The sequence below is a fragment of the Hemiscyllium ocellatum genome, chromosome 10, assembly GCF_020745735.1.
Source record: "Hemiscyllium ocellatum isolate sHemOce1 chromosome 10, sHemOce1.pat.X.cur, whole genome shotgun sequence".
Lineage (NCBI taxonomy): Eukaryota > Metazoa > Chordata > Chondrichthyes > Orectolobiformes > Hemiscylliidae > Hemiscyllium > Hemiscyllium ocellatum.
In genome coordinates this window covers 11312940-11434835 of record NC_083410.1, presented here as the reverse complement: position 1 = coordinate 11434835, position 121896 = coordinate 11312940, and the positions used below count along the sequence as shown (strand labels likewise).

At 41.5% G+C, this 121896-nt stretch overlaps 3 protein-coding genes across 3 annotated transcripts in view; 2 read left to right on the top strand and 1 right to left on the bottom strand.

Moving 5' to 3' along the window:
• Nucleotides 1-5790: 5790 nt before the first annotated feature.
• On the top strand, nucleotides 5791-57775 carry ppm1g (protein phosphatase, Mg2+/Mn2+ dependent, 1G). The gene is made up of 10 exons (XM_060831248.1): nucleotides 5791-6158; nucleotides 26126-26195; nucleotides 30370-30455; nucleotides 36650-36776; nucleotides 40291-40799; nucleotides 49457-49594; nucleotides 50457-50691; nucleotides 51624-51753; nucleotides 54525-54627; nucleotides 56684-57775. The coding sequence occupies exons 1-10, from the start codon at nucleotides 6048-6050 to the stop codon at nucleotides 56864-56866; spliced, it is 1692 nt and encodes a 563-aa protein (XP_060687231.1). The 5' UTR covers nucleotides 5791-6047; the 3' UTR covers nucleotides 56867-57775.
• Nucleotides 57776-63393: 5618 nt separating this feature from the next.
• Nucleotides 63394-66416, top strand: LOC132819279 (endonuclease domain-containing 1 protein-like). Its single transcript, XM_060830704.1, has 3 exons — nucleotides 63394-63696; nucleotides 64771-65739; nucleotides 66411-66416. The coding sequence occupies exons 1-3, from the start codon at nucleotides 63394-63396 to the stop codon at nucleotides 66414-66416; spliced, it is 1278 nt and encodes a 425-aa protein (XP_060686687.1).
• A 54203-nt stretch (nucleotides 66417-120619) lies between these two features.
• Nucleotides 120620-121896, bottom strand: part of LOC132819338 (endonuclease domain-containing 1 protein-like) — an 8083-nt gene continuing 6806 nt past the window's right edge. The window contains exon 2 of the mRNA XM_060830795.1: nucleotides 120620-121896. This exon is cut by the window's right edge and continues 230 nt beyond it. Coding sequence (XP_060686778.1) covers nucleotides 121047-121896 — 850 coding nt within the window. The 3' untranslated portion in view covers nucleotides 120620-121046.

The window sequence follows — 121896 nt, the reverse complement described above, 5'->3', positions numbered from 1 at the left end:
CATCACCCAGACTATCACGAAAGCCAACCTCCCACGCATTTTCATTCCTCATTGCCACAGAAAGACTGCCAATTTCCCATCCCAGTAATGCTCTCTTATCATCTCTTTCATCAGTCAGAAGATACAGAAACTTGAACACATGCACCAGCAGGTTCAAGCACAACTTCTTCCCTGCCATTATTAGACTGATGAATGGACTAATTTCAAATAATTCTGATCTTGTTAATGTTGTTTCCTGCACATCCTGTAGCCATACTTGGTCAAAATATTTTTTCACCTAGATTATTATGATATGCCTGTACTGCTTACAAACAAAGCTTTTCACTGTACTTATTCTTTTATCTTGATATCTCGAAATCTATTCTCAGTTTGCTCAATATAATTTATTTTCCGTGATACAGGTTATCTCCCGTTAACCAAAAGTAAAGCGTTCCAAGGAAACTATTCGTAAGCTGAAAATGGCATAAAGCGAAGGTGCACGATCTCTATGGGAAAAATTTCACCATTTTTCATAAAAGCGAAAATCCTCTTTGCATTTGTGAAAACAGGCACTAATGTGGGTCTTTCATAAAAGAGATGTGGCGTAAAGCGAACGTTTGAAAAGCGGGGATACCTGTAGAAAGGCTGATTCTCCACATTTCATCTTAAATGAATATAGGGCGACCCTCATATCCACCGAATTGTGTTCTGCAGTTTCAGTTATCTGCAGCCCAAACATATTATAGGAACCTTCCAGAACCAGGGACCATGAGGCTGCCGGGAAGGTACGTTTCCCATTGAAATGAATGGGCTTGCTCCTATCTGCGCTAGGTCATGGAACATATCCCCCACAGGTTCGGGGGGGCTATTGTATTTACAGTTTTACAAAGTAACTGGATGTGAATTTCATTTAGTGATTTTGAACTGGATTTGTAAGCAAACAGTCCTGGGTTTAAGATTAGATTAGATTACTTACAGTGTGGAAACAGGCCCTTCGGCCCAACAAGTCCACACCGACCCGCCGAAGCGCAACCCACCCCTACATTTACCCCTTACCTAACACTATGGGCAATTTAGAATGGCCAATTCACCTGAATCGCACATCTTTGGACTGTGGGAGGAAACCGGAGCACCCGGAGGAAACCCACGCAGACACAGGGAGAACGTGCAAACTCCACACAGTCAGTCACCTGAGTCGGGAATTGAACCCGGGTCTCCAGGCGCTATGAGGCAGCAGTGCTAACTGCTGTGCCGCCGTGCCGCCCATAAGTCACAGAGTAGTTCTGATCTCTTTACTCAAAGTTGCTAAGGCATTATGGTTTTTTTCTCTGAGCAGCATTTCTCTGACTGCCTTATGGTTGCGTGCAGCAACAACATCCGGAATCAGATGTCAATGTGCAATCGGCTTGTTATGACATTTCAAGCCTGCCTCAAATACTCCCCCAGCTGAGACTGAGAGAGACAGATTTTTAATCAGTAAGGGAATCAAGGATTATAAGGAATAGGCAGGAAAGTGGAGTTGAGGATTATTATATGCAATAATCTGATGCTCATGACATGAATAGCTGACTTCTACTCCCAGGTCTAAAGGTCTTACTCAGCACATCAGGCAACATCTGTGGAGGGAGGAACAGGCTTGGACTTGATAAATGATCAAACTGAAACACTAATTGTTTCTCTCCATAAATGTTGCCTGTCATATTTTTTTCCCATTTAAAAAAATGTTTCCAGATTCGTTCTGTCATCGCTTCCAACTGAAACCCTTGAGATCCAAAAGACAATTTCCCATCCCTTTAAATAATTCTTCTCAAATGTACATTTGCAAGCAGATATTGTCCAACTTAACAAAAGGAACTAGTTTATTGCTTTAACTATCTTATTTTAGGCCAGATCACAATCAAAACACGTTATGAGCAGATTGCCTCAAGGAAAGGCTAGACAGGCTAGGCCTGTATTCTCTGAATTTAGAAGAGTCAGGGCTAACTTAATCAAAACATATAAGATCCTGAGGGAACTTGACTGGGTGGCTGTTGAAAAAGTGTTTGCTCTTGTGGGAGATTCTGGAACTAAGAGTCATAGGTTAAAAATAAGCAGGGATCCAGTTATGAGATGAGGAAACATTTTTTTCTCTGAGGGTTGAGAACCTTTGTTATTTTCTTTCTCAAAATGCAATGGATGCAAAATCCTTGACTTTCTTTAAAACAGGGATAAACATATGCTTGATTACCAAGGAGATAAAAGATTATCGAGAATATGCAGGAGTGTAGTGTACAGTTAGGTTAAACATATCAGCCATGATCTTATTGAATGGCAAAGCAAACTGACAGGACCAAGTGGCCTACTCTTATTCCTTGCTAGAAAAGCACAACCGGTCACACAGCATCCTAGGAGCAGGAGAATTACTGAGGAAGGGCCTTATGCCAGAAATGTTGATTCGCCTGCTCCTCCATTGCTGCCTGACCAGCTGTGCTTTTCCAGCACCACACTCTCGACTCCGATCTGCAGGGTTCACTTTCTCCTAGTTTTGTTCCTTGTTCATATGACCTAAGAATTTCCATTTTATTTTGTTCTAATTTCAGAATTGCTAGCATCTACATATATTTCGTTTAGATTATTGACAATTCATCAAAGCAAAAAAGGTTTATCTTATAATATGACTCTCCATTCATCCTAACATCTGACCATGTCAGTAATGATCTCGAAAGCTTATGCCTCTTGGACTAAATTTACAATTTCTTCAAAAAATAAGTCCATTCCTTTGGATGACAGAAGTAAGCCTAGTACTGTATCAAAAGCAAAATACTGTGACTGCTGGAAAAATTAAATAAAATCTTAGATTAGATTACCTACAGTGTGGAAGCAGGCTCTTCGGCCCAACAAGTTCACACCGACCTTCCAAAGAGCAACCCATCCAGACCCACCTCCCTCTGACTAATGCACCTAATGCCATGGGTATTTAACACAGCCAATTCACCTAACTTGCACATCTTTGTGACTGTGGGAGGAAATCCACGCAGACACCAGGGGAATGTGCAAACTCCACACAGACAGGTGTTCGAGGGTGGAATTGAACCTGGGACCCTGGTGCTGTGAGGCAGCAGTGCTAACTACTGCGCCACCCTAAAAACAAAGTGCTGGAGAATCACAAATCTCTGTCATCATCTGTGAAGAGAAAAGCGTGGCTTAAAATTGACTTCAATGATTGTCTAACCTTATACTACTTTTAAAGTTTTTACATGAGGGAAAAGGCCCTTCAGCCCATCGTGTCCATGTCAGTCATCAAAGATCCATTTATCCCAACCCCTTTTTACAGCAAATGGCTCATAGACATGTGTGCTATGGTGTCTCAAGTGTTCATCTAAATAATTCTGAAATGTCTTAAGGATTCCCACTCTCACCACTCTTTTAGGTAGTTAGTCTCAGATGCCCACAACCTCTGGATGAAAAGCATTCCTCAAATTACCTCTAAACCTTCTGTGTCTCTCATTACTGATCTCTTTACTACGTGTAAATGCTTTTCCGTAGCTACCTTGTGTACATCCCTCAGAAGTTAGTACACCTCAGGTTTCCCACCTCCACCCCCCCAAACCCCAGTAGATGATTCAGAGAAGATTTACCAGGATGCTGCCTAGATTGGAGGGCTTGTCTTATAAAGAGAGGTTGAGTAAGCTAGGAGAGAAGAAGGAAGAGGGGTTACTTGATGGAGGTGTGCGAGGTAATGAGAGGCATAGATAGAGTAAATAGCCAGAGACTTTTCCCCAGGGCAGAAATGGCTGTCACGGGGGGTTATAATTTTAAGGTGATTGGAGGAAAGTATAGATGTCAGAGATAGATCCAATTATTTCTCCATGCCAGAGGCTCCCAGCCTCATGCCTGATGAAGGGCTTTTGCCCGAAATATCGATTTTCCTGCTGTGCTTTTCCAGCACCACACTCTCGACTCTAATCTAGAGCTCTGCAGTCCTCATTTTCGCCTAAGTACGTGAATGGAATGCACTGTCATCAGTGGTAGTAGAGTCAGAGACATTAGGGACATTTAAGGAACTGCCGGACAAGCACAGGGACAGCAGTAAATGGGGGGGGGGGGGGTGTGTGGGTGTGTTGGTTAGGTTGATCTTGATCTTAGATTAAGTTAAATGCTCGGCACAACATTGTGGGCCAAAGGGACTGTACTTGACTGTGTTGTTCTATGTTCTAATCAACTCTGCTCAAAGTAAAACAACTAGGAGAAAGTGAGGACTGCAGATGCTGGAGATAAGAGCTGAAAAATGTGTTGCTGGAAAAGCGCAACATGTCAGGCAGCATCAAAGAAGCAGGAGAATCAACATTTCGGGCATAAGCCCTTCTTCAGGAAGAATCACTGAAGAGTTGGAAGAGTTCAAGTGTCAGTGACAGAGTGAGTCTTGATGTCTTTTGGGCGAATATATCGTATCTCTCGATTCCAAGGAATTTCATGAGGCGGTTATTCATATCCAGCCACTTGCCTCATGCGCCCATCACGAAGCCAAAGTATTTGGAGTCCACGCCTCCTGTCAATTCCATTCCTGAAGAAGTGCTTATGCCCAAAACATCGACTCTCCTGCTCCTTTGATGCTGCCTGACCAGGTGCGCTTTTCCAGCAACACATTTTTCAGCTCAAAGTAAAACAATCCCAGCTTATCTATTCTTTCTTCACAGCTGAATCTCTTCAGCCTAGACAATATCTTGGTAAGTATCCTCTGCATCCTCTCTGTTTTTCAAGACCTGGACCAGCTTTACTGATTTGATTTGTTATTGTCATTTGTACCAAAATAAAGTGAAAAGAATTGTTTTGCATGTTAAGTGGATAAATCAAAACTTACATAAGTACATCAGCATAATAGAATGCAGAACATGCTGCAGAGAAAGGTCAACTCTAATGAGAGGTCTGCTTATAAGTCTGAAATTGGCGGGAAGAGCCTGTTCTTAAATTTTAGATATTTTAAGACGGCATCTGGTATATTTTCTAATCAAATCTGTTCAGAGATGCTACCATACAGACTACACTCGAAATATCAACGTCTCCATCTCCTGATGCTGCCTGTGTACTCCCAGCACACAGCTTGTCTACCATATTCCTCTGGAGCAGACAGGCCTCCTGACCCAACCGCGGGGGCACCTCCATCCGTGCCACAGGAGCCCCCTGCATCCTCGCAAATGCAATCATAGACTTAACCACACACTTCCTTCATTACTGTCAGCCGGACTGACCCGGCAAATCATACTAACTACAAACAGCCCTGAACGCAGAGAGCTACGTCATGGAGAGCTCTCTCAAGCACGCTTCCGGTGAGGGTGAAATCCCGCGCTCCACCGGCACCAGTTCCCGGAAGTGACATGGCAGGCCGCCATGGCGTTTGAATGTCACGTGGCCCGCGGTAGCCTCTGGCCTTTCCACTCCCCATCGTTTTGTCCCTCCCCCACATTACCTTTTCTCAAATAAGGATTAAAATCGGTTCGCAGTTAGTCAAAGTTCTCGGCACTGCCGGGGATTAAGACCCATTTATAAACATTATACAATCCTAAGGGATTGTGTGAGAGGAAGAAATCCGAGTTTTCGTCTCTTGCTCGTTTTTTATTGCCGGGGGGGGGGGAGGAGGAAACCAAGAGAGATAACTTCCCTTCAGAAAAGGTTGGGGGTGGTTAGTGCGGGGTTTTTGTTTTTGTTCCCTTTCTGCTGGGCGGACGCTGGGGTCGAGCCCGCTAGGCCGCGGTTACCCTGGTGACCAGCGGTTGGCGCGCGCCGACTCCCCTTCCCGCCCCGCCCACACACCCCCATCACGCATGCGCCTGAGCCGCGTCCCCCCCCCCCAATACACACACACACACTCTCTCTCTCTCTTCCCTGTCAGAGTGCTCCAACAGCATCGTTTCGCTTGTCTCTCCAGCGGAAAAACAAAAGGCGGATCGAACCCCATCCGCATCCCCCTCCCCAAATCCCGCCTCTCTTTACCACCACCTTCAGGAGCAGGTAGTAGTAGTGGCGGAGGAGGTACTGCTGCTTGGAGGAAGAAGAAAGAGGAGGAGGAAGGAGGGGGGGGAAGCAGCAGTATGGGTGCTTACCTGTCGCAACCCAACACAGTGAAGAACTCCTGCGAGCAATGCACCGACAGATACAACTTTGGCGTTTCCGCCATGCAAGGTTGGCGGGTCTCCATGGAGGTGAGTGAATGAATCCACACGCACAAACACGCGTTATCAGCAAGGGGCCTTGTACTGTGGGCTTCGCCCGGTCCTGCGCGGATTTCTCGTGTGCCTGTGTGTGTGTTTCTGCCCAGATACCTTTTTTTTTTGAAACCCTTCTCGCGATCGTTGGTATGTGTCGGTTTGCAGTCGGTTATGAATGAGCGACCCTCCTCCGTGTGTTCGATTCTGAATCAATGTAAATCGCTCCGAAGAGCAAGTCCAGTGATGCCTCGTGGAGGGAACGCAAGAGGCAACACTTCGGTTTGCAAGAGGCATGTGTTCGGTTTGAGCAAGTGTTTGATCAAAAAGTACGTGGCTTGCTGTACCCAAAGCGTTCAGATTATGTTGAAAAAGTTGTTTCGTGTCTCCCATTTACGTTCGATTTGAGTGAATGAAGGCAAGATCCAATGTTCGCAGTATTTAGGAATGCACAACTTTCAAAAATTGATATCGGCATCTTTGTGCCATATATTAATCCATAGCATACTTTCTAGCATTCTCTGCTGTTTTCAGATTGCACTTTGTGATCTGTGTAGTGAAACTCTTCATTGTCAATCACTCAAGCATGACCAAATTGCCCGCAGTTCATAGGTGAGCACTTAATTGATATCTCATAACCTGGCACACTAAATCCTACTGGAGAGGGTAAAGATTATAACAACCATAATCAAAGAGGGTTGTCATGATTCTTACTTCTATTTCACTTATCATACCTGCCTAACCACCCTGAGTTTTTCCAATTGTGTTCTTGTTTCATATTTTCAGCATCTACAGTATTTTCCTTTTGGGTAAGTGTGCTATGATAGAAACGTAGAAAAAAATAGGAGTAGGCTATTTGGCCCTTCAAGAAGGCTGTGCCATTTAATATGCTGCAACTCCATTCTCTGTTCCTGGTTTCTCCCCATACCCTAATAGCTTTGTGAAAAGGTAGAATCTTTAAAAATGCTAAGAGGAAAAAATAAAATCAAGAATAATAAGTATACTGAGCCTGATGATGGATGTTTTTTCAGTAGAGTGATTGCTACAGATTTACATCAATTAGTAAGGTTAAATAATGCATCTGACAAGTAGTCGAGTGTAAAATAAGAAATAAATGACCTCCACACTAGATCAATGCAATTATGATTTGAAAGATAAAAATCCGGTCACAAAGCTTGACTTGTAGTGTATACTTCATACCTGAAAGGGCTATAAAGTTTTAAATTCTATTCCAATCATGTCTGGCTGTTTGCAGTTCAGTTTAATGACTAACTTTGTAAATAACTTGGTTTATGTGGCTACACCATGAAATTTAGAGGTGATGTTCTACAAGAGGGAATTCCTACTGACTTGCCTGATCTGGACAGCAATGTGTGTTGACTATAAGTAATTGTTTTGTTAAGAAAAACTAATTTGAGTACAGCATTCATTGACAGTGTGATTCAAGTAAGGGGAAGGTGCTGGCACAATGGTAATGGTAACCTAGCAATCCAGAAGCCGGGGTTAAGGGTGGTAGAACATTGGTTCAAATCCCACCACAGCAGCTGGTGTAGCTTGAATTCTGTTATGGAATTGAAAGCTAGTCTCAGCGCTGATCATCAACTGTTATTAAAAATCCAACGAGTTCACAAATGTCTTTTGGTGAAGGAAATCTACTGTCCTTAACTGGTCTGGTCTGCAGTTGACTGTAGAGCTGTACACATGGTTAGCTCTTAACTGCTGTCTAAAGTAGCTGAGTTAACCACTTAGTTTTTGGCAACAAATGCCTTGCCGTGACAATCATAAGTATTGAAATTTTTTTTAATGTCTTGCTTCTTTACAATCTGGTAACTTTTCAGTTTGGGCAATGACTGACCAGATGAGGTTTATCAAATAACTGTGTCTGTAGAATTTATGAAAAATACTCAAATACTGAGGAAATGTGTATAAAGCTTTGCAACTCCACCTGATAATTTATCTCTATAGATTGCAGTGTTCTGACAGAATCAGTTAGTTTTTATTTTTGTTCACCTCGCTCGGTGACTTGAATCAACTGGGAATAGCCTGAATTGTGTCTACTCTTGATTTTAACTCATTTTCAATTTTAACTGTCATTTCAAATTATCTAGCAGTTTCAACTACTGAGACAGGACATCAAAACACTAATACTTAACACAGAAAATATCAAAGCAACTAATGTACCACACTTCCTTGAAAGTTTCAATTTTTTTTTGTCACTTTGCAAAGCTCTATAAATGTTAATAGCTCACCAGAGCTTAATGCAGGGGAAATTGTGTTGGTAACATGATTGGTTATCGCCATCCATTTCCTCAACTGGATATTAGAACTGTGAAATTACTCCTACCTCCATCAGCAGTCTGCATCATTTGTTTAAGGTCTCTTCTTCACTATTGCTCCCACCAGGAACAACAAGACCAATTTCCACTTTGCTTATGTCAGGAGTTCCTTGTCACTGCCAACATTAAGGTCAGCACTTGTCTGCTGGAAGTCTCAACAGGCTGGTCGAGGTTTCTTTCTTCAGCGTTAGTGATCGTTGGCTCTGTAAGATATAACTGCTTCACTACTGGTGGTGTGCATTTATAGCGTTGAAAGCAGTTAGCAATGGATTTTGCTTTTATTTGCTGTCACTTTGTGTAAGTCACACATTTTCCAGCTTGGAAGATAATGTTGCTGCTTGTTAGTGCTATGCTTCAGTTAGTGATCTAGCAGTTACTGAAAAGAGCACCAGTTTATCCACTACTTTTTTGCTCAAATCTTTAGGAAATAAAGTATTGGATTCTTTTGGAGTTCCAGTCACTAACTGTTTCCTCTTTCCCTGCTATGTTGCTGTAAATCATGATGAGCTACTGCTTAGTTCTCTTGTCTCTTCCTGTTTAAGCATTTTTGTTTTTGAAAGGGACATACAGCTTTACAAAAAAAGGCGATCTTAATACGTATAATGAATTAACATTTCTGGAATTTTAACGTGCTTGCAGTTGTCAGTGCTTTCTGGGGAATATTTCCTGCCACCCCACTGATGGGTCTGTGCTCAATTATAAATTGTTTGATAAGTGGTGTCACATTGTGCACAAAAAGGATCCCTTCTAAATTCTTTAGCAAGTTCCTTTAGCAAGATGCCAAATTCTTTAGCAAGATGGGTTCAGAGGTCCTGGTGTGTTAGCTATCTGGCCTGCTTCAATTATATTGAATGAATCACCTGAACACAGAAATTAGGAGGAAACCATTTGCCCCATCGAGCATGAGCTGCATTCAATAAAGTCATGACTAATGTGATTGTACCTCTAACATGACATTGCCCCCACCCCACTAGCCTTTTAAGAAAAAAATTCTGGGCCATGGCAGTGGAACTGTAGAATCCTAACCATGGGGCTGCCAGGGGTTCAAACAAAATAAGTCACCATCAACATTCAGTTGGCATTAAATAATCATTTGAAATAAGTCATACTTGAGTAAGTGTTTTTCAGGGTTGAGGGGGGAAAATTGTTTGCACGTTTTCAGTTTGTACTGACAAATACTTGAAATACTCAAATCAGGCAACCCCAAGTAGTGTGCTTCACTAAAGGGCAGAATTCAGAAAAGCTTGAATAAAATATTGCAGAGATTTATACACTAAAAATGTTTGCTGTCTTTGGAGGAAATTTGTCCTCTGGATATGTCTCTGCTTAAAAATAATCTTAGATAAATAGTACATCGCTGAAAAACGTATGTTTAATAGTAATTTTATACCTTCTTAAACCAGTGTGGACTAGATCCCTGCTCATGATTGGTATTTGATCCCATTCCTAGGATGCAACGAAATAACGAGTTTCATAGCAAGAACAAACTTGCATTGGAACCCATTTATTTGCAACCAATTATGAGCAACATTCAAATTCCAATGAAAGAGTATTTCTGTCAAGTGAGGAGGAACAGAAATCTGTATGTAACAACTTTTATTTGTTTAACGTTTTTGTAAGACACATTCTGACCAGGATGGAATGCAGAATAAAATGAAAACAAATTAGACAAGTTCACTGGAGCAGTAAGGATGGTCTGTATGTCAGTTCTGTTTACCCAAGAAATATCCATCAATATCAGTCTTGAAAGCTTCTACTAATACAGTATCCATAACCTTTCTTGGGAAATGAGTCAGATTTCTGCAATGGTGTGAGAAATATTTCTCAATTATCTAGTTCTAATTAATTGTGTCTACTTCTGAATTTCCTCCATTGGACAATGTATTTCTACTTCACATAACCCACCATGAATCAATTGAGAACCACCTCGACTGATCCTTGAACGGATTATTATTTTCTGAGCTGGAATCAGACTGCAAAATCTAAATTTATTCTACATGCAGCTTGGAGTAAGTGCATGCCAAAGCCACTGGATATAAATGCATTGCACCAGAAGGCAAGTGTTTTGCAGCCAAAACTGACAGTAAATTCTGCAGGAATTCCTTCAAGTTATTGTGGTGTCTTGCACCAGGAATGATCCCCAGAATTCAGGGACTTGATGATGATGTCATAGCATGTGACCTTGCCACTTGTTCACCCAAATGTTGAAAAACTATTGTCTTGTTTGTATCATGTAAGTATTAGCATTACTTCCATATTTTACATTCTTAAAGCAACAAAGCTTAATTTTTTTTCTAGATCATGAGAAACTTCACCTTGGTTAAATCTATTTGGTTAATACACCACAATTTTAGTACATTAGTTTGTCATTTTGACACTGCTCACATGTTTGCATTTGTTTGATCAATCCAGACACAACAGAAAAATCTGATCTCATTAAAACTGTAAGTTCAGTTAGATGGTTGCTTTTTGCACCCAAACCCAATAACAGTTACTCAGTTCACGCATATCAGGATGTTTGCCAATATCTGCTTTTTCATTGCAACACATTTGCAAAACAGGGTTGTCTCTCACTTTGAGTAGCACAGGAATTGATGCTTAAAACCTTTTTTGATTCTACTTTGACAACTTTAGTTTTCAGTACACAGTTGTCAGGTGGGATTTTCTCAACACTTTTTTTTGTAATTAAACCCATCAAATCAACACTTCAGACACTGCTCATTGTGGTTTCATGCTTTTGGTTATCAACATCTCCTATTTGTTTCAGAATTATAAAACCAGAAAATCAGATGTAATAGCTCTAGCTCTAGTATCCTCATTTCCTCCAAACTGATGAAAACATTCAATTGCCACACATTAGTAAGTCATCAGATGTCTCTCTGTCATTGTAAGGTTTGATTTATATTCTGTCACCCGTGAATCCATAAACAGCTAGAAACTGGATCTGAGACAAGCTGATCACCAAACTGAAACCAATCTGATAAAGTAGCAAAGCATGCTGGTCAGAAGTGGGCAAAATTATATATAAGGAATGTGTAATATGATGTCATAAAAATATGCACAAATGAGGGTATGAAGAAGGGAACTGGAACCCCAAAATTTATTAAAAGGCAATTGTAGTTGGAGTTGCTAATAAACTGTTACAACTTTTTAAACACATTACAGCTAGGAGTAGATCAAGAGTCAAGATTTATCCTCCATGTACATTATAAATGTATAGCTCCTCATTATACAACACACATTATCAATACCTTATTTATTTTAAACAACATGTTTGTACCTACTATGACACCTCATGGGCAAGTCATACTTTAACTCGGACTTTCTGACCTAGAGGTAGGGACACTGCTCTTATGCCATAAAGCTGTTAATATGAATGTCTTTATATATGCTTTTGAAAAACCAAATTAACAAAGAGAAATACCATATTTATACTCCTGAGAACCATTTAATTCAATCAAATTAAACCAAATTAAAATGTAACACCCTGTAAAGGGCACTATACGGTTAAATGTGGTTTTGGTGGATAAAACACATTCCTGCCCCAATGATACCTACCAGTTGTGGGAAGCCTCAAAGTGCCTGGACAACATTCACTCCCACTCCAAGGATATCCAGAAACAATTATTTTTCTACTTAACCAGTTTTTCCTAATGAACCTGTTCAGATATGTTATTACAGCCTTCTGAAGCATTTGGAACTTGAATCCAGGCCTCTTGATCCAGGGGTAGCCGTGTTGTCACTGCACCACAAGAGGGCCTGGACTTTAATACAATCCCTACAGTAACGAGGCAGGCCATTCAGTCCATCAAGTCCACACCTGCTCTCTGAAGAGCATCCAGCCCTTTTTGTTATTATAATTTGATTTTTATTTAATTAACCTGTTCCAGCGATGTTATTACACACTTCTGGAACAGGTAAGACTTGAACTCAGGTTTCTCCGGTTCTGGGCAGGGATGTTACCACTGCACAAGAGGGCCTGAACTTTTTAAAAATGTAACCTATTTTTCTAATCAACTTATTCAGAGATATTATTACACTCCTCTGGTGGAACTTGTACCTGGGCCTCCTGGACAAGGGGTAGCGATACTACCATAGCACCACATGAGGGCCTGAACTTCCTTGTTTTAATATTAAAACAAGTTATTCAGTTGATCCGCCCCATCTATAGACACGCTGACTTAATCCATACATTTAACAGTGACTCTGTTAGTGGTTTCCAAATCTCTGTGTGGACTGTGAGGTGCTTTGTTTTTAAATTGTTGTTAATTTGTGCACATCAAGTGTCCCAAACAATAATGAAGTTACGGACAGGAAATCTAATGATATTGAGTAAATGTTATATATTGTCCAGAAAACTGGGAAGATTGCTCCTATGAAATGTGTCTGCTTTTAATGAAGGAAACATACTGGAGATTCTGTGTTTCAGATCTGCAATGAATAAAGTGTTACTGTGAAACGTAATTACAGATATAAATTACTTTCCTGATAATCCATCGGGGAATGATTAACATTCATTCTTCCTCATTAAATACGAGAATTATCCTTTTAGTCTTATCTCTGCTTGTGTTCAAAAACCTCTTCAAAATCTAAATTCTTGATCATGTCCTTCCCCAACATCTCTCTACTGTGATTGTTTCTATTTGTTTAGGATCTTTCTATTTAGCTAATTTCCTATTCTCTTTTAAGTTGGTTCTAGTTCATTTTACTTGTGCTTTGTCTCAGTGTATCTATTTCTGCTGTCCCCTTGTTTGTCCTGATTCTTTGGACTTCACCTTGCAAATAAAAAGTAAGGAGTGTCCCAAAAGATAATGAAAGACTGTAATAAAAACTACATTGCGTTATATCGTGCAATCTAGACGTCATTTACATTTCTGTGTAACTTCTGACAATTATAATCCTTGACAACTTGTCTATCCTTATCTGATTTTTTAAAAATTGGTATATTGAGATATTCTCCAAGTTTCCACACTAATGTAAATAGAGGCATACATGGGAGTAACCAGATGCAAGTACAGTAAAATGTCAGATTCGCTGAATGGGAACTATCTAAACCTGCCTTAACACGTTATTATTAGAAGGATGAAAAATTGCAAAAATAATTGTATTGGGCAGTTCAAAGCATCTCATGAATTAAGATGATGTTTACTTGAATTGAAGAAAAGGCGTTGAAACGAGAATTTCACAGACATTTAACTGCTAGATTTCTTCTGTGTGATGTTGCAGTTGCCTTTACAATGATTTACTTGTCTGTCAAAACGTCAGAAATGGGGATATTTGCTGTTGTACGTTTGCTCACTGAGCTGGAAGGTTCATTTCTAGACGCTTCATCACCCTGCTAGATAACATCTTCAGTGGGTCTCAGGCGAAGCACTGCTGATAGTTCCTGCTTTACATTTGTATGTTTGGGTTTCTTTGGGTTGGTGATGTCATTTCCTGTGGTGATGTTATTTCCTGTTCCCTTTCTCAGGGGATGGTAGATGGGGGTCTAACTCGATGTGTTTGGTAGAGTTTGTTGTTGGAATGTCATACTTCTAGGATTCCTTGTGCGTGTCTTTGTTTGGTCTGTCCTAGGATGGATGTGTTTTCCCAATCGAAGTATTGTCCTTCCTCATCCATATGTAAGGATACTAGTGAGAAAGGGTCATATCTTTTTGTGGCTAGTTGATGTTCATGTATCCTGGTGGCTAGTTTTCTGCCTGTTTGTCCAATGCAGTGTTTGTTACAGTCCTTGCACAATATTTTGTAAATGACACTAGTTTTGATTGTCGTCTGCATAGGGTCTTTCTAGTTCATTAGTTGCACTTTTTAGTGTGTTGGTTGCTTTGTGGGCTACCGTGATACCAAAGCGTCTGAGTAGTCTGGCAGTCATTTCCGAGATGCCTTTGATGTAGGGGAGAGTGGCTAGGATTTCTGGATGTGTTTTGTCAGCTTGTTTGGGTTTGTTGCTGAGAAATCGGTGGACTGTGTTCATTGGGTACCCATTCTTTTTGAATACGCGGTATAGGTGATTTTCCTCTGCTCTGCATAGTTCCTCTGTGCTGCAATGTGTGTTGGCTCATTGAAGTAATGTTCTGATGCAGCTGCGTTTGTGGGTGTTGGGGTGATTGCTTCTGTAGTTCAATCTTTGGTCAGTATGTGTTGTTTTCCTGTAGACGCTGTTTAGAAGTTCCCCATTGGCTGTTCACTCTACGGTGACACCTAGGAATGGCGGTTTGTTGTTATTTTCCTCCTCTTTTTAGTGAATTTTATGCCAGTAAGGGTATTGTTGATGGGTTTTGAAAGTTTTCTCTAATTTGTTTCGTTTAGATTAGATTAGACTTACAGTGTGGAAACAGGCCCTTCGGCCCAACAAGTCCACACCGACCCGCCGAAGCGCAACCCACCCATACCCCTACATTTACCCCTTACCTAACACTACGGGCAATTTAGCTTGGCCAATTCACCTGTTTAGTGGTGACAAAGGTGTCATCCATGTAGCGGACCCTAACCTACACCCAAAACCTCAACCTGAGCTACAAATCTTCTCAAAGCCTGCTAATATTTGCTGTTGGTTGCACCATTCATTAAATGTCATGGTTCTTCCATCCTGCTATTTAGGGTTTCTCAGTCTGCCCACATGCAAACAAATCTGAGTAGCATTCAGGCCTGGGATGACATGTGGGACAAATGCTACTTGCCGTTTTTAGTAGAAGGGTATGGCCATCTCCAACAAGAGGATCTAATCATCTTTCAGCAATCACTGGCATTATCACTGAAGTCTTTGCATTCAACATTCTGTGAGTTACCTTTGGCCTGAAACCGAATGTGACAGTGGCCACAAAGCAGTTCAAAGACTGGGAATTTCTATGGTGAGCAATTCATAGAAACGCAAAATAGGCACTGGAGTAAATCATTTGAACTGGCTCTACCATTCAGAATGATCACAGCTGATCATCTAACTCAATACCCTACTCCCACTTTCTCATTGTATGTTTTGATCCTTTTAACCTGAAAGAACTGTATCTAACTCCTTTTTGAAAACCTTCAATGTTTTGACCTCCGAGAATCCCACAGACTCTTCACAGGGTGAAAAAAATCTCTCCTCATTTCAGTCCTAGTTAGAATGGTAGGTGTTTTGTAGGAGTACATGGTGGTGTTCCCATGTGCTTGTTTCTCTTGTCCTACTGGGTGACAGAAGCTGTGGTTTTGTTTGACGTTACGGAAAGAGGCTTTGTGTTGCTGCAGCTATGTATGGTTCATAGCGCTGATCCTGTGTGTCAGTGGTCAAGAGAGGGAATGTTTAATAGACAATAGGTGTAGGAGTAGGCCATTCTGCCCTTCGAGCCTGCACCACCATTCAGTATGATCATGGCTGATCATCCTTAATCAGTATCCTGTTCCTGCCTTATCTCTATAACCCTTGATTCCACTATCCTTGAGAGCTCTATCCAACTCTTTCTTAAATGAATCCAGAGACTGGGCCTCCACTGCCCTCTGGGGCAGAGCATTCCACACAGCCACCACTCTCTGGGTGAAGAAGTTTCTCCTCATCTCTGTCCTAAATGGTCTACCCCATATTTTTAAGCTGTGTCCTCTAGTTCGGCACTCACCCATCAGCGGAAACATGTTTCCTGCCTCCAGAGTGTTCAATCCATTAATAATCTTATGTCTCAATCAGATCCCCTCTCAGTCTTCTAAACTCAAGGGTATACAAACCCAGTCACTCCAGTCTTTCATTGTAAGGTAGTCCCGCCATTCCAGGAATTGACCTCGTGAACCTATGCTGCACACCCTCAATAGCCAGAATGTCTTTCCTCAAATTTGGAGACCAAAACTGCACACAGTACTCCAGGTGTGGTCTCACCAGAGCCCTGTACAGCTGCAGGAGAACCTCTTTGCTTCTATACTCAATCCCTCTTGTTTTTTTTTGCAGATATTTTTATTGAAATTTAACATTTTTGCAAATTTACAAAAATAAACAAAACTCTCAAATACAAACATTGATGTACAATTAAATCATATATACAATAGTCATAATTTAACAAAGAAAAGAGAAAGAAAGAAAACAAAAAAAGAAAAAAAAAGAAACGAGAAAAGAAAGAAAAAAAAACCTCAACTTTCTACTAATCTAACCTATAACTAACCAGAGCGTATACCTAAGTCTCTTACATGCTCGGAATGTATAAACATCAAATATAATAAAACCCGTATTCGCGCAGGATTCCTCTCCCAAGGGGCCCCGGAGCAGCCCGGTCTGAAATCTTCACTAAATAAAAGCCCTTGTTAGGATAGCCGAAATATCTGCAATTATATAATTCAAAAAGGGCTGCCATATTTTATAAAATAATTCAGTCTTTCGGTGCACCATATTTGTGAGGAAGTCAAGGGGGATATATTCCATAATTAATCTGTGCCAATTTGAAAGTCCAGGGGGGCCCTCAGCCACCCAGTTCACCAAAATATTTTTCCTTGCACAGAAAGAGAGAATAGAAAATAGTCTCTTCCCATGCATATCCAGAGATGAGAGGTTCGAAAAGCCCAAAAGGAGAGATACAGGGTCCACCCTAATTTCCGTTCCTAAAATTTCTGTCAGGGTATTTGCCACTTTAGTCCAGTATCTGCGGATTTTCTGACAAGTCCACAGACAATGTACAAGAGTACCCACCTCTATTTTGCATTTGGGACACATTGGAGATGCTCCTGCCTTAAATTTTGCCAGTCGAGCCGGTGCTATATGGGCCCTATGAAGTATCTTTAGTTGGATAGCCTGAGTTCTGTTACAGATAGCAATTCTTCTAGCATTCTCCCAAATGTCATTCCACATATCCTCAGAGATTTCTAGCCCCAAGTCCTGCTCCCATGTTTTAAGCAGGTCATCCATGTCTCCTGAGACTCCATCATGTAGCAAATGGTATATAGTACTAACGGAGGATGCCCCCGCTGGTCGTAAGACATTACGTTCTCTGTCTGATTTATAAAAACTATCTATTAATGTAGTCTTCCTCTGTATATAATCTCGAACTTGGAAGTATCGAAAGAGATCCCCATTAGGTATTCCGAATTTCAGACGCAGCTGCTCAAAGGACATCAGGATCCCATCTTTAAATAGGTCCCCTAAGCATGAGATGCCCCTGGATCTCCAGAGTTTAAAGGTGGCATCTGTAATCCCCGGTTGGAATCCCCATGCGCCTACTATTGGTGCATGGGGGGATGTTTTATGTGAGTTACCCTCATTTTGCCGCATTATATTCCAGGCCTTAATTGTGTTTAATATTATGGGATTTTTACAGTGGTCTGTAATGATTTTCCTCTTATCTGAAAATAAAAGGTTAATAAGTGGGTATTTTACTTGGGAGGCTTCGATATCCAGCCAAATTGATTGTGGATCAGATGAAACCCAATCAGCTATGTAACTTAGTAGGGAGCTTAACTGATATTTCCTAAAGTCTGGGAAGTCCAGTCCTCCCCTTGCCTGTGGAAGCTGTAGCTTCTTCAGCTTAATAAGGGGCCGTCTATGGTTCCAAATAAAGGAGCCCAACCAGCCATATAATTTACGTAGGGCTAGCCTTGGCAGCATCAGCGGGAGCATTCTCATAGGATATAAGAGACGGGGCAGAACATTCATTTTAATTAATGCTATTCTCCCTAGCCAGGAAATCGGAAGGTCTCTCCATCGCTGGAGGTCCTGCCTTATCCTTTCCATTAATTGTACAAAATTAGCCCTATACAGCTGATCAAATACTGGCGTGATAAAAATACCTAAATATAAGAAGCCCTCCAGGGACCAACGGAAGGGAAAAGGGGATCCGTCCATTAAGTGGGGTATCATAGCCAGACCACCCATTGGCATGGCTTCCGATTTTGAAAAATTAATTTTATAGCCTGAGAATGCACTAAATGTATTAATAACTTGAATTAGACGAGGCACTGACATTAAAGGATTACTGAGGAATAAGAGAACGTCATCTGCATAGAGGGTAATTTTGTGTTTACCTGTACCAATCCTCGGGGCCGTTATATTAGGATCAGTCCGGATGGCTTCTGCTAATGGTTCGATTATCAGTGTAAACAACAACGGTGAGAGAGGACATCCTTGACGGCAGCCCCTACCCACACTGAAGCCATCCGATCTTAACCCATTAGTAATAACAGCTGCTTTGGGGTCATTATACAATGTTGAAACCCATTTGGTTAACACCTGTCCAACGCCAAACCTTTCCAATGTGTAAAATAAATATGACCATTCAACCCTATCAAATGCCTTTTCCGCATCCAATGAAATTACTACTCCTGGTATCTTTCCCTGATGACAGGCTTGGATCATATTCAAGACCCTTCTGATATTATTGGATGATCTGCGGCCCTTAATAAATCCCGTCTGGTCCTCCTTTATAATATATGGCAGTACCCTTTCTAGTCTTAGTGCTAACATTTTTGAGAGAATTTTAAAGTCTACATTTAGTAAGGATATTGGTCTGTAAGATGCACAATCTTCTGGGTCTTTTCCTTTTTTGAGGATAAGAGAAATATTTGCTTCTTTCAGCGTGGGCGGGAGACAGACCTGACTATGCGCAAAATTATACATATCCATAAGTGGGTCAACCAATATTCCTGTAAATTCTTTATAGAATTCAGCTTGAAAACCATCCGGGCCCGGTGCTTTTCCGCTCTGAAGTTGCCTAATTGCCTCAAGTATTTCTTGGACTGTTAAAGAGGTATTTAGGGCCGACACCTGTTCCGGAGTCAGGCCCGGGAAGGTCAAATTTTTAAAAAATGACTGCATCCTCCTAATCCTATCTTCACAATCCTGCGATCTATATAGTTCAGAATAAAATTCTTTAAAGGTCGCATTGATCTTTTTATGATCATGGGTCAGGGTACCTGTACTTTCCTTGATGGTCGGAATAGTTTGAGGGGCTTTCTTTTTCTTTACAAGAAATGCTAAGTATCTACCCGGTTTGTCGCCATATTCATATAATCTTTGTTTCGCAAATAATATTTCCCTTTTAGCCGTTTGAGTAAGCGCGGTGTTTAAAGCTGTCCTAAGAGCTGTAATCCTCTGCAATTTTGTGATAGAAGGTCTATCAGCGTATGCTGTTTCGGCTGCTTTTAGGCGAGCTTCGAGCAGACGCTGTTGCTCTCCCTTCATTTTCCTCTGGGTCGCTGAATAGGAGATGATCAAACCTCGTGCATAAGCTTTGATGGTCTCCCACATCATTGACGGATTGCTAGCCGTACCAGTATTAATTTCTAAAAAAGTTTTAAGTTCTTGGGAGAAGTACTTTAAAAATTTGCTATCTTTTATCAGGAAGGGGTCCATACGCCAATGCCGAGCAGATGTCCCATTGTTCTTTACCTTAGTTTCCATGTATACAGCGGCATGGTCAGAGATTGCTATAGTACCTATTTTACAGGTTGCTATAGAGTTTAGAAAAATCGATGGGGCAAAAAACATATCAATTCTTGTGTGACATTTATGTGGATTAGAGTAGAAAGAAAAATCTCTACCCTGTGGATGGAGACATCTCCATACATCTACCAATCCTAATTCTTTATTCAGGTCCGCCAGTTGTCTAGATCTGGGAGATACTCCAGCGGCACTCTTGGGAATCCTGTCTATTTCCGGATCCATAATACAATTAAAGTCTCCCCCTATAATTGTATGACGGGCACCAAAGGCCATCAGTTTTGAAAAAGCTTCCGTTATGAATTTAAAGGGGTGTGCCGGGGGGCAGTATACATTTAAGATCCCATATTCCTCTCCATTTATGAGGGCTTTAATCAAAATATATCGTCCAGATTCGTCTTTTATCTGATTTAGAATTTTCAAAGGGAAGTTCTTCCGGACAAGGATAACGACTCCCCTGCTTTTTGAATTAAAAGAGGAAAAAAAGGCCTGATCAAATCCGCCCTGTCGTAATTTTAAGTGTTCTTTATCCGACAGGTGTGTCTCCTGTAGGAAAGCTATATCAACTCTCTCCTTATTAAGATTTGATAATATTTTCTTCCTTTTAACTGGCGAATTACTCCCCCTGACATTCCAGGTGCACCACTTAACCGACTGTTCAGCCATAATCATCTGGACAGATCCGAGACCCCTCAGGAGGGGAAACCCTATCTAGAACATCCCGAGCATGGAGCATACAAGATTTACAAAAGTAAAGATTCTCTGATACACTCAAAACAATATAACAAAAAACTCTTTCTAAATATAAAAAATATAAAACATTCCGAATTGGAGATTTTCTCCCTTGTTCCCAGGGAGCGTCACTTCCTCTCCCACAGTCCATCTTACCCTCTTCCAACCAGTGCCCCACCCTTGACCCAGGTGTTCCTCAATAAAATGAGGAGAATTCAAATATAATATAAAGCTAGAGTTAACAGTGAACACCCCACCCCCACCCACACCCACATCTAAATATATTTGGGAATATTAATACCATATATAACTATAAGATTACAATCTCAACACGTAATATTTAAATATAATACTACAAAATAACAGGGGAAAGAAAAACAACCCCGCTCCTAAAAACAGAAGTAAAATAGAATAAGGTAACCACCTCCTCCCATCAACATTAACCAAACGCCCCAACACATATATATATATATACATACACACATAGGGGGAAAGATAAGAAAAGATGAAGGGATGTAAACCAAAATAATGGGAAAGGCAGACCAGCGTCCACAATCTCTTACAGCTTATTTAAGAGAGTCCAAGAATTCCTTAGCCTTCTCCGGTGATCCGAAGTTATATATGGATCCTTCGTGGCTAAGGCGTAGCGTCGCTGGATATCGTAAGGAGTACTGGATATTTAAGTCCCTTAAACGCTTCTTCGCCTCATCGAATGCCTTCCTCTTTCGGACCAAAGCTGGGGAGAAGTCCTGGAACAGCATGATCCTGGATCCTTTGTGGGTCATAGCTTGGGGATCTTTTCCCAGATTTCTTGAGGCTTCCAGGAGCATCTGCCTCTCCCTATAGCTCTGCAGCTGGAACAGGACCGGGCGTGGGCGCTGGGTTGAGCCGGGCCCACGTACTGTGACCCGGTAGGCCCATTCTACCCTTACCTGGCCTGATCCAGTATGCAGATTTAAAAGTTGTGGCAGCCAATGCTCTAAGAATGCTGTCAGCTGGCCTCCCTCTTCCTGCTCGGGAAGGCCCAACAACCGAATATTTTTTCTACGACATCGATTTTCGAGGTCATCAATGTGGTTTTCTAGGTTCTGGACTCGATTCTCGGGAAAACGGATGTGGTCGGCTGTTGATTTTATCGCAGTCTCTGAGGCTGCGGCCTTCGACTCCACCTCTCTGACTCGGCACCCCAATTCCTGAATGTCTCTGCCCTGCTTCTGCAGCTCGGCTGATAGTGCTTCTCTGCTCTGCCGAGACTCATCGATAAAAGCATCAATCTTCGCCTCCCACCTGGCAAACATCTCCTCAAAGCTCATCTTCATTGGTAAATCTCCTGAAGTAGCTGAAGACACCTTTGTTGCAGCTGAAGAGGGAGAGGGTGGGGGAGGGGTCCCTGCTTTCTTAGAGCCGCCTGTTCCCTTCCCTTTACTCATTTTCCAGCTAGTATTCGACTATTTAAATGTACTAATAGGTAACTATTTAAGGTTAACAACTATTATAAATGGTTTAGTGAGTGTGGTGGGGGTGGATAGCCCACTTTTCCCAAGTTTTGGGTAGAGCACGGTGGACTCAGTCTTGCTGGGTCGCCGCCATCTTGGATCCCCCCTCAATCCCTCTTGTTACGAAGGCCAGCATGTTATTAGCCGCCTTCACTACGTGCTGTACCTGCATGCTTGCCTTCAGTGACTGGTGTACAAGAACACCCAGATCTCTCTGTACTGCCCCTTTACCTAAATTGATTCCATTTAGGTAGTAATCTGCCTTCCTGTTCTTGCCACCAAAGTGGATAACCATACATTTATCCACATTAAACTGCATCTGCCATGCATCTGCCCACTCTCCTAACTTGTCCAGTTCACCCTGTAATCTCCTAACATCCTCATCACATTTCACCCTGTCACCCAGCTTAGTATCATCAGCAAATTTGCTGATATTATTACTAATACCATCTTCTATATCATTAATATATATTGTAAAAAGCTATGGTCCCAGTACTGATCCCTGCGGTACCCCACTGGTCACTGCCTGCCATTCCGAAATGGAGCTGTTTATCACTACTCTTTGTTTCCTATTGGCCAACCAACTTTCAATCCAAGTTAGTACTTAGCCCCCAATACCATGCGTCCTAATTTTGCTCACTAACCTCCTATGTGGGACTTTATCAAAAGCTTTCTAAAAGTCCAGTTACACTACATCTACTGGATCTCCCTCATCCATCTTCAGAGTTACATCCTCAAAAAATTCCAGAAGATTAGTCAGGCATGATTTCCCCTTCATAAATCCGTGCTGACTCTGACCTATTCTGTTACTACTATCCAGATGTGTTGTAATTTCGTCCTTTATAATAGACTCCAGCATCTTTCCCACCACTAAGGTCGGACTTACTGGTCTATAATTTCCTGCTTTCTCTCTCCCACTTTCTTAAAATGTGGTACAACATTAGCCACCCTCCAATCCGCAGGAACTGATCCCGAATCGATAGATTCGGGAAAATAATCACCAATGCATCCACGATTTCTCGAGCCACCTCCTTCAGTACCCTGGAATGTAGATCATCAGGCCCCGGGGACTTATCAACCTTTACACCTAACTGTGGAGTACCACTCAAATGGATTTCTTTCCCATGGCTGTGTTGAGTTTGAAAGTTGTTGGAGTCGTATTTGTACTCTTTATATGAAAGCAGAATCCATGAATTACCTGAAGGCTAAGGAGGATCAAGTTATTTGGAAAAAGGTCAAATCATGAGGACCTGTACAAATTTGCAGAATCAGTTTCTCTGCTTCATTTGCATTTTGAAAGAAAAGTCCTTAATGAACTGAGCGAACAAGTTTGTCATCTATAGTTCATTTCATTATTATATGTCTTTGCATGATGTTCAAAAGATAATTTGAAGATATTTATGCTGTGAGGACTAAAACTGTCGTAATTAGGATGACTGAGGTAGTTGACAAAATGGCAATAAAACCTATCCAAAGGCTGGAAATTTCATGATAAGTAATTCATTATAACTCAGAATATGGGAGCAACAGTGGGCCATTTGGGTCTGCTCTTGATTTGTTTTTTGCAAGGATGTAATCTGTTGACGTGTTCACCATTTCCCCAGAGCTCCCCCTCACTGAGAACATACGTTTAGTCCTCAGCAAAAGCCTCACCTTTATTCCTCTATGCTCCCAGATAAATAAGTTTGACATACGCTGCAACCTTGAACATTTCTTCCTCCGCCTCCAGGCTGACTTTTTCAACTAGGACACCCGCCTGCCCACCCACTGAGGACCCCTTCTCCTGCCTCCAATACACCCTATCCACCTGGACGCCCTGTGCTGGCCTGTTACCACTCCTTGATCTCTTAATTTCAAACTGTCGCCGTGACGTCGACCAGCTCAACCTGTCTACCCACTCCAAACTCTCACTCTCACAAAGCACAGCCCTCCACTCCCTCTGCTGCAACACCACCCTCGCCATCAAACTTGCAAACCAGGGTGGTGCAGTTGTAGTCTGGCTCACCAACCTCTACACCACTGAAGCCAGAGACCAACTTGCAGAACCTCCTTCTATTGCCCCCTTGATCACGCCCTCACCTCCCATCACCAAACCATCATCTCCCAGACCATCCACAACTTCATCACCTCTGGGGATCTCCCACCTATAGGCTCCAACTTCATTGTCAGTCAACTCCGCACTGCCTGATTCTGCCTCCTTCCTAAGATTCACAAATCTGACTGCCCCTGTCGACCCATTGTCTCAGCCTGTGCCTGTCTCACTGAACTCATCTCTTCCTACCTCGACACCATCCTGTCCCCCTTAGTCCAAGAACTCCCCACCTACGTTTATGACACCACCCAAACCCTTCTCTTCCTCCAGGATTTTCATTTCCCTAGCCCCCAATGCCTCATCTTCACCATGGACATCCAGTCCCTGTATACATCGATCCACCACGATGGTTTTCTCCAAACCCTTCGTTTCGTCCTCTCATGCTGTCCCAATCAGTACCCTTCCACCCTCATCTGCCTGCTTAACTGGTCCTCACCCTCAACAACCTCTCCTTCCAATCCTCCCACTTCCTCCAACCCAAAGGGGTAGCCATGGGCACCCACATGGGACCCAGATATGTCTGCCTGTTTGTCAGATACGTGGAACAGTCCATCTTCCGCAATTACACCGGCACCAGCACCGCCCCTACCTGTTCCTTCGCTACACTGATGACTGTATTGGCGCTGCCTTGTGCTCCCATGAGGAGGTTGAACAGTTTATCATCAACTTTACCAACACCTTCCACTCCAACCTTAAATTCACCTGAACGATTTCGGATTCCTCCCTCCCCTTCCTGGACCTCTCCAGCAACCGACTAACCACAGACATCTACTACAAGCCCACAGCTACCTAGACTACACCACCTCCCACCCTACCTCCTGTACAAATGCCATCCCTTATTGCCAATTTCTCCGCCTCTTCCGCCTATGTTCCCAGGATGACCAATTCCACCATAGAATCCCAGATAGCATACTTCTTCCATGATCGCAACTTCCTTTCCCTTCCTGCGTGGTTGACGATGCCCTACAGCACATTGCCTCCAACTTCACGCCCCAGAGCCCTTGAACCCCGCCTCTCCTAACACAACAAGGACAGAACCCTCCCAGTGCTTACCTGCCACCCACCAACCTCCGCATATGTCGCATTATCTTCTGCCACCAAAGATATATTTCCCTCCCTACCCTATCAGCGTTCCGGAGAGACCATTCCCCCCAGGACTCCCTTGTCTGGTCCATGTCCCCCACCAGTCCACACCCTACTCCTGGCACCTTTCCCTGCCACTGCAGAAAGTGCAAAACCTACACTCATACCACTCCCCTCACCTCTGTTCAAGGTCCCTAGGGATCCTTCCACGTCCATCCGAAATCTACCTGTACCTCTACCAATGTCATCCACTGCATCTGTTGCACCCGGTGTGGTCATCTCTACATTGGGGAGACAGGACGCCTTCTTGCAGATCGTCCCAGAGAACATCTCTGGAACGCCGGCACCAACAAACCCAACGCCCCGTGGCTGAACGCTTCAACTTCCCCTCCCACTCCATCAAGGACATGAAGGTCCTCGGTCACCTCCACCGCCAAATCGTTACCACCTGATGCCTGGAGGAAGAATGCCTTATGTTCCGCCTTGGGACCCTGCAACCACATGGGATAAATATAGAATTCAACAGTTGCCTCATCCCCCCCCCCCCCCCCCCCCCCCCCCCCGGCCTATCACCTTCGTCCACCTATCGCTTTCTCAGTTAACCCCCCCCCCCCAACTTATCTCTCAGCCCCTGCCCACTCATTCCTGATGAAGAGCATATGTCCGAAACGTTGATCCTCCTGCACCTCAGATGCTGTGCTTTCCCAGCAGCCCACTCGGCAGCAATCTGTTGAAGGTATCAAGTTTTGGAATAAATGATGACGCTTAATGAAACATGGAAGGTCATTGCTCAGGTAATTGTACAAATTAAAATTTATTATAAATTTGTTTTTCAGGATGCACACAACTGTATCCCGGAATTGGATGAAGAGACTGCAATGTTTGCAGTTTATGATGGACATGGAGGTAGGAGAACATGAGTGCTGGAAGTCATTTTGCTTACAACGTTCATTTATTTAAGAGTGTGCTTATGTGAGCATGGGTATCAGTATTTCCTTTTACTCAAAATGGGTTATAATAAACATTTGCAGGCCCTGCTCTGCAGTTTCGCCTGAAAATTGCAGTTCATCTTAATTCCCTATCTGCAAGATCACACTAAGTTGATTTGTTATAGTCTGCATTGGTTGATACAAACTTGAAAATGAGTTGTTACTGTGATTGGTGCATCATGACAAGACACTTGCTATGCTATTCTTCCGCTGATGTAATCTCTTGGGAAGACACGAGATAAGTATAATTTGGAAAATTCCTTTCTGCCTAGCCCAAGTGATTGAAACATGTCCTAAGTTTGTCTGTATTATTTTTTTCTTTTGTCACTTGCTTGCAGCTCTTCAATCAGTAGTGTACCTGGTTAAATACAGTGCATGTCTTGGGATTGATTCTTCTACCTTCTTCCATCTTATGAATTGGACTAAACCGCCAATGCTCAAGAATTTTCTGTGATACATAATTGGTGTCTTGCACATTGTTGTGTAACAGAGTTTTGCTGACAAGCCAATTGACTACTTTAAGCAGTCGTAACGATTTACTGTTTGCTTTATTGAATGTCTGTGTTTGCAAATAAATTTAAAAAGTAACTCATTTTATAGATAGTTTAAGTGAAGTGGTTTTGCGCTTGATACTTTGTCTCCCGATTGACTGGAATCTTTATAGTTTCAAGTAACTTTCAAAACCGCTTTCTATAGCATAGGTTAATATCCTGGGCTCACTAATTCAGTGTTGTTGAAAGTGGAAAATGTAATGGTTCAGTTTATAACATGGAAATTTCAGGTCATCTGTACAAATAAAATATTCAGAACTTAAATGCTGAAACCTGGTGTTTTGATCTGTTGCTAAGTCCATGCATACTCGTATCGCTGGTAATTTCTGTGAATTTATTCATCTATCATTCTAAAAATTGACTGTTGGCTAATTTTGAATATTTTGTAGCTGTAAACATGGAATTCAAAAACTCAGTTGTTTGAGGAGCACCTTTCTCAAAAAAAAAGGTGCATTTAAGCACTGAATACTCCATTAGAACATCTGACAGGGTAATTTCTTTTTCCTTTAAACCGCTGACAAGCCATAGTGTATTTTCACACCTGTTGCAATTTTATATTTTCAACAAAAAAAAATTGCCTGCAATGATGGATTCCCCTCTGCAATTATAATCCCACCTGGCTTCATCCTCATTTTCACACTGGCAAACAGATATTTCTCTACGAAATCTTTGTCTTCATGATAGTGAGTGAACAGTCTAATGAGCAGGAAGAAATATTCAATGTTATCAAGATGTAAGCCATTCTGTTGTGCCGTCCTGAAATTGCACTCTGTGTGTGTGTAGGGCCAATCCTAAATCAGCTTGAAGATGACAAAGATTCCCTGGTTGATTGACAGTAAGTATATAAGTAGGCAGATCAGTGGCAGATAGAATTTAACCATGGTAAATGTGAGATGATGCTCTTTGGAAGAAGGAATGAGCCAAGGGAATACTCTCATGAATTGGGTGCCTGTCCACAGATCCCCGAAGGTGTAGCGAAAATTAGTGGGGTAGTTAAGAAGGCATAAGGGTCAGTTGCCTTTATCAGCTATAGATTACAAGAGTATTGAGTTTTGTTGGAGATGCACAGAACTTTGATTAAGCTGCAACTGGCGTACTGTGTGCAGTCCTGGTCACCACACTGGAGGAAGGATATGATTGTGCTGGAGGGGATGCAAAAGAAATTTTGCCTGGGATGGAGTGTTTCAGCTATGAAGACCAGCTGAATAAGCTTGGGATGTTTTCAGAGCAGAGAAGGATGAGGGGCACCTGATTGAGGTGTATAAGATTTGAGGGACATGTACAGGGTGGATAGAAAACAGCTGTTCACTTTCAGTTGAAGTGTCAGCAACAAGGAGGCATAATTGTAAACTGAAAGGCAGGAGGTTTAGAGGGGATTTTGGGGAGTGTCGTGCCAGACCCTCCATGCCAGAGATGTTGAGATGGGAAACCTCTCAACCTTTAAAAAGTGCTTGGATGAGTACTTGAAATGTCATAATATTCATGGCTTTGCATCTAGTGTGGGAAAGTAGGACAAGTATAGATAGTATATTATCAGCAGTGTGGACTTTGGGCAGAAGAGCCTCTTCTGTCTAATTCACAATACTCCTGCTTATGGGCCCCAAACATACACAACTGTTTGACAGCTGTAACTCTGAAGATGGACGAGGGAGATCCAATAGATGTAGTCTACCTGGACTTTCAGAAAGCTTTTGATAAAGTCCCACACAGGAGGTTAGTGAGTAAAATTAGGGCGCATGGTATTGGGGGCAAAGTACTAGATTGGATTGAAAATTGGTTGGCTGATAGGAAACAAAGGGTAGTGATAAACAGCTCCATTTCGGAATGGCAGGCAGTGACCAGTGGGGTACTGCAGGGATCCGTGCTGAGACCGCAGCTTTTTACAATATATGTTAATGATATAGAAGATGGTATCAGCAATAACATTAGCAAATTTGCTGATGATACAAAGCTGGGTGGCAGGGTGAAATGTGATGAGGATGTTAGGAGATTACAGGGTGACCTGGACAAGTTAGGTGAGTGGTCAGATGCATGGCAGATGCAGTTTAATGTGGATAAATGTATGGTTATCCACTTTGGTAGCAATAACAGGAAGGCAGATTACTACCTAAGTGGAATCAATTTAGGTAAAGGGGCAGTACAGAGAGATCTGGGTGTTTTTGTACAACAGTCAATGAAGGCCAGCATGCAAGTACAGCAGGTAGTGAAGAAGGCTAATAGCATGCTGGCCTTCATAACAAGAGGAATTGAATATAGAAGCAAAGAGGTTCTTCTGCAGCTGTACAGGGCTCTGGTGAGACCACACCTGGAGTACTGTGTGCAGTAATCCTCCAAATTTGAGGAAAGACATTCTGGCTATTGAGGGTGTGCAGCGTAGGTTCACGAGGTCAATTCCTGGAATGGAGGGATTACCTTACACTGAGAGACTGAAGTGACTGGGCTTGTGTACCCTTGAGTTTAGAAGACTGAGAGGGGATCTGATTGAGACATATAAGATTATGAAAGGATTGGACACTCTGGCAGCAGGAAACATGTTTCCGCTGATGGGGAGTGCCGAACCTGAGGACACAGTTTAAAAATACGGGGTAGACCATTTAGGACAGAGATGAGGAGAAACTTCTTCACCCAGAGAGTGGTGGCTGTGTGGAATGCTCTGCCCCAGAAGGCTGTGGAGGCCCGGTCTCTGGATGAAAGAGTTGGGTAGAGCTCTCAAGGATAGTGGAATCAAGGGTTATGGAGATAAGGCAGGAAGAGGATACTAATTAGGAATGATCAGCCATGATCATATTGAATGGCGGTGCAGACTCGAAGGGCTGAATGGCCTACTCCTGCACCTATTGTCTATTGACTTTGACTTCGGTATCCTGCTCAACCAATCCTGAATTTCAAACCCTACATTTCAGTCCATATTACTTGCTTGGTTGCCAACATTGTTGAAATCTATATCCATGGTTTTATTATTGCAGCTTGATTACTCTGTAGGTAATGGCTAAGTGGTATTATCACTATTAATCCAGAGACCCCAGCAATGTCCTGGGAACCCAAGTTCAAATCCTGCCATGGCAGATGGTGGAATTCGAATTCAATACAAAACAAATTCTGGAATCAAGTCTTAATGATGACCATGAATACATTGTCAATTGTTGGATAAACCCAACTGGTTCACTAATGTCCTTTTAGGGAAGGAAATTGCCATCCTTATCTGGTCATGTGTACCTGTGATTCCAGACCCAGAGCAATGGAGTTGACTCTTAACTGCCCTCTGGGTAATAAATGGTGGCCTGGCTTGTGACTCCCTCATCCCATGACTGAATTTTTAAAAAAACTGACTTCCTTAATAATCCAAAATGTCATGATTTGGAGATGCTGGTGTTGGACTGGGGTGAACAAAGTTAAAAATCACACAACACCGGGTTATGTCATGTTCTCTTCTTCCAACTCTCCTCTACTGTGTATTTCCTCAGTCACTGTTGAATTCATGTTTTCAAGGAATAAATTATAAGTTGGTCTGAATTCATGTCCTGAATTTGCTTCTTCCAGGTGAAGAAGTGGCACTGTATTGTGCGAAGTACCTGCCTGATGTTATTAAGAACCAACAGGCCTATAGGAATGGAAAATTGCAGAAGGTATGACTTTTGGAGGTGGAAATTATATGCTTGACAGAGCAAAGCATTCATCAATAGATTAGGTCAGATATAAGATAAACCAACTGGGATGCTTGATTTCTGGAAAGTTGGTTTCTCTCAATTTAACTTGATTTTGATGTCAAATTCTAAAAACACAGGTTTTCCACTGACTCTCAGTAAAAAAAATGCTGAGAGTGAATAACTTGTGGTGCAGATTCTGGGAAAATGAAGCTGGATTTGATACATCTCTGGAGCATGCACAGATACCCTCCTAAACATTATGGCTGGCCTCCAGTAAAGTAACACACACAACTCTGCTGAAACTAACCTAGAATCATAGTGTGGAAACAGACCCTTCAGTCCAACACATCCATGCCAACCATATATGCTAAATTAATCTACTTCCATTTGCCAGCACTTCGTCCATATCCCTCTCAACCCTTCCTATTCGTCTACCTATCCAGATGTCTTTTAAATATTGTAATTGTACCAGCCTCCACTGCTTCCTCTGGCACTTTGTTCATACACACACCAACCTTTGTGAAAAATTTGTCCCTCTGGTCCTTTATTAAATCTTTTCCCCTATGCCCTCCACTTTTAGACTCCCCTATCCTGGGGGAAAAAACACCGTGGCTCTTCACCTTATCCATGCCTCTTATGATTTATAAACATCTACAAAATCACTGTTCAGCCTCCAAAGCTCCAGGGAAAAAGCCCCATGCTATTCAGTCCTTCTCTACACCTCAAAATCTCAGATCTTTTTTATTTTTGTAAATACTTTTATTGAGAAAAAGGGATTTTAAATTCTTTACAAAATCACTACAAAGCAGTATAACCACCTTATAACGACAATAACAGTAAACAAACTACTACTTTACTCCACAAACCACTGAGGAGAGAGAGGAAAAAACCAACAAAAACTACAATTAAATAACTAAAAAAATCTAAATTAAACAAAGTTAAACCAAAGTAAATTAAATTACATTCAGTTAAGTTAGCACAGTCTGTGCAATCCAACCAAAGCTCCCCACCACCAGGAACATCAGTAGGTACACCGTATTTGTTCAGGATTCTTCCTGCCGGGGACCCCGCACCACCAGACATAGCCCTCATGACCACACAAAGGCACTGACCAATACAGCTGACATGTCTGTATCTAAATAATTCAGAAAGAGTCACCATGTGATGCACCATACTCTTAAGGAAATCCAGGGGGATGTGCTCCATAAATAATCTACACCTCCCCAAAGTCCCGGGGGATTCTCTGACACCCAGCTCACTATAATGTTCTTCCTTGCACAGAATGAAAGAATATTAAACAGTTGCTTCCAAAGAAGGGAGATTTGGCAAGCCCAAAAGGAGGGACACCAGATACACCTTAATCTCAGTCCCCAAGACCCACTACAAAACGCACTCTATGGCACCCAAATATTTTAGTCATAGAGATATACAGCATGGAAACAGACCTTTTGGTCAAACTCATCCATGCCAACCAGATATCCTAACCTAATCTAGTCCCATTTGCAAGCATTCTGCCCATATCCCTCTAAACCCTTCCTCTTCATATACCCATCCAGATACCTTTAAATGTACCAGCCTTCACCACTTCCATTGGCAGCTCATTTGATGCATGCACCACTTCCTGCGTGAACAAGTTGTCCCTTGGGTCTCTTTTAAATCTTTTCATTCTCCCTAAACCTGTGCCCTCTCTAGTTCAGGACTCTTTACCGCAGGGACAATACCATGTCTATTTATCCTATCCATGTCCCTCATAATTTTATATACCTCTATAAGGTCAGCCGTCAGCCTCCAATGCCCCAGGGAAAACAGTGTCAGACTCTCCCAATAGCTCAAATCCTCCAATCCTGGCAACATGCTTGTAAATCTTTTCTGAACACTTTCAAGTTTCACAACATTCTTCCAATAGGAAGGAGATGAGAGTTGCACACAATATTCCAAAAGTGGCCTAACCAACGTCCTGTACAGCCACAATATGGCCTCCCAACTCCTATACTCAATGCTCTGATCAATACAGGAAAGCATACCAAACGCTGCCTTCACTATGCTATCTACCTGCAACGCCAAATTCGAGGAACTATGAACCTGCACTCCAAAGTCTCTTTGTTTAGCAACACTTCCTAGGACTTTACCATTAATTGTATAAGTCCTGCTCGGATTTGCTTTTCCAAAATGCAGCACCTCGCATTTATCTAAATTAAACTGCATCTGCCACTCCTCAGCCCTTTGGCCCATCTGATCAAGATCCCGTTATATTTTGTAGTAATGTTCACTGTCCATAACACCTCCAATTTTGGTGTCATCTGCAAACTTACTAACTACTCTTATGCTCACATCCAAACCATTTATATAAATGACACAAAGCAGTCGATCCAGCACCAATCCTTGTGGCACACCACTGGTCACAGGCCTCCAGTCTGAAAAGTCACCCTCTTTCTTCTACCTCTGCGCCAGTTCTATATCCAAATGGTTTCTTCTCCCTGCATTCCTTGAGATTAAACCTCGCTAAATAGTTGGCCATGAGGAACCTTGTCGAATGCCTTATTGAAGTCTGTAAAGATCAGGTCCATCGCTCTGCCCTCATCAATCCTCTTTGTTAGTCCTTCAAAAATGAGACTTTCCCACACACAAAGCCATATTGACTATCCCTAATCAGTCCTTGCCTTTCCAAATATATGTTTTGGGCGGCACGGTGGCACAGTGGTTAGCACTGCTGCCTCACAGCGCCAGAGACCCGGGTTCAATTCCCGACTCAGGCGACTGACTGACTGTGTGGAATTTGCACGTTCTCCCCGTGTCTGCGTGGGTTTCCTCCGGGTGCTCCGGTTTCCTCCCACAGTCCAAAGATGTGCGGGTCAGGTGAATTGGCCATGCTAAATTGCCCGTAGTGTTAGGTAAGGGGTAAATGTAGGGGTATGGGTGGGTTGCGCTTCGGCGGGTCGGTGTGGACTTGTTGGGCCGAAGGGCCTGTTTCCACACTGTAAGTAATCTAATCTAATCTAATGTAAATTCTGTCCTTCAGGATTCCCTCCAACAACTTGCGCACTACTGATGTCAGGCTCACCAGTCTATAATTCCCTGGCTTGTCCTTACCACCTTTCTTAAACAGTGGCAACATGTTAGCCAACCTCCAGTCTTCCGGTACCTCACCTGTAACTATTGATGAGACAAATCTTGCATCAAGGAGCCCAGCAATCATTTCCCTGGCTTCTCAGAATTCTAGGGTACACCTGATCAGGTCCTGGAGATTCATCCGCTTTTATGCATTTCAATTCATCCAGCACCACCGCCTTTGTAATTTGGACATGTTTCAAAATGTCACCAACTATTTCCCCACATTCTCTGTCTTCCATGTCCTTCTCCACAGTAAAATAAAACAGTCAAGAAAGAAGTGACTGTACTCACTACTGTAGCAGGGTTACACTTAAAATCTATGCACTTATCTGTTCCTGTGCTGTGAGCTCTTCCACACAGGTTCCTCCAAGGTCAACTGTGAATTTCGCTGTTTGTTAATTTTTCCTATATGCCCTCCATTGTCCAGAGATACATGGATTCAAACAGCAAAGGCAATGACTGTACAGATTCACTGCTGTGTCAGTTAGGAGTGCGGTAGTGTAGGTTTCTTTCTGTGTCTCTCTCTGACCATGTGGTCGCTGCCTATTTTCCTGCTTCCTCCTTTTAAACATGTTGTTGTTTTGATCTTTTTACCTCAAAGTTCCAAAGCAATGCAACATCATATAAAACAGTATATGTTGCTCCCGGAATTCGAGGAAATCACCTCCAACACTGAAAATACCTCAAAAAAAAAAGCAGCAGCTCTTACAGCCGCAGGTTTTTCCCCGTCTTCCATCTTGGATTATCCAGAATCATCATCTGAATCCATTCAAGTTTAACAACATCTTTCCTGTAGCAGGGAGACCGGAATTGAAGGCACTATTCTAAAAATGGCCTTACCAACGTCTGTGGAGCCTTAACACGTTGTCCCAATTCCTGTACTAAATGCATTGACCAATGAAGGCCAGTGTGCCAAGTGCCACCTTCACCACCCTGCCAACCTACAACTCCACTTTCAAAGAACTGTGCACTTGCACACCCATGTCTTTTTGTTCAGCAACACTCCCCCGATGAAAGCATTATGCAGGAAGTATCCAATTGTGTTGCATGTGCATTATGACACTTTTTGTGCAAAGGGGTGGGAAGAAGTGGAGTTATTTAAGGATTGGGAATTGAACTCTACAAATTTCTTAAAAACTCTCAGATCCTGACAAATATCAGGACCTGATTGTAGTAATCTCCTTTTAGTTTGTTGACGATAATTTTGCTTCCCTCCTAGTTTTTGGGGATGCTCTTCAGGTATTTGTCTCAACTTTGACTGTGCTAAATGTTAAGAAGGTGGCTGGGTTTACTATCTTTAGGGATTTGGGTTTGACTTGTGGCAAGTTTTAAGTGTCTAATTGTTTGGACCCAGCATCAAAGTGGAAAACTCTTGCATTCCTTGATGTTGAGAGACCTTGTCTTGAATGCAAAGGTTAACTGAATATCTAGTGTGGGTGATAAAGGAATGGATTACCTGAGCAGTCAACTCTTGTGACACAAAGGAGGGGCAAGAAACCAAACTGGTGCGAGTGGGAGTGGTATGTAGCCAGACAATCTAAAAGGGAGGGACTGATACTTCTGAGCAAATGTGAAGGAGCATGGTTTTTAAGCCTGAAAAGCCATTTGTCCAACATTTTTCAGTTCTGGCAGCTTCTTATTTCTTCCACTAGATGTTGCTGAAGAGCTATGTAAACTCATTGAGGGTGGCCTCAATATGGTTGTCAATTTAAGAAATCTGAATAATTTGCACATTTTTCCCCCTTACTCTGAGTGAAGTACTGTCGTGTTTCAATCCCAAGACCAGTGTTTTTTCTTTTGTAACTTTTTGTCCGAGCATAATTTGTTAATGCTGTAGGAATGTGATACCATTTCATGTCTTGCTTTATAATGCTGCTGTGAAATATATTGGGATAGTTTGTCATGTAAACGCACTTATAGTTGTACAGTTGCTCTCATGGCAGTTTCCAAAGAATGGGCACATTGTTTACAAGGTTTTTGTTTCTAATTATTTGGAAGTCAGATTGCAGCTTTAATATTATCTACTCCCAGCTTGGAATTATTTAAGGCTTCTGTCATTTATGGGGGAAAAATACCTTTGAAAGCATTGCTCCATTTTTTGTTACAAGTGAATTTTTTTGAAAAACTGCATTCTTTTAGTTAAGAAGTCAACACAGCATTGAAAGATCTTGGATTTATGTGATGCCTTTTACATAATAGCTAATCATTATTATTGACAAAACAGTGATGAGTGTTATTTCATGATCCGTAACATCATCTGTGGGCACACAAACAGCCAAACAGATGAATAACCAATTTATTGTTTGACTGCTGTTGGTCTGAGAGTTGGATTTGGCTCAGATATGAGGGGATTTCTTTGTTTTCAAAATGCAAGGTCATTGCTGTCCACTTTGAGGGATCTTATGAGGCGAACTGCAAGTGTCAGCTTTTATTTCGCTGTGAAATCTAGAGTTGATCTTGAACATCAGCTTTCTAACACAGTGGCAATTACATCAAGTTGATGCTACTTGCTCACTACTATCCCCTGAGTTAACTGTTAATAGTTCACAGGAGTAGTTTGTGTTGAATTTTAGGTTGTTCTTTTTAAGTGTAATACTCCAAAGAAGTTGCATAAGAAGCAGTTATGGTTTGAGTACAGGTTTTGTGATTTTCCTCTTCCAATGCAACCCCATGTCCAATTATATTCGCTATTCTTTTTCTTGTGATTAGTATTCAAAACCCCTAATTTAACATTAAGATGGAGCAACACAGTGGTCAGCACTGCTGCCTCACAGCATCAGGGTCCCAGGTTCTGTTCCAGCCTCTGGCGACTGTCTGTGTGGAGTTTGCACATTCTCCTCGTGTCTACTCCGGTTTCCTCCCACAATCCGAAGATGTGCAGGTCAGGTGAATTGGCCATGCTAAATGGCCCATGGTGTTAGGTGCATTAGTCAGAGGGAAACAGGTGGGTTACTCTTCAGCAGGTCAGTGTGGACATGGTGGGCCGGAGAGCCTGTTTCCACACTGTCGAGAATCTAATCTAATCTAATTTTTTGATTTTTTTTTACCTTTTTGAATTCAAGGCACTGGAGGATGCCTTTCTGTCCATAGATAGCAAGCTCACAGAGGAGATGGTAATCAAGGAACTTGCCCAGATCGCAGGCCGACCTCAGGAGGATGATGGCGAGAAAGTTGCTGATGAAGATGATGGTAAGCTGAAAGTAATCTGATTTTAAGTGGAGTGAGACCCGATTACACACAATTTAAATTCCACAAAAGGTGATACCCTATTGCAGTCATCTGCAGGATCTCTTGCTAGCCATCTGCCATCCTGACTTGGATGTGCGTCACCATTTCTTCATTGTAAGAAATCCTGGAACTCCCTCCGTTAACAGCCGTCTGAGTGCCACTGTTACCACATAGACTACAATAGTTAATGAAGGCTGCTCATCAACACCATCTCATGCAAATTGGAATCAGCAATAAATGTTGATCAGTGCCCACATCCCATAAAACAGATAAGTGGATTGATTTGAGTTCTGTTTACTGGTTGTCAGGGTCCAGAATGCATGAACAATGTAAAAATTCAGTTTTGGTTGGGTGTCTTGTTATTTGTTTTAAAGCAAACCAGTTGTTCCCTAGAAATGTACAACTGATTATAATTGTATTTTTATTCTTGTTTTAATGTCATTAATCCTCCCTCACTTCTATGCATCTTGTATGTCCCTGTGCAGCCATCTTTATATCCTATTCATAACTTACTGTATTTATCAAACTTTGTCAGCAAATTTATATGGTATCCTAGTCTCAGTCATTTTGTTTTTACTTCACTTGTGCAATGTGGGCATTTTTGGCTGTGCCAGCATTTATTGCCCATACCTGATTGCCTGATGGAGAGCTGGTAAACCCATAATGCCATACGGGAGGGAATTCTAGGATCTTGTAATCCAATGACCATGAAGGGACGATAATATATATCCAGTCAGGTTGGTGAGTGCCTTGGAGGTGAACCTGCAGTTTGTGGTGTTCCCACGTACCTGCTGCCCTTGTCCTTCGAGATGGGCATGGTAATGGATTTGAAAGGTGCTGTCTTAGGATCTTTGACTTTCCACAGTGCATCTTGTACACAGTGCACCTTGCTGCGATTGAGCAGTGACTGAATGTTTGTGGATGTGTTGCACATCAAGCGAGTTGCTTCATCCCAGGTAGTGACAAGCTTCTTCAGTGTTGTTGGAGCAAAACCGCATCCAGGCATGTTGAGTATTCTGTCACATTCCTGACTTGTGCCTTGTTGATGATGGACAGGCTTTAACAAGTCAGGAGGTGAATTACTTAACTGCAGTATTAATAGACTTCGATCTGTTCTTGCAGCCACTGTGGTTAGATTGTCTCTTATTTGAGATGATCATTGTCTAGCATTTGTGTGGTATGATGTTAATTCCCCCATTTCAGCCAAAACCTGGATATTGTCCAATTCTTGTTGCATTTAGACATGGAATGCTTCAGTTTCTGAAGGATTGCATATGGTGCTGAACATTGTGCAATCATCAACATTCCCACTTCTGACTTCATGATGGAGGAAAGGTCTGGGATGCCACCTGAGGAATTCCTACAGAAATGTCCTGAAGCTGTGATGACCGGTCTCCAAACGTATCTGTCTTCCTATATGCCAAGTATGACTCCAACCAATCAGGAGTTTGCCCCCCGATTCAGATTGATACTGGTTTTCCTGCAGCTCCTTGATGCCCTACTTGGTCGATGCCCCACTTGATGTCAGGAGCTGTTACTCACCTCCCTTCTGGAATTTTTTGTGTTTGAATCAAGGCTGTAATGAGGTCAGAAGCTAAATGGCCCTGGCGGAACCCAAACTGGACGTCAGTATGCAGGTACTGCTTGTTGGCCCCGATAATGACCTGTTACATCACTTTACTGATGATCCTAAGTAAACTGGGGCAGTAATTTGTCCAGTTTTTTGAACACAGGACATACCTGGGATATTGCATACATTGTTGAGAAGCTGCCAGTGTTGTAGCTGTACTGAAACAGCTTGTCCACTGCTGCAGCTGTTCTGGGGCATAACTCTTCAGTACTGTTGCTGGAGTATTGTCGAGACTCGCAGCTTTTGCAATATCCAGTATATCCAACCATTTCCTAATAACACGTGGAGTGAATCAAGTTAACTAAATAATCATCTGTGATGATGTGGGCCTTTGGAGGAGGCAAGATTGATCATCCACTGTACTTTCATCTGAAGATGGTTGCGATTATGTTCAGCCTTATCTTTTGCTCTGATGGGGATATTTGTGGAGTCGACTCCTCCAGTAAATTGACTGGATGTGGCAGGAGTGCAGAGTTGGTTGTGAAATTGCTTAACGCTGTCTATCAGTTGCTGCTTATGCTCAGAGTCATCCTATTTTGTAATTTCTCCAGATTGTTCATTCATTTTTATATATGTCTGCTTCTGGCATACCTTTCTTCTTTGAACTAGATTGATCCCTGGCTTGTTGCCAGGCCATGACAATTTAGATGTTGGGTATGATTCTGTACTGATGGTCCACAGCACCTCATGATTACCCAGATTTGAGTTGCTAAATCTGTTCAATGTCTGTCCCATTTAGCCCTATGGTAGTGTCACAGAACATGGTGTAAGATACTCAAGGTTTGTGTAAAGAATTGTCGCTCACGTGTCGTTTGCAGTTGTTGTGGGTATGTTTGCCGAGCTAGGAATTTGGTTTGCGAGTGTTTCGTGTCCTTTCTCAGTGACATCCTCAGAGCTGTGGAGCCTCCTGTGAAGTGCTGCTTTACTGGTCAGTTGGAATTTATTTGATTTTGTTCCTGCTGTTTCCAGTTGCCGGTTTCAGTTGTCTGTAGCAGTGGTCAAGTTCTCGGTCAATGTGTTAATTGGAGTCCAATCAATAAAAACATCGCTAATCAAATTCCCAGCACAGCCAACATACCCACAACAAATGTAAGTTATTATCAATGTGAAGCCAGATTTCATCTCCACAAGAAATCTGACAATCACTCTTAATAATATTGTCATAGATGCATCTATGGCAGGCAGATTGGTGAGGCTTAGGTTCCATATGTATTTTCCTCACATTGATATAGACTGTGTAAATAACTATCCCTGATCTCTGGTATTTGACTTTTAACTGTGTTGCCAACTTGATCCATTTTATTCCATCTCTTTACTGTTAACAAACCAATTCTCTATCTGTGGCAATGTTACTCCTGTACTATGAGTTCTCATCTTGTGTAGTATCTTTGTGGCATATTTTCAGCTGTCTTCCGGAAATCCACATGGACAGGTTACCATTTTTATGCAGGTTGTTTATTACTTCTGAAAAGACCTATTTGTCACAACTAAATTTGATAGTGAAAGATAACCTACAAAACCAAAACACAGGAGAAGCTAAAAGAGGTTTTGAAATAGGTATGAACTCGAAATGGAAAAGAACAGGGAAAATTTTATTCATGGATTCCATCAGGCATGAGAGTTTTATTAAATAACTTTGTGTATGAATTGTTGAAAAAACTTTTAGGTTCGATCCTTTAGTTAGGAGATATTTCATACGTGGATCAGGTTATGAGTGTACAGGTCTGGTAAAAGCGTTCTTTCCCTTTCCAGTATGTTAGTGATAACTCCCTAAAGCTATTTAGTTGGTAAGATACATCCACCCCATAATAGATCAACAAATTTTTTTTGTTTATTTTTCTCCAGTTGACCATGAGGAGGCTGCACTTTTACACGAAGAGGCTACAATGACAATTGAAGAGTTACTCACTCGATATGGACAACATCAGAACAGTGCCAAACATTCAAAGAGCAAAACTTCCCCCACTGTTAAGAAACCTCTGCCTAAAGATGATGAGACAAATAAAACTGAAAAGGAGATAAATGGAGAGTTGGAGAGCAGTGAAGCAAGCGTGGGTGAGAAAAAGAGCAAAAATGGAAAATTGGGAGAGACTGTTGGAATCTCCTCAAGTTCTGATTATGGAAGTGAGGAAGCTGGACTGGCAAGTGGAGATAGTATTACTGGATCTGGTTCAGACAAAGAACCTGCCAAAGCCAGCAAGGGCACCTCTGAAGAGGCTGTTGTGTCATCATCCACAGTTGATGCTGGGCCGTCCTGCTCATCATCTGCCAAATCTCAGCGAGCAGCAAAATCTGTCTTCTTTGAGGACAGCGAGGATGAATCTGAAGAAGCAGAAGAGGAAGACAGTGAAGAGGTAACTATTTCATTACCTTTTACAGTTTATTTTGAAGAAGCTGTCATTCTTTGGACCTCAGAAATAAGTGCAAGTGAGGAAGGTGTGAGCTTGAGTTAGGGGCTGAAGCTGTCTTGACTGCCAGTCTACTCATGTCAAGAGTATTTAATCTCTGAGAAACTAGCAGGTTTGCTTAATGTTGTCCTCTTGTTTTTGGGTTTAAGGGTATGCTGATATGCTACAGCTACTTTTCCAAGTTGCTGGAGTGCTCATAATTGATGATCTTTCAAAACAGTAGTTTTCCTGAACATTGCTAAGTTGGTGTTATGGGTGAATAGGTGTCAATTGAGGTTCAATGCACAGACATTTGAGGTGATGCACTTTGGTCAGAATACAAAATAGGGGTACAGTTCTAAATAGGGTGTCGGAGTGGTAGAAATTGGGTGTATATGTTCACAGGTCACTGAAGTTGGCAGGACAGGTGAAGACTGCAGCTAATAAAACATACAGCTTTATGAATAGGGGCATTGTGCAAGTGCAGGGAGGTGATGATGAACTTGTATAAGGTACTTTTTTGGACTTGAGAGCATTTTACACAGTTGTGGATGCCACAAATTGTAAGAAAGATATCGGTGCGTTGCAGAGACTGCTGAGCAATATACAAGAATTGCTTCAGGAATGAGAAGTTATGAAGTTGGATTGCAGAAGTTGGAACTGTTCTACTTGGTGAGAAGAAGGCTGAGAGAAAATCTGATTGAGGTTTTTCAAAATCATGAGTAGGCTGTTCAGAGTAAATAGGGCGAAGCTGCTCCTGCTTGTTAAAGGGAAAAAAAAGGTATAGATTTAAAGTGATGTGAAAACAAAGTAATAGTGATGTAAGATAAAACCTTTTTCACACTGCTTGTAGGTAGGTTATCATTCGTACTGCCTGGAAATGTGGTGGATGCTTTCAATTAAGGGCATTCAAGAGGACAGTGAATGATTATTTGATTAGAAATGGTGAGTAGGGATATGGGAAAAGGCAGGTAATAGAACCCGTGCATGCATGATCAGCCAAAACGTGCCAAAGGAGGCAATAACAATTGTGATCAATACAGTACCTCATTTTACCTGACTTTCAGATTGAACTGATAAAAAATACTGGTCAGATTTCTTTACTAGCCACAAATTATTGATTACAAGTAATTAGACTATAGCTGCGGGTAAACTGACAAACCATTGGTCTATAACTCTTTAAAAACTAAAAGTCTTATCCCCTTATAACCTCCTCCTTATACATGCACGCACTCAGGAAAATAAATACAGGAAATTGATTATTGGTCCAGGTAGAAAAGCTGGAAAATCAGTTCAGTGGTCTGTCATTCCTGATTCCTGTATTGAAATGGTACTTTAGCTAGTCAAGTTGTAGGTGTTTGGTTGACTTTTCTGATTGCTTTGAATCGTTTGTAAGAGACACACAATGCATGGTTCATTTGTACAATGCCTGATTTATCAAATGAAAAGTCACAGCTCCGAATAACTGCTACAGAAAAAGTAACCAGTTTTCTGTAAGGTTAAGTAGAGTTTTTTTAATGGCAGTGAACTGGTACCTTATGCAGGGGAGAACAACTGCACACACTTCTGACTTTTTGTCTCTCCCTCTGTGTCTCTGTTTCTGTAACTTATTTCCAGTTTCAACCTGCTCAGTTAGCTCAGAGCTAATCAGCATCACTTGTCAACAGCCCCTCGGCTCCTGATCATCTGCATTTTGCAGGAGCCCATAGTTACAGAAACAGAGTTCTTTATAGCTATCAAATTCTTTACTGTGAAATTATCCAGTCATCATGGTAAATCTCTTTTATTTTAAACGGTTCTTTCTGATTGCAATTCATTTTTGTTAAGTTTAGAAAAAAGTCACTGTCTGAACAACTTATTACAGGGTAGTAACTACTCGGTTTTCTATGCTGAGGTCAGACAACCTGGTGAACATATTAACTCAGGATGTTACAAATCAAATGGTGCACTATTAAAACATTGTAATCAGTGTTGTGACTTAAGCATCCTCTTTTGTTTTCTTCCCCACCCCAAATATAATTGAAAACACTAACCTTTGCCAGGTTATAGTTCAAATGATGTTTGTTTTGTGCTACATTAGCCGAGGGGTGATTCTGCACATATAAACCGCACATGTGTGGAAGGTTACATGGTTCCTTGTTTGCACACCATAAAAGTTATGAGTCTCTTTTTGAGAAGACGATATAAAAGAAGTTCTCTCGGTGGGTTATTAGTCTTTAGAATTCTATTCCACACAATGTGGTTACTTCAATATAGTAACGGTTGAGTTGCGCAGACTTTTGATTGGCAAGGGAATTGACATTTATGGGAACAAGCAAGAAATTGATGTGAAAGCTACAATCAGATCAGCTGTGGTGTTACTAAATGAGGAGCAGGTTCAGTAGTCAAATAGCCTATTTCTGTTGCCTATCTTGAATGATTAATGTATGCCTTTGATGAAGGGTTATGGAGAGGCAGACAGGAAAATGGAAAATTCAGGCCACAGCTTGAGTAACCGTGATCTTTATTGAAGGACCAAATGGTCTTGAGTCCTACGTTCAATGCTTTCTTATATATGAACAAATTGGTGTACAGTTGACTGATAACTTTGCTTAATTTGATATTTTATTTGCCCATTTGGTTGAAAATACCATATACAATTCATTGCAACCATCATTTGTTCTAAAGAAACTGCATGCCTTTTGAAGTTGAGTGCAGAGATCATCACACTAAAGCTATGAGGAATGCCATGGTTTGTGAACTGAAGGAAACCTGTCTGAGTTATTGAGCTATCCACCAAGGATATGCATTGTGTCATATCCCAGACAGTTGCTTCTTTGGCACCAGCTGTTGTTCAGAAGGAAATGTGGATAATGTCACCTTTTGTTATAAACCTTAAGTTATCTCAAAGGTGACTTAAGTGAAATTCTGGAATTTACATATTAATGAACCGAAGCATTCTAAAAGATGAAAGACTTAACAACAATCCAGGTTTCTTCAATATATCATTCAGTTAGTAAGTTTGCAGATGACACCAAAATTGGCGGTGTAGTGGACAGCGAAGAGGGTTACCTCAGATTACAACAGGATCTGGACCAGATGGGCCAATGGGCTGAGAAGTGGCAGATGGAGTTTAATTCAGATAAATGCGAGGTGCTGCATTTTGGGAAAGCAAATCTTAGCAGGACTTATACACTTAATGGCAAGATCCTAGGGAGGGCTGAACAAAGAGACCTTGGAGTGCAGGTTCATAGCTCCTTGAAAGTGGAGTCGCAGGTAGCTAGGACACTGAGCAAAGCGTTTGGTATGCTTTCCTTTATTGGTCAGAGTATTGAGTACAGGAGTTGGGGGGTCATGTTGCGGCTGTACAGGACATTGGTTAGGCCACTGTTGGAATATTGTGTGCGATTCTGGTCTCCTTCCTATTGGAAGGATGTTGTGAAACTTGAAAGAGTTCAGAAAAGATTTACAAGGATGTTGCCAGGGTAGGAGGATTTGAGCTATAGGGAGAGGCTGAACAGGCTGGGGCTGTTATCCCTGGAGTGTCAGAGGTTGAGGGGTGACCTTTATAGAGGTTTACAAAATTATGAGGGGCATGGATAGGATAAATAGACAGCCTTTTCTCTGGGATTGGGGAGTCCAGAACTAGAGGGAATAGGTTTAGGGTGAGAGGGGAAAGATATAAAAGAGACCTAAGGGGCAACTTTTTCACGCAGAGGGTGGTACAGGTATGGAATGAGCTGCCAGAGAATGTGGTGGAGACTGCTACAATTGCAACATTTAAGAGGCATTTGGATGGGTATATGAAAGGAAGGGTTTGGAGGGATATGTGCCGGGTGCTGGCAGGTGGGACTAGATTGGGTAGGGATATCTGGTTGGCATGGACAGGTTGGACATCTCTATGACACCGTAATCTTTTGCTATAAGAGTTGTCTTATTCTCCACAAATCCCTGATGAAGGAGCAGCATTGTGAAAGCTAGTGCTTCCAAATAAACCATTTGGACTAGAACCTGGTGTTGTGATTTTTAACTATGTCCATCCCACTCCAACATCAGCTCCTCCACATCATGGATAACCAGTTGAAGTTCTGAAATTTCTTTATTATTTTGTACAAATGCCGTGGAGAAAACAAAAAAACAGCAGCGTTTTAACTGAAAGTTGTTGAAGTTGCAGAGAAAACCACTGTAGCAGCAAGAGAATTGTATTTCAGAGAAACTTGAGTGACTGGAGAAAGATAGCGAACCAACTTCAGACAATGCTGAAATGAAAGTGTGCCAACAGAAGTAAACCTAGCAAGTGGCCATGATTGGAGAAAAACGTTGCTGTGTAGGCACTTGAAAATCATCAAAATGGAAGCTGTGTTAGTCATGAAGTCATCCAGATCAATCCATGCACGAAACAATCAAAGAAGGTGAAATTTCTAATTTTAAGTCAAGTACTGGATGGTGCACTAGGGTCATGAGAAGACATAACTTCAGAGAACTAAGATTGCATAAAAGCTGAACGAAAAAGTTAAGATTAAAAAACCACACTTTAACTTTGTCCACCCCCGTCCAATACTGACACCTCCAAATCGTAAAAGATAAGATGCTAGTCTGTAATACGAAATCGGCAGAAGAAAGGCTGCAAGTTATTGTACATTGGAAATCTAGACGAAACTCCTCTGACCCTCAAATGTCGGGGAATCGAACTGTGAACCAAAAAGGAGACAAAATCTTATTGTTGAGAACACTGGCCATGAGAAAAGTAGGTTTACTTTTAGTTCTTTATATGGCTGATGGCAGTAAGTTAAAACTGATGCTTGTTTTTAAGAGTGAAACATTGCCAAAGGGGAAATTTCCAAAAGAAATTGTCATCCATATGGATCCAGATGGATGAAGAAAGTTTGGAATTTATGACCCTGTTGGACGACATAAGGAAAAGAATTTAGTCGTCTGGGACCAGTTTAGTCCCATTTAGTGAAGAATGTGGTTGATAATGTCCAATCACATAATACTGACATTGCTGTAGTCCTCAGTGGACTTACAAGTGTATTGCAACCAAATGATGTTGGTATCAATATGTCATTTAAGGCCATGAGAACGAAGTAACTGGATGTGTGAAGGAGAAAAGATATATGCGAAAGGAGGCAGTATGCGGGCTCCATTATTGCCACTGATCTGTGAATGGATTGTTGATTTATGGAAGGAAATGAAAGCTGGCGCTATTTCCAAATCAATCAAGAAATGTAGAATTTCAAATAGGTTGGGTGGTACAGAGGAAGATCATCTACAGGATGACATGAAGAAGAAGAAACAGATGATGTTCTACCACTAACTACTGATTGATGAAAAGGATCCATACGAAGATTTCATTCATCCTGATAGTTAAGAAATTTTTATTCAGTACTGAAGATATTGAACAGTGTGATTTTTGCAGTATTTTAATACCACCTGTATTTGACATCTTTAATTGAGGATGTAACCAGTACCAGTAATTGTGATTTAAAGCTGTACTATATTTCTTCTTCATTTGTATGTATAGATAAAAGCTTACAACTGGTAATATATTTTGTTTCTATTGTCTTTATCCGGTAATTACTGTAATTTGCATTTTTTTTTCTTTGTTTAGAGTTTAACTGGACTTCTGCTAATGATATGGTATGAATTTCAGCTCCTCAAAAGTAGTATCCACGTAATAGTTGACCCCATAAATTAACTTCAAAAAGTAGTATTTAGAAATTTGCTTATTACTTGAGTATATGCAGTATAACCCAGTCAAAAACTTGATGTTATTAAGGATGTGAAATATATGCAGAGTGACTTAAGATGTGACTAAAGGTGACTTGGTAAAGGTTTTGAATTATGGTAAGGTAAGTAATTCATTTAATGATATTGGTTGGTACTTTACAGCTTTAATGTTCTTAGGTTTGTGGAATTGTCAACCATAACCAGTTGAATTTGGAATACTGATCAGTTTTGGGCCCTGTCTGAAAGGAAGAATGTGCTGCCATTTGAGAGGATCTAGAGAGGGTTTACAAGAATGATCCGGAGGATGAAGGGTTTGTCACCTGAACAGTTTAGAATTCTTGGGTCTGTAATTGATGGACTTTAGAAGGATGGACCTGATTGAAATTGAGAAGCCTGGATAAAGTGTACATAGAGAAAATATTTTCGCTAATAGGAGAGACTACGATCTGAAGACACGGGCTCTGAGTGAAGGAGTGACCCTTCAGAAGGTGAAGGGGAATTCCTTCAGCCGGAGTGGGTAATCTGTGGAACTCATTACTGCTCCTATGTCCATGACTATTGAATCAGTCTCTATGTCGCTTTTTAAAGAGATTGTAGTTACTTATTAGGTAAGATAAATTATAAGCAGGAAATTGAGATTAGAAAGAATTTACGACATGTTCACACAGCATGGAAACAGACCCTTCAGTCCAACTAATCCATGCCAAACATAATCCCGAACTAAACTAGTTCCACCTGCCTGCTCCTGGTCCATGTCCCTCCAAACCTTTCCTATTCATGTATTTATCTAAATGTCTTTTCAAAATTGTAATTACGCTCACATCAAAAAGTTCATTCCACATGTGAACTACCCTCTGTGTAAAACAAATTTGCCCCTCTTTTCTGTTATAAATCTTTCTCTTCTCTCACCTTAGTGTGCCCCCGGTCTTGTAATTCCCCATCCTAGGGGAAAACATTACCATTAACTATAACCCACATTGCTTTATATACTTCTATAAAGTCGCCTCTCAACCTCCTACGCTCCAGTAAAACACATCCCAGCCTTTCTTTATAACTCTAACCTTCCATACCTGGCAACATCTTGCTTAATCTCTTCTGAACCCTCTCTAGCTTAATAATATCCTTCCTATAACTGGGTAATCAGAATTGGACATAGTATTCCAGAAAAGGCTTCACCAATGTCCTGTACAGGCTCAACATGACTTCACATCTTCTATAATCGAAGGACGAAGCAATGAAAGCAAGCATGCCAAATGCCTTTTTAACTTCAAGGACTTATCTATCTGTGCTCCTAGATCCCTCTGTTCTACAATACTACCCAAGGCTCTACCATTAATTTTTTAAGCCCAACTATTCCTGATGAAGGGCTTCCTGACTGTTCCTCAGATGCTGCCTGACCTGCTATGTTTTTCCAGCAGCACACTCTCAGCATCTGCAGTCCTCATGTTTCCCCTAAGCCCAACTCTTGTTTGATGTACCGAAATGCAATACCTCATTTATCCAGATTGAACTCCCATCGGCCATTTCTCAACCCATTGATCCAATTGATCATGATCCCTTTGTCATCTTAGACAGTGAAGAAAGTTTTCTACAATGCCACCAATTTTAGTGTCATCTGCAAACTTATTAACCATGTCTTCTATGTTCTCATCCAGATCATTTACATAAATGACAAACAAAACAGGATCCAGAACCGATCCCTGTGGAACACCATATATGCTGTTTATTAAGACTTAGAAATATAAGAATTAAGAGTGGGCCATTTGGCCCTTTGAGACTGCTCTGCCATTCAGTATGATTATGGCTGATCATCTTGTCCCAGCTTTCTTCCTATACCCCTTGTACCCTTTAGCCCTAAGCACTACGTCTAACACTCCTTTTTGAAAGTTTTCAATGTTTTGGCATCAATGGCCTACTCCATAATCTTGATATGTGACTCCTGGTTGTGGACTCCCATGTTATTGGGAACATTGTTCCTGCACTTATTATGTGTAATCCTGTTAGAATATTGTAGGTTTTTGAGTACACCAACGCACCCACACCCTCCTCTCAACTGGATATTGTTACTGTTGTTGTTTATATTTATATTGCTTAGCAGTTGCAAACCTAAAATCTTTCTGAAATAATTGAAAATGTGTATACTACAATGATGTCTGACTACTGACTACTTACGGGGAGAAGGCAGGAGAATTGGGTTGAGAAACTTATCAGCCATATTTGAAGGGCAGAGCAGACTTGATGGACTATATGGCCTTATTTATGCTCTTTGTCTTATGGATATTGAGAGCATTTTTCCTTTTTTAGTAATATTACAAACAAATGTTTGTTGCTGTTGGAATAACAGCATGAATTCATAAATACAGTTTAACCTGTCACACGTTTTGAATTCAACTGAACCAAATAAATCGGTTTCAAGCTCCTCTCTTACAATTGAGCACAGAAATCCATGCCAAAACTCCAGTGCACTACCAAAGGATGACTTGACTATTAAACCAAACCCCTGAGCCCAATCTGCTCTCAGTGGGCTTTAAAAGATTCCTGAGTACTAATTTGAAGAAGAATAGAGTAGTTAGCTCAGCATCCTAGTGCATCAATAGCCTCAATCAAAAGTACAAATGTTGATTATCTGGAAGGTATCAAGTTGCTGTTTGTATAATCTTGCTGTGTGCAAATTAGCTGCCACATTTCCTATGTTCTTGCGATTGAAGATTACTTTGTAGGCTGTTAGTGTTTTGTGATGCCTGCTGATCATTAAAGGTTCAAGTTATATCAAAGTATTTTCTTTTTTAGTATGTATATCTTTAATTTTTATTTAAACATACACAGCTGGAATATTGGTGAATAATTCCTTTACAACTGAGGACGAGCTTCAACTTACCATGTATCTTGTACTTTGTTAAAATTTTCAATGGCAGGATTGCAGTGAAGAGGAAGAATACAGCAGTGATGAGGAGGAGGAGGAGGAGGATGAGGAAGAGGAAGAGCAAGATGACAGTGATGAAGCAGAAGAAGAAGATGATATTATGTTGCCAGGAATGGATGGTAAAGAGGAGGTAGGCATGGTCTTAAAGATGCTTAATGTGCCCGTCTGAACTTCAGGAGGCTGAGTTTCTAGCATTTAAATATGTATTAATAAATTGTTTTATATTGTGGTAACGTATGGTGACAAAGTAGGAAATTTGTTTCCCCTGTCACTTGTCATACATCTTGCTGCTTTAGAAGTCATTGGCCTTGCTGAGCATGACAAAGTACTACTCACACTGCTGTCTTCCGTGCCATTGGCCAATGAGTATTTTTTTTTGCTTTATTTGGAACTAAGTTTAAACAAATGATTTTAGCACCAGGGAGGTAATTTGCATTGAGGGCCTCACTACTGTACCAAACCTAATGCTAACCTAGCTACATGTTGTGTACTTGCACTTCAAGCAAATTATATGAAATGTATTAAAATGTATTAAATTATTTAATTAACTTATGATGCTGTACAAACATGAAATGTTTTCCTGTCATGAAATGCTGTTGTGCCAAAAGACAAAGAACTGTTGAAAACTGTTTTGTATTTCATTTAAGTGGACCATTCCTAAGTAACACCAAGTTCAGGGCCAGTCATAGAGTCATAGTGCATTTTCATTTGAGATTATTTTCTCATCATGCCCTTGTCATGTTAGTGCAGTAGCATGTGACATTGTAGCATGACATAACTAATTCTGGTTGGAGAGTAAAGGACCTTTGTTAAGTACTCTTTACACATGAAAAGCTGCTAACTTAATTGTTCGAAATACTACATCTTCCATCAGATCACACGTTAAGGGCCAGTATACACCGAAACAGGTATGCCCAGAACATAAGTGCTACTTAATTTACTGTGCAAAGGTAGTTGAAAATCTTGTTTATTGAATCACTTTTGATTTCTAGCCTGGTTCTGACAGCGGCACGACGGCTGTTGTGGCCCTGATCCGTGGGAAGCAACTGATAGTGGCGAATGCTGGAGACTCCCGGTGTGTTGTTTCGGAGAATGGCAAGGCAATTGACATGTCCTATGACCACAAACCAGAAGATGAAGTAGAACTAGCCAGAATCAAGAATGCTGGTGGAAAGGTTACTTTGGATGGGAGAGTCAATGGAGGGTTGAACCTTTCTCGAGCAATAGGTAATCAACTTTGTTTCTCCTGACAGATTTGTTGTTCCAAGCTTTATATTGACTCTCACATTGACTTACTATATAATATCTTGAAAGCCCCTTAGGTTAAACGTGCAAACTTAAATTTCTCTTTCTTGTCTCTGTATATCTCCTTGGAATGGAAATTATTTTTTCTGTGCCAGGTTACAGATTTGGGAATAAGGATTTTACTTGCTGCCTGTTGAGAAGTTTACCATTATAACTTTTAACCCACTTTTAAAGCTTTGACTTGAAAGGCAGGCCATCCCATCAAAGATAAAAATTGTATCAGTCTGTTGAATCATGGCTGACCTTTCACGCATATGAGTAGTTGTGGAAGAGATCCCCAAATATTGGGGCTGGGCAAATGCATCACAAAAGAGGAAAGAACCTTATCAAAATCTCAAAGATTAAAAAGCACAACAAAACTCAATGTAACTTGAAATTTCCTGTTCATTTTCTAATTATTTTGCAATATTAGCCCCCCCCCCGCGCTGCCAGTCTAAAATGGAATTGAAAATTATTCTCTTGCTTATGGTATTTTTAAAATTGCATGCCCTATTTAATAAACTAGGTGCTGAAATGACTGTGTGATCAACTGAATTGATGCATGGCTTTGAGCTTGTTCATTAAAGAAACACTGACTTTGTGTTTTCTAATCAGCATAGAGGATTTGCCTCTTCGGCTGACAATCTTTATTTCTGGAACCTTGTGCATTAGAGACCTGTATTTCCAGCATGTTAAAATCTTTATAATTCAATGCTTGTTAGATGGTTTGTAATTAGTGACACTGATGCTTGTGAGAAAGTGTCTCCTCCTAATAGGAACATCAAGTGATTTTAATGTATGCTGGGCCTGAAATCCTATCTCCAAAATTAACAAGTGTTGTTTATTAAAGTGTTGCTTTGTGACTGTTGTTACAGGTGATCATTTCTACAAGAGGAATAAGAACCTTCCTCCAGAGGAACAGATGATCTCGGCACTACCTGACCTCAAAGTGTTGACATTAAATGAAGACCATGATTTCATGGTAATTGCATGTGACGGTATATGGTAAGTAATTATTAGATTTGAGTTTATGAAGTTCTCTCATTTGTTGGAACTACTGAGAGGAGCAAGTGTAAAATCCTCTAAAGCAGACTTTGACAAAGCGTTTGTTTACTCCTAGTATATCTTCTGTCTCAAAAGCTTTGAATGTCTTGGGGCATTCTGCTATAGTAAAGATGCTTTATAATTGCGTTTTGCTGAGATTTACTCAGCATATTCTCATCACCAAATTACTTCCTTCTACTGATGTGGCATTGTCCAACTTCACTCCAGTGCAAACTTAGTGCCTGTAATCCTTTATACACTTTTGCCACTCAAGTCTTTACAATAACTCCTCTTCTGTCTTCACAAGCTTTCACTAGATTTCTTTCTTCATACTTAAGTTTAAAATATTCATCTTGGACTAAATTCCTCCATGACCCCCTAGGTCACTCTACACTATCAGCTCTATGACCTTGTTCAAATTTATTTATTTTTATTGGCAGTAGAGCCTTCAGTCAGATCTCCTAGTTGTTGGTATACGCTTCTCTTGACCTCTTCACCTCTCCATAGTTGTTTGTTTTAAGTTTTGAATGAGCAACTGAAAGAAGATACAAGCAGAGAATGCTGGAGAAACTCAGCAGGTGTGGCAGCATCTGTGGAAAGAGAAATAGTTAACGTTTCAAGTCTAGTCCTTCTCTTCTCAAATGCTGCCAGACCTCCTTAGTTTCTCCAGTATTCTGTTTAAAATTTCCAGCATCTCCAGTGTTTTGCCTTTAATTTAAATATAATGCCACTACTACAGATCACAATTCTGCTATGTGCAATGAGGCTATGCCTACCTCTAGATTATTGAATTGCTACTTCCCTTGCTGGCAGAAACTAAAATTTACCTAATTCTTCTGTCTGCATGATAAATAAAGTTAGCATTATTCAGTGCATTATATATTGGAATGTTCCACCAACCCCCACAGACATCCCACACCTCTGATGAATAAGTGCTTCCAGCCTGTGGCTATATCAAAGGTCAATGTTGTTTGAACACTCTCATGGCTATCGATGAGATTTAGCTGGCCAATGACTAGCTTAGGGCCATCACACCTGAAGGCAGCTAATGCTTTTGATCTATGGTCACTTCTTGAACTGTTGTGGGGTGGTGGTAGTATCTGTACATCTGAACCAGAAGGCCCACATGCAAGTCCTGCTTGCTCCAGCGATGTGTAATAACATGCCTGAACAGGTCTGATTAGAAAAATCTATAACAGTTTTCAAGATTGGATCTTCTGGTGCAGTCGTAGTGACACTATGATCTGGCAAGTCTGTTCAAGTTCTACATGCTCCAGCAGTGTGTAAGGCAACAACTTTGCATGGGATGATTAGAAAATATCTATGATTTTTTTTTAGTGGTTCTTATTCAACTGTATGTTTTTTGTTTGAAATTTACTTTGGTAGTTATCCAATTAATTACCGACAGCACTCAACTATTCAAGTCAATATTGCTTCCATTAAGTAGTGTATGTGCTGGATAACAATATTTATTGCATTTCAATACTTTGCTTTTTCTAAACTTGCAATAATAACTATGTCAATACTAATTGTTATTAGGAGCAAGTCTGTGATCCAACAGGTAATCGCAACAGGTATTAGTAGCACGTAAATGGACTTAATCATAAATCGGTTCTGATCAACCAGTGGATAGAGTCATATTGATCTTAATCTCCTTTGGTTCAACCAAAGTCCATACTGAATTAATTGATTTGCGTTTGTGTCACAATTAACTCAATGCCATTGACCTAAGGAAAAGAGCAAAAGTTTTAAGATTCTTGGCTGCTGTCCAATGGCCCTGCTGCAAAATGGGGGAACAACTGAAAGCTGTTCAACTAGCAATGTTGGGCCCTTTTGTGATACAGTGGTAGTGTACCCACCTCTTGACCAGAGACCTGAGTTCAAGTCCCACTTGCTCCAAAAATGTATAACATCATCTCTGAACAGAAAAATAAGTTCACTTTTAAAAAATAGCAATGTTCAATTGATTAGATTTCTGCTTATTTATTAGTATTTTCTCACCAAGTTTTGAACCCCAGTTTGGTGTTGAGATATTTCCAGGCACTGAGAGAAAGGGAAATGTTTGCAAAACTACTTTGAATGCTGCTCATTATATGGAAGTGCCCCAAACACCAGGCTGTCAAAGTGAAAGATTAGATTAGGGAATCTAATCTCTAATCTAATCTTTCACTTTGACAGCCAAATAACACATTCAACTGTGAAACAAGATAGCTATTTTGACTTTAGAATAAAGAAATGTTGTGTGATTCTCACTACCAAATTTACCAGCAGGTACTGGTCTGCACAGGGTTTTGTTTGAATTTTTAAAATCTAAAGTGGAGCTGAGGCGAATCACCAAAGTCAGACTTTTCTACACCTTCAGCATGCAGTACTATATTTTCTTCCCGTCTTCCCATTTGCTGGCTTCCAACATTCCTTGAAGCAGAGCAAGCATTTTCTTGAAATCTCAAAGTGATTTACACAAACAGAAGGGTCAAACAAACCCATTCTCTACTTCTTACTTTTAGGAAACTTGGTTGACTTGGAACACTTTTCTGATGACTCATCTTGAATCAGTATTTCTCAAAAGAAAGCAAGACTAACTATCTTAATCTATGTTCTATTTAACTTTCAGCTACCCAGAATTATTGTACAGAGTTTTGCTTTCCAAACAATGGTTACCTGATTTGGGAGGGATTCTAGAGAACACTTAAATGGGTCTTGCATCTTCAGTCATTCGGCTTTCTTTTCAGGAATGTAATGAGCAGCCAGGAAGTAGTAGATTTCATCAGTGAACGCATCAACAAAACAGATGAGAATGGAGACTTGAGGTTGCTGTCTTCCATATCCGAAGAGGTAGGTACAGCTGTCATGATTGTGAAGGAAAAGGGCATTCGACAAATCTTGCCAGGAGGAATATTGTTCACTCTTGCTCTTCCTCACACTCTGAACCCCCAGAATCCTTTTATCCTGAGCGGTTTAAAATGATCTGTTATTTGTCACAAGAAAACAGTAAGTCCTGGCAAAGTTGAGCTTAATGTATGCATTTAATAAAGGAAATTCAAAAAAATTGCTCTTCTTGTAGAGAAGTGTACATGTGAACCAGACTCTCAACAGGAGACTAATTAACTCCTTTTGTAGAGAAGCTGAACATATTTGATCATAGGATTTAAGGTTAGTTAAATAATTCGAAATGAGCAATTATTCCACGAAGTATGGTTTCTGAATTGCTGTCCTTGAGTGTGTCTGGAAGGCAACAGCTGAGGATAGAACATAGGGCATTGAATATTTTTGAGTCCACAGTTTTCCAAGGAATTTGTTTTCTGCTTGATCCTCTGTCTCTCAACTTGTGTTGTTATGGACTAGACCAGACCACTCAAAACATTCTTAAGCAGGCAGCCCAGACTTTGCAATTTGTTTTGGTAAATGTACAGTGAAAATTACCCAGATTAAGTTAGTGAGGTTGACTACTAGGCTTAAAACAGACAAAAAAAATTATTCACACAATTACACAATGAAACATGAAAAACATAATAAAGAACCCCTACAGATCTCAGTCTATCCAAACTAGACTTAAGTATGCTGTTCTGAATATACGCAACAGTCCCAATAAGCAAACCCACTTAGAAACCAGTATAAAGGGTCAGATGCTTACAAGTTGAAGTTAGAAGGGCAGAAGTGTGTCTCCACACAGCTCACTGTTGAACCCCCAAACAGTTCTGGACTGAACTAAACTGCTCAGTTCAGCTAGAGAGCTGACCACTCCCCTTTGTTTATACAGGTCACTTCTAAAACATGACCACTTTAGCCTGAAGTCTCATCTGCTTTACATATAAACAAAAAGGCCTCTCCATACCCTTTTAACCTCTGTACCGAACCAGACTAATCAGAACTGAAAGTGGTTTATTATCCCTCTGAAAGAAAACCAAGGACATAATAACCTTGAAAAAAGGAACATCTTTTAGAAAAAAGAAACCAGCTTTGTGACACTGTTTTCCTCCTTTTGAGATGCCCCTTAAACTCTGCTGCTTTAACCAAGTCTTTTGATTTTGTTGCAATGTTCGCTTTGTCATTTGAAGTCAAATTTTGTTTTAACTTGTTCCTGGGGTAAATTACTATGCTTGAGACACAATTTTAAATGCAGGTTGTTCTTGCACCAAACTGATCTGAAGAGGCCAAAAATCCTTTGTTTTTTAAATAGCATGGGTTGATGGTAGGATATGTATTCAAAACTAGGAGCCATAAACATAGCTTCACTAATCATAGATCCAGCAAGAACTTCAATAGAACTATCCTTACACAGAATGTGGCATATTGTGTAGAATGTTCAACATTTTGATTAAATTTCCTTCTAATTGCTGATCTCTTTAGCTGCCTTGAGCCTAGGACATGAAAGGAAGAGAGAAGGGTGATATGACCACGGAAGCATACTCTGCCTTCAATTAAATTAGACTTGATCTTTGACTTTAGATCCACTTTTTTACTAAGTTACCCAAATTCTATTGCTATGAATCTTGAATCTACTCAAAAGTTGAACATTGACTGCCTTGGGTTGTGATTGCCAAAAATTCTCAATCCCAAAAGTAACTTCTTAATCCATTCCTAAAGGCAGCTCCCCTATGCTGAGACTATGACCTTTTAGTTCTAGACTTTCCAATCACAGGTATGACAAGCTTGTAATCTATCTAGCCCCTCCTCCTCTAAGAGGTTTATGTATTTCAATGCAATCTACTCTCGTTCAAATGAGCATTAAAATGCATTAAAAATTAAAAAGGATTCATGACTAAAGATGAAGATAGTGGTGTAGTAGGGTAATCACAGTTTTGTTCTCTGTAGGAGATCTTTAATTTTGGTTTTCTATACACCGTCTTCGTGTACTGTAGCCATTCTTTACCTTTGTTTTTGTTTATAGCTCCTAGATCAGTGTTTGGCACCTGACACATCAGGAGATGGTACTGGATGTGACAATATGACTTGTATTATCATCTCTTTTAAACCACGGCCCGTGAAAATCCAGGCTGACTGCAGCAAGCGAAAACGTCCTGACTCAACAGATGAGGAAAAAGAAAATGGGAAGAAGGCGAGAAATGAATAACATGGCACAACCAAGGAAATGGTTGGGGCAGGGGTTGTTTGGAATCAACTGAGGCCTGACGTTATTGTGTAATTAATGAACCTTGATATCTTTTTTTAAAAAAAAATACAGCAAACAATTGCTGGAAATTATATAAAAATAAATCTGAAGTATTGTACAATGTAGCCTTAGTTTACACCCTAGGTTACCGTGTGTGTGAAGCACACGTCCTTTAGCAGCAGTCAAGCCAGGAAACCTACATTGTAGCACACCGGCACTTGGAGACAAAAAGAAGTGGCTATCTATTGAGTTTGTTGTTGTAAGGGGATTTTGATGTCTGGAAAGGTCCATTCCTTTTTTCTCATGGGGGTTTTTGATACAGGAAGTACTTTGTTTCACTCCACAAAGAAACCAAATTAAATAATTCTTAAATTTTGCAGGAATCAGAAATGAGGACATTTTTCAAAAATAACTTTTTTTTAAAAAGAAAGGAGTTTGGGGTGATTAAATATGCAGCAACACTGAGGTTTACTTCAAAAGTGAGCTGTTACATTGAATGCCATTTGTCTCTGCTTGAAGATGGAAAATATCATTTTTGTTCCAGCAATCCTTTTGTGTTGAGATAAGGTGGAAAAATATTTGGGGCTTTGGAATTTTCTTCGATGTTTCAATTTTTAAAAGCAAAAATCAAGAGAACATTAACATTTTTGAGCGATATGTATTTGTAAACATTACGGCAATGTTGGACTTCAAAGGGATTTCAGTTTCCTTTTCAATTCCTTTGTATACTTGCATTCACTCGAAATGACTCAGTATCGCCATAGATATCAAAAAGATGAAGTCGAGAAGCTGCACTGCCCTGTGAATGCTACATCAGAGAGGAACTTTCAACCACTTTTATATATTAAAAGAAAACAATTTTTAATTTTTTTACAGCCTGTTTTTTTGTTGCACTGGACATATCATGTAAACAAAGTGATCTTCTTTGAGAATCATGCCATTCTTTTGGTGTTTGACCATTTGATTTGGTCGACTGCATTTCACATATGTAAATAATACCTGCCTTGTTAGCATGGGTCTCTTTCGATTCATTGGGTTTGTGTAGAATGTGTTTTGAAATATTATTTGCTTATGCATATTTCACGCCTTAAAGACAATGTGAAAATCCAGATGGGACATCATTTCCCTTTTTAAAAGGTCATGGGAATCATTTCTCCCTCTTAAAAGGTCGTGGATGTGCAAACTTGCTTCATCTTGATCATGTTGGCTAGCCACTGAAGTTGACTTGAAGCATGAACTGATCCCAATTTCAACTACCATGGCTATTTTTGCGGAGTAGTTCTGTCTGTGACACATTCACAGTAGGAACCCCCCTTTGACTTGATTTGCTTAATTAATGTTGATGCACCCTTTGGCTAAAGAGAAATCTAGCATCCCCATTAATTATTTGTAATATTAAGGAGTCTATTGGTAACATCATTTTCATGGAAAAATATTTTTATCCAAGTAAAGCTTTGTGATTCATAAATTGACTATAATTTTGCTTTATGATTGATCTTGGCACAGACAGTTCTGCTCAGTTAGATGCAAGATTCAGAATGTGATATTCTAATGTGTTAAGTACTACGTTACTTCAGTAATCCCTCTTGACAAAAATTTGATTTAGCCAAAGACCGATCTGTTTTTGCTTGAAAGATCCATTGCACTATTCGCAAATGAACAAGTGTTTTCTTTGGTCTTGACCAACATCTCAGTCACTGCTAACATCTTTGATACCTTGTTTATCGCATCACAATTTGTGGGATCTTGCAGTGCATAACTGACCACATTTGGCCTACATTCTAACAGTGAACAACTTTACTGAAGCAGTTTGTCATAGCCTGAGGTTTGTAAGAAGCAGAATATTTGAACGATCTTTAGAATGAACACTTGTGATGTGACTTAAATTCAGTCCAGTTTCAGTAAAAGTGCATTTTCCAATCTAAACCAATGCTAGATATGTCAAGGTTGTTTAAGGAACCTGGAACTTCTTTTTTTTCTCAGATTTAAGACCTTCCTAGTTTTTAGTTACAAATAATATCATTACATCTTTGGATGAGTTTTTTGTTGTTTGTGCGAAATGAGTTTTATAACAAGGCTAGAATTTGTATCCTATCCCTAATGGCCTTGAGAGGATGTTAGTGACCTATGTCCTTGAACCACTGCTGTCTGTGATTATATATGTACGCTCAGTGCTATTACAAAGGGTTTGGCCCAGTAGCAGTTAAGGAATGGCAATAAGGTTCAAGTCAGCATGGTTTGAGGCTTTGAGTGCAACATGAAGGTGCTAATGTTTCTGAAAGTGGGCCCTTGGTCATGAGTTTGGAGGCTTGGTGAGTTGCTGCAGTGCATTTTTTAGATGAATTCTCAATGAAATCACTGATTCTCTAGTGATGGGTGAATGTTTTAAGGTGGAACAATCAAGTGGGATGCCTTAACATTGATGGTGTTCAGGTCTTCAGTAGTGGTTGAGTCAGTGTCATACTCTTAAAGCATCTTGTGAGGCAGGCTTTGGTGAGACAGGAGGCAGGTTATTGCAGATTTCCCAGGTCTGAATTGCTCTTGGCTCAATCCAACTCAGTTTCTGGTTAATTGTGCCACCCCCCATCCCCCAATAGTATTTGGTCATGAATGTTACTTGTAACTGAATAATAACCACATGCAGAAAGGCTTGGACATGGACTGTCTGGAGTTTGAGGATTTGGGATAATTCTGAACTTTAGGGTGTAGCTTTGCTCACTGAGCTGTAGATTTGTTATTCAGACATTTCATTACCTGGCTAGGTAACATAATCAGTGGCGACCTTCAAGTGAAGCGAAGCTGTTGTCTCCTGCTTTCTATGTATATCTTTCTCCTGCTTGGGGTTCCTGGGGTTTGTGGTGATGTCATTTCCTGTTCGTTTTCTGAGGGGTTGACAGATGGCATCTAGATCTGTGTGCTTGTTTATGGCGTTGTAGTTGGAGTGCCAGGCCTTTAGGAATTCTCTGGCATGTCTTTGCTTAGCCTGTCCCAGGATAGATGTGTTGTCCCAGTCGAAATGGTGTTTTTTTCATCCGTGTGTAGGGCTATGAGGGAGAGGAGGTCGTGTCTTTTTGTGGCTAGCTGGTGTTCATGTATCCCGGTGGCTACCTTTTCTTCCTGTTCGTCCTACGTAGTGTTTGTGGCAGTCCTTGCATGGAATTTTGTAGATGACATTGGTTTTGTCCATGGGTTGTACTGGGTCTTTTAAGTTTGTTAGTTTTTGTTTGAGAGTGTTGGTGATTTTGTGTGCTACTAGGATTCCGAGAGGTCATTTCTGAAACTTCTTTGATATATGGGAACGTGGTTAGGGTTTCTGGTTGTGTTTTGTCTGCTTCTCGTGGTTTGTTCTTGAGGAATCTGTGCATTGTGTTTTTTGAGTATCCGTTCTTCTTGAATACGTCGCATAGGTGGTTCTCCTCGGTTTTTCGAAGTTCGTCTGTGCTGCAGTATGTGGTGGCTCGTTGGAATAGTGTTCTGATACAGCTTCGTTTGTGTGTATTGGGATGGTTGCTGGTGTAGTTGAGTATTTGGTCAGTGTTTGTCGGTTTTCTGTATACACAGGTTTGTAATTCTCCCTTGTCCTTTCTTTCTACTGTGACGTCCAGAAATGCGAGTTTGTTGTTTCTTCCTCCTTTGTGAACTTTATGCCTGTGAGGGTGTTGTTGATGATGTTAAGGAGTTAGCTGCTTCGCTTCACTTGGAGGTCGCCACGGATGATGTTACCTAGCCAGGTAATGAAACGTCAGGATATCAAACCTACAGCTCAGCGAGCAAACCTACACCCTAAACCTCAACCTGAGCTACAAACCTTCACAAATCTTGCGATAATTCTGAACATTGTGCAATTATTAGTGAACAGCCTTACAATGGACAGAAAGTCATTGAAACTATTTCAGATACTTGGACCTAGCTCACTATTCTAAGAAACTTCAACAATATCATAATTAGATTTTTTTGGTTACTTTTTGTGGGATGCAGATATTACTGACAAGGCAATTTATGACTCATCCATAATTGCCCTCAAAGATGCTGGTGAGCTGCCTCCTTGAGCCACTGCCTTCCATATGATGTGGCCATAAGGCTTGTTTGGACTTTAACCTTGTGACATTATAATTTCAAGTTCAAATTGGTAACATTACACTATTTAAATATGTGTCTAGGAAACTGGAAGCTAAAAGAGTCCTAAATACACTAAGGTTCAACTTAAATGATGTCATTTATTTATTTGTTCATTCATTACATGTTGCTGACTGGCTGGTATTTATTACTCATTCATAATTGCCCTTGAGAATGTAGTGATGAACTGCTAAATTCCATTTCCTGTAGTTGGACCTAAAATGTCCTTAAGATAATTTCAGGATTTTGACCCAGTGACCATAAGGAACAAGAATATATTTTCAGGTTAGAATGGTGAGTGACTTGGAGGGGAACTAGTAGTGTTCCCAATTTTCTGCTGCCATTGTCCCAGAATCTTTGCCAAGACCTGGAGGTGCAGGTGTTGGACCGGGGTGGACAAAGTTAAAAATCTCACAACACCAGGTTATTGTCCAACAGGTTTATTTGAAAGCACTAGATTTTGGAGCACTGCTCCTTCAGGTGACTACAACAACCACCTGATGAAGGAGCAGCACCTATCACCCTCACCTTGACCTCCTTCCACCTATCACATCTCCATCGCCCCTCCCCCAAGTCCCTCCTCCCTACCTTTTATCTTAGCCTGCCTGCCACACTCCTCATTCCTGATGAAGGGTTCTAGCCCGAAACGTTGAATTTCCTGTTCCTTGGATGCTGCCTGACCTGCTGTGCTTTAACCAGCAACACATTTTCTGCTCTGAACTGGGGTTGATCCCTTAGCTTGATGGTAATAGTTGAATGGGGGTATGCCAGGCAATGAGGTTGCAGATTGTGCCGGAGTACAATTCTGTTGCATTTGATGGTCTCCAGCTCCTCATGAATACCTAGTCTTGAGTTGCTAGATCTGTTTGAAGTCTGCCCCAGTTGGCACAGTGATAGTGCAACACAACATGATGAGATTCCCAATATAAACCAGGACTTGGTCTCCATAAGGACCGTGCGGTGATCGCTCTTACCAATACTGACATGGACACGTGCACCTGCAGCTATCAGATTGGTAAATGTGAGGGTGAGGTTGAGTATGTCTTTCCTTCTTGTTCATTCCATCAACCTGTGCTACAAATCAAGTCTAGCTCTTATGCCCTTTGGGACCTGACCAGCTACATCAGTAGATCTGTTGCTGAGCCACCCTTGGTGGTGGATACTGAAATCTCCCACCCAGAGTACATTTTACACCTTTGTCACCCTCAGAGTTACCTCCAAGTATTTTCAATGTGGAGGGGTACTGATTCATCAACCAATAGAGGACAGTGTGTGGCAATCATTAGGAGGTTTCCTTGCCCATGTTTAACCTGAAGCCATGAGACTTCATGGGATCCAGAGCTGATGTTAAGGACTCCCAACGCAACTCCCTCTAATGGGTTTGTCCTACCAGTTACTAACTCAAAACCAGAACCCCAAATTCTCAGCAAATAAAATGATAAATCCCAGTTTACGTCACAACTTCAGAATAATATCTTCTCAAGGTAAGTAGTGCACATTTCTAAGATGTAATGCTAAATGTCACTGATGGTTAGTACTTTGATGGAATGGAATCTTTTTCTATGTATGATAGAAGTTGCATCATATTATGGCTCTCTCAGCATGATGTGTGTATAGGCTACATCATCCTGCACGGGGGGGGGGGGGGAATGTGTGTTGACAAAGCTCATTGCCCAAGAAGCAGCACTCTCCTAGTCAGGGGAAAAAAACAAGACGAAGCAGTGTCATCCAGTGCCAGAGTTGATACATTGTGAGATCCCTCACAGGTCCCAGTGGATCCTTAGAGGCAGCGACACCAAGAAACTCTGGATCTCCTGCAAGTTGCCTTGTTTCCGATCCAGAGATTACTCCTCAGGTAGACCATTAAGATAAAGTGGGTCAATTTCCCAGATCCTTCACTATCCCGACTCAGGCGACTGACTGTGTGGAATTTGCACGTTCTCCCTGTGTCGGCGTGGGTTTCCTCCGGGTGCTCCAGTTTCCTCCCACAGTCCAAAGATGTGTGGGTCAGGTGAATTGACCATGCCAAATTGCCCGTAGTGTTAGGTATGGGGTAAATGGAGGGGTCTGGGTGGGTTGTGCTTCGGAAGGTCAGTGTGGACTTGTTGGGCCACAGGGCCTGTTTCCACACTGTAAGTAATCTAATCTAATCACTGATAGGAAATCTTTCTGGATAGCACTTGCGGGGATTACCGAATTCCTTAAAACTGCAAGAAGGCAGCTCACAATCTTAAGAAACATTCGGGGTTGGATAATATCTGACGTCGAACTCCTCCGGTTGGTTTTTTCAGAAATGCAAGGAAGATCGAAACTGAAAACTGTAGACTGCAAACTGACTTTTTCATTATTGCAGAGGTATGAAGTGGCCGAACATGTATTGGACTATGAGATGGTGCAGTTTGGTTCTGCTCTCGACTCTCATCATCCCGTGGGCAACGGAGGGGAAAGTCGTAAACTCCTTTCATGAATGCAGGCAGTTCTTCTGTAACGGCGAGGAACCCTTTCTATTTAAGATCATTAAGCCCCAAAGAATCTGCCAGTATTATCGTTCCCAGTTCCACTTCGCCACAGCGTACAGCACAGGCCTGCGCATTCCGCTATATTCGGCTTACAAGGTTGAAACGATAAGCTATGAGAACGACAAAAGGCCGAAACTTTTTTTCATTGAACCGCAGGTAAGATGTACTGTCACCACTGAATGTTTCTTCCATAAACCCGGTCGCTAATGGTACACCTTGAGGATGAGGAATGGATCCTCTCAGTATGACGGTCGGGAAGGATTTGCAAAGATGATTTTGGGCTGGGGTCCAAATCCCACCAAGGCTCTTTGGGAATTCCAACTGCTCCTTGTAAAATTCCCAACATTGCCAGAGTGGGATTTTCACAGCTACTTCTCCAAGAAGCAGTTTGGATTTTTTTTTGATGGGGAAAAGGGGGCTTGTTTTAAATTCTTAAATTGCTTTGGTGAGGTTTGTTAGATATGTTATGGTAGAAGGAGGCCAGTCAGCCCATCTTGCCTGCACTAGTTCCTCAAACGGGTATCATTAGCTGGTGCCAATTTCCCGCCTTTTCTCCATCCCCTTGCACACTTTATTTTATCCAAATAACCAACCAATGTCTCTCTTGAATGCCTCAATTGAAACTGCCTCCACTACATTTCCAGGCAATGCATTCCACACTTTAACTACTCACTGTGTGAAAAAGGATTTTTCTCACTTCATGTTTGATTTTAAATCCATGCCCTCTGGCTTACAAGCGGAAACCGGTTTCTCCCTGCCTACAGTGTCAAGGTTCTGGATCTCCTCTTAGCTTTTTTCTGTCCAAGGAGAGAAGTTCCAACTTCTTCAGTCTGTTCTCAAAACTGAAGTTTCTCATCCCTGAAATCATTCTGGTAAATCACTTCTGCACTCTCTCCAATGTGTTTCCATCTACCTAGAATGTGACGCCCAGAATTGTACCCCAGCACAATTGTACGCAATACCCCAGCTAAAATCTAACAATTGGCTTCTTTACATTCAATGTCAATGCTCTTGAAACTCTATGCCCAATTAATGAGGATGGTCTCATCTGGATTACTGTATCACTGCACATCTCACAGACAATAAATGGGGGTTGATGAAGGGTATGAAGTGGGAATTAACAGGGATTAAGATTCTGATTGTGACTGTGAGTTTTTTTTGTAACAAATGAGGATTGAATTAATGAAGTAAGTCAGATGTGGAACTGACTATTTTTGTTGTCCTCTTCAGTTGGATCAACCTGATGGTTCAGATGAGATGAGCATGGAGCAAGGAGTTGAGAACAACCAAGCCCTCAACAGTGATTACAGAAATAAGTCATATGAACGGGGTCACTTGTTTCCATTCTCATTTAACCGTGGCAGTGGTAAGGCCTCATGCACCCTCACCAATGTCGTGCCTAAGACACGACAGTGGAACACCAAATGGTTTCATTTTGCTGAGAAAATAATAAAAAATATGATGTGTCCACCGCTTACAACATTGTTTGTGATCACTGGAGCCATCCCATCAGACAAATTCCTCAACGAGCGGGTTAACATACCCAAGGGAGTTTACAGCTATTTCAGCTGCTGCTCAAATGATTCTGATCACAGAAATAAGTCTAGAAAGAAATCACTCAAATCTGGTGGCTACATTCTACAAGAGACAGGAATGACCCTGATTACTCTGAATGAATTGGTAAAACTGATTGATGAGTCCATTGAAGTCAACCCGAAATGGTCTGAACCTGCAGTTTCCCAAAGTGAATCAATTCTTTTGGAAGAGCTTGAAGAGTTTCTAAAGCCAAAATGGTATGAAAGACCATACAGCCTGGAGCTCAGTAACATCTCAATGACCTTGTTTCATGCTGTGAGCTTTATTATACTGGGTGTCTATGATTGTGTGGCTTTGGTTATTTATGGGGTGTTTGGAGTCATGTGTGGTCTGGGGAATGTTGTTTTGAGAATCATAGGTGTGGTTGTGGCTTTTGTCAATCTATTGCTGGCTGTTGCCGTTGGGGTTCTATTGGCAATCCTTGGATTGATTGGTAACATTTGCTCACAAATCGTATTCCTGGTGATCAAGGGGTTCCTGTTCATTGCCAGTAGTCTTCTGATCCTCATCACCAGTGTAGTTGAGTTCCTTCTGATGTCCATCGCCAGTATCCCCACTCACATCATTAATGCACTCAGTCACCTGTTCATATTGCTTTCCGGGGTGAGTTTTAGTCTCCTGAATTTGTCAAGCGTTGTGCTGCCTGTCTTCATCTCATTGCTCACCTTCCTCATCTCCTTAGTTGGTTTGCTTTCTGGAGCCATTCTTCTGACTGCTGTTTGTACAAACCAGCTCCCAAACATACCTCCCAAAATCATTGAGCACATTAGGACAGCAGGCGATAACCATCCTTCTCACAGCAACATATTCAGATGGCTTTTCCGTGCCCTTTCTAGTCTCTGGAATCTGGTATCCAAGTATTGGCCAGCCATCACCAGAATTCCTGTGTTCTGGAAAGTCTTCCTGTCTGGTGTGTTATTTCTCCCTAGCCTGCTTCTAGGAGGTTGGACAATTGCTGTGGCGGTCTTGGGGGGCTCGACCTCACTAGTAATTACCATTATCTTGGGGACGTATGGGACAATATCGACTGTTGTTATGGGACTTAAATTCTCCATAGCCTTGGGGCTACAGAAAATTTGCAACATAGTCCATTTATGTATTACAAGCATAACCTGGATCTTTAGCCTTCTTAACCCCACACATTATTTCTATCTGCTCACCAGCTTTGGAAAGTACAAAACTATTCCACTCGTATATTCTACTCTCACCTTTTTTGGGATAATAATAATTTTATTGGGAATTTTCTCAATTGTGAACTATTTTCTTCCTAACAGGTTTAGTACAAATAACCCCAACCAATGCAAACAAACTCCCTCAAGCTCCACTGGGTTTTCAAATCTCAGCCTCTCCAGTCAATTTCCTATCTGGTTTAATACCTCACGGACCATTCTCAATGACCATTTCAGATTTGCTGAGGAATTTTGCAGTCTGCATGTCACTCCCACTCTTTCCAATGTCTGTACCGTTTTCATTGATAATGCCAGGACTCCCATAACCCTCTTAAGAACAGCCTTCTTAAACTCTGCCACAGATATCAGAGAAGCTAATGTGAATAGGTCATTGATCAGGATTAGTTTATTGATTATTATTTTCATCTTAATTATACTGAACTGTGATTCCCTTAAAAATATTGTTACAAACTTTCTTCAAGTAATCTTTTTCACAGGAATTCTCATGATCATTTCTGTAATGGTAAGGGATATAATTAATCCACAGAGGGACGAAGATAATTAGTCCAATAATGTAACATTTAATTATACAAGTCTAAATTACAGAGTTTTCATGAATTTCATAGATATCTGACATGATAGTGGTGACTATACTTCAGAATATTAATTGGCTGTTAAGTGCTCTGGAAGTCTGAGGTTCTGAAAGACATTAGATGTCCTATATATTCTTTTTCCTTCACTTTATTTCTCAAAATATACTAGAGGTTGTGGTGCAGAAGGGATCCAATGAGCCCACTGTGCCTCTGCTTATGTAGAGTAGGACTGTCTGCTGCAGAACCTATGCATGCCTTGCATCTCTAAGGGTGTTATACCATTGTAAATAGTGGTTGGTGTTTAAATGGCAACTTGTCCGTTATCATTTTGTGTTGTCTTTTATAAGTGTGTATGAGAAATTGGGATTCGCTGTGCACATGCCTTGCATTGTGGGAAATGAAAGAACTTGCATTATTTGTTTTATTTACATTTTTCATGGTCACTGACAAGACCACCATTTGTTGACCATCACTAATTGTCCTTGAACTGAGTGGCTTGTTGGACCATTTCAGTGGGGCTAGAGTCACATGTAAGCTGGTCAAACAGATTTCCTCCTATAAAGGGCTTTACAGAAACAGGGAACTTTTAATAGCAATTAATATTGCAATGAGTGTAGGAGTTGGTAGGTCATGTTGTGGCTGAACAGGACATTATTTAGGCCACTTTTGGAATATTGTGTTCAATTCTACTCTCCCTGCTATAGGAAATATTGTGAAACTTGAACGAGTTCAGAAAAGATTCACAAAGATTTTGCCAGGCTTGGAGCATCTGAGCTAAAGAGAGGGACTGAATAGGTTGGGGTTACTTTCCCTGGAGAATCGGAGGATGAGGGATCACCTTATAGAAGTTTATAAAATCATGAAGGGCATGGATAAGATGAATAGCCAAGGTCTTTTCCCCTGGGGTAGGGGAGCCCAAAGATAGAGGGCTTAGGTTTAAAGTGAGAGGGAAAAGGTTTAAAAGGGACCTAAGGAGCAATATTTTCATGCAGAGGATAATGCATGTGTGGAAAGAGCTACCAGAGGAGATGGTGGAGGCTGGTACAACTGCAACAATTAAAAGGCTTATAAATGGTTATATGAATAAGAAGGGTGTAGATAGATATGGGTCAAATGCTGGCAAATGGAACCAGATTAATATAGAATATCTGGTTGACATTGGGTAAAAAGTGAGGTCTGCAGATGCTGGAGATCACAGCTGAAAATGTGTTGCTGGTTAAAGCACAGCAGGTTAGGCAGCATCCAAGGAACAGGAAATTTGACGTTTCGGGCTTCCTAATGAAGGGCTTATGCCCGAAACGTCAAATTTCCTGTTCCTTGGATGCTGCCTGACCTGCTGTGCTTTAACCAGCAACACATTTTCAGCCATTCCTAATGAAGGGCTTATGCCCGAAACGTCGAATTTCCTGTTCCTTGGATGCTGCCTAACCTGCTGTGCTTTAACCAGCAACACATTATCTGGTTGACATTGTCAAATTGGACCGAAGGATCTGTTTCGATGCTGTGCGTGTAATGTCTCTGTGATTCGATAACATTGGTTTCATGATCACCATTAGCCTCGCCTTCAATTCTAAATTTATTGATTGAATTCAGTAGCTGCCATTGTGAGATTGGAATGGATGTCCTCAGTGCAGGTGTCTGGGCTTTTGGATTATTAATCCAGTGATATTATCACTACACCACCACCTCTCCTTATATTCATATGGTACCTTTCATCATCTCAGTTCATGAAAAAATGCTTTACAGCCAATTAAAGTACCTTTGAAGTCTAAATCACGCTGTAACCTCCAAACCACCCAAATGACTATATTAGATTATCATAAGAAACATCAAAAATGCATTAATTACTGCAATAAAAAATCTAAATTTCCCTCGAGTAGACAGAGCCTTTTGGAATAGTGATTGCTATTGAGAGATCAGAATTTATATCCTGTAGGTGTTGAGGAAGCAAAAACCAACAAAATGTTGAAAACTCACTCCAGTATCAATGAAAGGGAAAGGTAGGTTCAGTTTTGACAAATATGTGTATGGAAGGTAACTTATGTTCAGGAGGTAGCTGCTGAGCTTCTGGGTTCCAAGATCTCTCCAACTCCAGGACCTTTTGGCCATAGAAGGATTGTTCAACGCACAGCTCAACATGCTAAGCCTACTAATCTTAACGACACTTTTCCATGATTTGTCAAAGTGGAAAAAAAAAGCATGTGAACATATGAACTGAGTATACTTATAAGCTCAGGTCAGTTGCTAACGTAAAAGTTTTTTAAAAAATCATATTAATTAGTGTGAAGAAATAGCCATCTGCCATGAATTATTAAGTTTCAGTCTAAAGGGTTCAGATAGACCATCAGTATGAAAACATAACTCAAACAGCTTTGATAATGAAATTTAAATTGATTGTAATTCCACACAGTGAATTATAATGTATAATGAATTATATGTGAGTTTGCCTGCTTCTGTAGTTGCTTTGCACTTTTTTCTTCCCATTTGAAGCAAGAAATTGCTGTGAATCAGATGCTTGAGGAATAAACACACCCTTCCTTGACCATTGATCTGTGCTGACTTCACTGACTGCAGCTCTCATGATGGCAAAAGCATTACATTGTGGATTTTGGAATCACAGGGCTAGTCAAAGGGAAAACTAAAACTGGGTCACTCCTTCTGTGTGTCATCCTTTCTGTAGTTATTGAAAGTGTGAGCATTTGGGTGAGGACAGGCTGAGGTACCCTGAGGTGACCCAATGTTTGAATATCCTACTGACACGTACTGTCACAACTCACAGATGAGAAACTTGAGGCAAGTCATTTGTCTGAATCATAATACCAAATTAGTACCAAAAGCAACAGTGTAAAATCTGCCATTTGGACCAGTATGACGTTGGAAAACTCTTTTCCCTCAAGTTTACCAGCTGAACTGACTTTGTCTCTTTTCTTGTCTCTGTTGTGATAAATTAAAGTATTGCAGTACTTTAAGGGCTGAGATTGAACTGAAAGATTTGTCCTTATATTACTTGTGCAATGTATAGCTTTTTGACAACTACAATTTCAGTAATAAACTTTAAGATGTACCATGCATGGACCAGAAGCGACTATTTGATTCAAGCTGCCCTGCTTGGTTAGATGTGGCATTGAAACATGCTAAGCTGGATCTGCATGTATTGAATGTATTTTATTTACATAGAAAGCAAAGCTTGTTTTAATAAAGGTTTAATCTTTGGAACCATATGTGGTACAGTATTCTACTTTTTTTTTAAGAAGCTCATTTTATTTTATCAAATCATGCAAATATTCTCGGAACTTGATGCATAAAGTAACACCAAGAGCTTGTTAGTCCGTTTTGAGAAGATTTGTAGCTCAAGTTGAGGTCACCCACAAACGAAGCTGCATTAGAAGGTTTTTCAATGAGCCACCACACACTGCAGCCCAGAGGAACTACACAGAGCAGAGGAAAATCACCTATACAGTGTATTCAAAAAGAATGGGTACCCAATGAACACAGTCCACCGATTTCTCAGCAACAAACCACAACAAGCAGACAAAACACGTCCAGAAACCCTAGCTACTCTCCTCTACATCAAAGACATCTCAGAAATGACTGCCAGACTACTCAGACCTCTTAGCATCATGGTAGCCCACAAACAGGGTGGCACGGTGGCACAGTGGTTAGCACTGCTGCCTCACAGCATCAGAGACCCGGGTTCAATTCCCGACTCAGGCGACTGACTGTGTGGAGTTTGCACGTTCTCCCCGTGTCTGCGTGGGTTTCCTCCGGGTGCTCCGGTTTCCTCCCACAGTCCAAAGATGTGCGGGTCAGGTGAATTGGCCATGCTAAATTGCCCGTAGTGTTAGGTAAGGGGTAAATGTAGGGGTATGGGTGGGTTGCGCTTCGGCGGGTCAGTGTGGACTTGTTGGGCCGAAGGGCCTGTTTCCACACTGTAAGTAATCTAATCTAATCTAAAAAAAAACCTACCAACACACTAAAACAGCAACTAATGAACTTGAAAGACCCTATACAGACAACAAATAAAACTAACGTCATTTACAAAATACCTTGCACAAACTGTGACAAATACTACATTGGACAAACAGGCAGAAACCTAGCCACATGAACATCAACTAGCCTCAAAACAATATGACCCACTCTCATTAGTATCCTTACATACAGATGAGGAAGAACACCACTTCGACTGGGAAACACATTCTTCCTAGGACAAGCCAAACTGAGACATAGATGAGAATTCCTAGAAGCATGGCATCCCAACGGGAACTCTATCAAAAAACCATTGACTTGGATCCCATTTAACACCCCCTGAGAAAGAGAACAGGAAATGACACCACCACAGGAAAATACATCACCACAGGAAATGACATCACCAACCCAAGGAATCCTAAACACATAAATAGAAAGTGGGCCATGCCACCACTGCTTCATCTGGAGGCTCGCAGATGATGTTACCTGGTATGGTGATGAAACATCTGAAAATGAACCTTACAGCTCAGCGAGCAAACCTACATCCACCAAGAGCTTGTATTTATAGTGTACCTTTCTCATTCCAAAGCATTCTAAAGTGCTGCATCTGAGTACTATTAAACAAATTGATGTAAATCCACATCAAAAGATATTAGGTTAAATGACCAAAGACTTGGACAAGGGGGTAGATTTTAACATGTGCCTTCATAGGGAGGAAATGAGACTGAGATGACAGGGAGAGAATCTGAGCTGAGAGCCCTGGAGCAATTGGAATATGGAATGTGCAAGAGGCCAGAATTGGAAGAACACAGAGATCTCAGAGACATAACAGAGGAGATGGTTACATGTCTGTGGGAATACCACTACCTGCAAGATCCCCTCCAAGTTAGACCTCATCCTGACTTGGAACTATACTTGGCTGTCATTGGGTCCAAATCCTGGAACTCATTCCCTATAGCACTCAGTCCTTACCCCTATGTGGACTGCAGCAGTATAAGAAAGCAGTTCACTACCATCCTCTCATGGATATTTCCCATTACTCAATAAGTGATGAACTTGGTAGTGATGCCCAGTTCCTACAAAAGAATTTTTAAAAGGTTAGGGAAGGAAGAAGCCATGGAGGGATTGGGAAACATGGATGAGGATCTAGTGTACAAGGAATCCTGGCTCCCATTGAAAATGTACAAAAGTGGGAACAGAATATTATCAAAGAATCTTATAAGACCATAAGAAATAGAAACAGGAATAGGCCATTCAGCCCCTCGAGCCCACTCTGCCATTCAAGAGGATCATGGCTGATCCAACATTCTTCACTGCAATTCCTTCAATGGTCTCTGTGTTTACTTCAGATTTCCAGCACCTGCAGTTTGTTGCTGTTGAATTATAATGTCAGTCTTGAATGTTTCAGTTGTCCTCAGCACTTTGGACAGAAGTGAGTATCAGACATCTACCATCCCTTGGGTGAAACAAATGCTTCCTGATTAGCTGCAGAATTGGCTGACACTAATTTTAAGATCAGACTCCCTTGTTTTGCAATCTCCCAACCAAGGAAATAGTTTGGCAACCTACCATCCTTTGAAATGACACTTAGATGAAGAACAAAGAACAAAGAAAGAACAAAGAAAATTTACAGCAAGGAAGAGGCCCTTCTCCCCTCCAAGCCTGAGCTGATCCAAGTGTACTGTCTAAACCTGTCGGTCAATTCCTAAGCATCTGTATCCCTCTGCTCCCCACCTACTCATGCATCTGGCCAGACGCATCTTAAATGAACCTACAATGCCTGCCTCTACCACTTCTGCTGGCAACGTGTTCCAACCGCCCACCACCCTCTGTGTGAAGTACTTACCACGTGTATCCCCCTTAAACTTCCCACCTCTCACTTTGAAAGCATGACCTCTCATTATTGAATCCTTCACCCTGGGAAAAAGCTTGTCTCTATCCACCCTGTCTATACACTTCATGATTTTGTAAACCTCAATCAGGTCCCCCCTCAATCTCCTTTTTTCTAATGAAAACAAACCTAACCTACTCAACCTCTCTTCATAGCTAGCACCTTCCATACCAGGCAACTTCTTCGTAAACCTTCTCTGCAACCTCTCCAAAGTGTTCACACCCTTTTGGTAATGTGGCACCCAGAACTGTACACAGTATTCTAAATGTGGCCGAACTAATGTCTTGTACAATTTTAACATGACTTGCCAGCTCTTATACTCAATACCCCATCCAATGAAGGCAAGCATACTATATGCCTTCTTGACCACTCTATCCACCTGGGCAGCAACCTTCAGTGTACAATGGACCTGCACTCCCATATCTCTCTGCCCATCAACTTTTCCCAAGGCTCTTCCATTCATTGTATAATTCGCTCTAGAATTAGTCTTGCCTAAATGCAACACCTTACATTTGTCTGGATTGAACTCCATCTGCCACTTTTCCGCCCAACTCTCCAGTCTATGTATATCCTCCTGTATTCTCTGACAATCCCTTATGCTTTCTGCTACTCCACCAATCTTTGTGTCATCTGCAAACTTGCTGATCATACCAACAGTCCCCTCTTTTTAGATCAGTCAAGTATATTACAAACAACAGTGGCCCCAACACTGACCCCTGTGGAACACCACTGGTTACCTTTCTCCATTTTGAGAAACTCCCTTCAACTACTACTCTCTGTCTCCTGTCGCTCAACCAGTTCTTTATCCACCTAGCTAGAACACCCCGCACACCATGTGACTTCACTTTCTCCATTAGTTGAACAATGGGGAACCTTATCAAACGCCTTACTAAAGTCCATGGATATGACATGGTCCATGTATATGAAGAGGTGAGTTCTTTGCCTGATGTGCCTCAGGTTGTGGCAGTCTCTGTGTCACTTTTGCTGCAGAGAAGGTTTGTTGAGAAACAGCATGATTCACTGGCCTCTGTTTTTCTACCTGTTTTACCTATATGTCCTCTCAAATCCTTTCAATATTTTAAACATCTCAATCAGACAAACCTAACTTCCCTGGCTCCAGCAAGTGCATTCTCAGTGAATTCTGGAAGCAGTTATTTGAGAGGCTGCCCCAATGAATCAAATGTTTCATTCTATATTTTTGGGACAAACCTTGAGATCATACATATTCTTTATTTCCATTGTTATGGGATGACAACATCACCAGCAAAAGTAGCATTTGCTGCCAAGCCCTGATAGGCTTCAAACCAAGGTCAGTTAAAGTCAACCCAATTGCTGTGGGACTGGAATCATGTGTGGGCCAGACCAGTTAAGGATGGCAGATTTTCTTCCCTAAAGGATATTGGCAAACCAAGTGGGTTTTGACAACAAACGTTGGTGACAGCCTTCATGGTCAACATTATCAAGCTTAGCTGTCAATTCCAGATTTAGGGGCGCCAATTAAGACTGAGATGAGGAGGAATTTTCTTTTTCTCAAGGGGTTATAAGTCTTTGAAAGTCCCTGCTGCAGGAGTCCTTCTGTATATTTAAGTTTGAGATAGAAAGATTCTTGAGCAGCCAGAGAATCAAGGGTTATGTGGAAAGGGCAGGATAGTGGACGTGAGGGATGTCAGATCAGTGTGACCCTATTTGAATGGCAGAGTAGCCTTAAGAGGCTGCACAGCCTCCTCCTGTTCCTATTTCTTATTGTCTTATTTATCAACGGAACTGCTGTGATGGGATGTTAAGCTCTTGTTCCTCAGAAGCTTGCACTTCTGAATTACTATTACAGCAGCATTCCTATTATGCCACCATCTCCCCGCTATTTGCAGCTCTGTGGTTTTACTTTAAGCTCCTTTTAGTTGCACAGCTATAAATACACCAAGAAAAATGCATTATCACTTAGCCTGGTGTGAATTAAGGTCCTGCGCCTATTTTTCTCTGCTGTTCCTGATGTGATTAGCGTTCTGGACCCTAGAACACAGGCATTTCTATTTTAAAAATTCCACTCATTCAGCACTTTATATTCCTGACATATTAATTGCCCTGCCAATGGTGTGCAATTATGGCCCAGACGATGATTGCAGACTTTGGGTAAGAGTGGAAAACAGGTGACAATGAGTCAGTAGCCTGCTATGCATTTACTTGAAATAAAAATGGAAATATGTCACAGGCTGACAATTCATTATCATAGGAGAAAGTGAGGACTGCAGATGCTGCAGATCAGAGCTGAAAATGTGTTGCTGGAAAAGCGCAGCAGGTCAGGCAGCATCCAAGGAGCAGGAGAATCGACGTTTCGGGCATGAGCCCTTCTTCAGGAACCTGAACTGCTGCACTTTTCCAACAACACATTTTCAATTCATTATCATACATTACAACAACTTAGAGTGCCTTTAAAGTGATAAAATATTTTCATGGGGCTTCACAGGAGCCTAATTAAACCAAATTGGTTACCAACTCAGAGGTTAGAAAAGGTATTTAGAGGTGGTTTTTTGGTGTGAGGAGGACAGCAGGACGGAGAGGTTTAAGGAGGCAAGTTCAAAGCCTAGGGTCAGACAGAACACTTAGTCACCAGTGACACAGTGATAAAAATCAGGGATACATAAGACATCAGAATTGGAGGAATGTAGAGATTTTAGAGAGCTTCAGGACCAGAGGAATGGAGGGGTGGAGACGATGAAATGGAGTGATTTAAACACAAGGATGAGATTTCCAAAATGTGATGCCTTTGTTGAAGATGTTGCCAATAGCAGGTATAGTGTAAAATGTTCTGTTTCATTTTAGATATTTGTCATTGGCATGTTTCAGTTTTTAATCAAATATGGTATGGAGACATCTATACTTTTATACCCACTGACTACTTGTGCTGCCTTTTGAAAAGGAAAAAATATTAGCCCTTCAATCCCTCAAAGACCAAATGAGACTTGGGTGTCTTTATATAAGCGTTCATTCATGCATGCATGGGAGATGCACCCATCAGAGATAGGGCAGTCCTTTCTGATTTGCTCCACCACAATGGCATTATGTTAATTTTACTAATAACAATTCCAATAAAAGGGTTACACATTTACACACCCTTATCCCGAACCAACAGTGTTCATTATACTCTATATTCCAAGTCAGAAGTCAAACACAGCAGGTTTAGTCCACAACAGGTTTTTTGGAATGCACATGCTTCCAGAGGGTAGCCCCTGTGTCAGCTGATAACAGTAATCGTGTAAATATTGGCCATGACATCATGAGAACTGCCCTTCTTTTCTTCAAATTTGTCTTGAACATCCAACCTGAGGGAGCCTTGGGCTAATGTCTCAATTGAAAAGGCAGAAGCTCTGACATTGTATGCACTCTCTGCTGCCCTAGATTTTGTTCTCAAATCTCTGCAGTGGAACACAAAGGAGGCACAAGTGCTACCAACTGAATTACATCGACTAGAAGCTGTGGGAAAGTGTTGAAATTGAGCTCAATGGGTAATGTAAGGGGTCCTTGTGTATATTTAAGGCTGAGATAGATTCTTGATCAGTAGGGGAATCAAGCGTTATGGGGAGAGGACATGAAAGTAGACATGAAGAATGTTGTAGGAACCCAGCAGGTCTGACAGTATCTGTAGAGAGAGAAAATCAAAGGTTAATGTTTCGAGCCCAATCTGACTCATGGTGAGTTGAAAAAGTGATGGGTTTTATGCTGTAGAAAAGGGTGAGGAAGAGCAAGTGGAAAATCAAGGAAGGTTAGATGGTAAGACCATAAGACATAGGAGTGGAAGTAAGGCCATTCAGCCCATCGAGTCCACTCTGCCATTGAATCATAGCTGATGGACATTTCAACACCACTTACCCACACTCTCCCCATATCCCTTAATTCCTTGCGAGATTAAGAATTTGTCAATCTCTGCCTCGAAGACATTTAATGTCCCGGCCTCCACTGCATTCCACGGCAATGAATTCTATCAGCCCACCACTCTTTGGCTGAAGAAATGTCTCCTCATTTCCATTTTAAATTGATGCCCTCTAATTCTAAGGCTGTGCCCACAGGTCCTAGTAACTCCACCTGATGGAAACAAATTCCCAGCGTCCACCCTTTTTAAGCCATGCATTATCTTGTAAGTTTCTATTAGATCTCCCTTCAACCTTCTAAACTCTAATGAAGACAATCCCAAGATCCTCAGCTGTTCACCGTATGTTAGGCCTACCATTCAAGGCATCATCTGTGTGAAGTTTTGCTGGACACACTCCAGTGCCAATATGTCCTTCCTGAGGTGTGGTCCCCAGCATTGGACACAATATTTTAAATGTGGCCTAACCAGAGCTTTATAAAGTCTCAGTAGCACATCGCTGCTTTTATATTACAATCCACTTGAGATAAATGACAACATTACGTTTACTTTCTTAACCACGGACTCAATCTGCAAGTTAATCTTTAGAGAAAACTGGACCAGCACCCCCAGATCCCTTTGTACTTTGGCTTAATTAATTTTCAAACCTTTAGAAAATAGTCAATGCCTGTGTTCTTTTTCCCAAAGTGCAAGACCTTGCATTTGCTCACATTTAATTTCATCAGCCATTTCTTGGACCACTCTCCGAAACTGTCTAACTTCATATCATCGGTGAATTTCACCAGACTGTCCCCAGTCCCTTCATCCAGACCATTAATATATAAAGTGAACAGCTGTGGCTCCATCGCTGAACCTTGTGGGACACCACTTGTCACTAGCTGCATTCCGAAAAAGAACATTTTATCCCAACTCTCTGCCTTCTGTCAGACAGCCAATTCCCAATCCATGCCAGTAGCTCACCTCAAACACCGTGGGCCCTCACCTTACTCAGCAGCCTTCCGTTGGGCATCTTATCAGAGACCTTTTGGAAGTCTAGATAGATAGCATCCACTGGGTTTCCCTGGTCTAACCAATTGTTACCTCTTCAAAGAATTTTAACAGGTTTATCAGACATGACCTCCCCTTACTAAATCCATGTTGACTTATTCAAGTCCGAGCCTGCACTTCAAAGAATTTAGCAATCTCATCCTTAACAATGGACTGTAGAATTTTACCTACAACCGAAGTTAGGCTAATTGGCCTATAATTTTCCACCTTTGTCTTGAGCCTTTCTTGAACAACGGGATTACAACAGCAATTTTCCAATCATATGGGACTTTCCTTGACTCCAATGAGTTTTGAAAGATTACAACCAACGCCTCTGCTATTTCCTCAGCCACCTCCCTCAGAACTCTAGGATGTAGCCCATCCAGGCCAGGAGATTTATCAACTTTTAGACCTTTTAGCTTTTCTAGCACTTTCTCTTTTGTAATGGCTACCATACTCAACTCTGGCCCTTTACTCTCCTTAATTGTTGGGATATTACTCATGTCTTCCACTGTGAAGACTGACACAAAGTATTTTTTAAGTTCTTCAGCTATTTCTTTATCTCCCATCACTAGCCTTCCCGCATCAATTTGGAGCGGCCCAATTTCTACTCTTGACTCTTGTTTGTTTCTTGTGTATTGAAAGAATCTTTTACTATCATTTCTAATATTACTGGTGAACTAACTTACATATTTGATCCTCTCTGTCCTTTTTTCTCTCTTTGTTCTCTGTTTGTTTTTATAGGCTTCCCAATCTTCTGATTTCCCAGTGCTCTTAGCCACTTTAAAAGGCTGTCTTTTTTTCTATGAAACATTTCCTGACTTTCTTTGTTAGTCATGGCTGTCTAAATGCACCCCCCCAGATAATCTTCCTTTTCTTTGGGATGAACCTCTAATTACACCCAGAAACTCCTGCCATTGTTGCTCTACTGTCTTCCCCACTAGGTGCTGCTTCTAGGTAAGTGAGGTTAAAGATCACAAAATCAGAGGCAGAAGGAATAGTGATGGTTGCAGAGAAAATACATTATTAGCAATTCGTTAGATAAGCATAACAAGAGATAAGTTCAAATTTGGTTGAGTTACAGATCAGTTATGGTCTTGTTGAATGGCAGAACTAGTTTAAGGGGTCAAATGAGCTGTCCTTTGAGCCTATGTTTCACAGTACAGTAGGTGTATGTGCTTACTTGTATCCTTTAAGATGGTCCTGCATTGGTCTCCTCAAATGATCTGGTCTAAGTTTCATCTCCTCTATTTCCCAAAACATTTGCTCTGGAGCTTTGATTCTCATAGACTTTCAATTTTAATCTCACTGACAGTGAGAAAGCAGGGCCAACTCAGCTCTTGCAATGTCACTTTGTTATTTTATTCTTAGCCTCAAATCTCATGGGCAACACACAAATATTGTCACATTTCCCAAAAATGCTTTTACTGCTCAATGTTCTGTGTGGCTAAACACAAAACTTAATGGTTTACTTACCCTAAGTGTTAAGAAGCAATCCCTGATTACCACTTAGAAATTTCTTATGCTTTTGGTCATCACCTTGCGTTCTATTCACTGCTTGTCCATTGAAAGCCCTCTGTAACATGAGTCTATTTTTATCTGTTTTTGTAATGGGTGGAGGGTGCTGCCAAGTTCCACTGGGTCTTGGTGCAGCCAGTGCCAGCCCTGAAAATAAACTTGCTAAATAACAATGCGTTTTAAACCTGTTCACTGCTATGTGGGTAACCTGGTTACCAAGCTTAATTAATCTGGCTGGATTGTTTTTGATTTTTCTGTTGACAGCATAGCATGAGCAGAAAGACAGCAACTGACCCCTCACAAAATTGCCCCCTACAATAATGAACATAATCTTGCAATTAATGATCTCCTCACATTAAAAGCTTTGATGGAAGCTTCTTGTGGCTCAGAGGTTGAGTTCCTACCCTTGAACTGAGACCTAGGTACAAACCACCTGTTTCCACACATAGAATCCCCACAGTGTGAGGACAGGCCATTTGGCCCAACAAGTCCCACCCAGACCCATTCCCCTACCCTGCCATTTTGCATTTCGCCTGACTAATGCACCTAGCCTACACATCCCTGAACACTCTGGGAAATTTAGCATGGTCAATTCTCCTAACCTGCACATCTTTGGACTGTGGGAGGAAACCAGAGCACCCGGAGGAAACCCACACAGACACAGGGAGAACATGCAAATTCCAAACAGTCACCTTGAGGCTGGAATCGAACCCAGGTCCCTGGCACTATGAGACAGCAATGCTAACCACTGAGCCACTGTGCCACCCACTGTAGGGATTCTAGGATAAGGCTTGAGGGGCCAAATGGCCTATTCCTGTTCCTATTTCTTAGCGTCTTACTGCACTGATTTTCCTTGAATAGGACAAAGAGTGGCAGAGGGGGATTGGGCATCCCGGATAGTGGATAGACCCTTCAAGCTGGGGGGAGAACAGGGTGCCCTCCAGAACAAAGAAGCGGGAGCGTCCAGTTTAAGTGAGAAGGAGGATGCCTCTGATTCCTACTGGAGCACTGGCTCCTTTGTCTGCATCCAAGGAGGTTACTTCCAGGCAGCTAGCCTCATTCCTGATGCCTCAAGAGCTGGAGGGAACACTCATATACTGACTGGAAAAACAGCCTTTGACAATTGGCTTTAACAGTCCATTGACTCACCTCATTTGGGCTACCAATAATTTAGGAGATGGTTAACCCTTCCACCCTCACATCCTTCCTCTGGGTAAATAGTTCAGGAGACGGGGTGGTGTTGCACAAAATGATTAAACACTTGATATTTTGGATCGATGACCTTTTGTTGGAACTAGAAGATGTGAGAGGTTGACAACTTCTGAGCAAGTATAGAGGAAAGTTAACAACAGGAAGGGTGGAGGGTGACAGTGTTTGTAAGACCTTATGGAAAGTGTGCAATTAATTTGTTCAGTTGAAAATTGTCTCTCATTTTCTCCATTTTATATAGGTTAAAGCAAAACTTCAGGCCAACACATTGAGATCTGGTCCCAAAACTGACTGACCGCGCCCTAACCTCAATGCTCTGTTACACTCCCTACACATTTCAGTGGCTGGAATAAGCAGTTATAATTCATGAACCAGCATTAAGCACTATCAGTTTCATTTTGTAAAAGAAATCTGCAGAAAGGCTAGCTTCAGTTTCAATTTTACTCAAGACATCATTTAGGGGAAAAGATTTGGCTCCTATCTTTGTTTCACTTGTTCAGTTTCCAGGAAATGAATGCCCTGCCCTCTCTCAAACTCTCTGTCTTGACTGCACTCTTTTTAAAAAGATCTTTCATGGGATTTGGGTCTAACTGAGACCAGCAGTTACTGCCAATCATAGCCTTTGAGAAGGTGCAAGAGGTAAACTGCCTGATTGAATACTATCAAGTGGTTTTCCATGTCTTTCAGAGGGTAGTTAAGAATCAATCACATTGCTGAGGGCCTGGAGTCACATATAGATCATGGAGTCTGTCAGAGCAGAAAAAGGCCCTTTAGCCCATCAGGTCTGTGCCAGTTTAAAACAAACACCTAACCATGCGAAGGCCTGATGATCAGTTTTCCTTCCATCAAGAACGTTAATTTTTTAAAAATTAACTGACCTTTCTAAGCAACCTGCTCAGGGATATAACTACATACCTTTGGAGCAGGTTGATGTGGGCAGTTAGGAGTCAATCACATTGCTGTGGATCTGGAGTCACATGTTGGCCAGACAGTTTCCTTCCCAAAAGGGGATTAGTGAACAAGATGGGTTTTTTCCAATAGTTGACAATGGTTTCATGGTCTTCATTAGACTCTAAATTCCAGATTTCATTGAATTCATAATTCCACCATCTGCCATAGCAGGACTCAAACCCGGAACATTGCCTGGGTTTCTAGTCTAGCCATAATATCACCAGGCCATCACTTACCCAATGCAATGTTTCTCAAGAGAAAATACTAGCAGGGAGAGAGAACTCAAACATTTTGCTGTGGAAGGGAGAGATGTAGGCATCTTCAAAATCCCAACAACTACAGAAAGCTAAGCTAAAATCCTAGCTCTGTGGGAGCCTGACTCCACCCATTCAAGCTGCATTTATTGTTCCAACTTCTAAAGTAAAACCTAAGGCTTCAAAAGCTGTTTACTTTATTGGCTTTGAATAAATAGTTCAGAACCTCTGTCTTAAAAACTCCCTTAACAAAAAAACAAGACTAAATACACCTCTTAAAGACATAGTATCATCACATAACCATATTTCCATAATGGCTATGAGATAATATTAATTTACCTTGATTTGTGACGTCAGTTTGTCTATCTAATCTCAATGCTTTGCGCATTAAGATACAATGCTTTTAAGTTTGTTCTATTAGTGAGTTTCCCTGCACTATTATGGTGCCATGGTATAATATGATATTCACGTATTTGGTCCCTTGTATTTTCTGATAACAATCAACCTTATCACTAACCAACAATCCCCTACCTTCACTTTTAACTTTGATGTCCTAATTTTCCATGCAACAGGTACTGCCCCGTATTTAAAGCCCTATCTATAGCGCTAGTTATGCAATTCACTAGGACCCTGCTCTCAGCATGATTCTAGTGTAGCCCATACCATTGGTACAGTTCCCTCCTATCCTAATGCTGGTCCCAATGTTCCATGAATTGGAACCTATTTCTCTCACACCAATCTTTGCATCCTAAATTTACATCTTTAATCTTGACCTATTTGCCTTGATGGGTGCAGCTCCAGCAATGCTTAAGAAGATCCTGGCAGAGTCCAGGACTAAATAACCTGCTTGATTGGCACAACATCCACAATCATCTACATATTAAAGTACCTATTCAAGACAGCGCAGGGAATCTCTAATGGGCTTGACCTGTATGCCTCTCTTGGTTCGTCCTGGAGATCATACTCTGTGGTAGTCTGGAATCTAAAACTCTTACAGACAGTTTACTTTAAATTATTATCTTTATTTACCAAAGGCATCAATGTTACACTCTAACCTAGATACTGACAAGCCAGGCTTGAGCTAAGGTTCTAAAACCATTAGCAGAGTAGCAGCGCCAGCTCTTAACCATAAGAGCTCTTTCAGGCTACTCTTCTTATTGTTGCAAACCAGCTGTCTTTATACAGAAATTGGTATTAAAATTACAAAAACACCACATGTCCTTAATCAGATAAGTAGCAATAAAATGGCAAAAGTTTGCAGAGGAATAGAAACTCATTGACAGGTCTGATTAAGCTATATACACATCAAAGTGGGAACCTTGATCAAGCCAGGCCAAATGGCCAATTTCATTGGCTAGATAACCTTCCCTGTTAACAATACAGAGGAACCTCGATTGTCTGAAAATCAATTATCCAAATTTCGGATAATTCAAAGAAGATCTCAAGGTTCCAGTAGAAACATTACATTAAAGACATGTTTCCAACACTGATCGTGTCTTTTGTTTACAATGATTAGAAATGAACTCGGCTTACTGAAATGCTGCCGAGAACAGTCCTGGATATCGATGGGAGCCCAGGCACTGTCTCCAAATGGCTGACCTCCAGCCCTCTCTATCTCCCCACACTTGCCGTGGAGTTCTAAAGAGGGGTGTACCCTCAACCCTCCTTTCCCAGATAATCTCTCCAACACTGTCCTACAGGGCAAAGGTGGAACCTGTCAAAAAGTTGCAGTAAAAGGTTGTGTGTGTTTGTCTGTGTTTGTGTGTGCGGGGGCAGACAGGAGGTGCAGGGGTGGGGCGGCCGGGTCAGAGGGGTTGGACTGGGGGCAGGATTGTGGACGGGGGTTGGACGGTGGATGGTGGCAGACAGGGTTGAACGGGGTTAGGGGTGGACTGGGGGGGCAGGGTTGGACAGGATTGGGGGTGTGGATGGAGGGTTGGGGGTGGGGCGGACAGGGATCAGGGTTGGGCGAGGTTGGGCACAGACAGGGTGGTGCAGACGGAGGGGCGGATGGGGGGATGGTGCTGAACAGGATTGGGGCTGAGCAGGGACTTGTACCTGGCGCCCTGCTGCCTCGTCTCCTGAACTTAACAGAAAACTCCGAGACCCAGAAGAAAGGCATTGAATCAATTAACCAAATAATCAATCATCCAAACAAACTAGTGCCCGCCCATCTTGTTTGGATAATCGAGCTTCCTCTGTACATCATAATGAGAGACTAGTATAAACTGTGTGGAAAAGGTCATGAGGTAACCTTGCTCAGCTAACATGTAGAGTATCATTGTCATACAAAAGGGTTTTTTCATTTAAAATCATCGGTGGCTCAGTGGTTAGCACTGCTGCCTCACAGCACTAGGGTCCCAGGTTCAATTCCAGCCTCGGGTGACTGTCTGCGTGGGTTTCCTCTGGGTGCTCTGGTTTCCTCCCACAGTCCAAAGATGTGCAGGTTAGGTGAATTGACCATGGGAAATTGCAAGTAGTGTTAGGTGAAGGGGTAGATGCAGTGAAACAGAACTGGGTGGCTTGCGCTTCGGCAGGTTGGTGTGGACTTGTTGGGCCAAAGGCCCTGTTTCCACATTTCAGGAATCTAATCTTAGATTCCCAAAATGCAAATTAAATACATGACATTCCCAGATCTCGAGCTCCATGGAACAACACACAAACATTCAATCCATGAAAAACAAGTATACACTCAAATCAGACCACAAAGATTTAACCTTTCCACCAGCTTCTGTCTTCTCTCTCTCTTCCTCTCAGTGTCCCTTGAACCTTAGGTCTGTGAATGTAATTTACAGAAGAAAGTTTTCTCTCTCTCTCTCTCTCTCACACACACATGAACATCTTCCAATATTCTTACAATGTCAGTTTCAGTCTTTGTACTTTCCTAGCCTGGAAGGGTAATGAGACATTCATCTTCCAGAACAGTTAAGATGAGGGAGCTGAGCCTTATAAATTAAAATCTGCTCAGTGTGGTATACATGAAACTGTATCAGGGTTTTTCTGTTACATGCATATTCCACTCAGCTTATTAAATTATAAGTTCTTTTCATATTGAGTATGGGTTTTGTTAAGAGTCTTCAATATAACCCAGAAATGTAGTTATTCAACATTCCACTGTGAAATACATGAGCCTCCAACCCCCAGGGTGAGAAGGAGGTACTGCCACACATTCCACAAGTAAACGAGTGTTATCACCTTATTTACACTGATCCATTGACACTAAGAACAGATGTCCTTAATTCTTCTGAACAAATGTGCCCCCTCTCCCATGGTCAACCACTTTCCTGCATCTCCTGAGAAGATGTGTGAGGCTACCAGCTTTCTCATTCCTTCCTCTTATCATTGCATGATAACAATACAGCGTATACAAGTACAATTAGTCTATTAAGTCCATTTGTATTTTCAACAAGCCAAGCACCTCCTCTGGTGAGTCATTGTCTGGAGAAGCAGAGTCAGAGTCAGAAAGATATCCGGTTTTGGCATAAAAGTTTGGAAATGGAGACACAGAAGTGAACAAATGTCGATTAACAAGATTCTTCTTTGGCTTAGGTGAAAAGCAATGTACGGTCCACTTCATGCATAAGCTGATGACAATGTATATTCCTAGGATCAGTCCCACATGAACCATCCACACAGTAACCTTAGCCAGCAGGTAGGACTCCATCCACATGAGTCGGAAGATAGTCGTGCAGGTATCTTCCCTGCATCTTGACCTATTTTGTTGATGACATCGGTGTCATTTACAATGTCTTTAGATAAGTCGTCTATGTAGGTGCAACTTGGTGGGCCAATGACAGAATAAGTGTCTCCTTTAGCAAGGAGGAAATCTACCACTAATTGATTCTGAAGCGTCATCATCCGGGTCTCCTGTTGCTCTTTGTTCATTAGTTTCAACACATGGCGGTTGAGTTGGCAAGTTTTTCAACGTCGTACGCAAGGTCACCTATCAGATCCAGGGCCAGGAATAAGGCCTCCCATCAATCTAGGCCACCAGGTTTGTTGGTGGAAGAAGTCATGCAAGTCTCTTCTGATTTCTCCTCTAATTTTTGTCCCTTAGCGATTCACATACTGGTGGGCTTTCTGTTCATTGTCTACCTTAGGTATTTTATGGTGGAGGGTAAAAAGTGATAAGGTGTGCACTAAAGCACAACGTCCATACCAGTCATTGGGTAAATATGGGTAGGCCTTGTTTTCACATAGCCAATGAAGTCTAAAACAGAGTTCCAAGGGTGCACTTCTGTGAGTGAATGACGAGTCTGCTCAGAGCAAGGGCTGAACTTTGTAAATAGTGGATGTTATCAAAAGTTTGGTTATCCAAGTGTATTAGCGGATGGAGCATAGGAGTACAACCAGTGTCTTTTATAACATTTTTGCACAGTACTTGTTTCACTCGCCCCATGTCAAGGATACAGGAAATTCTTTCAATGCACCATTCTAACAGTGGAACAATGTTAATGTTGAATCCTTTAGGTTTGTTAGTGCACTTCACACAGCGACACACTTCTTCTACCAAATGAGTTTTGTCATCGCAGGTGAGGGGTTGCATCAGTGGATGAGTCTTATTCATACATTGTACATCAGAATGATTGAAGAGTGAGCAGACAACACATGGATCGAGGCGTTTAGCTTGAATAAAGAAACCATTGGCAACAGAAGGGGGCTTAGGAGTGCATAGTAATTTTGTTCTTTCTTCACCTTTCCAGCTTGTCTTGTTAACTGCAGTAACTACTGATTGCAGAAGCTGTATAAAGGTGTTTGGGTCAGATAGGAGAAGGTTCTGTCGAGAAGATATAGATTGACAGTCTCAGAGTAATAGATGCCTTCGGGTTCTGTGATTTCAGTACTATCTGTTCAATACTGCAATGGCTCCTTTTGGAGGGGAACAGACAAACATTTCAGAGTAACAGTTTTCGGTTGATGGAATGCATGAAGTTATGGAATCATGCCATCTCATGACAACTGGCATTGATCTGTTGTGAGGGTGGCAATAATGTCAAAAGTAATATTCGGAGATGCAATGTGAATAGTTTAGATGAGTTTCAGCTGGGTAGCTGCATTCACAGCTGCCAACAGTATTGGTTACAAGTTCATGGAGCTGACAAATTCTATCTTCAGGGGAAGTAGTGGGGAAAATAATACGTTCATCGTCATCGGGGCATCCCGAAGCACCAGTACCAATGCCAGTGTAGCTGTGATTACATTGGCATTCTCCACTTAGATTGTTGGTTTTGTTTCTGCAAGTTGTGTTGGAGTGACAAGTGGGACACGTTAGCATTCTCACTGTATCAAGGGTAGTGTTCAGAATCGCACGGGGTAGCAAAATGGGTAGTGGCTAGCAGAATGAGTGTTGTTAATTCTGCTGTTTCATGGTCATCAAGGTTGTCTTATGAGTGGTAGTAACAAAATCGGTGATAGTGATGGTGGTAGGTAATGATATGGTCGTCGGTGAAGGGGGAAGAGTCATCGATGGGCATCTAATGGTCTCATTGTTTTGGTATGTGGTCCTCTCAGAAGGATTGTTTAGATTGATAAAATTAATTCCTGTGACATTGTTCATACCAACAAATATACTTATCACCTTAGCCTCTTCTCCACTTGATTCAATAGCATTGACACTAATTGCAATCATACAGTAACAGTAGAGGTTTAGCCAGTCAGAGATATTACAGATGGGCAGATTACATCCAGGCGCATGTACTTAGGTTGGGATTTCATCAAATGATTGCAGTCATACTAATACTAGGATTGTGAGGGTGATATAAACTTACAATTTCCTTTGTGGACCCATGTCGAACATCCTTCTACTTTGACTGCATTTTCAATTGTCAGAAGAACTTGATAAGGACCTTTCTAGTGAGGACCCAATTTTTCCTGATTAAAGTCTTTTAATGGATGTTAGTTTGCTCGTTGAGCTGGAAAGTTCATTTCCAGACTTTTCGTTACCCTATTAAGTAACATCTTCAGTGGGCCTCAGGCGAAGCAATGCTGAAAATTCCTGCTTTCCATTTATATGTTTGGGTTTCTTTGGGTTGGTGATGTCATTTCCTGTGGTGATGTTATTTCCTGTGGTGAAATCACTTCCTGTTCCTTTTCTCAGGGGGTGGTAGATGGGATCTTACTCGATGTGTTTGTTGATAGAGCTCCGGTTTTTGTGCTTGTCTTTGATTGGCTTGTCCTAGGATGGATGTGTTGTCCCAGTTGAAGTGATGTCCTTCCTTATCTGTATGTAAGGATACTAGTGAGAGACGGTCATTTTTTTGTGGCTGGTTGGCGTTCATGTATCCTGGTGGCTAGGTTTCTGCCAGTTTGTCCAATGTAGTGTTTGTTACATTCCCTGGTAATTTGTAAATGAGATTAGTTTTGCTCGTTGTCTTTATAGAGTCTTTCAAGTTCATTAGCTGCTGTTTATTTTTGAGCTAAAATCGCCTCAAAACTCGCTAAAGTCTTTCAATAGTATGTAGTCACCGGGGTTGATGTCTTTAAACCTTGGAGCTTTCTCTTCTCATTTCCCGGGTACCCAATAGGATTCTTTGACCTGTTGATGATAAGACTGCAATGCTTTGGTTAGCTTAATTAGGTACCTGTGCATCTCTTCTGCCAAGACATGCACATCAACAGAATGTTGGGCCATCAATGGTGCAAACCAGGGAATCCTCAGGGGCTTTCCATACACTGGTTCAGTCGCTGAGAATCCTGTCTTTTTCTGGGTCATAGTTCTCATATCAAAAAGGGCAATTGGGAGCACTTGCAGCCAATTAAGGCCCTTTTCCTCCATCAACTTGCTCAGTTGGCCTTTTAAAGTACCATTGACTCTTCCTACAATTCCTGCTGCTTGGGGACAGTTGGCACAATGGAATCTCTGATTTATATTCAGACTCTTACATAGCTACTTGTTTAGTTCCACACAGAAGTGGGGCCATTATTGGAAGAGACCGTTACTGGTATTCCAAATCTGGGTATGATTTCCCTTAGTGGAATTTTACAAGTAGTTGTTGCTGTGCAGTCAGTACAGGGATAAGCTTCAATCCATCTACTAAATACATTGATTATCACTAAGCAATACTTATAACAATGGCATCTAGACAACTCTATAAAATCTAACAGGATAGTATCAAAAGGTGCACTTGGCAAAGGGGTTTCACCTGGTGGACACTTACTTCTTTCCCGGGATTATGCTTTTGACAAATTAAGCAATTTGCAGTTGCTTGTTTAGCTTTTTCTTGCAGGTGGGGATTCCATCAAGTCTGGAGAATTCTGTCCACCATTCCCTCCTTACCTACACGTGCATGCGTATGAACATAATCAACTAGTATAGGCAAAAGTGGGTCAGGCTGACATGTCTGACCTACCGGCATAACCCAAAGTTCAATATAGCTAGTTACATAACAACCATGGTTCATCCATCTTTGTTTTACCTCATTGGAGGCATCCCCCTGATGGGTCTGTATTTGCGCTAAGTCAGGCATGGTTGGGGTATCAGAAGAGGAAAAAGGAGAGTCTTCCTTTGGTTTCCTATTAATCATTCAGACAGAAGACAATAGACAATTGGTGCAGGAATAGGTCATTCGGCCCTTTGAGCCAGCACCACCATTCAATATGATCATGGCTGATCATCCACAGTCAGTATCCTGTTCCTGCCTTATCCCCATAACCCTTGATCCCACTATCCTTAAGAGCTCTATCCAACTCTTTCTTGAAAGTATCCAGAGATTTGACCTCCACTGCCTTCTGGGGCAGAGCATTCCACACATCCACCAACCTCGCTGGGTGAAGGAGTTTCTCCTCAACTCTGTTCTAAATGGCCTACCCCCTATTTTTAAAGTGTGTCCTCTGGTCTGGACTCACCCATCAGTGGAAACATGCTTCCTGCCTCCAGAGTGTCCAATCCTTTAATAATCTTATACGTCTCAATCAGATCCCCTCTCATCCTTCTTATCTCAAGTGTATACAAGCCCAGTCGCTTCAATCTTTCAACATATGATGGTCCTGCCATTCCGGGAATTGACCTCGTGAACCTACACTGCACTCCCTCAATAGCCAGAATGTCCTTCCCCAAATTTGGAGACCAAAACTGCACACAATATTCCAGGTGCGGTCTCACCAGGGCCCTTTACAGCTGCAGAAGAACCTCTTTGCTCCTATCCTCAATTCCTCTTGTTATGAAGGCCAGCATGTCATTAGCTTTCTTCACTGCCTGTATGCTTGCTTTCAATAAGTGATGTATAAGAACACCCAGATCTCATTGTACTGCCCTTTACCCAACTTGACTCCATTTAGATAGTAATCTGCCTTCCTGTTCTTGCCACCAAAGTGGATAACCACACATTTATCCACATTAAACTGCATCTGCCATGCATCCGTCCACTCACCTAGCCTGTCCAAGTCACCCTGTAATCTCCTAACATCCTCCTCACATTCACCCTGTCACCCAGTTTTGTGTCGTCAGCAAATTTGCTAATATTACTTTTAATACCTTTATCTATATCATTAGTGTATATTGTAAACAACTGAGTGACTGTATCTCTTTGTTCAAAAACTGCTTTGTTAGCAGCTATGTCAGTGACATCAGAAGCATCAGAGGAAAGAGTGAAGCATTTGATGATTGCCAATTGAGAGGGAAGTTGATTAGTGTGGAGGAGGTTAGCAACGTAGGCAGCATTGGGGATAGGGGTTCCTGATGAGGTAAGAAAGCTGTGCTGTTGCCAGAGTTGACCAAAATCATGGGCACATCCAAAGGCATAGCGAGAGTCAGTGTAGATATTAGCTGACTTCCCTTCAGCAAGTTGCAGGCACGGGTGAGAGCAAGGAGCTCAGCTTGTTGGGCAGAACAGGGTGGATCAATAGAATAAGCTTCGATCGTTTGAGACAAAGTGACAATCATATATCCTAACATGCGTTTGCCCTCTGGAGAGATAGAAGAAGAGCCATCAACAAAAAATATAAAATCTGTGTTAACAAGAGCATGATCCTTAAGTTCAGTACATGGCTTACTAACAAGATCAGTTAAAGCAACACAGTCAAGGGGAGGATTGGGTAACTCAAGAGGTTCCTCCTGCAAGAATGAGGCAGGGTGAACATTAGGACAATATTTAAAAGAGAGAAGCAGATTCTAAAGCAATTAGGTCACATAGTGACTAAGACAGGCCGCACAGAGGTGCTGAGTACTTTTAGAAGTAAGCAAAGACACCGCAGAATGGGAGGTACAGACTTCCACGGTTTGATGTAAAGTTATATTAGAGGCTGCCAATACCATGGTATGGATGGCTGGGAGAATCTGGGTGCATAAAGGCATACCTTGAGCAATAGGGTCATGTTTACTGAAAAAATAGGCAACAGGAACTTATTACTCCGTGGGGAGCCATGTTGCTGGGCGAGAACAGCTGTAGCACAGTTTTCAAGGATGGCAACGTAGAGACAGAAGTGGTGATCGCACAAAGGTCGAACTGACACAGGAGCTGAAGAGAGGGTAGTTTTAAGTTCCGTAAAGGCTTGTAGTTGTTCAGGAGGGAGGTCAGACTGTTGACGGTCATTAGATGAGGTCAAGGGAGATAATTTCCGAGTTCGATGAGCACAATTGGGAATCCATTGTCGGCAATAATTGACAAGACTTAGAAATGACTTAATGTGTTTAGGAGTGGTTGGAGGAGCAATACAAAGAAAAGTATCAATACGTTCAGGTGGCAAACATCGATCAGATTCAGAGATGAGAATACCAAGGAATTTGATTTATTTCTGATTCGTCTTAACCTTACTGGAGGGTACAACATAGCCACATTGATGGAGATGGTTCAGTAAGGTAATGGGGTCAGTGTGATTCATCAAGACTAACGAGAAGGAGGTCATCGATGTATTGAACTAGAGTAGAGTCTCCAGGAAATGTAAGTGATTCAGGTTGGGTGTGAAGTGTCTCTGAAAAAAGTGTGGGTGAGTGAACAAACCCTTGAGGTAGGCAGGCATATTGGTGGCCCTTAAAAGTGAAGGGAAAAAGATATTGGCTATCTGAATGCAAAAAAATGCATTTTGGAAGCCAACAATAGTAAACATCTTGGCATTAGTTGAGACTTGGCTGAGGATAGTAACAGGATTGGCAATGAGAGGGTGAAGGGGCTCAACGATTTTATTTACTTCATGAAGATCTTAAACAAGTCACCATTCAGAATGCTCAGGTTTAGGAATTGGAAAAATGGGTGTATTGATGGGAGAATGGCGTAGGACGAGGATGCCCTGCTGTAAGAAAGAGTCAATAACAGGTTGAATGCCAGCTTCAGCTTCTGGCTTCACGGGGTATTGGGGTATAGAGGGGAGAGTGGAATTAGGTTTAACAGGAATAGAGATGGGTGGGATTCTAGCAAGGCCCACTTCAGTTTTAGAGGCTTCAGGGTATACTATGTCCTAGGGGTGGCGGTGGGCGTGATGATGATGATGATGAAAGTTGCCGCAAATTGAATAAGGCTGAGCATAAAGTAAGATTGAACCATGAGCAAGCATCTGAATATTATGGGAGGTTTGATCAGCCTGTTCCAAAAGAATCTTAGTGACAAAGCCTAGTTCTTTGGCTTGGTGTTCCGAATTCACATGAGTAATGCCATGAGGGAAAATGAGAGGGCCAGCCTTCTAACTATGAGGAGGAACTGACACAAGGAGGGCAACGCCAACAGGTGAAGTCATCTCACCAATCACCCAAGCATGTTGGGTGGTGCCCAGCAAGGGATCAAGGTATTGTTTACGGCTGTGGTCAGTCCCAGAGGGGTCATAAGCTAAAGTAAAGTGGGGTGAGGGACATTATGTAAAGTGGGATTAAAAGAGCGAGGATCCAAATCAAGAGACCACCATTGAGGGGGGCTTTGGTTTGGTGTTGACGCATTGAACAAAATGTGGTGGATCCTGAATTAGGATATCTTCATCATGACACTCAATAATAATATGCAGAGGAAAGAGGAGATCTCTAGACAGTAGATGGATATGTAACCTATCAGTAACAACAAAGTGAAAAGAAAGTAAAGTACAATTTTTCCACACCACTGTGAGAGGGACAGTGTATGCGTAACAATTAGAGGAACCATCAAAATCTTGTAGGGCTTCAACATTGTCTGAGATTTGAAAGTCAAAGGCATTTACAAGATTCGTGGGAAACAATGACACAGTGGCTCCTTTATCGACCATGAATTCAATATCATGACCATTAACGTCAAGGATCAGCATAGGTTCATCCTCAGGGCTATCTGTAACCACAGGAAATTCAAGGGAGGATGGTGACCTGCAACAGGGAGTCAGGCTCGGAAAGGGTTTTATGCATTAAAAGGTGCAACCTGCTGGGGTCTGTGGGGAGGGGGATCAGCAGGTTGCTGGCTTTTTCCATTCCAATGATCAACAGGAGGGCTGCCTTGGGAAAGGACACTTCTTGGACCAATGTCCTGGTTGATTACAGTTGAAGCAAATGTCTGGTCGTTTGGGGGCTCTAGGGAGTTGGGAGAGACAGAGAGGAATGGAAAGAGAATGTATAGGGAGGAAGGGGCATCATGGACATAGGAGGACCCCAAGGTCCATAGGGATGTTGTTGATATACGGTACCAGTCCTATTGTCTTGCTATACTGGATGACAGTATGAGGGTTCCATTCGATAGCCTAGCCAGCCTTGCAGACAGGAGTGTCTATTTGGAGTTCTGGTTTTAGGTCTAGCTCCTGCAGTTTGGGGAAATTTGGTCTTGACCTTAACTGTTGAGGCCTTACTGTCGAGGTCCTTTAGTTCCCAGAAGTAACATACTTTTTGGCTGAATTGTTCAACATCGGCATCTTGCCAGTACATATTACAGGTTTTAATAGCTTTCTGTACCTGGTCAGGAGGGATGGTCATAAAGAAGGCATTAAATGTGGGTGATTGTCCTTGTAGGTACTGAGCATCACCAGAATAAGCACCATTACAGACTTTAAAGTGGACAAGGAAATCCTCAGCTCCTTCTCCTGAGTGAGGTTTATATGTGAGGACCTTACTCACGTCGATTGCTCAGCACACTGCTTGACGGAGGCAGGTAATAATCCAATCTGACTTATTAGGTTCACCTGGAGGCATAAGCACGAGTGGGGCATGATTATTACATTGTAAAATTTCTGAGAACTTAGTCCATTTTACAGGGGGAAGAGCACATTCTAGGAGGTTAAGTAAGTCTTGGGAGGCTGCATTGTCCTAGTCTTATTAATATAATTAATGAATCCTTAGGGATTCTTTCCATAGTCTGGAGCTGTATGATGATGCGAGAACGTTCATGAGGCTTCCAAGGTTCCTAAAGATTAACAAATGGATTTTGTCCCTGATTCTGGGCAAGTGGGTTCGGGACTCTTCTATTCAGGAAATTTCCCCTTGGTCATTTCATATCAGGGTGAGTGCGAGGACTAACATTAAGGTCCCTAAACTTTGATTGTGATTCATCAATGTCTTCAGGACTCATTTGTGGTGGGGCAGTGGCACTCAAAGGTGCCCTCTCAGGGTTCCCTTCATGTCTTATTCTTAGTTGATTCCTAGTGCGGGTGGCAATGGGGTTATGGTAACCTCGATCATCCGAATTCTCATTACGCTGGACAGGAGAGGCAAATAAGGAGAAAAGGGCATGGGCCTTTGCACGTTCATCGTCACAATAGGAAGTGGGGAGGGGTTCAGGTGCTTTCATTTTGTAGCACGTGTGTTCGCTTTGATCGTACTACAGGTGGATTTCAAGGAAGTCCCTGTTGGGGAAACGGAACAGGTCGTTTAGCAGGAGTGGGGGCCATAATAAAAGATCTCCTCCTCCGAATCTGATTCAAATTCCTCACTTGCAGGAAAATCATTGTCCTCCAATGATGGGTGTTTGGGATAGGAGGGGTGTATGGAGTTATCCTTGTTGTCTGGTCCTGCGTGGCTGCAGCTGCAGGCTGATTTTTGTCTACCAGTTTCCCATGTCTTTGGGACCCCTGAAATTTCAGATTCGGTTGTGGTTCTTTATTTTTTATTATTTTTTTCTCTAGCCAAGTCCAATTCTGTTTCTAAATCATGTGCTTCACATTTACAGTTTAGTTCTGTTCAATCTAATTCAAATCCTTCCTCAGTTAATGGACTGATACCACTTTTAATACAGGTTTGTCTCCAACTGCATGGAGTTTTTCCCATTTCCCTTTAGCTACATTTTTCCACACTGATATGGCTCCTTTCTCTTTGCCCCACAGCCTTTTTAACATATCTCTTGTTCAACTTTCATAAGTAGATTTAGATCATGTGTGTCTCCCAGAGGCTAGACCTTATTCTGTTGGGCAGCTGCACATGGTATTCCACTTAATTGTTTCTCACAATTAGGATACATACTCACGATCTCTGTTAAGAGACATTTGCCCTCAATCTTATCTAGGGCCGCACCCATAGTTATCCGATTCATTGTATACCTTTACAAAATTCTTACCATTGTCTATTGCCTTCGCAAGGTTTCTATTTTTAACGCCGACTTAAACAATCTCATTCGGGGTTCTGTCAGGGTACATGAGAGTGAAATGGGGGAAAAGGCACACAAATATGCAGACAGAGAGTAACCGAGGTATAACCTTACCTTGTGAGCCTGTCGGTCTCGAGTCTGACCTTTAGATGAAGCTCCTCTTTTCCAGTTTCACTCACACATACCCCTTGTTGGAACGCTGCTCGCTGTGCCAAATTGTTACAGTACCTATTAGGGAAACCCTAATGAACTTGACCTGTAAGCCTCTCTTGGTTCGCCCCGGAGATCATACTCTGTGGTAGTCTGGAATATAAAACTCTTGCAGACAGTTTAGTTTAAATTATTATCTTTATTTACCAAAGGCACCAATGTTACATTCTAACCTAGATACTGACAAGCCAGACTTGAGTCATTAGCAGAGTAGCAAAACCAGCTCTTACCCATAAGAGCTACCTCAGGCTACTCTCCTTATTGTTGCAAACCAGCTGTCTTTATATAGAAATTGGTATTTAAATTACAACAACACCACATGTCCTTAATCAGATAAGCAGCAATAAAATGGCAAAAGTTTGCAGAGGAAGAGAAACTCATTGACAGGTCTGAGTATGTTTGACTATTAAGCTACATACACATCAAAGTGGGAACCTTGATCAAGCCAGGCCAACTGGCCAATTTCATTGGTTAGATAACCTTCCCTGTTAACAGTACATCATAATGAGGGACTAGTCTAAACTATGTGGAAAAGGTCATGAGGTAACCTCACTCAGCTAACATGCAGAGTATCATTGTCCTACAAAAGGGCTTTTTATTTTAAAATGATCTGGATGGTATACATGAAAATGTATCAGAATTGTTCTATTACATGCATATTCCAATCAGTTTATTAAATTACAAGTTCTTTTCCTATTGAGTATGAGTCTTCAATATAAACCAGAAATATAGTTATCCAACATTCCACTGTGAAATACGTGAGCGTCGAACCCCCGTGGTGAGAAGGAAGTACTGCCACACATTCCACAAGTGAACAAATGTTATCACCTTATTTACACCAATCCATTGATACTAAGAACAGATGTCCTTAACTCTTCTGAACAAATGGGCCCTCTCCTGGGGTCAAATGCTTTCTAGCATCTCCTTAGCAGATGTGAATGGCTACCAGCTTTCTCACCTGACTGTTGCTCAGTGTCAGCGATGTGCACTATCTGCAAAATGCATAGTAGAAATTCATCCAAACTCCTCAGACAGCTCCTTCCAAACTCACATCCACTTCCATCTAGAAGGACAAGAGCAGCAGATATATGGGAACACGACCACCTGCAAGTCCCCTTCCAAGCCGCTCACCATCCTGACTTGGAAATATATCACCATTCCTTCACTGTCACTGGGTCAAAATCCTGGAACTCCCTCCCTAAGGGCATTGGGGGGCAACCCTCAGCAGGTGGATTGCAGCAGTTCAAGATGGCAGCTCACCACCACTTTCTTAAGGGTCAACTAGGGATAGGCAATAAATACTAACCCAGCCAGCGATGCACTCATTCCCATGAATGAATAAAGAAAACCCTCCACAAATCAGCTCATGCCTCAGGCATTACAGAATACAGAATCTTAAAGTCATACAGTCATACAGCTTGGAAACATACACTTTGGTCCAAGTCATCCATACCAACCAAGTTTCCTAACTAGTCCCACTTGCCTGAGTTTGGCTCATATCCCTCCAAACCTTTCCTCTTCATGTACCTGTCCAAATGCCTTTAAAATGTTGCAACTATATCTGCATCTACCACTTCCTCTAGTAGTTCATTCCACATACAAACCACCCTCTGTGTGAAAAGGTTGCCCCTCAGGTCCCTTTTAAATCTTTCTCCTCTCACCTTAAAAATATGCCCTCCAGCTTTGAATTCCCCTATCCTGGAGAGAAGACCTTTCCTATTCACCTTGTCTATGCCCCTCATGATTTTATAAATTTCTGTAAGGTCAGCCCTCAATCTCCTATGCTCCAGTGAAAATAGTCCCAGCCGATCCAGCCCATTGTTTTAATTCAAACCCTCCAGACCCAGCAACAACCTTGTAAATCTTTTCTGAACCTCTTGTAATTTAATAATATCTTTCCTATAGCACGGCAACCAGAATTGTACACAATATTTTAGAAGAGGCCTCACCAATGTCCTGTACAATTGCAACATGGCGTCCCAACTCCTATACTCAATGGTCTGACCAACGAAGGCAAGAACACTAAATGCCTTCTTAATCACTCTGTCTACCTGTGACACAACCTTCAAAGAATTAACTACATAAACCCCTGAGTCTCTCTGTTTGACAACACTACCCAGGGCCCTACTATTAACGGTATAAGTCCTGTCCTTGTTTGTTTTACCAAATTGCAATACCAGGTCTGCCTTTTAATTTAGCCCCCATTTTCTCAGTAGAGCCCCTTTCTACCTATATCATTGGTACCTATTCATGAACATCAAATGTTCAAAAGATCACTCAATGAGAAACCCAAAAACTTTAGAAAACAATTGGCATTTCATCTAAACTTCTTTGACCTTTTGAGCTGAGCAAATAATAAATGTTAGACTCACTGAGCGCAGGTGTTGCCCGTTTCCCTATCCTTGTATCAATCAAAGCAAACACTCAAGAGACACAGTGTGGCTCTACCTTCCTTACCTTTATTCCGGGCCATGGAGAGAGAGCGATTGCCCATGTACGCAAAGACATGAATTCTCGATCTTCTCTCGAACAGCAGATTCTTAAGGACTTACAGGGAGCAGCATCCAAATAAGGCAATGTCTATCTTGATTGGGTGACCGTTACAATAGCGAGCATCAACAGTAAAGATTAAGCCATCTGGCATTTCACAATGGATGTTCCTCACTTCATTAACTAGTTTTACACGATGGATGTTCTTTACCTTGTTAACTGGCATTACACAATGGATGCTTTTTACTTCATTAACCCACTACCCTTGCCTTCCAGCACCTGATTGTTTACTGCAAGTTCTTATCTGGCCAAAGTCATGCTAGCTGAGCCTTTGTCAAGCAACCCTAAACTTAATTCTTTCCCTATCTGCTCATACCTTCTCATTCCCTCCTTTTATCATTTCATAATAACCACCTGAATGGCACTACAGCTTTCATAAGACTCTGACAGCCAGTATTTAAGCAAGTTATTGACACATAGCATACAATAATTATAGCATCGACATTACTAATTCATGCAGGAGACAGAATCCCCAGGATCCTCCCATGTGGAAAAAAGTTCACCAGTAAGTTTTTAAATACACGTCCTTAGTGACCATTCCCCCCCCTCCAAATCAAGTGAAAATGAACCAGTTATCCAAAATCTCCTTCAGTAAAATCCAACCTGAAAACAAAGTCCAGTCAGTCTTTCTGCATCACTCCATGGAGAAATCTGAATTCTTGGATAAGGTCAGTTAAATACTTAACTAAACTGCTGAGACTTCCATCGTTGTGATGGTGATGGTGATGGTGATGGTGATGGAGGATACCAGTGCATCTGAGTGTGCAGTGCCGCAGCGGCAGCAGCAGGCTAGGTGAATGCAGCATTCTTTGCTACTTCTGCTCCCTCTCTGCGTCAAATTCAACAAAGTCAACTGGCTGTTTTGATGTTAGCTTGATCAGTGAACTATCATATCTCCTAAATGGTCAAAAGACAAGGTAAAGCTCAGATGGTTTAATATCCATGGGAAGCCCACTGACAAAAAGCATGTTCTCTTCAATGTTGTTAGCTTCTTCACTTTTCATGATTTGGAGATGCCGATGTTGGACTGGGGTGTACAAAGTTAAAAATCACACAACACCCTCTGACTGGGGAGATGATTGAATCCATTGGATCAGGTTGTGGAGGGGTGGGCGGTGGTCCGAAGGTGTGCTTTACCTGTGAATGGAGAAACTCTAGAGAAGATGTTTGCTGCTGAAATTATCTTTGCAGTTCCTCTCTCATTCCTTCCTTGCCAAGGTGGTTATCAGTATGAAGACAGTCACACATTTCACTACACTAAATTGTGTCTGCCTATTTCAACATTCTCAGTCATCTTGAAGTCTGTTACTCTGTTCACTATTTATGACATTATTAAGTTTTATACAATCCATAAACTTCTAAATTGTACTGCCTAAACAACTCAGTCAATTACAAATAACAATCAGTGGTCCTAAAATCAAACCCTCAGGTACCCCATTCAGGTTATTCAAAAATGTTTTCCTTTAACAAATTGATACTTGGCTAATGTGAAAGCTGTCAGGAAAAGTATTTTAAAAATCTGGAACAGCAAGAAAACAACAAAATGTTTCCTGTTCTTAAGCCATTTAAGATGCAGTTTCAGTTCAGATTTAAATATGCGTGGGAAACAAATGCAGAATATATTGAAGTATGTTCTCCAAATGAAACTTCCAAAATAAAACAGTTGGAATTACAGTGGCAACTTTGGTAGAGATCAACATGCTTTGAATTTGCAATATGAAGGGGGCCAATGATGTCTTAACAACAATTGAAATATCTTAAACAGCTCAGCCTCAAGTTCTAACATTCTCGAAAATCTTAACAAAATATCAAGCTTAAAATGCACTCTTTGTGAACACTCTGCATTAAAAACACACACAGCAGCAGCAAAGATATTAAGATACAATACACTCAGCTGGCTAAAGCATGACCACTGACACAAACGTTTTTTGAAACAGGCATCATAGAATTTCAAAGAAATCAGGAGCTCAAGGCCCTCAATCAATTTGTTTTATGGTTACATGTTTGATAATTTTAAAAAGGACCTAATGTTCAATATTAATGTAAAAGCAAAACCCGCCCTACTACATTGCCCACAAACCAGACTGAGTTGAGATCCTGATTCAAATAAGGCAAAACAGTTACTTAAAAGGATTTTCTGAACCAGTATTTTAACAAACCAACATATTTAAATATCAAACAGCCTCAGCGGAGGGATCCATGATGGCGGCGACCCAGCAAGTTTGAGTCTACAGTGCTCCTCCTAAGACTTGGGCAAAGTGGGTCACCCATCCCCACCACACTCACCAAATCATTTAAAATAGCTTTTATTTAATGTAATTAGTTGTTTAGTATTAAATTTAAATAATCTAATCTTTAGGAAAAATGACTAAAGGGAAGAGAGCCCTCAGTTCTCAGCAAGCAGGAACCCCTCCCCCACCCTCTCCAGCTGCAGCTGAGGCGTCCACAGCCGCCCCGGGGACTTACCTACAGTAACAAGCCTTGTAGAAATGATCTCCAAACTAGATGTGAAGATCGACGCCTTTATCGAAGAATCCCAAAATCGATGGGACTCACACTCTGCCGCGCTGCAGAAGCACGACCGAGATATTAAAGAACTCGAGCGCCGAGTCGGAGGGGCGGAGCTAAAGGCCGCGACCTCCGAAACTACAGCGCAATCGGCCATAGATCAGGTCCAGACTCTCGAACAGCGAGTCCGGACCTTAGAGAATTACATTGACGACCTCGATATTTGAGGTCGCCGAAAAAATATTCGTTTGCTGGGCCTTCCCGAACGGGAAGAGGAAGGCCAGCTTACAGCATTCCTGGAACAGTGGCTGCCACAGCTTTTAAATCTGGAGGCTGGGTCTGGCCAGGTAAGGGTAGAATGGGCCTACCGGTTCGCAATACGCGGGCCCGGCCCGAACCAGCGCCCTCGCACAGTCCTGTTCCGGCTGCAGAGCTATAGGGAGAGGCAGATACTCCTAGATGCTTCTAGAAATCTTGGAAAAGATTCCCAAGCCGTGATCTATAATCGATCCAAGATCATGTTATTCCAGGACTTTTCCCCAGCTCTGGTCCGAAAGAAGAAGGCATTCGATGAGGCGAAGAAGTGTTTAAGGGACTTAAATATACAGTACTCCTTACGCTAACCAGTGATGCTATGTTTTAACCATGAAGGATCCGTGTATAATTTCGGAAATCCAAAAAAGGCTAAGGAATTTTTGGACTCTCTTAGATAAATTGTAAGAGACAATGGATGTTGGTTTGCCTTTCCCCCCACTCCGATTTATATCCCCCCCTTTTTTCTCTTTCATATCTTACTGTTTAATATTATCTTGGGGGGGTGGGGAGAGGGATTTATTTATTTGCTCTCTATTTAACGATTTTCTCCCCACCTTGGGGTTGTTTTATTTTATTATTATATGTATGTATGTGTGTATATATATATATATATATGTGTGTATGCATGTGTATATATATATATATATATATATAAGCCAGGGGGTTTAGTTAATGTTGGTCGTGGGAGGTGGTTACCTTATTCTATTTTACTTCTGTCTCCAGGAGCGGGGTTGTTTTCCCTTGATATTTTATATTATTATATTTAATTATTATTTGTTCAAGCTGTAATTTTATAGTTATATATGTTTATACATGGTATTAATATTATCAAATATACCCAGGTGTGGGTGGGGGGGTGGTGGGGTAGGGTGCTCACTGTTAACTCTAGCTCGGTATTATATCTGAATTCTCCTCATCCTATTAAGGAGCGCCTGGGTCAAGGGTGGGGCACTGGTTGGGAGAGGATATGATGGACAGTTGGAAAAGAAGTGATACCCCCTGGGAACAAGGGGGAAAATCTCCATTTAAATACTTTTTTTTATTATTTAGAAATAGTTTTTTATTATGCTGTTGTGAGTGTATTAGAGAACCTTTATTTTTGTGAATTTTATATGCTCTATGCTTGGGATGTTTTGGATAGGGTTTCCCCTCCCGAGGGATCTTGGATTTACCATGACGATTATGGTTGATCAGTCGGTTAAGTGGCGCACCTGGAATGTCAAACAGGAAGAGACTATTTTCTATTCTCGCCTTCTGTGCAAGGAAAATTATTTTGTTAAACTGGGTGGCTGAGGGCCCCCCTGGACTTTCAAATTGGCACAGATTAATTATGGCATGTATTCCCCCTGACTTCCTTATAAATATGGTGCACCGAAAGACCGAATTATTTTATAAAATATGGCAGCCCTTCTATACAGATATTTTGGCTATCCTAACAAGGGCTTTCATTTAATTGAGATTACAAACCTGGCTGGTCCTTGGGAGAGGAATCCCTCACAAATACGGGTTTTGTTACATATGATGTTAACACATTCCGAGCATGTATCTCACTATCCAACGTCTATGTTATCCATTGTCTTTTTTTTCTCTCCCCTTTTTTTTTCTTTCTCTTATTTGAAAAATGTAAGAGACTCAATTATACACTCTGGTTAATTGTAGGTTAGATTAGTAGTTAATTATGTTTTGCTTTTTTTTCTCTCGGTATTTTTCTTTTGTTAAATTTTGGTTATTATATATTTAAGATTTATTTGTATATCAATGTTTGTACTTGAGAGTTTTGTTTATTTTTGTAAACTTGTTAAAATGTTAAATTTATAATAAAAGTATCTATAAAAAAACAGCCTCAGCATGGCACAATTTGTATTGAAACTTCCTTTCTCGACCCAAGTGTTAGCACAACTTTAATTTCAGCATTTCTTGCTTTTTTTTGCATCCTCTCGACGAAATTACACTTATCAAAAGAGAAAACACTTGCAGTGAAACACAAGGTGCCGCAGTCCAAGCCATTCTGCCCCCAGAGGAAAGACTTGTCAGTGGAGTCCACAGCCCAGAAACCGAGACTCCCACAACAAAACCCCAGATAAAACTGCCCCAGCAGTCAATGCATTTCACTGTCAGGATCCTAGCAGACCGGCTCCACCTTCTCCTCACTTGAACTTCAATTAAAACCCTAATTAAGCCCAGGGGACTTGAGCCCCTGTTTGTCAGCACGTTCACAAAACTGTGTCTCTCGACTGAACTAATTACCGTTCAAAGAGTTCGGAGAATAGAAAGTACTTGAACGAGGGGACCGTTTCGATACACAGGAATATCTAGAGGCACCAAGGTTTAAAATCTTATTTTGTGGGTCCATCCGTGTTGAGATACCGGTATTCCAGGTGATCGCTGACACCATCCAATCATAACTATTCATTTGGACTCCTGCCTGGTTTGCCATATACTCGTCTCGGTTACCCTATCCCCATATCAGTCGAAGCAAACACTCAGAGACACAGTATGGCTCTACCTTCATTCCCTTTATTCCGAGCCCTAGAAAGAGAGCGATTGCCCATGAACACTGAAGACACGAGTTCTTGGTCTTCTCTTGAAAAGCAGATTCTTAGGGAATTATATGGTCACTTATAGGGAGCAGCATCCAAATAAAGGAACACCTTTATTTTGGTGGGCGGCACGGTGGCACAGTGGTTAGCACTGCTGCCTCACAGCGTCAGAGACCCAGGTTCAATTCCCGCCTCAGGCGATTGACTGTGTGAAGTTTGCACGTTCTCCCCGTGTCTGCGTGGGTTTCCTCCGGGTGCTCCAGTTTCCTCCCACAGTCCAAAGATGTGCGGGTCAGGTGAATTGGCCATGCTAAATTGCCCATAGTGTTAGGTAAGGGGTAAATGGAGGGGTATGGGTGGGTTGCACTTCGGCGGGCCGGTGTGGACTTGTTGAGCCGAAGGGCCTGTTTCCACACTGTAAGTAATCTAATCTAATCTAAAACTGTATTGATTGGGTGACTGTTACAATCAGTGAGCATCAACAGTAAAGATTAGGCCATCAGGCATTTCACAATGGATGTTCCTCAGCTGATTAACTGGCATTATACAATGGATGTTCTTTACCTAGTTAACTCACTGCCTTTGCCTGCAGCACCTCATTGTTTACTGTAAGTTCTTATCTTGTCAAAGTCTTGCTAACTCAGCCTTTGTCACGCAACCCAAAACTTAACTCTTTCCCTAACTGCTCATAACGTATACACTTTCTCACAGGTAGGATTGAAATGAATTTGTTTCCCTAATAATAAGGGAAGCCTGGTCTTTTCAAGATTGGCAGAAATCCAATGTGAGTTTTCCAAAACATTAGTACAAGGGTTTAAAAGAAAAGCAGCTAAAACTCAAGTTAAAGAATACTTCCCTGACTGTTTCTTTTAAATAGCAAACTTTAAAAGTTGAAAATTGATTTGAGGGAGTAAGAAAGAATAAATATGATTACATAGGAAAGTTAATTTAAAAATTTATAACAGAAACATGATGCTGTTGCATGTGCATCATTTTCCATTCCCTGCAACAAGCAGCAGTGTTAACCCTTTCTTACGACAGTTTGATTGTTTTATAAAATCACAACTATATTCTTAACATTAAAGTATTCAGGGCACTATTAAATTGTTCAGTTATCAAAGTTACATCTATATTGGGATATGTTAACCTCACAATATCAGAAGAAAGTGAAGATTGCAGATGCTGGAGATCAGAGTCATAGAGATGTACAACATGGAAACAGACCCTTCGGTCCAACCCGTCCATGCCGACCAGATATCCCAACCCAATCTAGTCCCACCTGCCAGCACGCGGCCCATATCCCTCCAAACCCTTCCTATTCATACACCCATTCAAATGCCTCTTAAATGTTGCAATTGTATCAGCCTCCACCACTTCCTCTGGCAGCTCATTTCATACACCTACCACACTGCGTGAAAAAGTTGCCCCTTTGGTCTCTTTTATATCTTTCCCCTCTCACCCTAAACCTATGCCCTCTAGTTCTGGACTCCCCGACCCCAGGGGACTCCGTCTATAGACTTTGTCTATTTATCCTATCTATGCCCCTCATAATTTTGTAAACCTCTATAAGGTCACCCCTCTGCCTCCAATGCTCCAGGGAAAACAGCATCAGCCTGTTCAGCCTCTCCCTGTAGCTCAGATCCTCCAATCCTGGCAACATCCTCGTAAATCTTCTCTGAACCCTTTCAAGTTTCACAACATCTTTCCGATAGGAAGAAGATCAGAAATGCACGCAATATTCCAACAGCAGCCTAACCAATGTCCTGTACAACCGCAACATGACCTCCCAACTCCAGTACTCAATACTCTGACCAATAAAGGAAAGCATACCAAATGCTGCCTTCACTATCCTATCTACCTGCGACTCCACTTTCAAGGAGCTATGAGCTTGCACTCCAAGGTCTCTTTGTTCAGCAACACTCCCTAGGAACCTACCATTAAGTGTATAAATCATGCTAAGATTTGCTTTCCCAAAATGCAGCACATCGCATTTATCTGAATTAAACTCCATCTGCCACTTCTCAGCCCATTGGCCCATCTGGTCCAGATCCTGTTGTAATCTGAGGTAACCCTCTTCGCTGTCCACTACACCTCCAATTTTGGTGCCATCTGCAAACTTACTAACTGTACCTCTTATGCTCGCATCCAAATCATTTATGTAAATGACAAAAAGTAGAGGGCCCAGCACCAATCCTTATGGCATTCCACTGGTCACAGGCCTCCAGTCTGAAAAACAACCCTCCACCACCACCCTTTGACTTCTACCTTTGAGCCAGTTCTGTATCCAAATGGCTAGTTCTCTGTGTATTCCATGAGATCTAACCTTGCTAAACAGTCTCCCATGGGGAACCTTGTCGAATGCCTTACTGAAGTCCATATAGATTGTGCTGGAAAAGCACAGCAGGTCAGGCAGTGTCCAAGGAGCAGGAAAATCGACGTTTCGGGCAAAAGACCTTCATCAGGAATAGAGCAGGTCATTTGTTATATTCTGCAGCAAAGTGCTTCAGAACATGAGATATAGAAGTCATCTTTAACCTGATTGCTGTCACTTCTGTTTCTAATATGAAAGCACAATTTAAACCATGAACACTTGTCATTATTGTTTGCAGTATTGGAATTTATGTAAAAAACGGATGTGTTGTAATCTCAAGCATTCAAAGAAAAAGGGGTAAAGAGATTTTAATTCTCAAAAAAAATGGATTCAAAACCTTGTTGGATTCTGTAAATGAAAAAAGAAATTTTGTTTTATGAAGAAATAAATGGAACATTAACAAACAGAATTAACTCATTAGCATTCAACTTGAACTTTCAATGTTTTGAAGACATTTTATAAAAAGTCAACCACAAAGTATGAGGCTAATTTTGGGAAAATAACATGTCACCTGAAATGAAGATCAAAACAAATGAAACTTGATAATGAAACAAAGAACTGTGGCTACTGGAAATCTGAAACAAAACAAGGAATTTCTGGAGAAACTCAGCAGGTCTGGCAACATCCATAGAGACAAAGCAGAGGTAATGTTTCACGTCCAGTGACACTTCTTCAGAACTAATTGACAATAGTAATAATGATGGTGAACAAGAAGAAAGATGAAGTCAAGAACGTATAGCATGTTGTTGAGCCACCAATGTAAGTTTGTATATGTGAGCTGTGTCACACGAACATATAGAAATGCATTATTTAATGCGCAGAAAAGCAGGTCTCAGACAGCGCAACTACTTAAAGGACAGTTTGACAGAAACTGATTAATTTGGCCACTAGAATGAGACCACATTTTAAGATCATCAAGGCATGGATGCCAACTTCATAGATAAACTGAAATATTGGATGCAGTAAGAGTAAAGAGGGATATAGAGTTTGCATACTGTAAGTTGGTATATAGGTGAATTAAAGCCCATGCGTGAACTTTTCTTTGAATTATATGTATTGACAACATGCCAGTAATGTAGAATTTTGTGGGATGATCTTTAGATGGAGAGGGTAAATGATCACATTTTACTGGAAATGATCATATTTTACAATTATTCTTGCCACTTGTATAGATAATGCTGATAATTCTAGCAGCTTTACCTGTAGTATGTCATCAAGAAACTGAGGAACCCAGCTTGTAATTTGGAAATAACTAGGTTACTGAGCAATAGAATCATGAAGGTCTAACTCGCAGGAAAAGGCCCTTTAGCCCATCAAGTCTGCGTTAGTAAATAGCAACCACCTAACTATTCTAATTAGCATTTTCCAGCCTATAGCCTTGGCACCATAAGTAGATATCTAAATGCATCTTAAACATTTCTGAGGGTTTCTGTTTCTCCCACCCTTGCAGGCAGTGAGTTCCAGATTCCCACCACCCCCTAGGCAAAATAGATTTTCCTCACATACCCTTGAAACCTCCCATCTCTTGCCTTGAATGTATGCCCTTTTTCACTGATCGCTCCACCAAGCTATCATGTCTACACCGCTCATAATTTTATACCTCTTAATTATGGTCCCCCTCAGTCTGCTCTGTCCCCAAGGAAACAACCCTAGTCTGTCCAATCTCACTTCATAACTGAAACCCTCCAGACCAGCAACCTCTTGCTAAAGCTCCTCTGGACCCTCTCCAGTAGTATCATATTCCTCCTGTAATCTGGATTCCAGAACTATACACACTACTCTCGCTGTGACCTGACCAACCTTGTGTACCAGTATAACCTCCCTGCTCTTAAACATCATGTCTCAGCTGATAGAGGCAAATATCCTATATACTTTCTTAATCAATTTATCGACTTGTCCCATGTACACCAAGATCCCCCTGATCCTAGAGCTTACCAGGGTCCTTTCATGAAATGTATAAAGTTTCCTTTTTAAGAGGGCAATCTGTAAGTAATCATGTAACTTTATAAATTACCAAGAAATGTATTGAGTATTATAAAACTAGGTTCTTTTTTCAGCCGTCGAAAGTGAAGCCCTGGGCAGGCAAACAGTGAAGGTCAAAGACATGTCTCGAGCACAAACAGACTGAAACAGGACACTGCTCATCTTATTGTGGGGGGGGGGAGGGAAGTGCGAGGAATTTATACCATGAGTCATATATGAAGCAGCTGTCTAAAGGTTGAACAGAATGTGGGATCAAGCAATGGGCCATAAGATAATTACATACGCTTTCAACAGAAATAGGAGAGATTACTTGGAATATTTCTTTTGTTAGTGGGCAATTGAATAAGTGATTTGCAAAGCTGCCCAGAAATAAGGCAAATAAATCAACGAGAGAGAGAGAGAAAGAAAGCAACACTTTGGAAGGAACAGAGATTCTTGAAGTGGATCAATGTTAAATCCAACCCAACACCTTTGGTTACTCAACAAGACTGAAGGAAACATGAGGAGCTGTCACTTTTGCTGTGGAGATTGGCCCTGCCCGAAACGTCGATTCTCCTGCTCCTCGGATGCTGCCTGACCTGCTGTGCTTTTCCAGCACCACACTCCTCGACTCTAATCTCCAGCATCTGTAGTCCTTGCTTTCCCCTAATGGATTTATCTTGCCTGGGATCAATAATCCATTCTGAGGACACTGTCACTGTCAGCTTTGGAGATTCCCATCCATTTCTCTACAATTTATTCATACAGCAGGGGTCGGTAAGACCAGCATTTGTTGCCTGCCCCTGGCTTGGCCATTTCAGAGGGCAGCTAAAAGTCAATGATACCGCTTTGGGTCTAGAGTCACGTGTAGGCCAGGCCAGATAAGGATATCAATTTGCTTCCCTAAAGGACATTTGTGAACCAGGTGGGTTTTTTTTTATAACAAACAAAGATGGTTTCATGGTTACCAATCACTGGGACTTGCATTATGCTTCAAACGTTGAAATTAGGTGCTACCATATATTTCACGGTTTTATTCTGGGGCTCTGGATTACGAGTCCTATGACATTAGCGTTGTACCACCATCTCCCCACAAAAATATGTCTTTGGTTCTCGTTAACCATTTTCACCTGTTTCGGTTTCTATGTCCTCTCTACCTGCAAAGATTATACACCATTTGAAACCTTGCTTCAAAATAAACTCACCACACCATCTTTAAGTCATTCACATTCTCAACCACAAAGTTTGGGTAGTCCTTGGCAATCTATATCCTGTAAGTGTCAATTTTTAACCACATGTAGTTGTCAACCATACAGTAAAAATGTTGTTTTCTCTTTACTTTGAGATTCTTATGAATTGTCCTGTTGCATGCAAAGATGAAGAGCTTCAACATTATCAGTAATTCTACCAAATAATTATTCTTCTTTCACATTGGAACATAAGAGCTAGGAGCAGAAGCAGGCAATTCAGCCCCTCCAGCCTGCTCTCCCATTCAATACAATCGTGACTGATCTCATCTCAGCCTCAACTTCACTTTTTGCCCATTCTCCAAAAACCCATTACTAATTAAAAATCTGTTTATATCCTCCTTAAATTAATTCACTGTCCTGGCATCCATCACACTCTGGAGTAAGTGACTCCACAGATTCATGAAAGAGGTATTTTCTCCTCATCTCTGTTTTAAATCTGTGACCTTTTATCTTTAAACTATGACCTCTCATTCTAGATTATGCCACATGAGGAAATATCCTTTCGATGTTAACTTTGTCAATGTTAAAAACCACACAACACCAGGTTATAGTCCAACAGATTTGTTTGGAAGCATTAGCTTTTGGAGCGCTGCTCCTTCATCAGGTGGTTGTGGAGTACTCCACAACTCCACAACCACCGAATGAAGGAGCAGTGCTCTGAAACCTAGTGCTTCCAAATAAACCTATTGGACAATAACCTGGTGTTGTGTGATTTTTAACTTTTGTACACCCCAATCCAACACCGGCACCTCCAAATCATGGACTACTTTGGCAATCACCTTTGGCATTACTGGCTGAGAAAACAGAACTGAACACAATGACTAACAAGTCTTAACCTGTCATTGAATTTCCTGCCTCAGTAAAGATCTGTTGCGTTCTGTCTCAGGTTATTAAAACTGGATATTGTGCTTTGCAGCAGTGATTGTGACTGTTGCTGCATTTGTGAGTTCCTGGAGTTCAGTTTCATAGTCCCAAAAGATGATAACTACAGAGCAGAGATTTGTCACACTCACATTAGATAAATCACAGCTTTCATCTCGAAAAAGCCAAGCAGGAGGTAAGAGGGGGAGATTACTGTATTTTTCATTCCTGAATTTTGCTGAACAAGACCAAATCATAGTGGAATTCCTGCTAAACATTCCTGTCCAGTGGTGTTCATTACTTGTAGAAGGCCTCGAGTGAATCATTTGGCTTATCTTGAATCCTTTCCGGTGACACATTGACATGGCCAAGACCATGAAGAAGATGTAGACAGCTAGAACATCCACCATCCCTCCATCAACTGGCCAGTGAACACTGAAGGTACAATTACTGAGGTTAGCTTTAGTATAAAGGAAATGTAGAGAGGGTTTGACTAACTTTTAACATGTATCAGCAAATATTGGTTTCAAGGTTCTGTCTCCCATGATGAGTGTTTGAGATACAAATGACCCAATGTGCTGCAAAATAATCACAGTCAACAGATACCACTGTGTGGTGACAGTTGTCATTCAGTCTGTTCAAACATCAAGGACTTAACACAAAACATTTTGTACTATTAAGAACCTGTTTATTTAACTACATTGCAATATATCAGGAGGATAGAGTTATCAATACAATTGCCACAAATTTAACAATCATTTCAGAATTAAAACTTTATTAGAGATGTACAACTTATTCATAAAGTTCCGTTGACTCTCTTTACACCAAGCACAATAAATATTGCTCCAAAGAATAATCACATCATACTCAAAACATTAACTCTTGGCACTCTCTCCACAGATGCTGCCAGAAATGTTGAGTTTCTTCATAATTTTCCATTTTATTTCAGATTTTAAGAACTTGCAGTAATTTGCTTTTATTATAATAATATTTTCCCTCTATATTAGTGATTAGGTGACTGCCTATCTTTTCTGGAACACTTGAATGTTTAACAAACATTCTACATCATTCTAATATCTGTACTTTCATTTAAAGACTTGCCTTAATTGCTATCAATTCCTCCACAACATCTTCAGTCTTTTTGTCCATCAATTAAGAATCATTTAAAATTAAAACGTTCTTGAGGTAAACCTGTCTTGATCTCATTACTTGTGGGATCATAGAGTGTTTTGACACAGAGGGAAGACATTGAGGACAATGCACTTGTGACACCTTTTGGTAAAAAGGTCTATCCACTACATCCCATTTCATGTCTTTCCCCAATACCCTTTATTTTTATGATTACTTTCTTTCAAGAGATATTTTGGATTCTGCTCCATCCATTGATTCTGATGAGAACTGCTTGACCTAACAGGCTTCTGTATATAGAAAACCATTCCTTTATTTTATCTCTCGCATGCTCTGATGCCCCACTTTATCCTAATAAAACCTCCAGTTTCCCTTAACATTCTATATAATAGCAGCTTCTCATCTCCAGTCTCTCTGTTACCCTCTTCAGAACTCTGACATTCTTCTGCATGCATGGCACCAAAGCTGTTTGGTGGACTTTTAAAAAAATACATTCACAGGATGTGGCCATTGCTGGCTCAACCAGCATTTATTGCCCATTCCTAATAAAGAGTCAATGACATTGCTGTTGGCTTGGAGTCATATGCTGGCCAGACCAGGTAAGGACAGCAGATTTCCTTTTCTCAAGAGCATCAGTAAACCAAATGGGTTTCTCCTGACAATCTATAATGGTTTCATTGTCATCATTAAACTCACAATTCTACAGTTTTGTTCAATATTAAGAATTTGATTTCAAATTCCACATCTGCCAGGGTCTCAGAACATTACATGGGTCTCTGGGTTAATAGTCGAGTGATAATATCACTAGGCCATCAACACTTTGCTTTGTGCTTTCTGTGTTCCCAGTTATAACACTGAGAATCCCTTTGTCTTACCAATTTTGTTATAAATATGTTTTGAAATTCCCTACCTCTGTAATCTCTTCCATCTCTACATGCCACCATGTCTGTGCTTCTCTAACTCTGCTCTCCTGAGCGTCCCAATCTTAATTATTCCAACATCATAATCAAACCTTCGCTAATTGACCTGATGTTATGGAATAGCCTTTCTATTGAACTTTCTCTGTCTATCCCAGGTTTTCCATCTTTAAGAGCTTCAACAAAACTAGCCTGCTGGAGAAGTATTTGGTAATCTATCATACTAGTACCTATCGGTGTCCGATTTGTTTTATTTTGCTCTTGTGTAGTGCCCTGGGATGTTCTATTATGCTAAACGTGCTATGTAAATATTGGGTGCTTCTGTTGTTTACAATTTTTAATGAACTGGCTTAGCCTTGAACATTGGATAGAATTTGGTTGGAGAAACTCTCTGTGGTGGACTGTCCTCTAGATCACAAAATCCAAGTGTCAACGCCAACGCCTTCACTACAAGGATGACTCCAAGAGAGACGTGAAAATTGCGGACGTTGACAGTGACCTTGAAGACAGTTACTGATGGGTGTGATCCCTGGGAGAGAGAGGGGGTGTGCGGGGCGACTGTTTGTAAAGGCACTGGAAAAGCTGCAACAAAAAAGCCAAGAGAAGGGCCAGGAGAAGACAGAGACTGAGCAAGCCTGGTCTTCCTCCGCAGCTAAAGTGACAGAGACGGCCATAACAGAACGTGGCTCCTGATCCACACCAGGTGAGGTTTAACACAGAATTGGCCATCACCTTGCAAGTCATTGTCTTACGAGACGGAAGGTTGCCACAGCTACCAATTTGCAGATCTGTTGGAATGAAGGCCATTCACTACTGCAGTCCTTTTAAACTTTGATCAGTTATTTCACTCTCTCTCTAAGGTAACACCTCACATTTATCTGCATTAAGTTTAATTTAATACCCATCTGTCAACTCATTAGCCTCCTTGACAGCATTTTTATTTTTGTGTCAAATGCAGCAAACAAGATTGCTTAGTTCAATTGACTAAATGTCTGGTTTCCAATGCAGAGTGGATACTGCCAGTGTGGATTCATTTCCTGCACTGGTTGAGGTGGGTGTGCAGGTATCCATGTGTGTGGTGTGGTAACCCTCAGGCTAAACCATTAGTGCCCTCCCTCTCTCACCTGGGATTATGGTGATTTTATTCACTTATAATAGGCCAGACACTGGGAATATCAGTGGCTTGACATTGATTGGCGGGGGGAGACCATTTCAAAATGAAATACAATGCCTCAGTTTTCAATCCTTTAATCAGCTTCTTACTCATACTGCTAATTCCTTTCAATGTCAGCAACATTCAGATTATTTCTCTTTTTTCACCATTTTTCCACCTAAATAATTTGTTCAAAATGTTCTAAAGCAAGGTTCACTCGTGTGGCTTTGGAGTTAGGATAAGCACCCAAGTGAAAGGAAAACATTCCATGAATGTATCCATGGAATTATTGAGCCTGTCTTAAGCTGCTAAATTTCTCATCCTTTTAGATTGAACCAAATATGATAAGAAAAACAGAGGGAGAGGCACTAGCAGACTAGATACGGTAAGGCTGAAGATTAATGCATACATAGCAGACCTGTTGGACTATGATCCAGTGTCATTGATTTTTGACTCTGAAGTCGAGTTACCGTTGTCATGTTGGAAACATAATGGACAATTTGTGAATCTCACAAACACCAATGTCATAGTGTCATAGAGATGTACAGCACGAAAACCCTTCAGTCCAACTCATCCTAACCTACTCTAGTCCCATTTGCCAGCATTTGGCCCATATCCCTCTAAACTCTTCCTATTCATATACCAATCCAGATGCCTTTTAAATGTTGCAATTGTACTAGCCTCTACTACTTCCTCTGGCAACTCATTCCATACACGCACCACCCTCAGGTCCCTTTTATATCTTTCCCTTCTCACCCTAAACCTTTATAAAACTCAACCAAGTTCCTGAGACATGATTTCCCACACACAAAGCCATGTTGACTATCCCTAATCAGTCTTTGCCTTTCGAAATACTTGTAAATCCTGTCCCTCAGGATTCCCTCCAACAAATTGCCCAACACTGATGTCAAGCTCACCAGTCTACAGTTCCCTGGCTTTTCCTTACTACCTTTCTTAAATAGTGGCACCATGTTAGCCAACCTCCAGTCTTCTGGCACCTCATCTGTGACTATCAGTGAGACAAATATCTCTGTAAGGGGCCCAGCAATCACTTCCCCAGCTTCCCACTGAGTTGTTGTGGTTCTGTTCGCCAAGCTGGAAGTTTTTGGTGCAAACGTTTCGTCCCCTGGCTAGGCGACATCATCAGTGCTCTGGAGCCTCCTGCGAAGCGCTTCTTTGATGTTTCTTCCGGTATTTATAGTGGTCTGTCCTTGCCGCTTCCGGGTGTCAGTTTCAGCTGTCCGCTGTAGTGGTTGGTATATTGGGTCCAGGTCGATGTGTTTGTTGATGGAGTTTGTGGATGAATGCCATGCCTCTAGGAATTCCCTGGCTGTTCTCTGTCTGGCTTGCCCTATGATAGTAGTGTTTTCCCAGTCGAATTCATGTTGCTTGTTGTCTGCGTGTGTGGCTACTAGGGATAGCTGGTCGTGTCGTTTCGTGGCTAGTTGATGTTCATGTATGCGGATTGTTAGCTGTCTTGCTGTTTGTCCTATATAGTGTTTTGTGCAGTCCTTGCATGGTATTTTGTAAACTACATTAGTTTTGCTCATGTTGGGTATCGGCTCCTTTGTTCTAGTGAGTTGTTGTCTGAGCGTGGCTGTTGGTTTGTGTGCCGTTATGAGTCCTAAGGGTCGCAGTAGTCTGGCTGTCAGTTCTGAAACACTCCTGATGTATGGTAGTGTGGCTAGTCCTTTTGGTTGTGGCATGTCCTCGTTCCGTGGTCTGTCTCTTAGGCATCTGTTGATAAAGTTGCGCGGGTATCCGTTTTTGGCGAATACCTTGTATAGGTGTTCCTCTTCCTCTTTTTGCAGTTCTGGTGTACTGCAGTGTGTTGTGGCTCTTTTGAATAGTGTCCTGATGCAGCTTCGTTTGTGTGTGTTGGGGTGGTTACGTTCATAGTTTAGGACTTGGTCTGTGTGTGTTGTTTTCCTGTGTACCCTTGTGGTGAATTCTCCGTTCGGTGTTCTCTGTACTATCACGTCTAGGAATGGGAGTTGGCTATCCTTTTCTTCTTCTCTCGTGAATCGGATTCCTGTGAGTGTGGCGTTGATGATCTGGTGTGTTTTTTCTATTTCCGTGTTTTTGATGATTACGAACGTGTCATCGACATATCTGACCCAGAGTTTGGGTTGAATTTGTGGTAGGGCTGTTTGTTCTAACCTTTGCATAACTGCCTCTGCTATGAGTCCCGAGATTGGTGATCCCATGGGTGTTCCGTTGATTTGTTCGTATATCTGATTGTTGAATGTAAAGTGTGTAGTGAGGCACAAGTCCAGTAGTTTAAGTATGCCGTCTTTGTTGATAGGTTCCGCCTCCTGTTTTCTGTTCTGTATGTCCAGTAGGTTTGCTATTGTTTCTCTGGCTAGGGTTTTGTCAATCGAAGTGAACAGTGCCGTCACGTCGAATGAGATCATGGTTTCTTCTTTGTCTATGTGTGTATTCCTGATGACGTCCAAGAATTCCTGTGTTGATTGTATGGAGTGTTTGGATCCGCTGACCAGGTGTTTCAGTTTCTATTGTAGTTCTTTGGCCAGTTTGTATGCTGGTGTTCCTGGTAGTGATACTATGGGTCTGAGTGGGATGTCTGGTTTGTGTACTTTGGGTAGTCCATAGAATCTGGGGGTGTTGTTGCTTTCCGGTTTCATTCTTTGTAGGTCAGCTTTAGTTATCTGTCCGTTTTTTTGTAGATTCCTTAGTGTGTTATTTATTCTATTGGTGAGTTGTGGTGTGGGGTCAGAATCCTTCATTTGGTAGGTGTTGGTATCTGCGAGTAGTTGTTGTGCTTTTTTTGATATAATCTGATTTATCTAGGATGACCGTCATTCTGCCTTTATCTGCTGGTAGTATGATTATGTTCTTATCGTTTCTTAGTGCTTTCAGTGCTTCCCTCTCCTTGGTGTTGAGGTTATGCGTTTGTCTTTTTCTTATCATCATAGGTACGACCGTTTGTCGTGTCTCTTCTGTCAGTCCATTGTTCCAGGAACAATGGACTGACAGAAGAGACACAACAAACAGTGAGACAAACGGTCGTACCTATGATGATAAGAAAAAGACAAACGCATAACCTCAACACCAAGGAGAGGGAAGCACTGAAAGCACTAAGAAACGATAAGAACATAATCATACTACCAGCAGATAAAGGCAGAATGACGGTCATCCTAGATAAATCAGATTACATCAAAAAAGCACAACAACTACTCGCAGATACCAACACCTACCAAATGAAGGATTCTGACCCCACACTACAACTCACCAATAGAATAAATAACACACTAAGGAATCTACAAAAAAACAGACAGATAACCAAAGCTGACCTACAAAGAATGAAACCGGAAAGCAACAACACCCCCAGATTCTATGGACTACCCAAAGTACACAAACCAGACATCCCACTCAGACCCATAGTATCACTACCAGGGACACCAGCATGCAAACTGGCCAAAGAACTACAACAGAAACTGAAACACCTGGTCAGTGGATCCAAACACTCCATACAATCAACACAGGAATTCTTGGACGTCATCAGGAATACACACATAGACAAAGAAGAAACCATGATCTCATTCGACGTGACGGCACTGTTCACTTCGATTGACAAAACCCTAGCCAGAGAAACAATAGCCAACCTACTGGACATACAGAACAGAAAACAGGAGGCGGAACCTATCAACAAAGACGGCATACTTAAACTACTGGACTTGTGCCCCACTACACACTTTACATTCAACAATCAGATATACGAACAAATCAACGGAACACCCATGGGATCACCAATCTCGGGACTCATAGCAGAGGCAGTTATGCAAAGGTTAGAACAAACAGCCCTACCACAAATTCAACCCAAACTCTGGGTCAGATATGTCGATGACACGTTCGTAATCATCAAAAACACGGAAATAGAAAAAACACACTGGATCATCAACGCCACACTCACAGGAATCCGATTCACGAGAGAAGAAGAAAAGGATAGCCAACTCCCATTCCTAGACGTGATAGTACAGAGAACACCGAACGGAGAATTCACCACAAGGGGTACACAGGAAAACAACACACACAGACCAAGTCCTAAACTATGAAAGTAACCACCCCAACACACACAAACGAAGCTGCATCAGGACACTATTCAAAAGAGCCACAACACACTGCAGTACACCAGAACTGCGAAAAGAAGAAGAGGAACACCTATACAAGGTATTCGCCAAAAACGGATACCCGCGCAACTTTATCAACAGATGCCTAAGAGACAGACCACGGAACGAGGACATGCCACAACCAAAAGGACTAGCCACACTACCATACATCAGGAGTGTTTCAGAACTGACAGCCAGACTACTGCGACCCTTAGGACTCATAACGGCACACAAACCAACAGCCACGCTCAGACAACAACTCACTAGAACAAAGGAGCCGATACCCAACATGAGCAAAACTAATGTAGTTTACAAAATACCATGCAAGGACTGCACAAAACACTATATAGGACAAACAGCAAGACAGCTAACAATCCGCATACATGAACATCAACTAGCCACGAAACGACACGACCAGCTATCCCTAGTAGCCACACACGCAGACAACAAGCAACATGAATTCGACTGGGAAAACACTACTATCATAGGGCAAGCCAGACAGAGAACAGCCAGGGAATTCCTAGAGGCATGGCATTCATCCACAAACTCCATCAACAAACACATCGACCTGGACCCAATATACCAACCACTACAGCGGACAGCTGAAACTGACACCCGGAAGCGGCAAGGACAGACCACTATAAATGCCGGAAGAAACATCAAAGAAGCGCTTCGCAGGAGGCTCCAGAGCACGGATGGTGTCGCCTAGCCAGGGGACGAAACGTTTGCAACAAAAACTTCCAGCTCGGCGAACAGAACCACAACAACGAGCACCCGATCTACAAATCTTCGCACAAACCTTCCCACTGAGTTCTTGGGTACACTTGACCAGATCACTTTTTCTTTTGTGATGCTGATAAGCTCTGGCCAGAACAATGGGTATCTCTGCTTCTTATTTCCCCAATAAATAACGCGATGAAATCTTTTATATCTATCCAACCAGGTAAACAGTGTCCTGTTTAAAATCCTTCCTGAAAGTCACCACCTCCAGCAATGCAGCAGCCCCTCAGTACTACCATTGGAACATCAACCTGGAATTTTGGGCTCAAGATCTGGGCTGGGATATAAAACCAGAACCTTCCCACTGAACTATGGCACAGTCGGTTTTGTTAAACTGAAGGCAGTTTGATTCAGGATAATTTGAAGTTACTTATATAAGGCAAGGAAATAACCCATTAAACGTGAGCTGGTGTAATGTGTTCCTTATCACAAGTGGACAAATTATTTTGTTTGAGTTATGTCAATTGAGGCATAGGTATTGCTGTACTCAAACATTTACATAGCGGTTTATAAAAGCAGGAAATCGTAGCTGAAGTGGACCATTTGGCCCGTCAGGTCTGTCCCATCATTCAATAGCATCTCAACTGAGCTAGGGCCTCTACTCTATGTTCCTTTCAACATCCCCTGATTCCATGAGAAACCAAAACTCTTTCTGCCTCAGCTTTAAATTCATCAAACAATGCAGGCACCAGAATCATCTGTGTGATCAGGTTACTCACCATTGTGGTCCCAGACGATGGACTCCTTCCCCTGAGACTGTGCCCCTGTTTAATCGACCAGCAGAAACAATCTCTCACTGGATATCCTGTCAAGCACCTTCAGAATCTTGTACATTTCAATGAGATCACCTCTCATTCTTCTAAACTCCGGGGAAAATCAACCCAACCTACATCGCCTCTCACCATAGCTCAACCCCCCTCATCTCTGAGACCATTCTAGTGGACCTTTGCAGTATGTAAGTGCATCTCTTCTTAAATATGGAGGACAAAACTGCACAAAGCATCCCAGGTGTAGTCTCACCAGTGCTATGTACAATTGTAATGAGTTGTGACATGGCTTCTGACAGAATGTCTTCTGACAATCCAGATACACAACATCCACCGAACAGCCTTCATCACCACACACATGTAATTTCTGGCAGGAGTTCAGTCACTGCAAGTAATTACAATGAAAAAAGATAGCTCCAAAAATAAGCATGTCTTCTAAATATCTACTACTCCTATGCGTTTGATGATACTACGTACTAAAATAAAGTGGTGAAGAATTCACCAACATGACCCCAGTACAGTCACCAAAAACCCATTTCCTGTATAAATATATACATAGAGAATGATCACATAGGACAAAGAATCATTTAAAGGCCAAAGATCAGGAAATTCATGGTCATCCATTTGGCTAGTCCCTACCTCCAATAAACCCCAGATGCCACTCTGACACATTTCAATCTCCTTTTCTGTAAACATGCAGCCACTTGCATTTGCGACATTATTCTACCAAACCCCCCACCCCACCCCGGCACCCTGCTCCAAATAGCCAATGCCTCGTGTTTGTGATTGCTAATAGTTTGTAGCAACAATGCTTGACTTGATACATAATCATTTGAGTTAGAATGCTTCATGCGTGTAAGTGCTTACACTTGGTCAATCAAGTTCCTGACATGCGTTAAAATCCATAACTCCATTTCTGACTAAAGATGCTGAAGCCTTGGCCCAGAGTGATTTTGTTAGTTTGACAATGAAGTGCACAGACAAATGTCTTAATATTTATTTTTGGATGCTGACTATTGTCAGCAAGGCCAGCATTTATTGCCCAACCCTGCCCTTGGGAAGTGTGTGTGAGCCTTTAGTTTACAGTCTGTATGGTCAAACTGCTAGACAGTGCTGTCAGGGAGGGAGTTCTGGGATTTTAATTCAGTGAAGACGAAGGAACTGCATGGTGCATATCCAAGAGGGACTTGCAGTGGTTCTTGGATGTGATGGTGTTGCTATACAATTGCTGCCCCTACTCTTTGCAGCTGCTGGAGATCGTGGGTTTAAGGAGAGCTCAGCTGCAATTTGGAAGACTCAAGCTCCAGGCTGTCCCACTCACATACAGGTAGAATTTGAATAGTTGGAGCTACTGCACTGGCAGTGCAAATCACAGGATATTAAAACAGATTCTCCAACCGAGATAGTTTTACCTGTTAGAGCTCTTGGAAATGCTTGAAAGCTTTCTGCACAGGTCTAACCTTACTAAAGCCTATTAATGATCCAAGGTAGATTGTCAGCCTTGAGTCCTTGGTGACAATATTCTGGGATACTGTCAGATCTACCTGGCTCACTATCAGACTGCCAAGCCTCCTACTAATGGTTAGTTCAGCTTCAACTATCCAGCACCAGATGAATCTGACCCAACAGACCCCCGTAGCCTCAGAACCCCCACTATTCAAACACTATCACAATAGGACGGAAACTAAACATTAATTGAACAACTGACAAGCTGAGATTTTACAAATCATGTTGAAAAGGAAACCACAATATCATAGCACTTTTCAAGAATTTTGTGGTTATAAGGGATTTGTTTAGTTCCATTTCCTCCATGCATTGTCCAAATACAGTATCCAACAATCACTTATTTATAAACCCTATTTCCACAAGTATACTGCCTGAAGAACAAACAATGGTCAAACAGGAAGGGCTTCTTAATTTATTACTAAACTCCCAATAATCTTTATGCCCTTATCAGAGGAATTAGCATCCGAAATACTGAAACATACAGGAACTTTCATGTTTTTAAGATGCTCCAAAGTACTTTTCAGCCAAAGAGTGAGTGAATGAGTAAACAAATGAGTGAATGAGTGAATGAATGAATGAATGAGTGAATGAATGAATGAGTGAATGAGCAAATGAATGAGTGAATGAATGAGTGAATGAAAGAATGAATGAATGAGTGAGTGAATGAATAAGTGAATGAATGAATGAATGAATGAGTGAATGAATGAGTGAATGAGTGAATGAATGAATGAATGAGTTGTGTGTTCAATGTTGTAATATACATATTGCACTGCAAACGTGCCTAAGTAAGCAAACCAGGCATTATCCAGAACAAAATTCACTTCTGAGATGTTAGTTAAGCAATAAATATTGACCAGGCAGATTTCTCTTGGGTTTCAGAACTTAGTGAGGACATGCTTATAGAGATGTTGGAAAGGTTATGAGTTTTAGGGAGGACATGTTTTAATAGTTGGGATAGAGGGTGGAACTGGTTGTAAATGTTGACTCCTGGAAGTTGGGATTGTTGATAAAGAGTGTCTCAATTTGGTATTATGTGAAGATCTAACCTTTCAAACAGCAAAAATTACAGAATTCTGACAAGATATTTGATCAGCCTGGCAGACCATGCAATGACACCTGCAGTGTCCGATATAATGCTGGCCACGATACCCAAGACATCTTGGGGAACCGTGGCCACTGTGACAATCAGATGCTTGACCATGATGGTCAGGCAGCCGGCACAGTCATGGATAATCCCGAAGGGAACTCTCAAAATGGCCACCATCAGAATTCGGGCAATGTTGATAACAGTTGTGATGAGTCTGGCAAAGGCTGATACCCCATTGGTGACCAAGGAGATCATCCTTCCAATTGGAGCCAAGGCATTGACAATGGTGGACTCACAGACTTCATCAACCTCTTTGCTAGCTGGTTCCAATGGTGTATCAGCTTGCTGTGTTGCCAGATCATCACCATCAGCTGCTGGGTTCTCTTCTGCTGGTAGCGGGAGAGAAATGTCCTCTTGATCTTCTGTGCTAATTGCCAGTTTGGATATCAACGCTTCCACCTCTTTGAAGGTCTCTGCTTCATCATCTTTGGTTGTTCCCCGGCACCTGTCAAAGATCTTGCCCACTCCCAGGATTTTCTGTACCTCCCTCACCATTAGATGCTTAGCATTTGCTTCTGGTTCCATGTTTTTCATGAATGCGAAAGAAAAGTCGTTATCATATGTTGGTGCATCCATTTTCTCTGACACCACATTGCCCCTTAGACAAGGATCATTATTCGGGTCCTGTGCAGAGGTACAGCAAAGAGCTGACCAGACCAGACCAGGCACTGACACTCTGTTGTTCATTTTAATTTGTGTGGGATTGTCAGCACCTGTCACCACGTACATTGTCCGTTTGGACTGGTGGCATATCTGTGCCAGCTTC

Excerpts from the sequence above, each read along its gene's own strand:
- ppm1g (XM_060831248.1), top strand. The coding sequence starts at position 6,048 with ATGGGTGCTTACCTGTCGCAACCCAACACAGTGAAGAACTCCTGCGAG. Across the intron at positions 26,196-30,369 it reads AGTTTATGATGGACATGGAG|GTGAAGAAGTGGCACTGTAT; the intron begins GTAGGAGAACAT and ends TGCTTCTTCCAG. Across the intron at positions 36,777-40,290 it reads AGTTGCTGATGAAGATGATG|TTGACCATGAGGAGGCTGCA; the intron begins GTAAGCTGAAAG and ends ATTTTTCTCCAG.
- LOC132819279 (XM_060830704.1), top strand. The coding sequence starts at position 63,394 with ATGTATTGGACTATGAGATGGTGCAGTTTGGTTCTGCTCTCGACTCTC. Across the intron at positions 63,697-64,770 it reads TTTTTTTCATTGAACCGCAG|TTGGATCAACCTGATGGTTC; the intron begins GTAAGATGTACT and ends TGTCCTCTTCAG.